Below are 126,184 nucleotides of genomic sequence, written 5' to 3'. Positions count from 1 at the left end.
GTGAATATATATTGGAGCAAGTGAACCACAAGTGGTTTTGGGGAAAAAGTATCCAATGCCTACTGCTAAGGCCTTAGTTAATCACGTGGCTTTTATGATTTTGACTAGTCATGTTTATGTATAATATGTACACGTTTTTTTTTTTTTTTTTTTGGTACTCAGCATATTGGTGGGTTTCCTTATTGTTTTAATGGAGGTTCTTTTGCTTGTGCTTGCAATTAGTGGTGGAGTGAGCATGATGTGGGTGTACTTGTGCTTTTTTTTTTTTTGCTGCCTAGTGCTTGTGCAAGAGATTGCAACGGGGTTTCGCTGTATAATGCCTTTTGATCATAGTTTTCCCTCAGTGGTGCGCTGCCGTGTGGTGCTGTGCAAGAGACTACAGTCGGGCTTCGCTTTGTAATGCCTTTTGGTCACATTTTTCCCTTGGTGGTGACGTCGTCGTGCAGTGCAAGAAACTGCTTGCATAATCGTTGCGGGGTTGCGTAGTGCGATTGCGTAGCATTTTGGTTTTCTTTGCCACTGTAGCATGCCTTAAAGGACCATTCTGTAGCTGCCCTCTTTGCCGTGCTACTCAAGTTTAGTGGCTGATTTTTTTTTTCGTTGTGGTCATGGTATTTTTCAAGTGCAGAGCAACACCATCACCATTGTTGCAAAGGAAGGTGATTCGCAAGGTAGGGGAACGACGTTGAAGCTTTATGCGCCACTGACTGGCCTTAATGCGCTTGCTCTTCCCGTGAAAGACAACTCCATGCATATTAAGTCGTGGTCTTCTGAAGTATCTTGGGAGGTGGTAGACTCTATTCGACCAAATACGAAGAAGAAAACGTGCACATCGAGGATTCTTATCTTAAATCCTTCGCACCATGTTCATGACAATCATCCGACTTCGTTTGAGCTTCTTGGTGATCACATCCGCAACGGATCTATGGCTTGGAATGATACCTTGTCGACTACTTTAGAAGTCGTCTTTGCTGAGTTTTATTGGGAGTGGCTTGAAGATGTCTTGAGCCGATCTAAAAATGTGTTTACTAATGTGGGCCTTACCAATCTGTGTAGGCATCTTTGTTTAGTTATGATCTTTATCATTATGTCCTTTGTGCGTTCTTTGAGCATTGGTGTTCAGTGACTAACACACTTCACACAACGCAAAGGGAGATGTCAATTTCACTTTAGGATCTCCACATGATAGGAGGCTTGCTGATCCAAGGTAAGTTTTATGACGAGGTCGTTCCTAACGCAGACGAACTTTCTAATAGCCGAGGATTGCCTACGAGTTGCCGCTGTTTGTTTTGGGTGTATCACAAGCTTTCCTAAGATGCTCAAGGTAAATCAGGCATGAATATTTCTTCATGGATCAGATTTTGGTAGTGAGAGGCCATGAAGTACAAGAAGTCCTTGAACAAAAGTGGTTGTAGCAAGACCACTAAGTGAAAAGGAAACTCATACCCATCCAGTGTTATTGGTTCAGCTAGGCACCGCTCCCTTGTCGAGTTAAGAACATTTGAGGATCTTGGCATAGCATCAGAACATGTGGAAAAATCTTACCTAGTTGCTTTCTTAGCTTGTTGGTTTTGTACGTTTGTTTTCCCAATAGGCGACATCAACTTTGTTCATCCTGGAGTCTTCAAATGTTCTAGCAAAATGGTTGTAGGTGAATCTTTTAGCCTTGCTATTCCGGCCTTAGCCAATATTTACAACGGCTTAAGTGTTGTTTCAAACTCGGTAAACACTAAAGATCATGTTGCGGTACTTCCCTGCCACTATGTGTATGGTTGGTTGGGTGAGTGCTTTGGCACTCATTTTTCTTCGTTGACTTTAGACAAGGCAGGGCCTTCTTTGCTGACTTCAATTAAGCTAGGGCCTTTGATGACGAAGTATTCTGCGAAAATCCTTGATGATTAGCAGGCGCAAATGCTGTTTAGAAGTTGTGAAGGCTTGAGGATGGACCATCTAGCGAGAGTTGGCTCAGCGTGGCGAGGCATCATAGATGATTCACATCTTCGCTTCTCAGACTTGTCTTATCTTATAAGTCTTCGCTCAGAGTATGTTTCTTTGCAGGAAGAAGACCGATGCATCATTCAGCCGTATAGTCCTCACCGTTTCAGTAGGCAATTTGGTTTTGTCCAAAATGTGTCAGGCAAGCTGAAGGAAAAAGCCCAGTCGAAGTCCTTGCAAGCTGTGAATATGCATTAGGAGTCTTGTACCCGTGCATGTACAAATGCTTCTATCACCCTGCCGCCCAAAGACGAGTTCAAGAGTAATCCAATGACCCATGCTTACGTAAGTTGGTGGTCAAAGGTAGATTATGAGAACTTGGGGATGACAAGTGGTACCAATTCTTCTCACTCACGCAATGATGAGTCAAGAGAAGGTTGTTCTATGGTTCCTACGCAACTAGTACCTTTTAATTGCGAGTGCAGCTCTCTTGCAAGATAGACCTGTGGTTTTAGCCCCTCGACACCCGTGCTTGTCTTCTCAAAATCTGGATGCTTCTGAAGAGACAGGAGATGAAGTTGATTCGCACGAAGATGGACTTGTTTTGCAGCAGCATCAACAAGCGACCACTTGAAAGTGCTCAAATTGATAGCAATGTCAATTTTCGTCATAAGAAGAAAGAAGTGTTTAGGCATCCTCAATTCGATGGCCGTGTGTCATTTGAGAAAGATATATGTATTTCCTTCTCTCGTGATTTCTTCTGCTTTCATTGTTTTAGCTTTTGTTTCTAACATCTTTATTTGCTTTTTTTAGGTTTGACCTTCTTATTCTTTTGATTTGGCAAAAGTGGACATTTATTCCTATACGGAGATGCTATTTGGAGGCAATTTGCCTACAGATGGGGAAATCAGGGATCCACCTAGTGTAGAGCTTATTCCAAATCTTCCAAATTTCCTAAGTTTTCTGTGTGTAGGTGGTGGTATGCAAGAGCCTGTCATGCATTCAACACATTTGCCAACTAGCTCTGAGATCTCTCTGAGAGGGCCAAACCTTAGTGGTACTAAGTAGCTTATCCATCGCATCAACCTTCGTGCGACCATGGATATCAAGAGCCATATTGAGGGGAGGATTTCAAAATGCCCGTTAGGAGACCTTGCGTTGCTCAATGAGGATTTGTCGAAGCTTGTTTCTGTGATTGACAACCTTAACATTGATTCTTCGTCTTTGAGGATCAAGATTGCCGAACTTATGGCCGCCTTGACTGAGTATTCTTCCTTGCGTGCTATTTTCTCAAAGAAGTTGAGTCCAGATGTTAGAGTTCAACAACTTGCAACAATAAACTTGTCGCTGACTCGAGTCCAATCTTATCAGCAAGCTGCTTTGGGAGATTATCAAGTCACATAGACTTCTTTAGCTTCCGTCCAGGTACGTCTAGATGCATTGGTATGAGAGCGAGAACAGTTGGGAATCAAAGCATTCACAGCTTGAAAGTGTTCTCGTGGAGCAGGGAGCTACACTTTCTCAGTACCAAGAGGAGATTTCACGCCTAGAACAAGAGAAAAGCATGGCTATAGAGTTGCCCATCTTGTCTCTCACCGAGGTAGAGACTTTGAAGACTTTGGAAGGTTTGCTTGAAGATCGCCTCCGTAGTTTTAGGGACATAGCTTTCAAGTAATGTCCTCCTTTTTTTTTTGTAATCAGGCTTTGGAGCCGACTTCTTCCTTTAAAGAAATAAAGTATTCACATTCTTGAATTTGCTCTTTATTTTTCAAAGTGTTTTTTTGTTTTTTTTTTTTGTTTTTTTTTTTTTTTGTTGATGATGTGACTGTACTTGAAGTTTTGAAGTTTCAAGTTGCCTATGTACCCTCGGTTGAGGAAGGATTAAGTCATCACGTAGTTCAAATGAGCGATGGATTATTTTGAAGGTTTTAATGGTGATTTTGATGATGATTTTGCCGTACACAATTTATGCTCTTGCAAGCCATGAGCGTGGTGTGTTTGTTTTAGGGGTAGTAGCGCTTCAAGAATCTGCCATTGATGAGGCCGATCTTCAAGCCGTCTTCTGCCATGATTAAGTAGGCGTCATTGGTGTAGACTTCTTGTATTACGTAAGGTTCATCCCACTTTGATGTGAACTTGCTTTTTTTTTTGTGAGTTGTGATGAGAGGCCTACGCAATGCAGGGACGAGATCTCCCACTTGAAAAGAACGAGGGCGAACTTTCTTGTTGAAAACCTTGGAGAGTCGTGCTTGATAACACTCCAAGTGTTGCTGAGCTTTGAGCCTTCTTTCATCCAGCGCTTCCAGCTCTTAAAGGCACAACTTTGCATTCTCTTCATCAGTCAAGCCTTTTTGTATAGCCATCTTTAGTAAGGGGATTTGACTTTCGAGCGGTAGAACAGCTTACATGCCATATACCAGAGAATAAGGCGTAGTTTGGGTAGGAGTCTTATGTGTCGTCCTATATGCCCAAAGTACTTCGCTTATTCTTTCGTGCCAGTTTCTTTTTGTTTAGCCGATCACCTTCTTTAAGAGGTTGCACAATGTTTTGTTGAATGTTTCTGCAAGGCCGTTGGCCGGATCATGATACATAGAAGACTTGTGCTGCTTGAACTTGTATTTTTCGTAGAGTTCGTCCATGAGTCAGTTGCAGAACTGTTTTCCATTGTCAGTGATAATGTAGTGAGGCACACCATATCGGTGGATGATATGCTCCTTGATGAAACGGACGACAGTTTCCTTCTTGACTTTCTTTAGGGGTATGGCTTCAGCCCACTTCGAGAAGTAATATGTTGCAGCTAGGATGTAAGTTTTTCCTGCAGATGACTTTGGTGTAATTGGTCATACGACATCAATCCCCATGCATTGAACGGCCATAAACAAATGTAGGGTGTAATGGTTCAGGCAGTTAATGTATGAAGTTGGTGTGGAATTGGTCGGCTTGGCACTTTTTGGCATGTTCCAGACAGTCCTTCACCATGCTTGGCCAGTAGTAACCCATTCTTTTGAGCTGGAAATGTAGCTTTGGTCCAAATTGATGCGCCCTGCATACACATGAGTGTGTTTCTTCCATGGCTTGATTAGCTTCTTCCTCACCTAGGCATCTCAGAAGTGCTCCTTCAAAAGAGCGTCGGTAGAATGTTCCTTTGTAATAAAGGAAGCGAGGCGCTCATCAACATATTTCAAAACGGTGACTAGGATCATCTAGAAGTCTTCCAAGCTCCAAGTAGTCGATCAGCGGCCATCTCCACTCTTCAACGTCGACCGGAAGTATTAAGATGACATTTGTATCATCCAATAGCATTTCAGTGACCCGAGATCACCCATCTTTGGCAAACTGGCATGTCTGCAGCTTTGTCTTCTTCTAATGTCATACTTGAGGTTAGGTTGGCAAGAGCGTCTGCCATTTGATTTTCTTTTCTTGGCACATGTTCTAATGTTACGGCCTCAAACTTTTGTAGCAATTGAGTTACTAGCCAGAAGTATGGGACGAGATCATATTTCCTCACCTCATATTCAGTCAAGAGTTTATTGATTATGAGCTTGGAGTCGCCATATACCTCAAAGGCTGTGATTTCCATGTTGATCGCCATTTGGAGCCTGATGATTAGTGCTTGGTACTCATCGATGTTGTTGGAGCATAATTCACTTAGTTGGAAAGAATAAGGTAGTATTTGCCTTTGTGGCAACATGAATACTACTTCTGCCCCAGCTCCGTCTGCTCATGTGGATCCGTCGAAGAACATCATCCATATCAGGAAGATGTCGATGTAGAACACCTTATCGTCAGGCAAGTTGTTTGAGATTTTTCAATTAGCTAGGATTGGGTGATCGGCAAGGAAGTCTGCTAGCACTTGTCCATTGACGGCTTTAGCTAGGACGTAGATGATCTCACATTGATTAAGAAACAGCGCCCGTTTAGCGAGTCGCCTTGTCAAGACTGGTTTGGACATGACGTATTTGACCGGGTCAGCTTTAGCAACCAGGTGGATGGTGTAAGCATACATGTAATGCCTGAGCTTCTGGATGGCGAACACCAAGGTAAAGCACATCTTCTATTAAGGAGTAGTTCAACTAAGCACTGGTGAGAGTTCGACTGAGGTAGTAAAGCGCTCATTCTTTCTAGGATTCATTTTCTTGTGCCAAGAGTGCTATAACTGAACTTTCCTAAGCGGCGATGTACAATATGAGCGGCTTCCCGGGCACAGGCGCCCCTAGGACAGGTGGACTCAATAAATACTTTTTTATGCTTTCAAAAGCATTGTGGCATGCTTCGTCCCATACAAACGGAACATCCTTCTTCATGAGTCGGCTGAACAGTTGACAACACCCTGCAAGGTTGGAGATAAAACGTCTGATGAAAGCTAGCCGTCCTTGTAGACTTTTCAGCTCGTGCAGGTTTCTTGGCTCAGGCATGTTTTGAATGGCCTTGATCTTTGATTGGTCCATTTCAATGCCATGGTGTTTGACAATGAAGCCGAGGAACTTTCCAGAGGTGACGCCAAATGCACATTTTAACGGGTTCATCTTGAGGTTGTATCTTCATAGCCTTTCGAACACTATTCGTAAATCCTTCAAGTGATCTGATCTTTTCTTTATCCTGACCACCACATTGTCTACATAACATTCTATGTTTTTGTGTAACATGTCATTGAAGATTTTCTGCATTGCGTTTTGTATGTAGCTCTAGCGTTCTTCAGACCAAAGGGCATCACCTTGTAGCAGTAAATACCTTTTGGAGTGCAGAAGGCTGTTAGTTCCTCTTCTTCGAGAGCGATGCAAATTTGATTATATCCAGAAGAGCCGTCCATGAATAACAATGCCTCATGACCAGTGGTTGCGTCCACCATGATTTCGATGATTGGCAAGGGGAAGTCATCTTTCGGGTAAGCATTGTTAAGGTCCCGGAAGTTTACGCAAATACATATTTGTCCAGATTTCTTAAGGACAATAACTATGTTAGAGATCCACATGGGGTATTGCACCTCTCAAATGAAGTCTGCTTTGCTTAACTTGTCAATCTCATCCTCAATTTGTAGAATGAGCTCGGATCTATAGCGTCTTTAAGTTTGTTTTATTGGTCGCATTCCAGGCTTGACTACAAGATGATGCACAACGATGATAGGGTCAAGGCTAGGCATTTCTTTGTAGGTCCAAGCAAAGACATCTTTGTACTCAAATAGCAACTGGTAATACTTTTCCATCTCGTCCGCTAGTGCATTTACGAAGATAGGCTTTGGTTCCTTGCTTGTGCCTAAGTTAAGTTCCTTAAGATCATTAACTGTGGCTTGCCCCTATCTTCAAGCTGTGGTGGCGCAACAATGACATCTTCCTTGGGGATTTCGTCTTCTTGGCCTTCTTGGATCATGATGTGGAAAATATCTTGGACTTCCTCTTCAGTGCTGTCATCTCCAGCTTGTTGGCATAAAGATTATCCAGTGTGGATGATGGTGCGCCTTTTTACTTTCAGTGGTCTATTTGTGCTAACCTCTAAGATTGCTTGGCGCTTCATCCTTGAAGAAATCGAGCTTCGAACGTCACTTTTTTCTGCTAGCCCGTCGAGCTTTCTTCCTTTGGCGTTGTCTCTTTCTTTCTAGAAGGCTTCTTATTGTCTTCAAGTCTTTCCAAAGCTGACCGTCGCGAAGGAGAGCTAGTCGTGTTGCTTTGTTTCTTAGGTTTTGACAACTTTTCGAAAGCTGAGCTTTGGGATGTTGGCACGTTAAGCCTCTTGAAGACAGAGGTTCGGTCTTGACCACAATGCGATTAAGCGCTAAAATTCTGGGTTTGGAACGATTCATCCTATCGAAGACTGACATCTGAGGGGCGGGTTTAGGCTCCTCTTGATCTTGTTCAATGCTCACGCTGATGTGTTTAGCGCTAACTTTTTTTGCTTTGCTTGAAATCATCATGGGTGCATTTGGTGTGAAGCCAAGTCCAGCTTTGTTGTTGTCAACTCAGTAACCATGCTCTTTCAACTTCTTTTGAGTCTTGGTAAGGTCCCGTTCTTTGTCGTTCACGGTGTTTGAAACCTTCTTCGTAGGATTCGAAGATGAAGCAAAGTCGTACCCAACCTTCGACATGAGTTTGTAGGCTTTTGTATCAAAACCTTCTTCGGTCCTCTTGGTTGGAAAACAGCTTGGTTCCACCCCTTTTGGCAGAGCTTTTATGAAGCCTTGTGGTAGTCTTGTAACCTTACTGTCGCCCAGCTGTGTCAGAGGAAAACTACATTCGTCTTGAGCAATTTTACATTATCCTTCTGCTGTTGTGTATCGGCTTTGCTTGCTCCAGTTTCGAACAGAGATTGGCCATTCTTTCTTTTAGACATCGGGATGTATCGAAAGACGGGCGTGTTTGGTCCTTTTGAAAGTGTCCTATTCCCTTTGATTGTCGCAGGTTTAGCGGGCACGTCATCATTTTTGCTTGAAGATGGCACGGGGTTATCCTTCTTGCTTCTTGGGCATGGCTTGCCACTCCTGCTTTTTAGGTGCTTCTTTTCCCATGGATTTGATCTTTTTTGGAAGACCCTCGGGCACCATGTTTTCATCCATGTAGAACTTAGCGTCTGCAAAGTGTGATTTAGCTTTGGTTAATGTCTTAGTATCACATTGGATCACCTTTACTCCTTCCCGGTAGAATTTTAAGCATTGGTGGAGGATGGATGTCACTACTCCATTCCCGTGGATCCAAGGCCTTCCTAGGAGCAAGCTGTAAGAAGTTCTTACGTCAATCACATGGAATATCGTGCTTGATTTGAGTTCACCAATGGTCATCTCCACTCGGATTATGCCCATCGCCATTTGTCTTCATTGGTTAAAACTCTGGATCAACAGACAGTTTAGGGACAGTTCATCCATCTTGATGCTGATTGTGGTCATTGTTGACTTTGGCATGATGTTTATGGTCGATCCACCATCTACAAGCATGCGGTTAACTTTGTGCTTCCTTATATACCCCGAGACAAAGAAAAGACGGTTGTGAGGCTTTGATACCAGCAGTAAGTATTCGTCAGTGAAGTTGATTGCGTCATAGGCGGCACAACATGTGGCACATTCATATGGCCAAAGCTTCAAGTCTTCGTCCTTGCTTTCTTGCACTTCGTGGTCGTCGGGACTTGCCAAGACCACTGCTAATGCTCTTCGCATCTTCTTTGGCAATCGTAGCGCTTCCTCGATGCTAAAGTGTGTTAGCAGACCTTCTTTGGGCGTGAGGGTCTTTTCTCCCTTAGTGGCAATAACTTTGCCTTTGGAGCGTTCTTCCATCTCTACTTCTACCATGTGACAGGCGACGGTAGTGCACTGTTGGAAAAAGTCCTTCGGGAAATAATCGTGCAAGAAGATAGGAATGCGTGGCTCTTGCTCTATATGTTCCCCACTGTATGTTGGCTTAGGAGCTCTTACGTTTCCTTTAGGCTTCCTGTTGTTATGGCAGCAATGATTTCCTTATTGTTTCACCTTTGGTTGTGTGACTTGTGATTTTGGCTTCCTTGTCTTTTTATAGGTCACTAATGTCCATCCCTCTTCATCGTCAGTAAGTGCATTTTGGTCACTTGTCCCCAGCGATGGTTGTACAGAAGGTGCCGTGTGGCTTGAGCATTGACTGGAGTGGTCATGCATCATTTGGAGAGGAATGAGATCAAAGGATCCAAACACGATCACAGTAGTTTACATTGCGGCCGTGTCTTCTAGGTCGAGTTCGATTCACCCTTGTTGTGCTAGCTTCATGATAAGCTATTTGAGGATGAAGCACTTGCTAACGAGATGACTTACAATACGATGGTACTTACAGTACCTGGGATCGTTAACGCGATTCATCTCTTCGGGGCGCTTGCATTCAGGCAGCTCGATCACCTTCTTTTCCAGCAAGTCGTCTAACATTACAGCCATATCTGAGTCAGGAAAAGGGTACGTCTTTTGCTCCAGCTCCTTCAAGGTGTTTTTGTACCTGTCTTGGATGCGAAAATGCTCATCTGTCTTTATCTCTTTCTCTTTATTCTTAGAGGAAATCTTACCGGGTGCATATGAGGTTTTAATAGAGGTAGTGTTGATAATAAAAGCTTCATTGGTGGGCTTTTCCCCATGATTGTCCACCTTCATATCGTGGGCATAGGTGGCTAACTCTTCGAATGTCCATGGTTTGATACCTTGAAGGATGTAGTGTAACCCCCATTGCATGCCTTGGACGCATATCTCGATCAAGGAGATCTTTGAGAGCTTGTCCTTGCAATCGAAGCTTAGAGTGCGCCATCGGTTAATGTAGTCCACGACTGGTTCATCCTTCCATTTCTTTGTGCTTGTCAGCTCCAGCATGCTTACAGTGTGGCGGGTGCTGTAAAAACGGTTGAGGAATTCCAGCTCTAATTGCTCCCAGCTGTTGATGGATTCAGGCTCTAGGTTCATGTACCAATCGAATGCATTCCCCTTCAGAGAGCGGACAAACTACTTCGCGAGGTAGTCTCATTTCGTCCCCGCGTTGTTACAAGTGTCAACGAAATGGGTGACGTGCTGCTTTGGGTTTCCCTTTCCATCAATCTTCTTGGAGTAAGGCTTTGAGTACAACACAGAGGTATGTAAACTCCCTTCGTACTGCGCCTTGATGGTGCTAGCGAGCATCTCCTGCAACTGTTGGATAGAGAAAAATCCCATGAGCGGCGCTGCTTAGTCTGGCTCCATTTTCTCTTCGACTTTCTCCACTGAAGGCTCATCTTGTTCGTCGGCTTATTTCTTTAATGAATCAACCTTTAAGGTCTACTTTTACATCTTGCTGCACCTCCAGTTGGTTGGCGAGTGCGGCGATTTGCAAGTTTTTCTCCTCGACAGTCTGTGTGAGTTTTGTGATTGCTTCATTCATTTGAGCTAGTTGTTCCTCGATTGAAGTCGCTTCAGTGGTCATGACCTGCATGGTTGTGCTACTGCTCGAGTCAGTATTAGAAAGTAAGGACTCGAAGTACTTCCTCGGGCTTTCCTCCCTTGGTGCCTTTAGCGAGGCTAGGGTGATCACAAGCTCGTGTCTCGGGTGCTCTTGTTCCTCTGGCAGAGTTAATGTAGAGGTGGAAGATATGGTAGAAAGAGTTTTTGCCTTGCTTTGAGTTGTGAGGCCCGTAGTGCCACCACTTGCAGCGAGGACACTCTTGTTCTTCGCTTTGGTTGGGGGAACAGCTTGAACTTTCCTTGACGCCATTTGCACCCTTTTGCGGATTTGAAGATATAGATGAGAGGTAAAGATCATCCCGCGGGGCATGCCAAATTTGTAAACACGAATTTTCTTGCGATGAATGATACAAGAACACGTGTACAAAATAATATTTTGTATTAATTTTGGGGTTACAATCTCTTTTACAATTTGATCCTCTGATTCTATCTTCGTAAGGTGTAGATTTGTGGATGGGTTGTTGATCCAAATGGCCGTTAGGGCTTGGTCTAGGGATGAACAATGGTGCAGATTTGTTGATGTTGTTAATCCAAAGGGTTGTCGGGGCTTGATCTTAGGATGAATGAGGATGAATGAATATTCAAGGGCCTTTAGGCTTAATCTTGATGAACGGATGAACGGATCTTCAAAGGCCTTTGGGGCTTGATCTTGATGAACGGATGAACGGATCTTCAAGGGCCTTCGGGGCTTGATCTTGATGAACAGTTGTGTGAATTTCTTCAAGGGGCGTTGGGCTTGATCTTGATGAATGGATCTTCAAGGGCCTTCGAGACTTGATCTTGATGAACGTTTCTCCAAGGATTTGACGAGGAACGAATAGAGCTTTCTCGATCCTTCGGATTCTTGGGAGTTTGAGAGGTTGGATGCTTAAAAACTTTAGAGTTTCAAAGCTTTAAGGATTTGTGGAATTCTCTTCCAATTTGGGAATAGAGAAATGTATATGTGTCCATTTCCTGATCCTTTGATGGAGAAGCCTGTTTATAGGCTTTGAGCATGAATCACCACCATCCTTTTTTTTGGTGAAGTAAGTGGATGATGTAGGTGAAATGAGTGGGTAGTTGTTAATTTCCACCTCCTTTTATTCATATTATCAATTAATTTTGATCAAACATTTCTGGGTAGTTGTTAATTTCCCTCAATATTTGATAATAATTAAATTAAGGCTGAGAACCTTGTATTTTGTTCATCACCTGCCGTAGATTTTACTTGGCAGAGAAAATGTAGTTTCGTTGATATTATTCATGTTTTGTTTTCTTTCAAATCACATTGTAATGGGTCTCTTTGGAAAAACAGTTCTTAAGACCAATTGTGAGGTTTGTTATATGGTACATGACTATTTTTATAATTCTTTTGCACAGTTGTTAGTATTTGTAGTTGTGATTAGTGTTGTCCTACATGTTTGGCCTGAAGAAAATGAGACACTACTTTTGATAAAGTGAAGGAATCTCCTTTTGACCTGGAGTACATTTTTACTAGGTACACTATGGAAATTCATGAACTCTTTTACTTGCCCCTTTTGTATATATATTTGTTAATTACATGACAAAGTTTTCGATGTGTCGCACCGCGCGGGCATGAATTCTAGTTTGATCTAAATTTCTAAGCATCTCCAGCATACAAGAAGCAGATCCCATACATTTTACCCGTTGGGCTCAAACAGTCAGGCGCTGTGTGGTGGTACCACCTGCCCTCCTCAGCGGGGCGAGCGTATGTTCCAAACATCATATAACCTGACAAATCTCCCGAAATGACATGAGGATAAAAAGGATCATCTGCGGTCTTGTCTTCGGTGCATATCATCTTCTCTTCGAGCTCAGAGTACACAGCCTGGATTCCCCATTACTTTACCCGATACTCTTTACATCTTACGTATACAGAAAAATTTACCTCATTGCCACCTTCCAATTTATTCCCAAACTTCCAATGGCTTAACCATAATACGTCTTGTACATCACCTGGAACACCAAATAATGATGGCCCGTAGATCCACTTCAGAGTTCAGACCGTTACTCTTGTTACTAATTGGCACATTATTGTATAATCTAAACATTGGTGTTAGGAGAATCGTTGCTGATGGATTTTGCATAGATAGAGAAGGTGTTCAAGCCTCGGATCCTGCAATTCGGAAGTACAAAGGCACAGTAAAATATATTGCGGACCATCGTATACTTTCATGGCTATACGAGCCATAGTGAGGAACCTCAAAATTCCAGGAAGATATGTACTGAATGTGCTGTATTCGTACAGTCCCTATACACCATGGAAACCAAAACATTAGCAACGTACTGCTGCATGAAATATGTGATCAAGAAAACTGCGTGTGTGTGAGTGTATTATAGAGATCTAGAGAGAAAAACACCTGGACGGGATGACGCTCCGCATTCCAACCATGCAACCGATGTGTTTTGTACAACATTAGGGTTTGTGTGGAATACTCCAAGTTGCTCAAACCCAAAAGGTTCATCATGTCCACATCAACTCTTTCAATGGGCTCGATCTTGTATTTCGACTCATACTCCAGTAGCTTGTTGGTGCCACCGTGTTGCACGGTGCACCCCTGACCTAATGGCTGAAATGTAACCTTTTCCAATGCTTTGAAGTGTGTGAGTACCAAATGTCGTACACTTGGTAGCCCCGCTAGCAATGTAAGTCTCGTACAACCCCGAAAAGAGGAAGTATCAAGCCTAGTAACACCTCTGAAGAAATCAGGGTTGTTGGTATTCAAATCTCATTGATAGAAATTTGGTAACAACGACATCTTTCTCCATTCCGATAAAGAAGAATGCAATATGAAGGTATACATCTTGGTCGTGGCTATCTTGCGAGATTTGACCATTTGGAATAGCTTCCAATTGGCGTAGTGCACTTCAGGTATGTATCAAACTTTTATTATATATATTTATATGCTTGACTATGCAATTGAACTTTGTAAAGATATCTTGTTTGATTCAACATTGTTCAATTTTCAAAAATTCAAAACTTCACTTGAATCTTATCGTGTGGTATTGTTTCTTAATAGGTTTTATCAACTAGTATTTTTCTCCCGAGACCATGTAACGGCCTTTATTGAGAGCTAACAAAGTTTATGCAGACATGTCAAAGTCTTAGTTATCAATGAGAAGGAAGAGCAAATCCATATTAGCTATTACAAGGGCAAGTCACAGCTTATTTACTGAGCATAACAGTCTATCTTAATCCCTTAGATGTGATTTTGTTAAGACTGTTCCTGTTATCCTCATCAAAAGGTACCAGCAAAACAAGATCACCCATTTTCTCCTTCCTTTCTCACTGACACATTATCAAGGCTCTAAGTTACTTCATGCGCCATTGTTACCATCTTCCAGTGACAAACATTTGTGCAATTGAAAGCATCTCAAGAAGAAAGTGGCCATCGTCATTATACTCAGTACCACTTTCCAACCTCTGCCTGCACCATTGCTATCGATACTATTGCTATTGCTACTGCTGCTCTCCTCATGTTCTACAAGCATGCATTCACTTTCCCGATCTTCTTCTTGCTCCCAAAGATCCATGGCCTTCGGACAAAAAAAACAAAAGATCAATGGCCTTACAAATAATAATTAAAAAACTTGTGAACATCTACCTACCTGATAAAGATCAATGGTTTCATAGCTGGAGTGAATTACACACACACACACACACAGAGGACATACGAACCACACACCTGTTATTTCATTACTGTTGTGCTTGAACCAAACATAACTAAGCACATCCCTTCTTTCTAATACTGGATTATGGCAGAGAAGGTATGTTCCTGATGATCCTGGCAGCAGATAATGTGACAAATCTCCGGCAATGACACGTGGATAAAAAGGATTATCTGTGGTGAAATTTTCTTGGGCGGTGACTGTCACCTTCTCTTCTTGCTCGTAGTACACAACCTGGACACCGAACTCCTTTACCTGAAACTCATCATATATCATATATGATGATGTTAATACTGAAACAGTCAGCTCATCGCCACCTTCCAATTTATTCCCAAATTTCCAATGGCTTAACCATATCACATCTTGATCATCACTTGGCATTCCGAATAATGCCGGCCCGTAGATCCACTGCAGACCTTTACTCTTGTTTCTAACTTCTATCATTATTGTATAACATAAACCTTTCATATTTTTTACTCTGATGTTAGGAGATTCATCGCTTTTGGATTTTTCATAGACAGAGAAGATGTTCAAGCCTCGGATCCGGCAATAGGGAAGTACAGGCACAGTAAAAGATATTGAGGGCCCTTTACTTTTATGGCTAAATGAGTCATATTGAGGATCCTCATAATTCCCAGGAAGAAATGTGCTGAATATTCCAAATTCATGCAGTCCCTATACATGCCATGGAAATGAATAAAAATTAGTCAGAGTACTCTTGCGGGCATACAGTATTATGATCGGAATGAGAGAGATGTAGAGAGAAACAAACCTGGATGGGAAGACGCTTTTCTATCCATCTGTGGAACCGCGCGGGTATCTTGTACTTCATAATGGATTTTGTTGAATATTTCAAGTTGCTCAAACCCAAAATGTAGATCATTTCTATATCAACTCTTTCAATAGGCTCCATCTTGTACACTGACTCAAACTCAACTAGCTTATGGTTGCCACGGCATTCGATGGAGCGCATTCTAGAGTACGCCTCGCTTAATGATTTAAATGTTACCGTTTCCAACTTTTCACAATCAGCGATTATCAAGTGTCCTACAGTTGGTAGCCTTACAAGCGATTTGAGCCTTTTACAATACTCAAAAGAGAGTCTACGAAGCCCCGCAACACCTCTAATGCAATCTGGTAGGCTATGAATTGGATTACCCCCCAGATTTAAGCTACACAACGCGGATAAGTTGCCAAATTCTCTGGGAAAATCATCGTCACCAAGATTGCAGTTTCTAAGACTCAAGTCTACTAAATTGCATGGTAGGTAAGAAGCCCAAGTAATTTCTACACTTCGTCCTGGCCACAATGTGACCTCCTCGGTAGCAGTGAGTAACTGATGTATTGGAACACCGTCAGCTTGAAACACTTTCAGAGATTCCATCTTCCTCATGTCTATGGGAAAAACGCTGAGGCTTGAGCAACCAGATATAATAAGTGTTTCGAGGGAGGTTAGCTTAGAAATATTCTCTGGAAGCTTCTTAATACTTTTGCAATATTCCATATTCAAATGCACAAGTCCCTGTAGGTTTCCAATGGATTCATGGACATCAACCAACCTTGAACAATCTTTAAGAATCAGCCATTCTAGATTGGGGACCAGAGAAAAGTCCGGGGTTTCGGTGAGGTCATTGGAATGGCTAAGATTTAGAATCTTTAGTGATGGGAGAAACTGTTCAGAAAATTGAAACAAGGTAGAATTATATTTTTACTAATGTACAACTAATCATTGAAAAACCTAAAAAGAAAAGGGAAATTATAACATAGTGTGAAGAGTAGCAAACCTTTGTTCCCGTCCAGACTTGCCTCATGCTGCTGTAACACATTTCCAGAACAACCAAATTCTTCAAAGAAAAATCAGAGGGTATAGAACCCTTCAAAAATTTATGCCAACACAACCATCTTAAGCTTGTCGGAAATTCTTCATAGGATCCATTGAGTTCTATATTAGTAAGCTGCAGAAGTCTTAATTTGTGCATCATTGAAAACGCACCCGTTTCAAAAACTACCTGATTTGAATTTCTTGTAGAAGAGTATTCTGGGTGGTTTTGCATGTTGAGAGCAAGACCTTCAATTCTTTCCGTTCCCTATTTAACATAGAGAAGAAAGAAAATTGGTTAATTAGCTATGACAGAACCAAAAGAAACATGAACACATATTAGAGGAGCATATGTTTCTTACATTCTTTTCTGCCAATACTGCAAAAGAATCCTTATGATGCCATAATCTACTACGTTCCCCAGGCTCCTTTGATTCCAGACGAACAATTCCTCTTGCCATGTCACGGATCATGTGATGCATCTGCACCATATTATCTCCATCGAGTCTTACCAAATTTCTATCAATGAGATTTTGAATTCCAACAACTGTGAAAAAATCACAGGCATCTAGTATTCTAACGATGATATCTTTCTCCATTCCGATAAAGAAGCAGGCAATATGAAGGAATAAATCTTGGTCATGGCTATCTTGCAAGGATTCACAGCTTATTTTGAGTTTTTTCAAGATTTGACTGTCCGGAATAAGTTTCAGTTTGCTTATTGCACTTTCCCATACTGCTATATTCTTTCCTGCCATTGAAGAACCCAAAATTTTAAGTGCTAATGGAAGTCCTCCACAGTGGTGTACAAACCTTTTTGAAACATCGCTATAGCTTTCAGTGGGATGGTCTTGCCCAAAAGCATGCAAACTGAAGAGCTCTAACGATTCGCTGTTATTCAAAGTTTGACAACTATGAAACTTAACCATATGGTGGTAGGAATTTAACAACCCTGCATTACTTGTTGTAATGATGATTTTACTTCCCGGATAAAATTGATCTTGCATCCTTAGCAGTCCATCTAACTGCTCCATGCAATCTACATCATCTAGGACAAGAAGAACTCTTTTAGAGCAAATAGCATCTTCAATCTTAGCCATTCCTTCACTAATACTATGAATTTTCACTTTCCTCCCATTCAAAATATCATGAAGAAGCTGTTTTTGTATCTGAATCAAGCCATTCGATTTTTCTGAAAAGTCTCGTATGTTCTCTACGAAACTGTGTATTTCAAATCTTTCAAAATTTGATCCGTAAACAAATTTTGCAATGGTTGTCTTTCCAATTCCGCGCATTCCATGAATTACAAGTATACCAACATCCTTTGATCCATCTTGTAACCATAAGTTGATGTCCTTGACTCGAGACTGGATTCCAACCAGGTTGGAGTCAACACTTATGGGCGTCCTCCTTAGTTTGTCTTCAATCACTTTAACAATTTTCATGATAAACTTGGATTCATGCCTGAAAAATGCAGTGAAATTGAATATTGAAAACCTAATCAAATATGCAATGAGCCATGACTTCGATTAATTACAATAATTAAGGCAACAGATGTCGAAAGAATATATAGTTTGGAAGTTCAACTTTATATGCATATGTGTGTGTGTGTGTCAGAGACTCAGACAATCTCCTAAAATTTTGCTTTTGTACTCCTGTATCGGAGTTTGGAATTTTGACTCAAAAAGGACCTGCAATCAAACGTCATAAAATCGACTTAGCTATTTGTAACGAAATTACGTACCCATCTTCTTCATTTTGTAAGACCATCCCTGCCAAATCTGCAGCTTCTGCGAGTGCTTCCCTCCATCCCTTCACCGTGTCAAACGATTGAGTTTTTTGGTGTCTAGCAAATGCTTTTGCAATGCATCCTGTCTGCTTCCTCAAATGGGATGGATCGACATCGTAGAAGACCGGTAAGACTACATGGTTGGAGGTCTTTCTGCGTTTGAGGATCATCACAAGCTCATTAAGGCACCATCTTGAGGACGCGTAGTCTTTTGAAAACACAACGACAGAACTTCGTGATTGCTGGATGGCTTTCACGAATTCTAGCTTAATATCTTCCCCTCTCTCAAGTTCATCGTCATCTCGGAAAGTGCGAAAGCTTGCGTTGACAAAGGCTGTGTAGAGGTGATCCGTAAATGTCTTGCGAGTGTCTTCGCCTCTAAAACTCAAGAAAACGTCATGACTACATCGAGAAGTAGAACTGTTGGAATTGGAAGAGGAGGATTCTTGTGTTCCAATTACGAGAGCCATTGAATTCAGAAGAAAGCAACTAAATGTGCCCGGGGAAGATTAGGAAATCACTTCTTGCCTGTTTCTACATCAGGGGATGCTCAAAATCAATTGATCTTGGGCAGGCAATTATGTCCTACTTGTGATAAATTATCTTCTTTTATTCATTTATCTCGAGCAGTGGACTTTTGATTTTTAATGTTGTTCCTTATTTGACTTGGCATTTTGATAATTTAGACTTCTTTTACAAGTTTTGCATTCGTCAGTCTTCTTTGACTTGGCATGGGTGGCCTTTTCAACAGTTGCAATTTTATCCCAAGTGGGTAATGGCCAAAGGGACATAAAAACTTCTCCATCCATACATTGATAAAGTGATTCAGAATTTAGGACACACACTCATTTTCTCTTTTTGCGCTCATGTGATTGAATAAATTAAAGAAAAATGAAAAGACAAAAATATAGACTGGTGTGCAAAATCATAATTTCAATCATTATGCAAGGACTACATGTATTGCAAATGAAAAGAGGGAGCGTCAGAGGGAAAAATTTTTGGGGCATATCCATCCTGGTGAGGGAACAATTTTCTTTACCTAACAACCCTCCCTATATCCACCTTTAGGGTTTGGACATAACTCTAACGTATATAATACGAAACTCGAAATAAAGGACCCAAAAACACTTCAGAGTTTTATTTTATAAGTGCTCATTTTTAGGACAAAAACACTCGTTTAGTTGTATGACCAACTGCGTGTTGATTTAGCATCTCCAATCACTTCAAACTACACGAGCTCTTGTTTTTAGAAAGAAAACACCTGTGCAGTTGTATGACCAACTGCATACTGCTTACAAAGCTCAAGACACTTCGTAACCATACAAGTACTTGTTTTTAGGAAGAAAAGTCTCATGCAATTGTATGAACAATTGCGTGCTACTTCAGAACTACACAAGTACTTATTTTTATGAAGAAACCACCTGCGCATTTGGTTTTTTTGTAGCCATAAATTAACATGACCTCTAAACACTTCAGATATTTTTAGTATCAATAAACGTATAACCAACCGTGTGCTGCTTTAGAATCTTCAAACACTTCAGAACTACAAAAACACTTGTTTTTAGAATGAAAACACTCATGCAGTTAGATGAACACTTCAGACTTGCACAAGTACTTGTTTTTAGGAAGAAAACACTCGTGCATTTGTATGACCAATTGCATGCTGCCTGCGGACCAAACACTTCGAAACTCTACAAGTACTTGTTTTTAGAAAGAAAACACTCATATAGTTGTATAAACAACTGCGAGCTGCTTTAGGATCTTAAAACACCTCATAAGCACTTGTTTTTAAGAAGAAAACACTTGTGCAATTATATAAACAATTGTGTGATGCTTGCGAACCTCAAAACAATTCAGACTTGTTTTTAAGAAAAAAAAATACTTGTGCATTTGTATGGCCAGCTGCATGCTACTTGCGGACCACCAAACACTTCAGAACTCTACAAGTACTTGTTTTTAGAAAGAAAACACATGTGCACTTATATGACCAATTGTGTATTGCTTGCGAACCTCAAAACACTTCAGAGTTGTACAAGTACTTGTTTTTATAAAGAAAACACCCCCACGATTGATATTTTTAGTGCCAAACGTAAGACCAAACGGGTGTTGCTCTAGGACCTCCAAACACTTCAGAACTACACAAGCACTTATTTTATAAAGAAAATACACATTCAGTTATATGACCAACTGCTTGTTGCTTTAGCACCTCCAAGCACTTTAGAACTGCACAACCACTTATTTCCTCCAAGCACTTAAAAACTGCACAGCCACTTATTTTGAGGAAAAAAGACACTCATGCTATGACCAAATTGTGTGTTGTTTTAGGCTCCAAACATTTTAGAACTGCAAAAGCACTTATTTTTATGAAATAAACGCCCGTGTAGTTATATAACAGTGTGGTGCTTGCAAACCTAGAAGAAAACACTCGAACAGTTGGTTTTATAGTAACCATAAATTGACGCAACCTTATAACACTTCAAAAATTTCAGTGTCAATAAACGTATTACCAACTGTGCGCTGATTTAGAACCTTTGAACACTTAAAAAATGCATAAGCACTGTTTTTGAAAGAAAACACTTGCGCAGTTGTAGACCAATTGCGTGCTATTTTAGGACCTCTGAACACTTCAGAACTGCACAAACACTTGTTTTTTTTTCTGAAAGAAAACAATCGGGCAGTTGAATAACCAACCATGTTTTGTTTTAAGACCTCCAAACACTTCAAAACTGCACAAGCACATATTTCTATGAAATAAACACCCATGCAGTATGACCAATTACTTACTGCTTGCAAACTTCAAGACACTTCAGAACTAGTACTTGTTTTTAGGAAGAAAACATTCGCGCAGTTGGTTTTATAGTAGCCATAAATTGATATAACCTTTAAATATTTGAGATTTTTATTGTCAATAAATGTACGACCAACTGTGTGCTCCTTTAGGATCTCCAAAACTTCAGAAATGCACAAACATTTTTTTAAGAAGGAAACACTCGTGTAATTGTATGACCAACTGCATGGTACTTTAGAACTTCCAAACGGTTCAAAACTGCACAAGCACTTGTTTTTAGCAAGAAAACACTACGCATTTGTATGACCACCGATCATTTCTGAATTGTACAAGTACTTGTTTTAAGAAGGAAAACACGTGTAGTTATATGACTAGTTGTGTGTTGCTTGCGAACCTCAAAACGGTTTAGAGTTGTACAAGTACTTGTTTTTAGGAAGAGAACGCCCATGCAGTTTTATGACTAACTGTATGCTGCTTTAGAACCTCAAAACACTTCAGAATTGCACAAGCACTTGTTTTTAGAAGGAAAACACTCGCGCAGTTGTATGACCAACTGCGGTATACTTGCAAACCTCAAAACACTTTAGAGTTGTACAAGTACTCGTTTTCAGGAAGAAAACACCGTGCAGTTGTATGACCAAGTGCGTGCTAAGTTAGGACCTCCAAACACTTCAAAACTGCACAATCACTTACCGTTTTTTTTTTTTTTTGTTTTGTTTCAATGATTTTAAATGGCTATTGTTTTCACATATTTGACTAAAAGTAGCACCATTTATTTTTGGGAGTTTTAACGAAAAGCTATTCACTTTAAAGAAAAATTACATTTTTATACTAAAAAGTCAGATTTGGTACTATTCACTTTACCCTTTATTTTGTCCTTATCGTTAAAACTCAAAGTTTTCAAACCTTTTTCATTAGTTTTCCTTTTATTTTTGTGGAAACATTCGTATCATTCACAAATTTTTCAGATGCGGGCCTTGTGAGTTGTGGCTTCATTTTACAAACTTGGTACTTGCAACATTTTGTTTTCCTATTTTTATAAGTAATGAAATTTAACAGTGTGAGAATTCGAAGTGTTTTAGGTTGAATTGTTCATTAAAAAAAAAAAAATATATGTTTAAAAATTAGCTTAAGAAAAGTTAACATAAAAAATAAAATTACTACGTAATCAAATGACTACATAAATAAATATATAGCTCCAGAGTCCAGATAGCGCCCAAGAGTTATATAGTTCCCCGTTGGTAGAGATTCTCTTTTACAGCATCAAAGAGTCGAACTCTAAAAGCGGCTATATCCACACTTTTGCAGCCTCATATAAAGCCCTTCTTTAGGAATGTTGTAAGCAAGGATAAATTGGTGATCTTATTTACTTAGTCCAGGGCCGGTCCTGAATTTTTGGGTGCCTAGTGCGAAAACTCAAAATGTGCCCTTTTTTAATACGGAAACATATGTTTAAAAAAAATATTTAATTAGCACTGGAACCAGTTGAAGCTGGAGGGCTAGGCCCTCACGGCCAAATTATATTACTTGAGAAAATATATAACGGGGGGACATAGTACCTAAACCTCGACAATAAAAAATACAATCATATACAACCACTCCTAGCAAAGCTCCTTGCAATTTCAACCTTTAAGAAATAGTCTTCTGGCATTTTTTGAAGAAAAATCATCAATTATATCATCATACTCATTTTCATAAACATCTTTCTCTACATAACCACCAATTTCATGATCATGAGACTCCCCAACAACATTTTGTGACTCTTCACCAACATCATTTTCTCTCAAATTTTCAACCGACTCATTCTTTGTAGAGAAAAATTTATTAAGAGATCCTTTTAAACTTTCGGCAATTTCGTTATCCTTTGCTTGTTTTTTCCTTTTCATATTACCACAGAGTTGTTTCCTAAAAGACATGGCTTCAATAATTTGTTTGCAAAAATTATCTACACATGATATAACAAAATTTTCCTATCAAAATTATCATTCCAACACATATTATATATTATAAAAACACTAAAACATAGTCTAACATATAAAAATTGATAAATTTGAACCTAAAAATTGGGTTTGAAATGAAATCAAATAATTCAATTAATCAAGAATTCAATTCATCAACAACAACAATTCTATACATCAATTATCATATAATTCTGTCACATGCAAAGTTTTATATTAAATTATGAATTAATAATTCAAATTTTAAAAAATTAGTTTACCTCAAAACTCAAAAAGGTTGGTGGTGAGTGAATGCACTTGCAGCCAAATTCCAATGCCCAATGGTGAATGACTGAATGGTGTTGAGCTGAAGAGGATGGACCTCATGTCTGGCTGCGCGCAGTAGCTTGCAGTTGGTCAGGGTGGGACAGCAAGGTAGTGGGGGAAGTGGGGAATAATAAATCACTCACTTGGTCTTGTGGCCAATGGAATTGAGAGAAAAGAAAAGGGAGTCAGGGTGGGACGGTAGGGCAGTGGGGGAAGTGGGGAACAAAGGAGGGTGGGGAATCGGGAAAGGGTGGATGTATTTGTTGGAAGTTAGGGTTAATTAGGGACAGAGTGGTTCCTGTTATGATTTATTTATTTATTTTTATTTTTTTCTTTAATGCCCAAAACCTGGGCCCTTTTTTCATCTTTTGTCAAATTGGGCTCTGGTCATTTTTTTTTTTTTTATACCTAGTTATTTGGGTTTTTTTTCCATCAATATATAGATAAAGAAATCTATAATCGAAACTGTTTATACAACTTTTATCAATATAATTTTTTTCTACATGCATATGAAAAAGCAACATGATGGGTGCTAATGTTTAGGTGGGCTATTTCAAAGTACCAACGAAGAGTAAAGTTAAAAGTGTTCTTGAAGAGTTAACAAAAATAAAGAGTGACGAGCCATGACATAATGAAATTAACGAGCTAAATAGTCAAAGTCAGAAGTTATAAATTCATTTATGCAAAGCAATTTGGCTAATGTTCCTCTTATATTATGTTTAAGCATAGTTGTTATAATGGCTAGTGTTTGTCAAAGTTTTACACGCTCCTAAGACAAACCCTAGACACACTAAGGATAACAAGAATGCTCAAGTTTCTTTTACAACAACAATAGAACTTTGGTTTTTCAATGAAAAAATAGAAGTGTTAGAAGGCTATTTGGACACTTGGCATGTTTTTAGCAGATCTTGTTGTGCTTATTTTGTTTTTCTGTGACATGGCTCACTTATACTGTCATGCAGACTTTTCACTATAGCCTTCTTGATGTGTGCAGCCCACTGATTCATGCTGAGCTGATTTAGGAAGTGTGTTTGTTGAAAAATCCAACCCTACATTGAAAACTTGAATTAATATATTATTATGTTTATAAATGAATGGTTTCACGGTTCATTATTATATTATAAAATTATATATAATATTGAGTTTTTTTCTTTCATATAACCTAGGCTAAATATACAAAATGATCTATGAGATTTGCATAATCAATAGAAATGGTCCCTGAGAATGAAAATCAATAAAAATGGTCATTGAGATTGTCCATCATCCATAATTTTAGTCCTTCTGTTAAAAACTCTTTGGGCAAGTTTCAAAGTTTCATAATTCAATCGTTTCTTAACCAAATTTGACTCTAATATATCAAAATGACGATAGGAAAGTGTATAACAAGATTATACTTATTTGGAAGTCCAATGGTTGCCAGAGATGGCCGGAAAATAGCTTGAAAGGTGCCTGGTCCGCGGGAAAACTTGCTGGAAACTGAGTAAATTTTAAACGTTCATAACTTCTTCAATACTCAACGAAATAGAGTTATTCAAAAACGAAAATCATACTTCTTGACGAGATGAAGAGAATGGTGCCTCGACGCTAAATCACCGTGGTATGGCCAAAAAAGGCTCGAAAGTGTGTAACTTGAAAATGGTTGGCCAATTTCGAGCCGTTTTCCGGCAAAACCATGGCGAGTTAGCCATCAAAAAAGGTACTATTCTCTTCATTTCGTCGAGAAGTATGATTTTTGTTTTTGAATCACTCGATTTCTTTGAGTATTGAAGAAGTTATGAACGTTTAAAGTTTACCCAGTTTCTGGCGAGTTTTCCAGTTTTCTCGCGGACCAGTCACCTTTCAGGCTATTTTCCGGCCATCTCCGGCAACCATTGGGCTTCCAAATAGGTATAATCTTATTCTACACTTCCCTATCTTCATTTTGATATATTATGGGTCAAATTTGGTTAAGAAATTGATTTACGAAGTTTTGAAAATTGCCTAAAGAGTTTTTAACAGAAAGATCAAAATCATGGATGGTGGACAATCTCAGGGACCATTCTATTGATTATGCAAATTTCAAGAACCATTTTGTATATTTAGCCTAAAACCTAACTTATGTCGAGTTGTACAAATAATAAATTGAGATAATATTAGTGTGATTAGTAGTAAACTGTTGACCCGACTTTGAGATCTTAAGAACAAGCAGAGATATAGTAGTGAGTTTCCTGGAACCTACATAAAAGCTTAGGTTGCACTTTGGATGCATGCAAGCCGTGAGTCTTGGTTGTAAAGTCTACCAACACGGTCTTGACATTTGAGGGACAAATTGAAAATGCATTTTGGTAAAACGAAAGGCAAGATTACAACCAATTCATTTTGTTTATAAAGGGACAAGGAGAAAATGCATTTTAGATTTTCAGTCTAATTGCTTGATTAGGCAAGATTAAAAACAACTCACCGTTAGGCTGACACTAATTGCTTGATTAGGATCCTTGTGTTCTACTTGGAAACTTTTAATTTAATCGATTTGGCCTTGCTGTTTTATGACGTTAATTTTCTTGTTCAATTTGCTTTAGTTTGATGTTAATTTATTTTGACGTATGTAAACAAATTAACCGCTGCATTTGCATCTAATATTAGTAGTACATAAGCTCTTTATACCGAAAACAATTTATATGACACAAATATCGTAATTGTGATATTTCATGTCACTGTAGAACGTTATTTATATAAAACAAAACTTAAATATATCGTTATATTATTGGTACAAAAACTACAAAACTAGTCCATTCAGCCCATAAAGGCCTTATGTCTAAGAAGACCGTAGAGAAAATGTCATGGACCAATGCATCAACTAGAACAAGTCAAAGACTGATATGGCTGCTAAGCTTCAATATGCACAGTGTCCGGTTTGCCCTATGCATCTACTAAGTCAAGCCAAAGAGTGATATGGGCGGGTTGACTGCAAATTTCTACTACAATTTTTGGGGCCCGCTGCAAACGTGGGTATTCAACTTCTTTCTGCCTGTTTCCAGCTGTCGAAGAATAAGATTCATCCGCTCAACGTGAATTTGGACTTGGTCATCGACTTAGCTCGCTAGATCTCAATCCGGTATGTGGATTGTTTGTCCTCTTATTTTCATATTCTTTTCATATTTTTTTTATTTGTATGGTCATAGTTAAGTCATATTAATATTTTATATTTTTATTATTTTTTATTTTATTATTTTTATAAAAAATTAATATAAAATATTGATGTGGTTTAACCGTGACCACACATTACAAAAAGGTATAAAAAAAGTATGAAAATAGGAGGGCAAACAATCCATCTCCATCTTTTTTAGAACTTCTCCTTCTTGCGACAGTAGTTGACGATGGCCTTCCGGAGAAGCAGCGGGGTATCTCCGAGAGACGTCGTCAACCCCGTTTTGCAGTGTGGCCTTGAGGTTTCTCCGACGGAGGGCTGCTGCTTGTTATTGATTCCTGGCCGCACGATCTTCTTTTGAAGTACTAAACCATTTGGCTGGATTATTGTGGACCAGTCACCAACCCCACCTTCCTCACTGGTTTTAGATTCCCTCACTCGGGGCCGAGTTTGATGAAGACAAGGGGGCACGTGCACACTTTTGGTTTTTTATTTTAAAAATACACATTTTAAGTTTTAAGAAATTTGCCAAACTTATCTTTAAATTTTTTTTTTTCAATTTTTCTTTGAACAGACCAGTTCAACAAAAGTTAAAAAACATCAACATTTCTCTAATCTAATTCTATCACTCAATTCTCATTCAAGATTACTAAATAATAAAAAACGCATATATTTTAATACAACGACACTGTTTTTTAAGTTAAATTTAAAATTAATAATTTTTCTCTAACTTCGTCCTTGTCCTCACTTACGAGCTAGCCAACAGAAAATAAAAACTATTGCATTTATAATAGCAAAATAGTTTCGTTTAGTTATATGTTTACCTTTTTAGGGTTAGAAAATTGAGTCTTGAAAAATGGTTAAATGAACGGCAAGCACACCGTCATGGTGGAAGTTCACTAGTTCCGTTTGTATTGCAAAATTTTCTATATTTTTATCCATCAAATATAGAAGCTCTTTAATCTTCTTTTTTGATAAAATAATTTCACATGTATTAAAAAAGAAAAAGAAATCTGTTCATCTATAGTCAAAGGCCCCTTGGTCCCCAATCACACCAAAAAAGAATGATGCGTGTAAATTTGTGTGGGCCTTTTTTGTTGTTTTTATCAAATGGCATTGTATATTAAATTTGTTTTTTTTTTTTCGGAAAAGTTGTATATTTTGATTTTGAAGTTTAATAAATCACAAACCATAATCAAGGATAAAATGGTGATCTTGTTTAGTTAATAGAAAACTTCATTTTAACCCTTGGTAAATATGACTTTTTGATTAAAATCATGAGTAAGATTAAAATCTAATTTTAGTCCCTTGATACATTAATAACCTTATTTATTAATTATATTTTGATGTTTTAATTATTTATCTTTTTCTTTCTAATTTTTAATGTATTAATTTTTATTTTCATTTCATTCATCGTAATATATTTTGTTGTGAACATTTAGATAAACTAATTTTTGTTGTATAAATGTACTTTATCTTCTTCATTTAGGTATATTAAACTCATTATAATATATTTTGGTGCATACATTTAGGTACATGCATTTCGATACAAACATTTAGGTACATTAATTCAATATAATACATTTTCGGTACTAACATTTCGGTGCATACATTTCGGTACACACATTTAGGTACATTAATTTAATATTAATACATTTCAGTGCATATATTTAGATACATACATTTCGGTACTAACATTTAGATACATTAATTGAGTCTTTCAAGTTTGAAGAATGTTAAATAAAATTAATAAATTAAAAAACTCTTTTTTGGTCAAAAAATAAATTAAAATTTGAGTATTAATAAATTTAAATATTTAATGGGAGACATTAAATAAAATGCACATTAATTATTTTGAATTAATGACATATTAGGGACTAAAATCAATATTCAATCTAACACCAGGTTTTTTTTAAATTTTAATCTTCTTGAAGGATTAAAGTTCAAAAACCCATTTAGTTACCCACCCTTTCATATATAAAACTTCATCATATTTTTAAAGAAAAACTAACGAAAATAGCTTAAAAACTTTGAGTTTTAATGATAAGAACAAAATAAAGGGTAATGTGAACAGTACCAGGATTGACTTTTTAGTGTAAAAATATGGTTTTTCGTTAAAGTGAACAGTACCGTGGGTTTTTCGTTAAAACTACCTCTTTTTAATCTATATATAGATTGATATAGGAATTTGTAATTGAAATTGTATGTCCAACTTTTATCAACATACCGGTTATTCAAGCATATGAAAAAGCAACATAATGGGTGTTAACGTGAAAAGTTCTTAAATATAGTGTTTGGGTGAGGTACCAAGTGAAATGAAGAGGGTTAAGTCTCAAAGTCGAGAGGTTAAAAGTGACGAGATCGAGACAGAATGAAACTAACCAGTTAAATAGTCAAAGTCGAAATTTGTAAAGCTACTATATGCAAAGCAATTTAACCAATGCTTATTTCATATCCCGATTAAGTATAGTTGTTATAAGGACGAGACGTTTGACAAAATATTTTTAAAAGTTAAGGCAAGATAAGTAACCGAGACCAATAACAACAACATATTCTGGTTAAGAAGTTTGTCAAAATGTTTCAAAAAGTGCGGAAGAAAAAAAAAATTCTAAATTCGCCAGTGAAAACGAGCATTTCATAAATCATGATTATCAATCAATCTATACTTCTCCTTTTTTTTCATTAAACAACGAAAAAAAATCTGGAGCAACAACGGTCTATAGTTTTGCCTGCCCACAAAAAACAAAACAGTGTGTAATTTGTCCAGATAATCGAAACACCGCCACTGACAAAAGCTGTCCATATTTAGCTGCTAGATTTATCCACCCAGAAAAACCAGCTCGAACATCTTGACCAACACTCACCGCGCGTGTACCCCACGCACCAATCACACTCGCATTCTCGGAACCAATCCCCACCCATAATCTCGGAACTCAACACTTTCACCGCGGATCCACCGGCAAATCAAGGTGGTAATTTTTCCCCTTTTTAACCCCCGCCCAGTTCCTCGAAACTGCCTATCTATCCATTCTCCAGATAAAAATATATGAATAGCAAAAACGCGTTTATAAATTAGCTGTTATGCGGTTTTTTTATTTAATTAAATTATTAAAAAAATAAAAAAGAAGAGAGAGAGAGAGAGAGACAGAGAGAGAGAGAGAGAGTGAGGAGTGAGAGGGGAGGAGAGGTTAGAATAGCTGGTCAGCACTCACCTCCGATGTTTCCCAGCAGCACCATCCTAAAATAACCAAAAAATATATAATTTTGGAAAGCCCCCAAAAGCTTTTTGATTGATTTTTTAGATCACCAACATCCAATCTTGCTAATCAACATAATTTATCGCTTTGGAGAGTTGTTTGCATCATTTTCTTCTTCTTCTCCTCCTGCCCCTTTGCTTTGATTCGTTCGACCATCCATTCCTTTCGTCTTTTCAACTGGTAAAGTGTCCCCATCTTCTCTTTCTCTCTCTAAAAAATGTGTCTGCTTTCTTGCTTTAGTCTGACCTTTTGTATCTGAATCTTGGGTTTTTTGCTTTTCTGGATGATGGGTTGGTTTGTTTGTGCTTAAAGATTTGATCTTTGTGGTTAGTTGTTAATCTATTGCTGATTTATTTGCAATAATATTATGAGTTATGGATTTGTATGATGGAAAAAGTAGAGAAAATGAACAGGGTTTTTCTTTGGGGTGCATGAAAATTTCAATTTCTATACTTTGCTTGCTTTCTGGGTTTGTGATTATAGATTCATACGAATCTGTGGGGCCCATGTTTCTGATCTGCATATTATGATGGTGTGATTTTCTTGGATTTTGTTTTTTGTTTCAGCCATGATTGTTGATTGTTTTATGCACTTTTTGCATGGTGGACAGTGTGAATTGATGAGAAATCAATTGGGTGAGGGAAAGTCTGTTAAAAAGTCCTGAGGGGATTTGTAATTGTTTCATGGGCAACACATGCCGTGGATCTTTCAGGGGGAAATATTTTCAGGGCTCCAACCAGCCCGAAGAGCAATCTGCTTCCGTTTCCAAGCGCAACACCTCGTCTGACCATTCGAATTCTGACCACTCCTCGTCCAGTTTGAAATCGCAGCACCGCGGTCAGCAAGAATTCTCCAAAGACAGCCCCAAACCCAAAACCAACAATAGTCATCCACCCCTCATTAGTCCCAGGAAAGATAACACCATGAGGAGAAGTGCTGATAACCAAAGTTATTATGTGTTGGGTCACAAGACCGCCAACATTCGTGATCTTTACACGTTGGGTCATAAATTAGGACAGGGACAATTTGGGACTACGTATTTATGCACTGAGATTGCTACTGGCAGTCAGTATGCGTGTAAGTCTATCTCCAAGAGGAAGTTGATCTCGAAGGAGGATGTGGACGATGTTAGGAGGGAGATTCAGATAATGCACCATTTAGCTGGTCACAAGAATATTGTGACAATCAAGGGTGCTTATGAGGATTCACTGTATGTTCATATTGTAATGGAGCTTTGTGGCGGGGGTGAGTTGTTTGATCGCATTATCCAGAGGGGACATTACAGTGAGAGAAAAGCAGCTGAGTTGACACGGATTATTGTTGGTGTTGTTGAAGCTTGCCATTCACTTGGTGTCATGCATAGAGATCTGAAACCTGAAAACTTCTTGTTGGTTAACAAGGACAATGATTTTTCTCTCAAGGCCATTGATTTTGGACTCTCAGTTTTCTTCAAACCAGGTAAACAAACAAAAATAATTTCATTTCGTTTTGTTGATTTTAGCTATGATGTGAGTTTACTTCACTTAATATTGATCAAATAGTAATATGGCATATCTTAGATCGTGTTCACGTGGATTTTAGTAGCTAGACTTGCTTTGCCTGTATATAGTAATAAAATTTCATTTATTCTTGTTTATTGCTACTGCCCCTATACAATTATTGAACTGAAATGCATGTAGTGTCCTCCTTGTCATTTAGAAACCAATGTTTGTTTAACACAATTACGTCCTTTCCAGGTCAAGTTTTCACTGATGTGGTTGGAAGCCCATATTATGTTGCTCCTGAGGTACTCCTCAAGCATTATGGACCAGAAGCAGATGTGTGGACTGCAGGAGTTATACTGTATATTCTGCTCAGTGGTGTGCCACCATTTTGGGCAGGTAATGGTGGCTTCATATTTTAACGAAACAGAGATTACTCCATGTTTTCTGCTACTGAATAGTTTTACCTGTTTGGTGATTGGTATACAGAAACCCAGCAGGGGATATTTGATGCGGTCTTGAAGGGATATATAGACTTTGAATCAGAGCCATGGCCTTTAATATCTGAAAGTGCAAAAGACCTAATCCGGAAGATGCTATGTTCTAGGCCTTCAGACCGCTTAACTGCACATGAAGTGCTATGTATGTTTAACCTCTCTTAGTAGTTTAAGTTATTTTAGTACAATATTGCGCACGATTTAGTGCGACCAGAAATAGGTAGCTTATTTGTTAATGGTTCTCCGTTTCTTTTCTTTGGATGAGTCATGTCATTACTACTACGTGCACAACATTTGTTGATAAATTATGCCCCGAAATTTGTTAAGCAGCTGGGACACCAAAACACGGTTGTCTAAGCTCATGCCCTTTTGAGTTTATTTCTGAATTTGAATTTGGCACATTCAATGTTTAAGAGAAACGGCTACTTTTTCTGTAGCGAAATTTTCCATAAAGAAGTAAACTTTCAAAGTCTACCTTGATTTTATCCATTTGAAGTGTATGGTGTGGGAAATTTTGCTTCGTTTTCAAGTCATACCAATTTCTTAAATTTCCTTTTCAATGTGAGGGTTCTCAAATTTTAGGAAATGAACAACCAGAATGATTCTGTCGAAGTGGAATTAACAATAATTGACCAGTATATGTTGCACAGTTTTTGCTTTTAAGTGATGAATTTTCATTTTTAGGTCACCCTTGGATTTGCGAAAATGGGGTTGCTCCTGATAGAGCACTAGATCCAGCTGTACTTTCTCGTCTCAAAACGTTTTCTGCTATGAACAAGTTAAAGAAGATGGCTTTACGGGTAAGTGCATGGGAGACTGGAACACCTTGTTTGGCATTTCTATCAGATTTAGTATTTTCTTGTAAAGGAAAATTTATACGTGACGTTGACTTTTGGCATGCCCCTGAACTAGAATGCTACAACTTATGCTTAAGGTTTTTTTGGCTTTATGTTATGTCAGGTAATAGCTGAAAGCCTATCTGAGGAGGAGATTGCTGGACTCAGAGAGATGTTTCAGGCTATGGATACTGATAATAGTGGTGCAATAACGTTTGACGAACTTAAAGCTGGTTTGCGGAGATACGGCTCTACCATGAAGGATACAGAGATACGCGATCTTATGGATGCGGTAAGATGCTTGTTTCCAAACAGAATCATCTGTAGCTGGCTTGCCTACTAGTCTAATTCTCAATTTTGTGGTTATTTATCTTCAACTTTGTTTTATGTTTCACAAAGCTAAGCATTTTTTTCGTTCTTTCCCAGGCTGATGTGGACAACAGTGGAACAATTGATTATGGGGAATTTATAGCTGCTACAGTTCATCTTAACAAACTAGAACGTGAAGAACATCTGGTTGCAGCCTTCCGATACTTTGATAAGGATGGAAGTGGTTATATTACGGTTGATGAGCTCCAGCAAGCTTGTACAGAACATCACATGACTGACGTCCTTCTTGAAGATATTATAAAAGAAGTTGATCAGGATAATGTAAGTCGCCAAAATTTCATAAGGGAATTGCATCATTCTTCAAATACTTGAATCATCTAGATATTGTTAAGCTTATATGAGCAACCAAATATATTTACGACTCTTATGGCCGGCCATGTGTTAGATCCCCAAAAATAGTTTGATGGAGCATCATGTATTGTACAATCGTCTTTGTGGATTTAGACTTGTTATTGGTTTTACTCAAAGGTTCGATTATGTCCCGCATGCAGGATGGAAGGATTGACTACGGCGAGTTTGTCGCCATGATGCAAAAGGGCAATGTGAAAGGCAACATGCCAATTGGAAGACGGACTATGAGGAACAGTCTAAATTTGAGCATGAGAGATGCACCAGGAGCTCATTAGCTTCCAACTAAGCACGCCAGCATCATGTAGAGGTATCCTTCCCGGCATATCTATGTATACTGATAACTTCAGTACAGAATATTGTCCCAAACAGATGCTATGCCTTTTTCCTCTACGCTTAACGCTACGCGATTAATCTTGTGATATCCTGTTGGCAGGTTGTACAGAGAAGTCAGAAGAAGAGGAGATTTGGTGGTAGAAGATTGAGAAGCAAATTTGAATTCCTCAACTCCAAATAGAGATTCGAATAGGGAGACGTAACATTTTGAGAGTTGGGAGATTTCTGTTGTTTTTTTATTTTGTTTAGTGATGCCCTTTGTATTGCTGTATGATCAGACAATATTTGGACGGTGGGAAGTGTTATTTCAAGATTCTAACTTATTTGTGTGTGGGTGAAGAAGGTGGATAACTCCAGGCTCCCAGCACATAATTTACTGTCATCGTAGTGTCCAGTACTTATTAAACTATTTCATGAGAAGATACAGTTAGAGGTATCCTATAACGTGCATCTAGATGATGATCTTGAATTCATGATGCAATGAATCTATTATCTAAGATGATTTTAGAGAATATTAATAATGATACAGTGCAATTTGTCTCATTTGGTGAAGGTATTCGACGAATGTAATGCAATTTTCAAGATTTATAGCGACAAGTGGACAGACCCAGATTGGATTCCTTTGAACCTGTCTGTCTCTGGAATTTGTCTTGTCCCTTCAATTAACAAATTATACTAACTGAATTTTTATATTGTTTTCTAAAATAAGAGATCCAAGTTATTTAACTGTTATATCTTTGTTGAAAAAACAAAAACAAAAACAAAAACAAAAATTAAAATTTAATTATTAAAAATTCAGGAATATCCTATAGGGGTGTGATATCCACACATCCTATTTTACTTCTCACACCCCTTTTTAATTTTCGATCATTGGATCGAATGAATTGAAGAAGATCAACGGACAGAAATTATCAAAGGGTGTGTGAGAAGTAAAATGAGGTGTGTGAATAGCACACCCTTATCCTATACTCTGTGGTACCATAAAGGTGCGTTTGTTGCACCAGACTATCTTGGACTGGACTAGCTTCTAGGATTAAGCTGGACTGACTTAGTAAAGCGTTTGGTACAGTATCAGAATAAGAGGCAGGATAATGAAAAATAACTCTATTTTAATTTATTTTTTATTAAGATATTATCAAAATTAATATTATTGGATGAATGAGATTCAATAAAAAATATATACCAAATTTCGAAAAGAACTCATGAATATAACAAAAAAACTCATGAATACACAAAAGAAATGTGTATTTGGAATCTCAAAACAAATAAACTGGTTATGCAATATGAAGTTACAACTTGTTTAGGATAATGTTACAAAATTGCATGAAAACCTTTTTTTTTTTTTTTTTAATCTCGTCATACAAAATTTTTCACCATGTAAGGCTTTCAAGCTTGTAACCTAATTTCCTATAGTAATGATGAGTTCCTACTCCCGAATAACAGCAATCTTTTTCGATCTATGCTTCCTGTTTGAAACAATTAGGGAATGGAGTTTGATGAGACAGAACCTGCTCACAGGGCAAAACTCAAGCCATAAGGCTTTGTCACGAATCAATACGCAAATCAGAGAAACAGCAAGTTCTGGAATCGTGAAATCCTAATGCAATAATCTGGCCTCCTGCAAATTAAAAAGTTACAATCAGACTAACTGGTCAATGGATGCTAAGTTAAAAAAGCACTGTCAATACAAGAAGTAAGCTTTCCACAAAGATACGAAGATGCAAAATTACTTGGTCTCAGTTTTTAAAATCAGTGGTCAATGGTGGCTGAATACAATCTTACCCAAAATTACAAAGCAATTGTGCGTGATATAATCTTTGCGTGCTTATATTCATGTGCATGATTGCATTCTCAATCCTAAATTGCACAGATGATCATCATTGATATGTCACAAGTAACTAAATAACTAAATAACTAAACAACTAAACAAAAAAAAACAACTGAGCCAAAACAAACAACTGAACCCAGAGCACCAGACTACTGCCATTGCAGAGTCATTGCAAAGTACAAATACAGACAAACAATTAATTAATTTAGCTCCAAGCTTTTCGAATTATTTATTAATAATTTATCAAAACAACACTCAAACTCCAAAGCTCTGAATCTGCATCTAAATTCTTTGTCCTTGATACTACTTTTCTAATCAAAAGCCCTGCATCTGCATCCAAAGCCTTGCATCTGCATCAAATTGTGGACTTGATAGGAAACAGACAAGAGCATCACATGCTGGGGCACGCAATTCTTTGTCCTTAATATTACTTTTCTAATCAAAATTTGAATGATCATTTTACTTTTCTCATAGGACACCTAATTATCATTTTACTTGGCCCACATTCAGAAGCTCCTTGGATGCTGCCTCCTTCGTGGAGTTAACCACATCATTTTGAGACTGAAGAACTTTAATATGAGAAGCATTGAGCTGCATGGATTACTCACTGCAACAAACCGATAAAAAAAATGTTACAGCTCACATATGTGGCATTCGTGCACAACTGGAATATATAAACAAAAGGAAAGCCTTCCATCGAACCACCCAAATCTGAACCCCGCAGAAGCAGAACTCGTTTTATTTACAATAAGATTTGAACCTCATTCTACTCAATTCCCTAACTAGTCCAATACCCTTTGAGCTAAGGCTATGAGCTTCATAAAGTCTTGTTTCTCAAAATCCTAATACAACAAGCACATAATTTTCAGGGCCATTGAAATTCAACAATCATTTCATACACATGCGATCACGACAATAAGTTATCTCAGAATAATTCACCCCTAATTATGCAAAACTGAGAGCATACAACCATGTTATGAAAAAGAGGGGTCATTTGATCGAAGAGGTTTCCTGCAGCATCCTCACTTTGTCTCTTAGCTATTTCATCAAACAGTGTAGATGCACACAAATCCTTGTTCACAAACTTACCCGCAAGATACCAATTAACCCATCCCAAAATATGATGACATCAAATTTCTAGCAAAATGAAAGCAGGGAATGAAGAAAAAAATCACTTCAACTTACAAAAACTTATCAATCACTTCACAAAAGGAAAAATAACAGATAAATTGAAAACAAATGGGTAGCATGTTTCGTCTTGTGCATCCCATGGAGTTTACAATCGGGACAATCGGGAAAAATTGTAGATAAATTGAAAACAAATGGGTAACATCAAATTTCTAGCGACTTACTTAGCGGGCAATCATCCCCAGGGAGTTTACAATCGGGACAACAACCATCAAATGCCATCCTACAAATCCCACATGTTTCGTCTTGTGCATCCCATGTCCATGAAGCGACAGCATGCCACCTGCAGGTCCAAAGGGATCAGAGTTAGAGCTCCAAAGTAGATGAAATAAAACATATCCCAGAAAAATAAAGGGCACATCAAATTTACACTTAGACACATTTACACATGCAGCAATTGATTATTTCCATTTGATTAATGAACATAAGAGATAGAAAAGAGGTAAAAAAGACATACTCTGTTTAAAATCCCCAGCAGATATTCGCAAAGAGAGAAGGGTCAAGAGAAAACAGTTCGATAAAATGCATAATACGTCCATTTCCCATCAAAGATGTTTCAAGTTAAAACAAGATCACCGAGCAAATGGGATGGTCAAATTATGACGATCGTTGTTAAAAAGATAATCGCACCCAATCATAAACAGGGTGAGCATATGCTAGAAATTCATGACTAACATAAGAGATGCTGATCTTGTGATCACCATTTGTAGCATTAGACGACAATTAAGGTAGTAAAACCCTACAGCTCATTAACTATTCATAGTTCCAGAGGATGACAAATCATAGAAATTCAATACCGTCAAGCTGAAATTCATTCCACCACCATTAGATGCAACAGTTTGAAGCGGGAAAGAAAAGAGCTTTACAAAAGCTATTTCTAAATGGTATAAACTAGTAAATTTGAAAGAAAGAACAAAATCAAAATCATAGGAATTTGAAACTATCAAGCCAAAATTCAGTCTACCATATGATTAAATGTAACAAAGTTAATATCTTGGAATAAAAAGTATAGAAAATTACATGAGCTAGTTGCAAATGGTATATAAACTAGAGTAGTTTGAAAGAAAGAACAGAATAACATAATACGCAAGATGTTGACTTTCATCTTCTCCTCCTGCAACTGCAAAACCCCAAAACCCTACATTTCAAAGCAATGAATTAGAACAAATCCCCAATATTCCCAGAATTTCAGTAATTTCAAATTCGATATTTCGATTAGCTAATTGTAAAACCCCAAATCTACCTACCCAATACAAACTCCTCGATCAAAACTCAAGGGTGATCGCAAACTGAACCCTCTGGGGACTGAAAAGTGTGGCAAATCACTGCAAAAGTCCGATTCTGATTCTGATTCCGGTTCCCATCTCGAATCGAGGTCTTTGTTCATGATTCAGGGTTGGGGACGAGGAGAGAGGGAGAGAACGCAAGCAGAGACGAGAGTAGAGGATGCGAGCAGAGAGCGATCAAAGGGATTAGCTAGTCCCATGGTTCGCGACGTCTCTCGCTAAGACCGTCTAACATGGTCCTTAGTCAAGACCGTCTAACATGGTCCTTAGTCAAGGCGAGTCAGGCTTACTCCCACTAAAGCTAGTCTCGTGAAGTAACAAACATGGGACTGGACTAACTATTAGTCTAGTCCAGTCCAATGAGGGCTAGTGAAGGGAAACAAACACACCCTAAACGTCCATATTTAAGGAACCTTGCATGTTTTGTTTACTTCATATCTAATCAAAGCTACCATCTTGTTTGTAAATAAGCTTGGAAATCATTTGTACAAAGATTTCAAAGCATGTTGTATACTATGAATTTAAAAAAAAATGACACAAGTTTTCTGCATTCATGTGGATGCCTTTATTGCTATACATTAAATCAAACATATCCCTTCTCCCCCCCTCCCCCCCCCCCACCCCCCCAAAAAAAAAAAAAACAGGAAGAGAAAAACTTTAGATACATTTCATGAGTCCTATATCTGTGTTTGCATATTGCGAATTTGAGTTAATCCAAAATGTCTATGTGCCCTTCAAAACTGCAGTTTCATTCGCTACTGAGATTTCCTGTAAAAGAAGATGATGAATGATGTCAAAATAAGCATGTCTACACTGTCCGCGAGACACTGAATGATCAGAATTGCAGATTGATTTACGTGACTAAACTAAAAACAAAAAGGATATGAAGACAAACTTATTCGGAGCAAAATAATTCTATTGACACGGATGAATTTCACCAGGGAAGCTATAAATACACTATCCAAAGATGAATAGATGAACCATCTCTCAGAACCTATTTACGATGATCAAGTCAAAAATGTTGGGACAGAATCCTTAGCTGGTTTGTTCTCGACATTGGATGCTGACATGCTGCACCAAACATTGAAAACCAATAATAAACGAGTCTATACATGCTAACTTGCCTGTGGCGTTGCTGTGCTTGAGAAGGTGCATCTTGATGTGATGGCACGTCCATGATCTAACAGCCATCCTACCTCGCTGCAAGTATCACCATCTTTACTTTCTTTTACGGAACACCACAGCCGCTTGGGAAGCAATACGAGACCACTTTCATCTCTCATGGAGCTCTGCTCACTGTTGACTAAAAGTTCTTGAAAAACATTCTGTTCATCAAGTTCACATTATATACTAATTAGACCAGGGAGTTACAAAAAATCTGACAAATAAATGACTATCTACCAAATCAATGGATAGGAGGCCATAACTTCAGAAAATATCAAAGAAAAGATATTAAAGAGTGACACAAAATGATCAATGAAGATTCAATGAAAGAAATATGTCGATGTTTTGTGATGCCCACAGTGACAAAAACAACAAATGAAGTGAACTTACGGAGTGAGCAAAGTGCCTAACTTTTAACCAAACAAAAGAATGTTTTGAACCGCTTCAGCAGACTTAAATATATTCAAACATTTTTGCTTAGGTTAAGCATATCATACAAATATACACACAAACCAAAAGGGGGAGGATCAACTCACATTTTGAGTACCACGGAAATTGGCAAGAGCACTGAGACCCCGCCAAGTTCCAACAACTTCTGAAGCTTCCAGTGCAGCCGTACAAGCAAAAGCAGAATCACGGATAGCACATCCACCTAACTGATCCCCATTTCTGAATGGCCCATACCAATTCTCACAGTAAACTCTAACATTCTGCAGCATCATCTTCTCATTCTCTATGCGGATGACCTGAATTATTCTCACCCGAGACTCTTTATCTTGAGGATTGATCAAGCAATACTCCAACTCCTGTAACTTATACATACCCTTATCCTGAATTGGCAAGACAGACACATAACATCCGCTAGACTGATATGCAAAGGCAAAAACTTGGTTACTCAGACCACCAACATTCTTCTCAATGACTCTATATCGAGTAGCAGCATCAGCTTCACATCCAACAGTAGGAAGTAGCTCTGTATTCTTGTATAAAAGAATGTGCTCATCTGGGTTAGCAAGAGTGGGGCATTGAGTCTGCCAATCGAAAACCTTAACCTCCCACTCCCTGTAAGCTTCAGGCACTACATTCTCGGGAAGTTCTATTGGGTACCCTTCCTTTGTGAAGTCCGCTCCATGGCCATCCCATTCACCGGACACATTTCTGGAAAATTCGGACCACGCTTGAACACGTAAAAGAAATAGATAAAGAGAAATTGAATTATAGTGTACCTTAAGCATATTAACTTTTAGATTCTACACTTCAAATAGTTAACATAACGAATGGAAACTTATCCATCATATCTCTTACCCAGTGCCTTCTCTACTATAAATGAAACCGGGTATTAAATAACTGACTGTTTAGATTGGCAGATTGCAATTTCTTTGGAAATTAATCAGAAAAGTTATACATTTCATTACTCAATTTCCCATTTATCCTCTTCCTATCATCTGCTATGCAACCCTAATCCAAAGAATGGAATTTTACACACCAAATCTCCTATCCAACTCTACATTGCTAGGCTGAAAATACTTAATAACATGCAAAGATGCAAACTTTTTTTATGCTACAATAACAATCAGATGATTCAACAGAACCCAAAGAAATCCAGAACTAAATAAGCAGATTTTTGGCAAAAGCGCTTAAAATACACTCACCAGGAGCAAACGTGGAAGTGGGATTGAAGCCATTGATGTGGTCCTCCTCCTGGAGCTGCAGCTTAACATCTGAGACGGCGGTGTTGGAGGAGGAAGAGGCGCCGCTCTGGACAATCGGACCGCTCTGGCGGCGGTTGTGAGGCTGTTGGAATTGGGGGCTGGAGGGCATTTTGGGAGAGGGCAGAGAAGTGCTTAGGCTTAACGCTGTGGTGTGGGGGATTATGCTGTTTAGAGCCAATGCCATGTGAGTTGGTTTTTTCGTAAATATGGGGTGGATTGTGGTGGCCGTCCGTCTCTCTGCTTTTATCCTCAGCCGCGGGAATGAGGCGGGGAAGGACAAAGACGAAGTTTGTGGCCTTCTTGTTCTTGGTTGCACAAACTAAGATGACCTAATATTCTTTTGAATCTCTTGGCAGGCAGTGAGCCAAATGGCGATAATTACTTAGACTGGCCTTCAGCAAAACGATGTCGTATTAGGTTATGTATTTCCTCTGAAAAGTGCAAAAGAGACTATCCCAATTCTCTAAATTATCTGTCACATCATATTTTTTACACAATATCAATCTTTAAATTTGGCCCTTTTTCCTATACCAGACGTGAGGTGTCATTGTTTTATCAAATGATAAAACCATTGAAGTCTTGTTTTTTGCGTACAAAATGACAACTGGCATTTGATAAAGTGAAAAAAAGTTCAAATGCAAAAGTAGAATGTATTTGTACTCACTACCCTCTCAAATAGTAATAATGATCATATGTATTGTCATTAGATAAGTTTAAATTTTAAAATTTGTATATTTATTACACTAATTTTAAAATTTAAACTCATCAAACGATGATAAATATGATGATGAACATTAATATCACTTAAAGAGCGCAAAAATATTCCCTTAATGCAAAGGTTGCTAGCACTCCCCTACTCCAATTTAAAGTCTTGGACCTCCAAAAGTTGGGTGAGTTTAAGAGGTAACACCCAAGCCCATCGATATTTGTATGTGCAACTTTGTGTAATACACGTCAAAATTGCATATACATGTTACAATCACAATAAGAGCCCTCAAATTATTTGATATAACGGAATCTAATGACTCTTGTTATAATGTGTAACTTAGATGCGTATTTTTGACGTGCATTGACAAAAACACAAATGTACTTATTAGGAATGAGCACGGCCCGTTTTGTTTGATTCAACTGAAACTAAAATAGAACAAAAGAATATAAACAATGTATGCAAGTATTAAAAATAAGACACCTATTAAAAACAAATTTCAAAAATAAATATCAACCCAAATAAGTTCGGATAAAGTTTAATTAGTCGAGTTCATATAACATAAGTAATAAGTATGGGTGAAGCTTAATTCAACATCCCTAACGTGGAAAACACTAGCTCCTCGTGACACATCAAGTACCACACCTAGATGTGTTCTTATAATAAATAAGTAGAAACTTTAAAATAAAAAATAAAAAATTATGATAGATGCGTTTTGAAGTGCTTTCTACGTAACGAGTGTTTCTAAAACTCAACAACAATTTTAAGGTATAATTAATAAGAAGCGTTTTATTGTAAAAAACTATTCTTCTAAAATTTGTTACAAATATTACATGCTCTTTACTTATCTTGTAACTCCATGGTGTATACAAGTATATCTCGTATTTAAGGTCTAATTCAACACTATCCTAACAACTAATTTAATTTTGATTATGGTTAGTTGAGGAAGTTTTCTAATATTGGTTAATGCTTACCATGCACGTCTTATAAATTTATAATATCAAGTCCGTCCTGGGATTAAACAATAATAAAATATAGTAAAAGGGTTAAGGGAATAAAAGATTGATGATTAATTAGCATTTGGCACTTGGCAGCTCAGCCATTACCTCCAGTCCAATAATTGTCAACTATTTAGTCGGTGCGATCATGGGATCCATGTGCTAATCCATGATTTGGTCAAAATACTAAAACACATAACTAATTAGTTGGGTTTATATTCGTCTTGAAATTGATTTAAACCATCAAAATGATTATTGAACTTGAAAATTAATCAATATAGTCTCTAAAAATTGGTGTTACAAATTAAGTCATTACATCGTAATTCTGTTAAAGATTATGTTATGTGCTGATGTGACATATAAATAAGACCCACATGATGTAAAAGTTTTTATCACAAAATGATTTCTGAAATTGACTTATACGATCAAAATGGTGTGGGTCAATTTATACTAAACTAATTAGTATTTTGGCTGAGATTCAATTTCATTTGTGTCTCGTATTTGTAATGGTGTTGCTCACCGTTTAACTAAGTTCTCCCCTTTAATTGTTCATGACTTAGTTTGGTTTGAGAATCCTCTCGATTTTATCCAGGATGTTTTCTTCCAAGACTCCTCTTACAATCGAGTTTGAGTTTTTCAAATAAATCTATCGTTCATCTTTGAAAAATTAGTGCTTTCATTTCATACCCTTTTTTTTTTTTTTTTTTTTTTTTTTATGGGACGAACCGTTGGTTATTTTTTTTAATTGGAAAAGAATGAGAAACTAAATATATACACCGACACTTTTATACTTGGCTCCGGTGAAAGGGGATATCTGGTCCCTATATTTTATGCATATGACACTACAAAGTCCTCCTACTGTACTTACTTTTTCAAAAAATCCAAACGAATTTAATTCTTACAAAACATGCAAACCCCACCATGCAAAGTTAGATACGAATTCCAGGAGACTAACAATATAAGCCTTCATGCGGTAATCTTTGTCTGTAGAAGTTTGATCATCGTCTGTACTTTTGCATTAATACTGAATTTTGCATGCTTCTCGTCCGTTTAGTATTAAAACCAACCTACATTATTACGTATCAGTACTTTCAAAATACATTGATAATTTGTTGGTACCTTCTCTGGACGACAATCACGTTGACGCGTTATCAATGATATATCGACATTTGGCTCTTGGATAAAGAACGTACATCTGTTTCATAACCTAACCGTCCAACGACAATGGTTTAGACACTTTCGTTTCGACTACATCACCGACGCTCCATCCCTCCCTGGCCATATTGCTTTGTTTTTGGTATTTATTCTGACCGGTTACCAAAGAAACAAAAAAGAGAATCTTAAAAACATGGTCCATTGCTAAAAGAGACGAAAACGAGTCGTGAACTTAAACGTTCTGTATTTCAACCTTTACAAATGCAGAAACATCCGTAATATGAGTGGCTAAACGTTGGTGTTCGAATTTATTTTAAAAATATTATATGTGTAGAGATTCTCCTTTCTTTTTTTTCTTTTTTTTTTTTTTTTTTTTTTTGGAAAGAAAAAAGGAGGAGCAAACTTCAGTCCAAAGGCATGCATCCGGCCACGTCTTAGATCTACCAATATTGGAATTGACTTTGCATCACATAAAAATCCCAAGTTTCTTAATACACAAGATTAAGAGTTAATGAGTCACTTAGTACTAGTGGTATTCCTCTTTTCTTAGAATAAATAATATCGTTTGTTAAAAAAAAAAATTAAGAGCTAATGAGGATTGAATTAAGCAAAATCTCAAGGAAGAAGAAATAAGAGCTAATTTATAAATAAATATTCCATTTACTAGCAATTAACTAGGACATAAATTAACACTTGATACAAATATTAAAAGAGAATCTGCAAAAATAATTGCTTTGTAATTAAAATAATAATAATAATAACATGATAGATATTTAGTATTTACTAATCAATAAAATGCTCCCTAATTTTATGATGATAAGCGGCAACCTCTGCAATCTCCATTGTGGGATTAAATCTCAGTACCGCCACCACCCCTGCCTTGCCCACCACTCCTTCAACTTTCCACAAATTGCAGAGAAACCCCTCAGACCACCATTAATTTTTCAACCCCACCCCTCTATAGCAACAATCCCACATGACACAAAAAATAAGAACATCAAAAAACAACAAACATAGTCTAATTACATTGGTACACTGATCTTCATGTTTGGTACAATAACAAGTAGTATTTTTGATGATCTGGTATCGAATTTTCGGACCGTTGGATCTCTTATTAATTCTATAAAGGCCCCAACTTTCTTGATTAATTTCAAAAACCAACACTTACCCATCAAATCTCAGCCGTAAACTTTCTTGGTTTTGTTCCTCCCATCATCAAAATCGTACCTGTAAGTTTGCGGCAGGTTTCCGACATCAGAACCCATGAGTTTCTTGAGCTCCGACCGGACTTTGTAGAACACATGCCTCCAGCTTCCTCTGTTGTCGGATCCGAGCACTTTGGTTTCTTCCTCGTTCATCTCCAGATCCTGGGCAAAAATGGGTTTTCTGGACATGATCCATGCCCAGCTCTGGACCCACCATTTTCTTATGGATCCTCCGGCGTACTCTCCCATGGCGGAAACCGACTTCGACCGTCTTAGTGCCCATGAAGTTGCAGGGGAGGAGATGGGCTGGAGCTTGAGGGACAGAGACGACAGCCGTCTCCGCAGCCCCGGCTGCTCTGTTAATTGCTCCTGAGAAACTGGAAGTGAATGATTTGCGGGCATTTTTCTCTGAATTCGAGCTCTGAGAAAATGGAGAAAAACAGAGGAGAACAGAGGAGGATGGGGAAATGTGGTTCGTGGGGGGTTTTGTTTTTGTGTTTTTGAGGAGGTGGGGTGGTGAAATGTAGCGTTCACAGCTCCATACAGGCTGTTGTTATTCGTGATGTGTGGGGCCACGGTGGGGGTGGTGGGGTCCATGGAGTTTTTGTTAAATTTCAAATTCTTCTCTCTGCATTTTACAGCATTTTCTTTCTCCTCCTGTGATGGGGGGACATCTCGCCGGACAGGGTGTCTGGAGAATTTATCAGAAATTGGCTTTAAGTCCAAAATAATCTTCTTAAATTGGGTGATGATTAGGATAATTTTTAATTTAGCTGGAGTTTATCATGTTGTCTTCTTTAAATTAAACTTGTTGCAAATATAGCGACTATTTGTTTACAGCTTGTCAAGAATTAGAGAGAAATTATTAGGAATAGTATTTGATTTGTATCTTTTGATCATATTATTAAAAGTAAGAATCCACTATACAGTCTACTTGCCTCACACATTATATGTCGTGTAATGTCAATCTCGCTTCTAGTTTCTTCAACTTTGGTTCTATTTATTGATATTTCGATTATTTAGAATGTTGAATCATCGTTTATAATTTAGAGTTTTAGTCTCAGATTAGTTAATCGCTCACATTTTTGGCATTTGATATTTATGACTAATCTAAATCTTAGAAGCTTTAAAATTGAGTATCAGTGAGATTTTTTGGACGCATTGATTGTTAACAAAGAACGAACATCATGTGAAGAGAATCTCCTATTACACATACTATATAAACATGTACATAAGTTTTTCTACTTATCTTGAACTTCACATAATTCACTCAGATTATAAGACGTATACAATAATTCTAACGTGCAATATAAATTAAGTGAACATATTACCATATTGTCATGTCACATGTTTAAGAATAAATTGTGTTGGGCCACCCAGATCAATTATTTGTAAAACTCTCACAAAAGGATGGGATCTTTGTGTTTTAATCCAAACCTACCTCGTGCTAATCATATCTAGTGTGAGAGTTACTTAATCAGATAGTTTTACTGAAGTTTCCATCTACACTTTCTTATACCATTGCTAAGCAATCTATCTTTTTCAATTTCTTGTTTTGCATTTTTAGGTCAAATTTCTTGTTGCTTTAGGGTTCAAAAAGGATGGGTCGTTGCTTACCCAATCATTGTAAATATCATAATCCATATCGACATCTTAAGTTACTACAAACTACAAAAAATGTAACCCAATTTTTTGGCATGAAATGATTGGTTGACATAAAAAAACAAACAGAAAAAAAAAAAAAAGAATAAAACGATAACTTGGGAGTAAGAGTAGGAAAAGGCAGAATATTTTAGCAAATTATCACTTTGATCCCTGAAACATTGGCTGGAGGTATCTAAGTGCTACATGTTAGTAGTATATAGGAGGACAAGGACGAGGATGAAGAAAATACATTTTTAGCATGCAGAGAACACGATTTAATATATCAAGTATTATAATATAAGTCGATAGATACTTGAAATAAAAATATCCAACTAGGTATAATATGAGATTTGGTGTTGAAGCCGTATTCCAAGGAAAAAAAATTTCGAGGAGGAGAAGAAGCCATAGTGTGAATGCAGGGACCAGCTTCTGAGTTGTCAGTTGTAAAGTCTGGATCTGCTGCTTACAAATTCCGTGAGTCATTCTCCCATTAATCCCTCTCCTTATCTTAACATTGCTTGCGATTTTGTTTAATTACTGACTTAAACATGATTATTAATAAGTATTAGCATGCGTCATATTAACACGAACATTATATAGAAGCACGACCATGGTTGACATTGTGATTTACGAACGATTACCCGTATTCGATGTTCACATCTAAATACGGTTGACAATTTGTGTTAATGTGCTTCATAGTTGAGATGTCGACTTATTTATAATCGTGTCATGTTTAAATCAGTTCTTTTGTAATCGTGTCGTTTTTAAATTTAATCTTTGTGTCAAGTAAATGAAAACTTGATGTTAACTTTCTTTCCTTTAGTTCTTAATCCGACCTTGTATTTATAATTAAAGTTCACATAATCATATGTAAAAGTATCTCAAATCAATCACGCATTGTTATATATTTAAAAATTCTCAAATAACAATATATAATTGACCTGATATACCTCTACAGTGACATTCTCGTAACATGAAAGTCAATTGAAAATTTCAATACGTATCGAAGATTCAAAAAAATAATGGGAGTGACAAATTGAAAAGGATACAAAAGACGTGATTTGTGCCTATTTTGGTTGCCTGATAAGTGACAAGTAAATTTCAACAAACAGCAACACATTATTATGCAATTTAAAAGGGCTGAAAACTACGTGAAAATTAAACAATGAGCTACAAGTTTTCGTCTTCCTCCCTAATTTCTGCTGTATCTCTCAGGTCTCTCGCCTCTCTCTTTCGGGTCCCAAAACAAAATCTTCAAGTTCACACCGGTTTTGATTCATTGCTATTTTCTAATTAACATGTAATTTGACATTTAGTAGAGTATACTAAAATAAATGGGACTTTTAAAGGGGATGCCATTTACCTTTTCGGCTCTTATTTCGTCATACAATGTTGCATAATGATTGAAATCGTTTACCTTCTAGAAAATTGACAGTTTAAATCATTATACAACGTTTCTCACTTTTAGATGCACAAAGTATTACCCACTACACTCAGCATTCAAAAACAGAAAAATACAAAAACTTTCATTCAACTCCTTGAACCTCTTGTTGTAGGTACGTACATAGTTAAAGAAAGAAAAAGTCAGTCGTGATATGCCGAAGGAGCCGTGGCCTGCCATCTTAATGATATGCCGAAGGAGCGAAGGAGCCATGGCCTGCCATCTTAATGATATGCCGAAGGAGCCATGGCCTGCCATCTTAAGATACTAGGATGGCATCCGGTCAAGTCGAGGTCGAGTAATCGAGGACTCGATGAATGTTGTGTTTATTGATCGAATCAATTAGGCGTGTTTAGGATTGGTTTGGATATGATAAATAAATAGAGTGAATGAAAGTTGAACAAAAAAAATAGATAATGCTTGTTTCCCTCACTGGAGGAATGCACATATTGCACCTTTGAGAATGTATCTTCATCGTATAACTTTATAATCAAAACCGTTCCATCTATTAATCTTCGTTTGAAGATCATCCTTAAAAGTTTCATTGGAATTAGAGATCATTTAGTAATTCAAATTTATAGAACAAATCGACAATGTGAATACCAAGTAATATATTTATGATAAGTCGTCCATTTATTTAATGCATTTGGATGAATAAACTGACACGCCCCGACATTGATATCCCAAATATCAGGATGGGCATGTGCTGGCCGACACCCGAGGGTGACGAAGCCATTTTAACATGCATTCAAGTGGTATCAGTAAATGAAAGTAAATAAAATATGCAAATATAAACAAATACGCAAATGCAGAAGCGTGTTCAGATCTTACAAATAATCAAGAATAATGTGAAAAAATTACAATAAAAAAAATGTACGAATAAAGGAATGAGTCCTACACTAAGGAGACTCGAAGATACCTATGCAAAAGTGCCTTGACGCCGGAATCATACTCCTCGATTCTAAATCCTTAAGGGGACGCAAAACAAAAGGTGAGTCGACCAAAGTTTATAATAATAATACTAATAATAAGAAAACCATTTTCTTTCTGAACATACTAACTCCCTATTTTGAAAACGCATATAATACTATATAGTAGGCTTTCTGAAAACTCTAGCATGCCATGAAAAACATTCGTCAATCGTGTACGTGTGAAACAATGCTCAAAATGGTAATATAGTCGGCCGGAGGTATAACCATCACCTGAAGGTGAAGCTGTACGACACTGGGTTACTCCAGTGAAGAAATGTGGTAGTAGGGGTGGGCGCGGTGCGGTTTCGAGTGAAACCGCAACCAAAACTGAAACTTTTTGCGGTGCAGTTCGGTGCGATTTTGAAGCCACAATTGAAATGAAACCAAACCGTTTGGTTCGGTTCGGTGCAGTTTCAAATGGTTTCGGTTTGATTTTTGAGAAAAAAAATGTACAATTTAAAATATACATTTATTTACGCATAAGACGGTCTTATTTTCCTCATATATTAATTAATGAACCTGCATCAACGTCTGGTATTGAAATTGTCTGGTATTGAAATCGAGACAGAACTACCCCACACAGCATTTCGTTTAGAATTCTTAGCTGACATATCAAAACTCATGTCATAAGAAAACGGACTTGGGTATACGTTGGTCTTGCGATGAGCAATCTTTTTTTTTTGGCACAAACTGCTTACTTGTTTGGTTTTGGTGTACTCATACTGCACACTAGGAATTAGAACCCTTCCAATGTCATCCCGAGGACTTTCGAACATGATCTTTTCAAAGTATAGTTCCAAGAACCTGCTGCATCCAAGAATCAACACGTAACACAAGACAATTGATTTTTCTTTGCATTTCATGAGCCTTGTCCAATCAAACTTGTATTGGGATTGAATGGCCTTCGATACCAGACGCTGCTGCTATCTACAAATTCCACCAGAAATATCAACCTGAATATATGACGCGGTTTCAGTTTCGATGTGGTTTTGAAAACCCAAAACCGAAACCAAACCGTTTTCTTTGCCGCAGTTCGGTTTCGAAACCGCAACCGTTTCAAAATCGCAAAACCAAACCGTTTAGTGCGGTCCGATTCGATTCATGTTTTGGTTTCAGTTTCAGTTTTTGATTCCAAGTGCCCACCCCTACGTGGTAGGTCCATCACCCAAAGGTAAAGCTGTACGACTCTGGATTATGCCAAAGAAGAAACATATACATAACATAACACACCGACACTAGCCGTGGCTAGTGAAGCTGTTCGACACTAGTTTCACCAGTGAAGCTGGGAGTATGTCATAAATATCCTCAACTGTGTCCTATGGTCATATACATCTACATACTCGTGTTGTGTGTATGTGTTGTATGATAACCCACTAGATAAGCCTAGAAAACGTATCTCAAAATCTCATATCAAATCACCGGAGCTCAAATGCTCAAAGCATCAATTCATAAACCATAGATAAATCATATTCGTAAATCCGTAATATATCACACACGTAAATCCAATAATTCATAACATTTCGTAAAACATAATTCGATAAATCATAAATAATGCATAAAACGTAAAATCATGAAATCATGCTTTTCGTGAATGCAAGCCTAATATTTTATAAAATAAAAAAAAAAAACAATTTGAGAAGGGGTCCACTCACAAATACTCGAACTAAGGAGGACGGGGTCACTTCCAACTGACGCACCTAACCACAAATAGAGACCAATTAATAAAACTCTACTAAAACGATCGAATTTGGGAAAACGGACAGCGGATTCAGATTCAGCACGTACCTAAGGAGGGACATTAGGTTTCCCTATGCAGGGCCACGGGGCGGCGACCCGGGTGGCCACGCGCAGAGATGGGTTGCCTGAAAAGTAGTTGGCGCCGTTGTGGACGACGAAGCATTGTACCTCATGTGGAGGCACGTGTGCTCCACGCGCCAAGCATTGCAGCCCATGCGCAGCCTTACGCGCCCACAAGTAAGTGTACTCGCCTTCCTCGCGAAGCTTGGGGTTGGCTAGTTTCTGGGCAACATTTCCAGAGCTCCGTTCGAGCTCATTTCTCCACTAAATTCGATGTTCTACCTATGGAAATAAAGCTGGGAATGAGGAGAATAGATCTGTACGAAAAAGAGGCCGAGAGGTGGCCAGAGTTGGCCAAAAAACTCATACAAAAGTAGGTTTATTTGCCGGAAAACTGAGGAAGGTTTTCCCCCTAGGTTTCTGTGTCCATGAGTCATCAAATCAAACCAAAAACGTCCTAATCTCACTCATAAATACAATCTAGAAAGATCTAAGTAGTTTTCAAGACTTACCTTAGGAGAAAAAAGGCGAGAAATCGTCGAAATCCGTCGGGGAGGAAATGTGAACAGTGGCGGCCACAGTTCACCGTTGGAGGGGGTGATGTCAGCTCCTCGGTTTAACATGGGAGGGGTCTAGTAATGGTGGTGTCATTGTTGTTTATGTGTGTATGTCCATACCTCAAAGAGGAGAGGATGTGAGAGTGCATATGCGAAAGGGAGAGATAAGAAGAAAGAAAGTTATAAAGGGAGAGAGAAACTTCACCCGATGAGAGAAATGAGAGAAAAGAGATGGAAAAAGAGAAAGAGGGAGAGAACCGGGGAACCAAAAAACGCAAAGGGTGAGCCCCATGAGATCACCAACCAAGGGAAGAAAAGACAAAATGCAAAAATATCCCGCAAAACGCAAAATTACCAAAATACCCCTAATGAATTGGATTCCGTAAAATCCATGCTTTAGCTCCAAATTCAATTCCGCTTGCTCCTACATGTTCGTAGTGATGAGTACTACAAGGATACACCAAGGAAACGAATCTCACATGACACGACAAGACGGTAAACAAAAGTCAACATTTTCACCTTGGAGGGCATTTTCGTAAATTCACACATTCAAAATTATGTAAACCATAAAATTGGGGACGGGTTATTACATAAACGATCTTTGATTCAGATGATTTTTTATATTCAAATGGAGATTTATGAAATAAACGGTTCTGATTCTAAATTTTTTTTTAATACATCGATATTTTTACATTAAGGGGAGGGGGAATTCGGCTAAACCACACAATGGGCGATCTAATTTGGTATCGAATTCGTCATCCACGAGATTCAAATCTAAAATCTCTCACTTCCAAGTGAAGAGGGAATAGAAATACCACCAAATCATAGTACTGAGTGGCATAAAGTTAATATGATAGAACTACATCATGCGGGAGTGATGGAATATGTGCATTCACCTATGTAGGGAACAAGTTGCATTATCCTAAAAAAAGAAATGTTAGGAGACTCTCAAAATAGGACTCTCCATAGACTCTTCGCCACCTTATATTTTTTGACACAATGTTTTATAATGTTGGCACTAAAATTGTGCCAAAAACATGAGATGGCGTAGAGTCCATGCAAAATCTCACATTTGAGAAAGTCTTCTTAGCATTTCTCCCTAAAAAAATATGGAAGGATTGTGAGGGATAAAATTTTCTTTCTCGAGAGTCCATTTTTCTCTTGGATGCAATATTCACGTGGGCATCCATTTTATCATTCATCCCTTGGTATATGAAGAATTGGATTGTAATGGAAAAGCACTATTTTCAAGTTATGTTTAACGAAGAAATGAAAAAATTAGACCAACTTAGATGTAGGAGATGAATTGCTCAAAAAGAAAACTTACAAATTCTAATCATCCTTCCAGAATTATAGGATGAGAAGGGAAAAGTTTCTTTTCCGATCCTCTTCTAATCCACTATGAATGAAAAATTATTATATTCTAACTTCAATATACCATGAATTTAGAGGGTTATGTAATCTAATTCAATCCAATCCAATGAAATCCTTATATCAAACAAAGCCTTAGTAAGTTGTCATATTCCAGTCAATCCTAAACATTAGATGATGTTTGAATGCATATAGAAGCCTCCTTAGATAAAGATAGGCGATTTGCATACACAAATTTTACCTGTTACACATTCTTATTTATTTATGAATTTTAATTAATCAACGGGAATTACAGAAATAAACAGGAGTGTGAAGTTTTCTTATTGGGCTTAGGTCATTCATTTGCCCTATCAGAATATGGATTTTAGCATGGCCGAGTAATAGCAGACCAGAAGAAAACAAGGCCCATTAGCGAGTTCAGACCAAAGAGGAAAGAGCATGCGACAACGACGTCGTCCCGGTCGGTTTTCTTCTTGTTTGTAGCTCACTCTGTGGTACCATATTCTCAGAGCCCAGTATCCTCCAATGGCTCTAGGTATCTGAAAGCACCAAAATTTACACAAAGAATATCAACAGAGCGTGACAATGGAGTACAGGAAGCTCAAAGATCAGGTATTTCCCATAAGAATTACCAGATTTCTTCATACAATCCTCAAATTTTCACCCGTTTTCAATACCCATCTGATCTAATTGCAGGATCAAGACGAATCTTCAGCCCCCGGAGACCTCGAAAGCTTGCGGGGCAAGCCAATTCCTGCCATCAGCCCAGTGGAGCTCTCCAAGTGGAAGCTGAAGTATGCCCAACTTTTGCTATTTTGTTCCAATTGATTGAAATTTGGTATTTTTTTAATTTAATTTAACTTGATTAATGGTTTTGGGTTGATTGGAATAGGTCGGCTGTTACTATAGCTTTGACCGTTTTGACCAGTTCACAAGCAATATTGATTGTGTGGTCGAAGCGGGCCGGCAAGTATGAGTATAGTGTCACCACTGCAAATTTCTCGGTGAGTAGTGAGGCTGATGAAGCTACATTATGGATTAAAATTCAGAAATTTATGACTTGTAATGTTGGTTTTCACGTGACTTGAAATGTGTTGTGTTTTGGGAATTAGGTGGAGGCTTTGAAGTGTGCAATATCGCTCGCTGCTTTGGCACGAATCTGGAGGAATGAGGGTGTTACTGAAGATAACAGGTTTTGCATTGCAACTTTTTGTGGGTTTGAAAGTTGTTCATTGTTGCTGAAGTATAGTAATGTTATGGGAGAACTTGATTCTGTTCGTTGTATAATGTTTTGGGTTTGAGGATTGACTATATGCTAGGCGACGTGAAGAGATTTAAACCCCAAGTTACATGATTGTATTCTGCCTTTGAATTAGGTTGAGTGCAAAACTGGATGAAGTTATTGTATATCCCATTCCGGCATTTCTTTACCTAGTCAAGAATCTGCTTCAGGTTGGTTGCTGTTGTATGTTTTCTGTTTGCTTCAGTAAATTACATCTTTTTACTTTCTGATGTGTGATTGCATCTAGTGCTCATTTGTATGTGGCAGTATTATATCTTTGCATATGTGGATGCTCCGGGTTATCAAATACTGAAGAATTTCAACATCATCAGCACTGGAATTTTGTACAGAATCATACTCAAGAGAAAGTAAGTAAATATGACGAAGCTAAGCTGCCTATTTGTGTGCTGCTGTATACTGTTGGCTGAAGGTACAGTTCTTATGAACTTTTGTTTCTACCTGTATTTACTGCAGGTTAAGTGAGATCCAATGGGCCGCTTTCATTATACTATGTGCAGGGTGCACTACAGCACAACTAAACCCAAAGTAAGTGTGTTCACTACCATATTTTTCTATTCAGTGTCTGATTGAATTTATGCCGAGTTTGTCTCTCATCAGACTGCTGTTATTGCGTGATTGATCCATGGTGCACCCCATGTCGATGATACCAAGTTAACTTTATTAAATTCCTGGAGGAACTCAAGTCATTAATTTCCCGCATATTTCCTCTAGGTTAAAAAGTTAACTCGTCTGCCGATATTGTGATTCCTTATGTTTGAACTCAGAGTGTACAGGACTCTGTTCGCCTCTTTTTAATTGTTATTTTATATAAGTTTCTGCTTGAGTTAGCTCAATACGTTTGTTAAAATGGAATTCTGTTTGCAGATCGGACAGTGTTCTCCAAACTCCATTCCAAGGCTGGGTGATGGCCATTGTGAGTTCTTAACATTTTGAGAGTCTTAATCTGATTTGTTTATTTTATATTTTCCCCCCTTTAAAGCTTGCCATGTTTGTTTTCGTAACAGGTGATGGCACTTTTAAGTGGTTTTGCAGGAGTATACACTGAGGTGACTTTTTAAGCAAACAGCTTGTTCTCCGCTTCATGCTTAAAGCATCACATAATGTGCAAATAGTTTACCCAGCATACTCAACTTTATCAAAATTTGGGTTTAGATTTGTCGCTAATGGCTTTTAGAACACTCTGGTTGACTAAATATTTCGTATAATATTGGTAGGCCATAATGAAAAAGCGTCCTGCAAGGAATATAAATGTGCAGAACTTCTGGATGTACGTCTTTGGAATGGCCTTCAATGCTGTTGCTATAGTGGTTCAAGATTTTGATGCAGTGATGAACAAGTAATTTAATCTTTTTTTTCCATTTATGATTATTCTCTTTTGTTGGGTCCATTGCTACCAGTTATTTTTGTCTTCATTGCTAAAAGTTCCTGCCTTTGAAAATGTGTTTCTGCCTATCGGTTTTTAAAAATTATACCTGGATTATTATATTTATCAGTTGTTCTTCTAAATTCAGGGGATTCTTCCACGGATACTCTTTTATTACAGTTCTCATGATTTTCAACCATGCACTCAGGTACATTATGTATCCTCTTTGGCTTATCAGTTTATCAGTAGCTTTTTGCTTGTTATGCATATTCCCTCTCATTTTCCCTACGTGCTTCTATTTGATTGCTTATATTTGTTTCCTTTGCAGTGGTATTGCTGTGTCTATGGTTATGAAGTATGCTGATAATATTGTGAAGGTAAGACATGGAATTACAACTTTGATTTTGAGGAAGCATTCACTAAAGTACTTTTTCATACTTCTTTATAATGTACTACAATTATCCCTAGGCATACTATTACAAAATTATTTCATTTAATTTGATTTACTTATGTGAAAAAGTGAAATAACGGGAAGTGGAGGGGTTTTAGGGACTGCTGTCTTTTAAATTTTTGTAATGGCCTACTTGTGCATCTTCATGTGTTAATATGCATTTCACTGTATTGGGTTTAAAAATTATTTACATTTGTTGGAATTGGACCTTGAACGTTTCCTACTTGTGCATCGTCAATTGTTAATATGCATTTTACGTATGTTGGGTTTTAAAATTATTAGATATTTGTTGGAATTGCACCTTGAACATTTCGTGGCATTGTACGAAATTCCGATCTTAATTTAGCTACTTTATGCAGGTGTATTCTACTTCAGTGGCAATGCTTCTTACAGCAGTTGTTTCTGTGTTTCTATTTGGCTTTCACCTATCCCTCGCCTTTTTCCTCGGCTCAACGTAAGTTTCCTCAGCTCACACGAATCATCTACGTTCTATACTTTTATCGTCAATTAGTTGAGTCATAGAGACCCATTCAATTCTGTCATCATGTGACACAATATATGCATTGGGTTGGGAGTGGCTTGGCCATTATCAACTCGTCAAAATATATTTTTGACAATTTGGTCTAAAATGAGTAGACTGTAGGTGTTTGTAGTCTAATTGATATTTTCTAAACCATCACTCATCTAATTGTTTCCATTTTTCACAATAAAAGTAAGGCAAACGTCAATTTTGCCATCCTGAGAAATACAATAGTTGATATATGCTTTTTTCTTGTTTCCAGCGTTGTCTCGGTTGCGGTTTATCTGCATTCAATTGGGAAGGTTAGGTAATGACGACCTCATTTCGCCATCTCTGCCTAGTTCTAGAGTCAGTGTAACGGATTATGTTACTCAGATATTCTTGTCTTTGCTCTATTCAAATTGTCTTGAATACTTACTCAAAATTCAGATTAGGTTGACAAGGAACATACTCGTCTCCTGTAATTTGTGTTCAATTCGTTCAATATTAGTGAGTTCAAGGTTCTAGTTTTCGATACTTCAAATTTCTTGTAGAATTTCATGGATCGATATTTGCCTTTCGTTGTAATTGCTGCTGTTGTAACCAACTTGAAAAAAAAGGTAATTATCAAAATTGAAAAATAAAGAATTGGACAGTTACCAACTTGCAAATTGTGACATAGAACAACCTCCTCCTCACTCATTCTTCACAAGGTGAGAGATCCTCATGACTAAACGTCAAGGATTCAACAAGAGTCTAAAGCTTCAAGTTTGATCTTGGACAACAGTAAAAAATGGTGTATAATTCCAACCACTTCAGAAAATAATTGACAAAAAAACAATTGGGAAAAAAAGCTTGTAACATTTACGAGCGCTGGACTTAACTCAATTGTTATTTCGCCTAACATTAACTGTTAGTAAGTGAGGAATTTTTTTTTTTTATTTTTTTATTTTTTATTTTTATCTTTAGTTTGATTATCAAAGTGTTTCTCTTAATATTAACCATTGTATGGGCACTATCGCAAATCGAGTAAAAACGGGGACCATGAGAAATGGATGTAGATCGTAGCTTTGTTTAGAGACCAAGGGCGCCTAGCAAGCAACTCTCACCCATGTAAGTGAAATCATATTTCCTTGAAGGCTTATGCTTAAACAAATGAGCATGCTTGGGACAAAAGCCTGCCCAAAAGAACCAACCGTAAAGACTCGGTGTTCGTAGAAAAAAACTCCAACCTCTTCATTCGAAAGCAACCTCATCACAATATCGAACACTACATAAATCCACTCCCTCCCCTCCCTCCTTCACATTCATCCATTCATCTCTTCCTCTCTTTACCTCTCTCATTCTCCCCTCCCGAAAAATGGCTTTTTCGAAGATTTCGCTTCTTGCCTTCCTTGTGCCTCTCTTTCTCGGTTCTGCTCTTGCTCACGAGTTCTCGATCGTGGGATATTCTCCCGAGGACCTGACCTGCATGGACAAGTTCATCATGCTCTTTGAGAAGTGGATATCGAAGCACGGAAAGATTTATGAGAGCATGGAGGAGAAGCTGCATAGGTTTGAGATTTTCAGAGATAACGTGAAGCACATTGATGAGAGGAATAAGAAACTCGATGTTGATAGCTACTGGCTTGCTGTGAATGAGTTTGCTGACTTGAGCCATGAGGAGTTCAAGAGCAAGTACTTGGGTCTCAAGGCTGAGTTCCCCAGAAGGAGAGAGTCCACTGGAGATTTCAGTTACCACAATTTTGATGTAGTGGCATTGCCCCAATCTGTGGACTGGCGAAAGAAAGGAGCAGTAACCTCCATCAAGAACCAAGGTTCATGTGGTATGTGAATCTCTCTCTCTCTCTCTCTCTCTCTTCTTTTTTATATGAGCATAAGAGGCTTAGGCGAGATTAGCTCATCAGTAGCAGTCGATGTAGAGTGCAAATTACCCTCTCTCTCTCTCTAAAAAATGAGTTATGATGGTAAAAATGCAGGTAGCTGTTGGGCATTTTCCACTGTTGCTGCAGTTGAGGGCATAAACCAGATAGTCACAGGAAGACTAACATCTCTGTCTGAGCAGCAGCTGATAGATTGTGACAAATCATTCAACAATGGCTGCAGTGGAGGCTTGATGGATTATGCATTCGAGTTCATAATCTCCAACGGTGGCCTCCACAAGGAGGATGATTACCCCTACATTATGGATGAAGGAACTTGTGCGGAAAAGAAGGTAAAACATATATTTTCAGATCAAAATTTAGCTGTCAGCGGATCATTGCTGTTCTTAATCTTACATTTGATTTTGTTATCCTCAGGCAGACTCGGACCTAGTGACTATCTCCGGTTACCATGACGTGCCAGAAAACAACGAGCAGGCTCTCCTCAAGGCACTCGCAAACCAGCCTCTCAGCGTAGCCATTGAGGCCTCCAGCAGAGATTTCCAGTTCTATAGCGGGGTGGGCTAATGTTCATACACAATTTAATCAATGCCTACAACACATTAATTATTTACTAATCATGGGACGGATTGTTGGTTGTGCAGGGTGTCTTCAACGGGCGTTGTGGAACTGAACTAGACCACGGTGTAGCAGCCGTCGGATATGGAACTCAGAATGGGTTAGATTACATCATTGTGAAGAACTCATGGGGGCCAAAGTGGGGAGAAAAGGGATACATAAGGATGAAGAGGAGCACAGGGAAACCAGAAGGAATCTGTGGCATTAACAAGATGGCTTCATATCCTACCAAAAAGAAATGATCTGTTGATTTGGATGTCCCTGGCGACCAAAAGCTTTTATAGTAAAAGCACTTCTATCATGTATTTTTCACTCTTTCATGTATCAAATTAAACACAATGTTATCAGGTCAGCTGATTAAGAAAAGAAATTTCTTATTTCATATCAAAACTACAGTACAGATATAGGTTGAATATGTGCAGAGATGCACAAATTTCACCTGAAAACATAACCGTGTATGGGATAATAATCGTAACCACGCCTAATAGTCACTACGGTTATTCATCAGGAGGGATGACATTTGAAGTTCAAACATATAAGCTCTTGCAATAGCTAAGACCTAATACTTCATCTACTCAACAATCCACATAATCAACTCAACAAAACTTCGTTGTATTTGAAGACGCAATCATAGAGCCTTCCTCCTAGAAACTGGGCAACCTCTGGATGTTTCACCTGGAATGAAGAAGAGGAGAAGCAAACAGAAGTTGCACACGATTAGTATACCGCAAAAAGAAATGCTCATTAACTGAAGTGTCATTAGAAGCAAGCAACAATTGGAGTTGAAGCATTACCATCCCAATCTTAAGGGAATCACACTTAAATTGGGCATAAAGATTTGTCTCTATCCCACGACCCTGTCAAAAGCAATTTATGTTATGTTAAAACAATGAAGAGTCAAGACTGCATCATCTCAAAATATTCAACAAATCTTATAGAACTCTCTCACAATATACCATTCTTAGCAACCATTTATGCCAATTTATACGGTATTCATACACTTTCACTTCCAATTATACATCATAAATGACTTCTTCTTCGACATTAAGTAGTCAGTTCAACATTTCAATTAAGAGCCAATGACAGAAATAATCCAAGAAGGTTTTTAGATTTTTACCATTCCTTCCAAAATAACTAGGTCTGCATCACTTGCCAGGTGGGCAAGCTCTTGTGACACTCTTGAAAGATCAATAACCTACGAGGAATTGAGAAGCCAAAGAGGCTAATGTTATACAACTATAACAACAATGGACTCCAAGTTTAATATGACGACAAAATGAGAACTTCAACCCCATTACCGGCAAATCATTGCCTGAATTAGCAATCAAAAGCTTTGAAGTATCAACACCCTTGAGCTGTCCGTTTTTGTCCTTCAACTGGTAAATGCCACTTATACTATCAGTTTCAAGTGTCAACCATGATTTTTCATTTTCGAAAAGATGATGTGAAAACCAAGAACTTAAAGTAAACAATATTCTAAAATTTTCTGTTACCTTTGATATAATCTCAATCAGTTCAGTGTAAGTTACGTCATTGATAGAAGGCAAGTCATTAGCTGCCAACACAACCTGCACAAAAAGAGGTAATCATGTGAAAATAGGCTCACCAAGGCAACTCATTTAAAGAGTGGTAATGAAAGCAATTTTAAATTTGTGGAAAAGGAAAAGCATCAGCACTCATTATATATTTCATGCCTTTTATTATTTGGCGGGGAGAACCAACTTTACAAACACATGCAAAAGAATACATATAATGTTCTTAGAAAAAGAAGGAATACTAGAAGAACTTCTGGGGTTTGTACCATAAGAACCAGATGCATTGAACAAATGAAACAAGATTTGACAGCAAACCTGTGTCCCACGCCGGAGTAACTCTCTGGCAAATGGCAAAATACCCAAAATAATATCAGCACCAGAATTGTCTACAAAAATAACAGCCTGTGAAGACAAAGAGATAAGTGGTTAATCAACAAGAATAATCTACAACAACAACAAAGCCTTCCCACTAAGTGGGGAACAAGAAGAACCTACAACGGCATAAATTCTTACAGAGATAGTTATTACAATTTAGAAATGGAACTTGCCCTTTTCCAAGATTTCTTGGTCCATTTTAATTTGAAAGCATCCAAGTCATCGATAACCCAAGGTCGAGGGACAAGGTTTTGACAACTAGCTAAAAAGGACATACCATCCTTTGAGAAAACTTCTGCAAGCTTCAAGAACATAAATAAAGGGTAACTGTCAAGTAGTTTTCAATGACATACGAAGTATCGCTTTAATAACAGGAAGTTGTGTTACAAAATCCAATTTATCATGCAAATCCTTAGAATCAGTTTGATGCCACCAAATCGAAGTAGATGGGTATACAATTTTTACTAGTTCTACAACAAAAAATCACGTACCTGTGCAGAACCAAGATCAAAAATATTTCCGGCAAATATTCCTCTAATCAGATTCTCTACCCGCTTAACTTCATCTTCAATAGCATCATTAAGATCCACTACATTCTCAAACAGGGATATTGCCTTGGCATTCTCTTCATCCTGAAGAGTTCAATCATGATCGCAATTCCGAACTCCAAGTCAATCAATTATCTACATGAATGGACTAATAAAGCGTCCAATAACAGTTAAGAAGCACCCACCTTGACTTTCTTGAATATATCTTGGAATCCCAACTCCCTAAGAACTTGCTCCCGAAGTCTGCAAAGAAGCTGGATTTCCCAAACAAAGCAGAAAAAAAAAAAGAGAAAGAAACTTCAATGCTAAGAAAACGATGCCGCAATAAATCAGGACTACAACATAATAGAACGTGAAAAATCAACTCAAATCAAAATTTCGAGCTTACAATGCAATCCGGCGGGCCGCCGTGACTCTCAGGATCCTTCTTCAAGTCCTCCAGTATCTCAGTGTACCTTTCAGGCAAAAACACAAACAGATTGCAGGCATTTCGGAAAACCCAATTCACTCATCGCAAAAGAATCAGTAAAGTATGTACCTTTGAGCAAATTTCTCAGCTCTGGCCGGAGCGTCGGGAACCGAAGCGTCGGACTCAGCTCGTTTCCTGCCGAAAACCAATCAAACCCATTAACGAAAAACCGAAGAAAATAAGGTTTATGATGGAGGTTAGGGAGAGGATGAGGATGATTACTTGAAGGAGGGGGTGGAGTTGTAGAAGAGGTCGATCCAGGAGAGCTCAGTCGGCGTGGGCTTGCGGGGGTTGTCGGAGGGAAATCTGTAGGGGATGGTGCAGGCTCTGTAGTTGGATTCGATCGGCGTCGTCAGCAGTGGAAATGCCACCATTTCTGATGCGCTCTCCATCTTCTTCTCTCTCGAATTTCCACTTCTTGCAATAATCGGAGTCCCTTTTTATGCACTCGGCAACGGGACAAAACCCGACAATGCGTGTATAAGAGCCCAATGAAAATAACACACGAGGATTTTATAAGCGAATCTTCTGTTCTTTCCTCTTTAATTTCTTTTTCGGAATATGATTTTCGTTCTCATTTTTCTTCTCCGTTCTCATTTTTCTTCTCCGCCGCATCATTGTTTATTTATTTCTCTATGCATTTTTATTTTGATGTTTTCAGTTTAAATGTTACAAATAATTGTGCATGCACAGAGAGAAAAGAATGTGAAAATCACTCATCTGTGTCTATTTGTTTATTTATATAGTTATTTGTTCATTCAAACAATCGGAATCAAATTGATTGGAGCCATTTTGTTCGATTTTATATTGATAAAGTATAATTTCAAACGGAGTACGATACAAGTTGCAACTAAGATGGCTTGATTTGACTTGTTTGAAGGTCGTTTAAATCAACCAAATCGTCTATATCTAATTTATTTAGTGCTCATTATGAAAAGTAAAAATAATCAATAACATTAAAAAAAATTTACAAATAACATATAATGACCAATCTGTGACGTTTTTCGACGGAAAACAAAAGTAATGTGATAAAAACAACATTAAGGAGAACTTCTAATTAGTCATCAATGAAAGAAAAACTCTAAAATCTTCGTGGAATTGCAGTGCTTGTGAAACATAATTGAAGTCCAAACATCAAATTTTAAGTGGAAACCATTAAAATTACTCAATCCACCCATAACAAGTAAGAAGCAACTTATTAAATACAAGGTGGTGGGATTTGGGTGCCAATAAATTTAGCTTTAACATTACTGCAACTTGAAGTGGCTAGTTTCTCTCCAGATGACAAATCCAAGTGAACATCTTCAAGGAAAATATTCTGGCATGGAATCCCTTTGCTGCATTCAAGTAACACCGCCATCTCCGACGACGAAGTTCCTCTTATGTTCTTGAAGTATATGTCACTCAGCTTCACTCTAGATGGTGCCTGCAGTTTTTACACGATGGCATCTTATTCGAACTGAAAAACTCAAAAGTAGAAATAAAGGAAAGAGGTATGCAGCATGTTTCATGGAAGTTTCTCTCATGCAATTTGGTTACCTTGGAAGTGCAAGCGGTGAATGGACAATAGGACTGATCGATTATGATCGGATTAGTCACGTTGTTCATGACAATGTTTTCGAATGTCATATTCGTGGCAGCACTGCTTCCTGGAGAGTTAGCCCATGTCTTGATCCTAATTCCATTGGTGGTGCCTGTCATGGTGCAGTCCTTCACTACGAGTCCGCTGACATCTCTTTCGTCCGGATATTTTCCTAGACTTCCCACACTAAAATTGTGATGCAAAAATATAATTAGTTAAAGTTAGCATTGTACCATAAATTTTTCGTTACACAAACAAAGACACCAGAAATTTCAAAAGTACGCACCTGATGCCATGACCAGGTCCACAAGTGATGCTTGTTATGGTGACCTGAGAGTTTCCTTGTCCAACTGAGATGCAGTCATCACCAGTAGCAATGCGCGATGAAGAGAAGTAGACGCTAGAGCTTCGCTCGATGTGGATTCCATCTGTGTTAGGGCTAGTTTCCGGCGCTGAAATCTTGAGCCTGCTACCTTTGAAGTTGTGACATTCTACAAGAGCTATGTGAAAGAACTTGCTGTTCACGGAAGTTAAGCCGCGGATAACTGTCTTGTTAAGTGCCACAAATTTCAAGTTCTGAGACAGAGAAAATGATTTTGAATTAGCTAAAATAAAACTGATGTAGAATTTACGACAGATAGGAAGCGGTAGAGCATACAGTTGGAAGAAGTTTGCAGTTGGAGTTGGTGACGCACTTGTTGTGAGGCCAGGCGTGAGCCCCTCGGCCATCAAAGGTTCCGCCTCCGGTCAAGGTTAGCCCCTTCATCCACGCGAATTCAATCCAACCACCACCCGATCCATACTTGCGCAAGTCAGTTGTAGCCTTCAAGTAACCCTGCTAGCAATTCAACTCTAAAAATCAGTCATAAAAAATGTAATAATCATATAAAAAGTCTGTAGCAGATAGGGATCATAAATCATAGAAAAAAAGTCTTCTTGCCTTCACACGAAAATTCAGAGACGTAACATTTACGCAGGGGCCGGAGAATCTCAGAGGGCCTATCGTGTAAGTTCCTTTCGGTATTATAAGGTGGACTCTACCTGTGGAGTGGCATGCCTCCTTCCATGCCGCTGTGAATGCCTGAAATTACAAAAATGTAGAGCTAAAAACTACAATGTCTACATCAAACAAACCCAAATGCCGAAATGTGAAGCTAGTAAGTTCGGTAAAAAAGGGTTTTTTCGAGTCTCGAAGAAAAGTGAAAAGTTAAAAGAGGGTAATGTGAAGCAAGTCAAGCAACTGAGATCGAACATCGCTGTCATCAGTTCGGCCGTCTGCTCGGGCGCCGAAGCTCTTGACGTTGAAAAGATTAGAGCTCTTAGCCTTGATGTGATGCTGCAAGAGGCTTCTTCCGTCTGCTTTGACTCCTCTACCGAAACCACTTGCCATGCAAAACATGGACAGCAAAAAGGGCAGTCTGACGTCCAAGAACTCGAGGCTCGAATTGCCCATTTTTTGGGAACGAAGCAATTGATCTTCTCTTTCACTCGAACTATGCTAATTTGCAGTTGTGAGTTGTGAGTGTGAGTGTTTTGTGGGAGAAAACTTCCGAAGTAATTGAAAAAGGGCGGGATTTTGGATGAAGAGTAACTGTTGTTAACTCCCTCCCTCTCCCACTACATCACTAGTCAACCGTTTGATTGGCCCATTAACCCATCAAACGGTTACCTTAAATCAAGATGGGCTTGTCTTCCCATCAATCCATGCTTAGGTGGCTTCTTGTTATTTGTCCCTATACTTTCTCCTTAACATGCGACTGTAACACCCACCAACTCTTGTAAAAGACAGTACAACCAAACTGAAGTGGACAACCTGCAAATTATCTCGGGGAGAACAAGGAACGTGGGTATGCTATGGATTTAGTTGGTTTTTCCTTATTTTCTAGGGGTTTTTTTTTCGTCTGCAGCCCAATATAGTCCTATAGATTCGCATAGAGAAAACTTGTAAGACACAATATACGTTCATCAAATACAAGCTAGAGCATAGCGCTTCACAACTAGCAATCTCATCATGTCTTAGCCATCAAACGCGTTTACTCTACGAGGCCCCTAAGCATAAACAAAATCACACAATCAAGATCAAAACCGATCGATACAATGTTTATGAAAAAAAGTTCAACTAACAAGATTGTCTTAAACTACCTTCATCAGGAAACAATGTAGGTTGCAGCATGTTACTACAAATTATAGAGGAATTAATTAAACAATCATGCAGCTCATCAGATGTGGGGATCGGGGTTTTGAGGTTAAGAAGCAATCATAACAACGCTAACTTGTTGCAATGGGATGCCAGGATATACACAATTGGAGCATTCATACAAATAATGAAGTTTGCAAAATTAAGCAAGTAGAAGATCAGATGTAATCGAGGCTATCCGCTTCTTTTTTTTTTTCCTTTGTTTTTTATCCCACCCTTCAAATGCCTCATTTCTTTGCCTTTGTAAACCTGAGACACCGATACTTTTCACCGCTGACAGTGATTTCAAGTGCTCCGTCTTGGTTATCTTGATTAGATGCAGTTCCCATCAGAACACTTTTCTCCTTTTCGAGGTTTTCTTTCTCTATTTTCAGCCTTGCTTCTTGTTTGGCTATCTCTACCTGCAACAAATAAAATGCTCGATAAGGCTAAAACACAAAACAACGGTGCATCACCTTAAGTCAAATGTCCAAAACTTTAGCAAATGTAAGCACGCATATTGCTAAAAACTAGTTATTACAAGGATCATTGCTCACGACACAATGCTGAATTTCCCAAGAACACATGTAGATAGAAATAAACATATAAAACGCTAATATGTTGATTTGTAACTCGGGCTCAAAAAGGCAATTTCAAATCTTTATGCAATCTCCAATAGTGAAGGACTATATTTTTAACCTCCATGATTTTGTAGTGTTTGTTCTTATTTTTTTCTAGGAATTATAAAAAGGTACTCAATCGAAAGTGCTTGGAGATTTTTTGAAAGAAATTGGTCAATAAGTGGTTTGTTTGGACTAGGTGCTTGGATTATCTTATGCATTGCTTGTAGCTTGGTTTTGGCTTGTAGGCTTAATATCGTAGGTTTGGCATTGGCTTATACGTTTGACATTGCAAACTCGTAGGCTTGATATTTGCTTGTATGCTTCAAAAGGGCTAGCAGATTTTCTAATAAAACGAGCACAATAACTTGGCATTTGTGAATGTCATGAATTTTCTTATGATATATAGTAAGTATAATTTGGCAATTTGTGGAGCAGGCACAATGGATTGAGAAAAGGTCAGTTTGTAATGATATATGGTCACTATGGAATTGGAAAATGGTGGATAGTAACAGTGATAGTTGTTATGGTAGGTGAGGAGTATTCTTGTACTTGGTGATTGCTTGGATAGGATGGGATGGCACGATCTATTTGGTTGGGTTGATTTTTCGGCTTCAATGGTTTGCATGGTATGTTGTAATTCGTCATGCCTCATTCTTAGCTTGGCATGTTTCATGGACAATGTTTGAACCATTAAGAAGCTTGCTTGACATTTTGTGATTTTATTTTGTCTTTGACTTGGCATGATGCATAGATTATGTTTGAACCATTACGCGGCTTGCTTAACACGTTGTTAATATGTTTTTGGCTTGCCGTGAAGCACCGGCAAAGCTACAGAGACGTGGAGGTGCAGCCACACCTCCTGTTGTTGGAAATCAAGCCTATGAGCGATTAGCCACACTTTTGGCCTGTTGAAAAACCTACAACAAGCACCCCTAACTCATGTGCTACGCCTTGTTATTATGTTTTTGACTTTACATTTACAGCATCTCAAACTTGTATTTGTAGCTTTTCTAACAAATTATTTTAGTCGTTGTCTGAATTGAAAATGGTGGTTAATAACAGTGATAGTTGTTATGGTAGGTGAGGAGTATTCTTGTACTAGGTGATTTGCTTGGATAGGATAGGATGGCCCGATCTATTTGGTTGGCTTTATTTTTCCGCTTGAATGGTTTGCATGGTATTTAACCTAGATCAATTTGACAATTTCTATAATATTTGTTTAAGTTTTTTTTTGGTACTATTTTATTGCTTTTCTTTTTCTTTTTTACTCTAATTTATTTATATAATAAATTTACTTAAAATTGTCTAACCCTTCCATGTTGAAACAAGTGAAATTGAAGATGATTCGGAATTTTAATCCAACAATCTTAAGCATCATTATTGACACACTCCGACCGAAATCAAAGCGTGATGGCCGTCACGTGAGGGTGACATAGTTATGTGCACAGTGCGGAAGCAAAATATAATAGTAAAAGTACGAATAAATAAAAACCAAACTACTAAACAATGTAGTTAACTTACAAGTGCAAGTGTGACAACAATATTCAGAGCACAGAAAGCCTAATGCAGTCCAGAAGAACAAACACTAGCTAAACACACCCATTGGGAAGTTCTCGTGTGAGTTCCCAGAAACAAAACCGTGAAAGCGTGGTCAGGACCCAAAGCGGATAATATCGTGCTACGGTGATGGAGCGGGCCCGGGAAGTGATCACCCGGGCGGAGACGTGACAATTATCCAATAGAATTAGGAAAGACAATATCAAAACAATCAGTCTGCACATGATGTATATTTTTTTCTTTTTATAATTTATAAGTAAAGAATGGATAATAACTTTTTTTTTGAAGTAAGTAAAAAAAAAAAATTAAGACAATATCAAATGAACTAACATGTACTAATATAGTATATACTGAAAAAGGAAGGTTGTTATTTTCGTTATATACTTGTATTTTTGCTGAGATGAAAGAAAATATTAGAAAACAAATAAGCCCTGTTTGACACACCGTATAAGGTATCGGATAGTACTAATAATACGAAATACGGTGTTTGGTGTCTGTTTGGATTAAATAGTCATCGGATTAAATAATCCAGGCTCACCTTTTTTTATACTGTCTTTACCCGCTTGCTTATACATTCCAAAACCACGGTACAATTTAGTAGGGCTGAATCTCTCGCTCTCTCCTTCTTCTCCAGACGCACTCTTGCGTTTTCGTCTGAATCCCAAGTTCATCTTCTCAAATTCTTCTTCGTTTGAATCTCAGTTCGTCTTTTCATTTTTCTTCTTCTTCCCAGGTTCTGCCCCTCCCTCTGTTCTTCACCATTGGGCAAATCACCATTGACCCAAAATAGCAGCCCTAATTGTGGGGTTGTATTTATTGCAATTCTATATGTTACAAAGTACCGCCTCTGAATCTGTAGCAAAGGGGAGATAAAAATAAAAAAAATAAAAAATTCACCAATCGTGCGCCGAATCATTGGCCCTCCCTTTGTTCTTGTTTTTCCGACGAACAGGAATCAATGACAATGATTCTTCTGGTAGTTTGTGGATTTTGGTTTAGTTAATATGTTTCTGGGCTTCTTCTACAACTGGGTCTTGCAAAGAAACATGGTGTATTTGCAGAGAGGTTCTTGATTGAAATTGCAGTGAAGGAAAACTGAGTCTATGGGTGTTGATTGCAGAGCTTCGGAGAAATTAGTCGAGGAAGAAGAAGGGAGAGAGAGGGAGAGAGTTGGGGGGGGGGGGGGTGTGGCGGAGAGATCTGGTGAGCAAAAGAGATGATTTCAGTTTTTTTATTTTATTTTATTTTAAGTTTGATTCTTTCTATTCGGTATAATACCAAACACAATATAAATAACTGAAAATATGAGTACACCCCTTAGAATTCAATTTTCTTTAACTAAAACCCATCATGGTAAGTTTCTCTAACAAAAACCCAATGACTAGGCTCCAACTAAGCAATATCCATAATTAAGTTTGACTTAGCAAAATTTGTGTTTGTTGATGTCTATATTACCCTTAATAACACTTACTTTGGGTCTCTCACTTATTATCTACATTTTATTTTACATTATTTCATTCAATTAAATGTCTTCAAATACCTTATGGAGATTTGGAAAAAAATTTAAATGTCATGATTCATATGCATTTAATAACAAAAATTTACATGATACCAATGTTCCTTATATATTTGTTTTCACATGATGCTAACAAGTAAATTAGTATATCCTACAAATATCAAAAAGTTATTTTATTCAAAATTATCAATATTTTAAATATAAAATAGGTCAATTATTTTGCACAACATATATATAATAACAATATAAGTTCCTAGTAAATTATGTAATGATACATGCAAAATAATTTACCTACAAAATAAATAAATATTTTTTATTCAAAATTAATTAAATACCAATATTTTGCATATATATATATATATAACAATTTACCTACATGCAAAATAATTTACCTACAAAATAAAAGAATGTAGATTGATTGCACACTCTATATAATAATAACAAAATGTGGCTAGTATATATGTATTATCACATGAAAAATAATTTACCTACAAAATAAATAAATGTTTTTAGCCAATTGATTCAAAATTAATTAATTACATATTATTTTACATAAAAATATAGATAAATTATTTGCATGCATATATATAATTTTAACAAAGTACCTAATACATACATGCAAAATAATTTACCTACAATGATTGTCAAACAAATAAACGAAATGAAACATATGATGGTAAGAGAAGTATAAAGTAGATAATTTTATAATAATAAGGCACTTATTTCCCACAATTATGGTGGATAATTAAGTTCATTAACATAATTAGAGTGTTGTGGCACAATTGTAAATAGTTTGAAAATAATAGGTATTTAATTGTTTACTTGGCAGTCTACTTCAAATTTGGGTTTTATTTGGATATTTAAAATGAGATGGGTTTTTGTCAAGGAAATAAGTGTTGCATAGACTTATATCTGAGGGACCTTATAAATAATACGATCATTAGTCTGATACTGCACCAAACACCTGATTAATTTAGTTAGTACTATCCAATGACTATTTATTCTATCCGACAGAAATAATCAATTCAGTTCAAGCTGTCAAACAAAACAATAGTTTTTAAAATTTGTGCCAAGTAAATGGTTTGATTCATTGTGGGAGGCTTGGTGCGCGAGGGGAGCGGCATGAGATAATAAAGAAACGCAAAGTGAAAGCGTGAGGAAAGCGGTATGAGATAATAAAAAATAAAAAAAAGGTGCTTGGGAGAGTAGCGGTTGGTTTTATCATGAGAATACAGATGGTATATTATATATTTTTATATAAATAATAAGAAATTTTATATTTTAATTATTAATTCTTTAATATATATATCTTATCATTTATATAATAATATCTGATGTATCAATTTGTATACCACTCATGCTAAAAAATCCCGTCAACCAGAAGTCCCCTCTCTCGCCCCCTCTCTCTCTCGACACTGTCGTACTTTGATAGCTGAGAGAGCTCAGACATAGGGAAAGGAGCTGTCATTTTCCACTACACATAGTGGAGAATACACAATGATGACTAACAATAGAAAAACATTTGACAGTGATATGCACATGGGACGATGCCGCTTCTCTTCACTGGTTTTCAGGTTTCACTAGTGAAGTAGGATTTTCTTTTTTCATATTTCTATTTTTTTCTCTCTTTTTCTCAAGCAGAGGAGAGGAAAGAAAAAGGAGATTAGGAGGGGAAAAAAATCTCCTCCTTTACTAGTATAATATTATGCAAAAAATTTTAACATGCCTTTGCTTTTGTTTACAAAATTGGATTCTCTCCGCGGCAAAGCCTCAGGATCCTCCTGATCCAATAACACAGGTCGTTGGATTTTGATCCAACGGTTACAGGTATTATAACTTTAGAGAGATCTTCTGTTTATAGTTGTTGAATCAAAATCTAATGCCCCGTATTAATGGATCAGGAGGATCCCAAGGCTTTGCCTCGGAGATGATCCAATTCCTTTGTTTACAACAAGTATATCTCATTGTGCTAGAATTGTGATCCAAAACTGATGCATTCCGTAGACAAGGACAGGCCTGGTTGCACCCTATCATCTTTAATTTGATGATATTTGTTTTCACCCATACACACATATGTATGCTTTGATTTCTTCTGATATTTGTATAATAATTAATTAAACTTGTTGTTATGTGGTTTTGGCTTAGTGAGATATACGAGGAGTGATGAAGAAGCTACATGCGTTGTATGTACAAAAGAAGATGTTTTTATCAACACGTCTTCGAAACAATTTAAGTTTGCATTTTAGAGTTTGAGGACTAGTGTTAGTATGTTCAATCACATATCTTAAGTTTGTAATGAATTATTGGCCTTACCACATTGATCTTATATATAATTGTTTTATTAATGATAATACAAAATATTATTTGAACAATGCTCAGTGGAATTTTTACTAGAAAGCATTCATTTTTTTACCACAACTCCCATTGGAAATGCCTTTTTTTTTTCTTTTTCGATAAGGTGTTTTAATGATAACCCTATTGTATAGAAAATAATATTTGCGACATACTAGAGTAGTATTTTAGGGTCGAAAATTGTAATTGCGACGATTGTGCACTCTAGCAAATATAGATTATTTTGTTTGAAAATTTTTTTTTTTGACACAATTGTTTGGTCGGGACATCATCGCAAAAAACATATGTTGTCTTTTGGAAAGTAATTATGACTACTATATATAAGTATTTGCAACCATATTTTCATGTTTAAAATAAAATAATTTTACTATTTTGAAAATTCATTTTTGACGACAAGTTTTCTGTGTTGATAATAAAGTATTTTCGACATCTAGTATGAAAAAAAAAAAATTTCAATGGGACAATTTCCAACATCCATTAAAATGTCTCTTCCGACGACATTTGACCCTCCAAAATCTAAACCCTTATTTCATTTATTTTTGGCCGTGTCTAAGGGCGCAGAGGGAGGTCCCATCCCATGTGTCCCATTTTTGACCATTTACCATCGTCCTCCACTAGCACTAGCATTCTAGCAAACTTCCTCCATCAGGAGGAAATTGCACCTCTCTCTCTCTTTTAGGTCCTCCACTAGGGAAATACTATAACCTTTCTTTTTGAACGCAGTTTGTTTCTGCGCTGAAAGCGTGCGCAATTTCGACTTTATATTTTTTATGTTTATTATTGTTTAATCTCTTATGACTTTCTTGGAACATGCGTACATTTTATTGAAAGATGCTTTACAGAAAATGCTTTTCTTTTAATTAAGCATATTTAATTTTCAATTTTTGTCCTCCATGGAGCCTTTGTAAGTTTGTGCAGACTACAATTTCAATTTTTCTGTAGTAAACTCTAATCTAGTCTCAGCTGCGACTCTAGTTCAGATTCTCTTTCTGCTCTCTGATCCAAGAAATAGAGAGATGGAGTTGATTGCGTTCATTCAAGTTTGCAGAGAGGTTCTTGATTGAAATTGTAGTGAAGAAAAACTGAGTGTGGGTGTTGATTGCAGAGCTTCGGAGTCGGAAATTAGTCGGGGAAGAAGAAGGGAGAGAGAGGAAGGGAGTTGGGGGGGGGGGTGCGGCGGAGAGATCTGGTGAACAACATAGATGATTTTAGTTTTTTTTTATTTTTTATTTTAAGTTTGATTCTTCCTATCCGTATAATACCAAACACAATATAAATAATACGATCATTAGTCTGATACTACATTAAATATCCGATTAATTTAATCAGTACTATTCGATGATTATTTATTCTATTCGATAGAAATAATTAATACAGTCCAAGCTGCCAAACAAGCAATAGATTTTAAAATTTGTGCCAAGTAAATGGTTTAATTCATTGTGGGAGGCTTGGAGCGCAGTGAAAGCGCGAGGGGAGCGGCATGAGGTAATGAAGAAACGCATGGTGAAAGCGTGAGGAAAGCGGTATGAGATAATAAAAAATAAAAAAAAAGGTGCTTGGGAGAGTAGCGGTTGGTCACTTTTCTTTTTCTGGTGCCCAACCAAGCCCCTCGTGAATGAGGGGAAACTTTTATCATGATGGAAATACACATGATACATTCTGTGTATGAAAATTATTTTTTTAATTATTAATTTTTTAACATATACATATATATATATATATCTTATTATTTATATATTGATACCTGATGCATCATCTCATATGTCGATCATATGAAAAATCCCGTGAATGAGAAGTCCTCTCTCTCTCCCTCTCTCTCTCTCTCTCTCTCTCTACACTACGTACTTTGATAGCTGAGAGAGCTCAGACATAGGGAAGGAGCTGTCATTTTCCAAGAAAGGAGCTGTCATTGTCCACTACACATAGTGGAGAATACACAATGATTACAAACAATAGAAAAACATTTGACAGTAATATGCACATGGGACGATGCCGCTTCTCTTCACTGGTTTTCAGGTTTCACGAGTGAAGTAGGATTTTCTCTTTTCATATTTTTATTATTTTCTCTTTTTTCTATCGTATTTTACTTTTTGTTTTATTATTTTTATAAAAAATTAATATAAGATGTTAACGTGACTTAATCATAACCATTCAAGTAGAAGAGAGGAAAAGAAAAAGAGATTAGGAGGAGAAAGAATCCTCCTCCCTTACTAGTACAATAATATGCAAAAATTTTTAACATGCCTTTGCTTTTGTTTACGGAATTGGATTCTCTTCGCGGCAAAACCTCGGAACCCTCTTGATCCAATAACACAGGGCGTTGGATTTTGATCCAACGACTACAAGTATTATAACTTTAGAAGGGTCTCCTATTTGTAATTGTTAGATTAAAATCTAATAGCCCATGTTATTGGATCAAGAGGATCCCGAGACTTTGCCTCGGAGATGATCCAATTCCTTTGTTTACAACAAGCGTATCTCATTGTGCTAGAATTGTGATCCAAAACTGAAGCATTCCATAGACAAGGACAGGCCTGGTTGCACCCTATCATCCTTAATTTGATGATATTTGTTTTCACCCATACACACATATGTATGCTTTGATTTCTTCTGATATTTGTATAATAATTAATTAAACTTGTGGTTATGTGGTTTTGGCTTAGTGAGATATATGAGGAGTGATGAAGGAGCTACATGCGTTGTATGTACAAAAGAAGATGTTTTTATCAACACGTCTTCGAAACAATTCAAGTTTGCATTTCAGAGTTTGAGGACTAGTGTTAGTATGTTCAAACACATATCTTAGGTTTGTAATGAATGTATTGGCCTTACCACATTGATCTTATATATATTTGTTTTATTAATGATAAGACAAAATATTATTTGAAAAATGCTCAGTGGAATTTTTACTAGAAATCATTCATTTTTTTACCACAATTCCCATTGGAAATGCCTTTTTTTATTATTTTCTTTTTCTTTTTCGATAAGCTGTCTTAATGATAACCCTATTGTATAGAAAATAATATTTGCGACATACTGAAGTAGTATTTTAGGGTCGAAAATTGTAATTGCGACGATTGTGCACTCTAGCAAATATAGATTATTTTGTTTGAAATGTTTTTTTTTGACACAATTGTTTGGTCGGGACATCATCGCAAAAAACATATGTTGTCTTTTGGAAAGTAATTATGACTACTATATAAGTATTTGCGACCACATTTCCATGTCAAAAATTAAATAATTTTGCTATTTTGAAAATCCATTTTTGACGACAAGTTTTGTGTGTCGATAATAAAGTATTTTCGACGTCTATTCTGAAGAAAAAAAAAAGTATTTTCAATGGGACAACTTCCAACACCCATCAAAATGTCTCTTCCGACGACATTTGACCCTCACTAATGACAATTGGTTTTGTAATAGTTTAACGAAAGGTAGGATCAAGGTCAAATAGTTCACAAGCTGCTAGGGTTTGGCACCGTTTGAACATTACTCCGGGGATTCAAAGGTTGAGATCACATATCAGATTAGTAGAAAAGATGAAAAGATGCACCTGTTATGTCCATCATTAACTCCATTGTAAACACTGTTAAATCACCTATTAAAGACTTATAAAAAAAAGAAATATGAAGAACTTTCGATCCCTCTCTCTGTCAATTATCTTTCCCCCTCCTCTTTTGTGTCCGTGTCTTTTTTGCTTCCTTCTCTTAAATCCCTTCAATTCCTTCCCCAAATTCACAAAGTGCCATGGCTGAATCACTGAAGCTTCTAAATCACGTGTCGCGCATGTACTCGTGACTCGTGAGAGATGCCTTTTCCCTTGTATCTTTGACTGGGACCTTTGTCAACCCATTGTCACGGTTGGTGATGCCGGTGATGAGGGGGATACGGTGTTTCGGTGTCTCGTTAGCAAAGTCGTTAGGGATTAAGGATATTCAATGTGAAGTGAGTTTCGCCTAAAACACAGGAGTTCAAAATGCAGAGTTCAAATTGGAAGGGTGAGAGAGAAAGAAGGAGGAGAGGGATGGTTGCGGTGTGATGGTGGTGATCTGGTTTCAAGTTCCATATTTATTTTTATTTTGGATGATTTTAAATCCGATCCCTATTTATCAACGTTCTTTGATTAAAACTTTGTTGTTTGGTTTTTTATTGAAATCCTTGAAATTAATGCAACAATATATTTCTACGTAGCTTATTATAATTTTTAAATTAAAATTTAATATTTATAGTTATTTATATTAACAAGATTTTAAATAAAATATTAAAAAAAATTATACTTAAATAAAACCTATGATTTGTTGTTATTTATATTAATGATATTTTACATACAAAAAATTGGTAATTTTATACGATACATTTTACATACAAAAAGTTAGTACAGTTTACAGGAAAAAAAGGTGATACATTTTATATATTGGGTACATTTCAAATAAAAAAATAACGGGTACATTTTACACAAAAGAGAAGGTATATGACCACCCATCCTTATTTTGTTGTATTTTATATTTTTATAAAACGTTTTTCGAATATTTTTACGTGTCTTTAGTGATCTTTATTTAAAATTCAGAGAGGACCCACAAGTTTTTTCCTTTTCTTTTCCGCGTGACCTCTTTCTTTCCTTTCTCTTTCCTTTTTCTTCTCAATTATTAATTTATTTTCTCTCTCGATCTCTCTCTCTCAATTATTTTCTGTCTCGATCTCAGAGGGAACCACACGTTTTCTCCTTTTCTTTTCCGCGTGGCCTCTCTCTGTCCTTTTTCTTCTCAATTATTTTCTGTCTCGATCTCAGAGGGAACCCACACGTTTTCTCCTTTTCTTTTCCGCGTGGCCTCTCTTTCCTTTTTCTTCTCAATTATTTTCTGTCTTGATCTCTCTCAATTATTTTCCACATCTCTCTCCTTCACACACACTCTATCTCATCTTCTCCCTCAAACCGATGCTCTCACTTCTCCTCTGCAACCTAAGACAAATCACCAAAGTCAACGAACCGACATTCAAATTACCACCATTGTACTCCTTTCATCCTTACGAACTCAACCATATAAACGGAATCAAGAACAAGTGAGTTTTGGACGTCGAACTCGGAGGCTCCGACTCGGTTCGAAATTTTCCCGACGAATTTCCGGGCGAGTTACAGGGTTTTAGAAGGTTTAGAAGTCACCACACAACTCCCCAAGGTCCCTAGTACAAGTTTGAAGACAAGCTAATGTGAAAAAGCACGAGTTCGATAAATTAAAGTTTGTGCCGTGAGCTTCCAAGCCATTTTCAATCAATTTTCATTCACTTTTTGCAATTTTAAAAGGTATAAACTTGTTCTACTCTTCATAAGCTTCAATTCCATGTACCCCATATAAGGTACGTCAAAAATGGTTGAGAAATAAGCAAGATATGCATTTTTGAAAAATTTTCAGTTTTCCAGCGGACAGCAAAGGAGGGCGGTGACGGTGCTGGAGGTTAACCGGAGAAGAAGACTGAATATTCCGTTAACTTAACGGAATATTCTGACGCAGTTAAGGTAATTGATGTTGTTGCTATTAACAAAATATTCCGTTAAATCTGACGGAATATTCCGTTGACGTCGGCGCGTGATCTTGATGGTGAGTGGTTGACACGTACGGATCTGTGACGTCGTGTAAAATGTTTTCGTACATTTAAACTCCCAATTTGAGCAAAATATAAGGGGTTTTTCCTAGTATTTTGTATATGCGTTAATTAGTTAGTTATTAAAGTTAATTCTTTTTATAGGAATTAATTATTCTGGTGACGTACAAAGTTAAACAAGGCAAGGCAAGGAGGCTACGATCCGATTACATATTTGTGAGTGGGCATTTGTTTTTATACATTATATATAAAGTTTTATAGGTTTCACATAGCACCGTTCAGTCATTAAATGGTTACGTCACCTTCGGATGTAGGTCATCATTATTCCGTCGGGATGTGTTATGGTACTTACAAAAAAAATAGTTACAATTTACATATAATAAAGTGGTACATTTTAAAAGACAAATGGGTACATTATTAATAAATTATGGATACAAATAAAAGGTCAAAAAATATGAGTACAAATAAAATTTGAAAAATATGAACATAAAAAGAAATTAATATATAAGTACAAACTAAAACTGAATACAAAATTGGCACAATTTAAAAAAAGGGTTGCAAATTAAAATGAGTACAAACTAAAAATAAAAATATATGATACAAAATTTAACCATAAATATGAATATATCAAATGTATCATTTGTAACATTAATAAATGAATAATTTAGAAATAAAATTTAATTATCTTGATATGTAAAATATTTTATTATTGAGATAATTAATGATGTTTATTAAAATCAAGAGATCTTGATTAAAAATTAAAAAGAAATAAGATTTTAATTAATGAAGTTGAAAAAATAAGAGATGGAAACCTAATTTATTTTTATATTTTTATATTTTATTTTTAGTGTTTTTAGGTGGGTTAACGGAGTTTAAAGGGAAGTTAGTGGTAAACAGGCGTCAAAATATGAGAGAGGCCACGTAATGCAAAAGATTTGAACTCGAAAGGAGGGTGAGGTGAGCAGATATGGGATAATAAAAGAAACGCGCTTGTTTAATCTCTGATGACCTTCTTGGAACATGCGTACATTTTATTAAAAGTTTGAAACTCTACCCTCCCACGGTTGTGGGACCCACCCCACCCACTCACATTCCACCACCATCTCAATCCCTCCCAGCTTTTAACAGAGAAATCGTCTCCAAAATGTAAACCTTTATTTCTTTTATTTGGCCGTGTCTAAGGGCGCAGAGGGAGGTCCCATCCTTTATGACCATTTACCGTTGTCCTCCGCTAGCACTAGCATTCTAGCAAACCTCCTCCATCAGGAGGAAATTCCACCTCCCTCTCTCCCTCTCTCTCTCTCTCTCTCTCTCTCTCTCTCTTAGGTCCTCCACTGGGGAAATACTATAACCTTTCTTCCGTTTGAACGCAGTTTGTTTCTGCGCTGAAAGCGTGCACAATTTCGTCTTTATATTTTTTATTGTTTAATCTCTGATGACTTTCTTGGAACATGCGTACATTTTATTGAAAGATGCTTTACAGAAAATGCTTTTCTTTTAATTAAGCATATTTAATTTTGTGCAGAGACTACAATTTCAATTTTTCTGTAGTAAACTCTAATCTAGTCTCAGCTGCGCCGCTAGTTCAGATTCTCTTTCTGCTCTCTGATCCAAGAAATTGACAGATGGAGTTGATTGGGTTCATTCAAGTTTTCAACATCATCGGCATCGTCATCGCCATCGGGACTCTGTTCTACATGTGCTGCAGGTCTTTGACATTTTCTTCTTCTTCCTCTTCTGCTGTTGATTCTGCTGTAGCTGATTGTGCTGCTGTTGCTGATGACGAGGATGCTGAAATCCCCCCACGTCGAGAAAAGTATGATGTGTTTATCAGTTTCAGAGGTGAGGACACCCGCCTTGGTTTTACCAGCCATCTTCATGCTGCCCTACTTCAGAAGAAAATTGAAACATACATCGATAACAGACTTCCGAGCGGAGAAGAAATCGGTCCTGCCCTTCGACAGGCAATCGAGAAATCCACGATTTCGGTGATCATTTTCTCTCAAAACTATGCTTCTTCCACATGGTGTTTAGATGAACTCGTGCATATACTCAAATGCAACAGAGAAGGCCGGATGGTTATACCCGTATTCTATGACATCAATCCATCTGATGTACGAAAACAACACGGGAGTTATGCAGATGCATTTGCTCAACTTGAAAAACGTTTCGAGAACAGTATCCACAAGGTGCACAAGTGGAGGGATGCTTTGACGACTGCGGCCAATCTATCTGGGTTTGATTATTCAAACAAATCCGGGTAACTAACTCATCCTTTTAACTTGTATAAAATTATAAATTTTCTTTAAACTTGTGACGATTTGATTTGTGCTAAGATTCGGTAAACCGTATTTAAGACTAACTATTGCTTTTCTACCTAATCATATATATATATATATATATATATATATATATATATCTACATGCCAGGACTGAGGCAGATCTAATTCAAAAGGTTGTCGATCATATTTGGATACAACTGTGTCGCGAATCATCCTGCGATTTAAATGGGCTTGTTGGAATCGAAAGCCGCATCAAGCAGATCGAATTGCTGTTGGGCATTCATTCACAGGACGCTTGCATCACTGTCGGTATTTGGGGCATGGGTGGTATTGGAAAGACCACCCTTGCCGAGGCTGTATTTCACAAACACTCTTCTAAATTCGAAGCTTCTTGTTTTCTTAAGAATGTTACGGAGAACTCCGAACAAGCAGGTGGACTAGATCTCTTGGAAAAAACACTTCTTAAGGAGATATTAAGGGAAGAAGTTCTGCCCATAGGATCAACTTTGGTTCGAGAAAGGCTCAGCCGCACAAGGGTCCTCATTGTTCTTGATGATGTGAGTAGTTCAATGCAAATGGAACGTTTAGCTGGCGATCGTCTTCGGTATGGCACTGGAAGTAGAATCATTATCACAACTAGAGATAGGGGCATACTTGGGCAAACTGTTGAAGAGAATAATATCTACGAGGTTGAGGTATTAAAACCAGATGATGCACTTCAACTCTTCTGTTCGCGTGCTTCCAAGAATAACAGTACTCGTAGAACAGATTATAAGGAGTCGGCAGAAAAGGTTGTGCATTATGCCAGAGGCGTTCCTTTAGCTCTTACAGTTCTGGGGTCATTGTTCTTCAATTGCAAGAGCAAAGAAGACTGGGAAGATGAATTCAACAAACTGAAACGATATCCCAGTGAGAGTATCCAGAAAGTGTTGAGAATAAGTTATGATAGATTGGAAATAAATGAGAAGGAGATATTTCTAGATATAGCATGTTTTTTAAAAGGGTGGTCTATGGATAAGGTAAAACAGATGTTAGATGTTCGTGGATTTTTTGCGACAGCCGGAATTAGAATTCTCATTGATATGTCTCTCATATCAATTGATTCAAAATGGGGAAGGGAAGCCATAGAAATGCACGATTTGCTACAAGAAATGGGAAGGATAATTGTTCAGGAACAATGTATTAGAGATCCTTGTAAACGGAATAGGTTGTTCAATGATGAGGATGTCTATCGTGCACTGAAGAGTAACACAGTAAGAGCTAGTTGCATTCAATTTTTTCTCTTCTTTTTTTTTTTTTTTGTAGGAAAAAAAAATTACAAACTTTAGATGATAACATAACAAAGTAAAACTAAATAATAATAAAGAAGTCAGATTGTTAAAAGATGAATTTGATTGAATTTTTATTGTGTTAGGAAGTCTTTGGAATATGAACCAAATATCTTGGATATTTGACTAGACTAAGACACTTGTACATCATTACCATCAGAAATGCTCTTTTTCCAAATGTTTATATTCACATTTAAAAGTTTCTTCTTATTGTCAGGAAACTCCAAATGTTGAAGCCGTATTCCTAGGTTGGCATTACACGGCAGAGCGACCATTGAAACGTGCAGACTTCAAAGTGATGTCTAACCTAAGATTGCTAATTTTCAATGGCTTCATGTTCAACGTTTCTCTAGACTTTCCTGATTCTCTTCGTTATCTTGACTGGGCTCATTATCCACTGGAATCTTTACCGTCAAATTTTTCTTCGGAAAATCTAGTTGAGCTTCATATGCCAAATAGCGGAGTTAAGGAGCTTTGGAAAGAAGCGCAGGTATATTATATTATATGCCTATTTTAATTCTTGTATAAAATCAAGTGTAGAAATTATATTAATTCTTTATATTTCTATTTCATTTGTTGCAGATACTTGTCAACTTGCAAGTTATCGATTTGTCAGAGTCTTGCTATCTAACTGAAGTTCCAAATCTCTCTAGGAGTCTAAAAATTGTGAAGATAAAACTCAGGGGCTGTAATAGTTTGGTTGAAATTCCTTCGTATTTTCAACATCTTAACAAGCTTACTCATCTTGATCTTGGATTCTGCAGCCGTCTCAAGTATCTTCCAGAGATGCCAGGAAATATTCAATACTTAAATTTAGAATGCACTGGTATAAAGGAGTTGCCTGAATCAGTTTGGTCTAACGAAAATATTTCTTACTTGAATATAAGTCATTGCAGCTACCTTGAGAAACTTCCAAGCAACAGTTGTAAGCTGAAAGCCTCTGGTAGTTTTAATCTAGATGACTGCACATCTCTTGGCGAGTTTTCTGAGCTTCCCCGGGATATAACTAAATTATCATTGGTTGGTTGCAGGAGACTCGTGAGTCTACCGAATGACATTTGTAAGTTGAAATATCTCGAGGAACTCGATCTCTCTAGGTGCTTTGAACTTGAAAACTTCCCAGAGATCTTGGAGCCAATGGAACATTTGAAGTTCTTATATTTAAGAGGAACAGCGGTTAAAGAGCTACCATCATCAATCGAGTTTCTCCCTGGTCTCAAAATAATTCAACTAAAAGGTTGCTATAGGCTGTCAAGTATCCCAAAGAGCATTTGTAAGTTGAAATGTCTTGAGGAACTCGATATATTTGAGTGCTATAAACTTAAAAACTTCCCGGAGATCTTGGAGCCGATGGAACATTTGAAGTTCTTAAATTTAAGTGGAACAGCGGTTGAAGAGCTACCATCATCAATCGAGTTTCTCCCTGGTCTCAAAATAATTCAACTAAAAGGTTGCTATTGGCTGTCAAGTATCCCAAAGAGCATTTGTAAGTTGAAATGTCTTGAGGAACTCGATATATCTTGGTGCTCTAAACTTAAAAACTTCCCGGAGATCTTGGAGCCAATGGAACATTTGAAGTTCTTAAATTTAAGTGGAACAGCGGTTAAAGAGCTACCATCATCAATCGAGTTTCTCCCTGGTCTCAAAATAATTCAACTAAAATGTTGCTATAGGCTGTCAAGCATCCCAAAGAGCATTTGTAAGTTGAAATGTCTTGAGGAACTCGATATATCTAGATGCTATGAACTTGAAAACTTCCCGGAAATCTTGGAGCCAATGGAAACATTTGAAGTTCTTAAATTTAAGTGAAACAGCGGTTGAAGAGCTACCATCATCAATCAAGTTTCTCCCTGGTCTCAAAATAATTCAACTAAAAGGTTGCTATTGGCTGTCAAGTATCCCAAAGAGCATTTGTAAGTTGAAATGTCTTGAGAAACTCGATATATCTGGATGCTCTGTACTTGAAAACTTCCCGGAGATCTTGGAGCCAATGGAACATTTGAAGTCGTCATCCTCTCTCTTCGTTCTCACCTCTTCCCGTTCTCGCTCTGCTTATCTCGATACCTCTCCATCTACCAGTCCAACTTCCTCGACTATGGTTTCCATGGCCATAGGAGCCGCGATGTCAAAGGGTTTTCTCGACTCCCGTCGTCACCCTTCACGCCACCACTGCCAGGTAAAACCACCACTCGCCCTCCACTGCAATTGCAAACTTTCGGTCTCTCGGTAATTTACGGGAAAATTTCAATTTATGTATTTTTGTTCATTTGGTTTCAATCTTCCTTTCCGTCCCGCGGTTCTGGACATCCATCTCTGGGAATCAAATTCTCTCGCCGTTGGCATATTCATATAACAGATGTATAAATTGAAATTTGCTAGGATTTGTGGTCTGTGGAATTTGATTTCGAAGATCTAGTTTCATAGTTGTAAGACTAGAAAATAAACTGTAAATTTTTGTTTGATTTCATTTTTTAGCATAGCTAATTTTAGCTTGCTGATTGGGATGTGGATCTTGGGTTTTTCCTCACCGGCACCCTTTTTCGGCGTTTCATTTTTCAAAACATAATCTTTTCGTGGAATGAAAAAGATGGACGGTTTGGATCGTTGATGTCACCTCTAAAAAATTAAGATTTGTTCAAATATTGCTTGAACCAATTCTATAATATCTAGAGAGTTTATAAACATCGAGCAATATTCGTACTAACCTTAAAAATCAAAATGTAATATTAACGATCCAAACCGTTCATCTTTTCCAATTTACTATGAGATCATGTTTTCAAAAAAGAAATTCCGAAAAATAGTTCCCGGTGATGAAAAATTAAAGGGTAAACGTAAACGACAATTGGGCGGTTAGAATTTGTCACTAAGGTTTATGGACTATTGTGTCGAGCTTTGGAGTTAATTCCTTCGTACAAATTGTAGGCCATGTCATTACGAGCGTTTCTATATTTTTTTTTTTGTATTTTTTCACACTTGTAAATTAATTATTACTATTTTTTAAAATTGTTTTGAAGTCATAGGAAAAACACTATTCACAACGGTTTAGAGGGTTTAAAAAAATGCAATGACGGTCTAACCATCGCAAGGGCGTAGAGTATGCAGTCCTGAATGTTGGTATATTTTTTCACATTTTTCTCATTTCTACGTTAATTATAATAAATTTTTATTGATAATCACTCCCCCTAAAATCATTGTTCGCTAGGGTCTGGAGAGTTTTAAAATTTCAAATGATGATGAAGTAATCATCAAAGCGTAGAGGATGCAACCACGAACGTTGTCCTATTTTTTCATATTTTTAACACTTGTAGCTAATTATTATAAATTTTTAATTGTGCTTTAGTATTTTGTAGGAAAATCAAATTATATGAAGAAAACCATAATAATTAATTTATAAGTGTGAAAAATGTGAAAAACTATGGTAACGTTTCTTATTGCATTATCTACACTTTGGAAATGATTATGTAGTCGTTTGGCTTTTAAAACCATAAAAATCCTAATGAATAGTGTTTTAAGGAAGTTAAAAATGTGGAATAATTCATAATTATTTTTCGAGTGCAAAAAATGTGAAAAAAAAAAAAATATGACAACGCTCGTGTTCACATCCTTTACACTTTTGCCATGGTTATATCATCTTTTGAATTTTTAAAACCATACAAACTCTCGTTAATAATATTTTCTCTGTGAATTAAAATAATAAAAAATTAGTAGAAATTAATTTACAAGTGTGAAAAATGTAAAAAAAAAAAAAGAAAAACAGATATAAACGCTCGTAAGAACAAGGCCTACAAATTTCATGAAAGATTCAACTCCAAAATTTTTTGAACAGTATTTTTAAAGGGAGTTAAATTTTTTTTATAATTTAGTTTGTGCTTATATCTTTACTTTTTATAAACTTTCATAACGAATCATATGTAGTCATAAACTTTGATAATATGTATAAAAAAAATGTTTCTATTGCTTTACAACAAACATTTCATAAGGAAAACACATTTCACAAGTACAATTTTCCATCTTTAGTTATCTCCTTTACTTTATTTCACAGAACTATGGTAGTGCCATCATGAAAAACCCCAAATTTCTTGTTACCAAGAAAAGCATTCAAATTAATCCTACAATTCTGAAACTACCACCTATATCTGCACTCTTAGTCCACAATAGAGACCCCTCAAGCTGCACCTGTAAGATGAAACAAAGCGAAAGATATTAATTTAAAAAGAAAAGGTTTCCCAACTCGCTATACTCCAAAAAAATAACATATAATATTAAACCACACAAATCACCAAGGTTGAAAAAAAAAAAATCACCAAGAAAATAATTGGTCTCAATACATGCAATGGCAGTCAAGGGGACAATAATATAAAATCTAAACACAACTTGTCAACAAAACTTCATAAACCTACATTCTATGAATGATCATACCATTATGTTACCATTTGTGGCAGCCAAAAATTACTCCTCCACTAAACAAGTCACTAGCATGCTAAACATGGAGAGTGGGGGTAAAGTAAAGGAGCATGATCAAATACATACATGAATGTGGAACATGGAGAAATATAAGAAAAGTGAGGCTTGGAGCCTAGGACTTGAATGGCTATATAGGGCCAAACAACTCCACCAGCATGGGGTTAGAGGGAAGATTGCAATTATTTTGAACAAAGATTGACTTGAGCGCCGGAATGTTTTTTTGCAGGTTCCATCCTCCCTCATTGATGGCAAACAAAGATGGTGTCGTGGGCTTCTCATCATGGTTACAGAATTTACTTGTTGGAAGATTGGAGGATCCGAAATTTTCCACTCCAACAGTTGGCGCCATCTGTGGGAAACTTACAAAAAGCTGTCTTGAGAAGCCATGGAACCGTCCAAGAATAGAGAAGAATTCCTATACTCCTACTTTTCAGTTTCACGAATTAAATGAGAATCGTTGCAGTGGCTTCTTATGATTGCAATTCTTCCTGCCATAATTCTAAAGAATTGTCACAATCCTTTGTCACATTGGAATTTCATTTGGAAAAAAAGCTTCCACAATTTCAAGTTTTTTTAGGCGTATCATCGTACGTGTAGCTTTCACAATTTCAAGTTTTTTTGTTGTGATGCTGCAAGAGGCTTCTACCGTCTGCTTTGACTCCTCTACCGAAACCACTTGCCATGCAAAACATGGACAGCAAAAAGAGCAGTCTGACGTCCAAGAACTCGAGGCTCGAAGTGCCCATTTTTTCAGAACGAAGCGATTGATCTTCTCTTTCACTCGAACTATGCTAGTTTGCAGTTGTGAGTTGTGAGTGTGAGTGTGAGTGTTTTGTGGGAGAAAACTTCCGAAGTAATTGAAAAAGGGCGGGATTTTGGATGAAGAGTAACTGTTGTTAACTCCCTCCCTCTCCCACTACATCACTAGTCAACCGTTTGATTGGCCCATTAACCCATCAAACGGTTACCTTATATCAAGATGCGCTTGTCTTCCCATCCATCCATGCTTAGGTGCCTTGTTGTTATTGGTCCCTATACTTTCTCCTTAACATGCGACTGTAACACCCACTACCTCTTGTTAAAACGGTACAACCAAACCGAAGTGGACAACCTGCAAATTATCTCGGGGAGAACAAGGAACGTGGGCATGCTATGGATTTAGTTGGTTTTTCCCTATTTTCTAGGGGTTTTTTTTTGTCTGCAGCCAAATACAGTCCTATGGATTCGCATAGAGGAGACTTGTAAGACACAATATGTTGTTAATCCAATTTAATAATTTCTGTTCCTGCAATTATACGTTCACCAAACACAAGTTAGAGCATAGCACATTACCATTGAGCAATCTCATCGTGACCAAGCAACCGAACGCGTTTACTCTACGAGGTCCATACGCGACACAAACTTCATATTCTTATTATCAAGAATGAACTTTTACCAACAACAACAAAGCCTTGTGGGGTCAGCTGTATGAATCCTAAAACGTCATTGCGCTCAGTTCTGTGCCACACAAGAATGAACTTTTACCCAAATGATAAAATCTCTTGTTCAAATCGAGACATTTACCAAGTATAAACAAAATCACACAACCAAGATTGAGATCAAAATGGATCGAAACAATGTTTGCGAACACAATTTTGATTAAAATGATTGTCTTAAACCACCTTAATCAGAAACAATGGAGGTTGCAGCACGTTACAACAAATTATAGAGGAATTAATTAAACAATCATGCAGCTCATTCGGTATGGAGATGAAGGTTTTGAGTTTAAGAAGCAATCATAACAACGCTAACTTGTTGCAATAGGATGTCAGGATGCACAAGATTGGAGCATTCATACAAAGAATGAAGTTTGCAAAATTAAGCAAGTAAAAGATCAGATGTAATTGTAGTTTTACGCTTCTTTTTTTTATCCCACCCTTCAAATGCCTCATTTCCTTGCCTTTACAAACCTGAGACACCGATACTTTTCAGCACTGACAGTGATTTCAAGTGCTCCATCTTGATTATCTTGATTCGATGCAGTTCCCATTAGAAAGCTTTTCTCTTTTTCTAGGTTTTCTTTCTCTATTTTCAGCCTTGCCTCTTGTCTGGCTATCTCTGCCGGCAACAAAACAATGTTCGATAAGGCTAAAACACGAAATAATGGTGCATCACCTTAAATTATGTAAAAAGTGCAAAGAATATTTTGCAGAAGATTAATTTCTTCAATTGATACTAAGAGACTTTATACAAAGAGAGTACTTGCCGAAGAAGTAACCTATCCTACATTCTAGGGTTTACAGATAATCACAAATAAATTACAAACAATTTACAAGATAGTTTCCTAAAACTAAGCCAAGATATCAGGAATGATATCATTGACTTCTCAACACTCCCCCTCAAGTTGGAGAGTGGATATTGAGAACTCCCAACTTGTGAATGATCTTTGAGAAAGTTTCCTTCCCTAATGGCTTCGTGAGTACATCTGCAAGTTGATTGGAAGAAGGAACAAATCTCGTAACAACTGAACCGTCTTGTATCTTGTCCCGGATGAAGTGACAGTCCATTTCTATGTGCCTAGTTCTCTCATGAAAAACTGGGTTAGCAGCAATGTGAAGAGCTGCTTTATTGTCACAATGGAGCAGAGCTGGTCTTTGATGCAGTATACCTAGATCTTTCAATAAATATCGTAGCCATGATAATTTACAACAAGTTCCAGCCATGGCTCGATACTCGGCCTCCGCTGATGATAAAGACACAGTCTTTTGTCTTTTTGACTTCCAAGAAATCAATGAAGAGCCCAAAAAAATACAATACCCCGTAGTTGATCTTCGTGTTGTTGGACAACCTGCCCAGTCCGAGTCACAATATGCATTTAAGGCCAAATCATTTTCAGAAGAGAAGAACAAACCTTGTCCAGGTGTATTTTTGATATATTTCAAAATCCGAAGGGCTCTTCAATGTGTGGTGTGCGAGGCTCATGCTTAAACCTACTCAACACATGCACGGAATAGGTTATATCCGGCCTAGTGATTGTTAGGTATATCAGACGCCCCACCAATCTTCTATATTGTGCCGGGTCTTTGAGAATTGCACCATTGTCTGATAACTTAAGATTTTGTTCCATGGGAAATTCAACGGGGCGAGCTCCCAAAAGACCTCCATCTTTTAATATTTCTAAAGCATACTTTCGTTGGGAAATAAATACTCTTTTCTTAGAACGTGATACTTCGATCCCAAGAAAGTACTTTAGATTGCCAAGATCCTTGATTTTAAAACGACCATTAAGGAACTGTTTTAGGGCATCGATAGCATTCGAATCATTCCCCGTAATCAAAATATCATCAACATAAATTAGGAGGGCTGTAAAAGACTTGCCTTGTTTCCGGGTAAATAACGAGTAGTCAACCTTGGATTGTTCAAAACCAGCGGATTGAATAGAGTCAGAAAACTTTGCAAACCATTGACGGGAAGCTTGTTTCAACCCATATAAAGACTTGCTGAGGCAACAAACCAAGTTTTCCCCCTGTCGCCGAAAACCTGGAGGAGGAGTCATATAAATTTCTTCATGAAGGTTACCATGAAGAAAAGCGTTGTTAACGTCTAACTGATGAAGAGACCATTGCCGTGAAGGAGCAAGAGCCAATAAACACCGAACAATGACCATCTTGGCAGTAGGAGAAAACGTGTCATGGAAGTCAACACCTTCAAGCTGGGTATAGCCCTTGGCAACCAAACGTGCCTTATAGCGCTCAATGGAGCCATCAGAACGGTGCTTAATCTTGTAAACCCAACGGCAGCCAATGGGAGTTTTGCCACGGGGAAGGGAAGTAAGAGACCAAGTGTGGTTAGCTTCTAATGCCTCTAATTCAGAAGCCATGGCAGCTTGCCAATGAGGAAAACGAGCAGCTTCCTCGTAACTCCGAGGTTCAACCTGTTGAGTAATATGGGCAAGGAAAGATTGCTGTGCAGGTGAGAAACGATGGTAAGTAAGGTAATTAGCGAGTGGATACCGTGTACCTGGAGTGTGACCAGACGACGAAGACGATGGAGGATGTGGTTTGGTAAGCTTGAGAGTAGGACAATCATAATCACGTAACTTGGGTGGCGGAGAAGAATGACGGCTAGAGCGACGGAGCACCGGGGCAGGAGCAGGCGCTGACGTTGGGAGGTCAGGAACGACAGATGCAGGAAGTGGTGCAGGAGGCGTGGGAGAGCCGGCATCAGCGGAAAGGGACGACTCAAGTGGAATCATAGGGTCCGGGGGGGGGTGACACGGGATCAGGTAAGTGAGGTGAAATAAGTGGGACAGGTGAAGACACAGGTTGAGGGGAAGAAGAAGGCGAGGTTTGATAAGGAAAAATGTTTTCATGGAAGACAACATCACGACTAGTAAAGATTTGGTGAGTGGTGAGGTTATATAACTTGTAGGCTTTCTGACCAATAGGATATCCTATAAAAATGCATTTGTGGGCACGAGGAGAAAATTTGTGATTCACATTAACATCAGTGGCAAAAGCAAGGCAACCAAAGACTCTAAGGTGTGAAAAAGTAGGAGGTGTAGAATATAAACGTTCAAAAGGCGTTTTCTTGGAAAGAATGGGTGTGGGAAGACGGTTAATGAGGTGAACGGCTGTGAGCACACATTCACCCCAAAAATGGAGGGGAAGATTAGCTTGAAAACGCAAGGCACGAGCAGTTTCAAGTATATGGCGATGCTTGCGTTCTACGACCCTATTTTGTTGAGGCGTATAAACGCAAGAATGTTGGTAAATCACTCCATGATCTTTAAAGAAGTCACGAAGAGAAAAAAATTCCCCACCATTGTCAACACGGATTTGACGAATAGAAGTGTTAAATTGAGTTTTGACAAATGAAAAAAAATTCTTGAGAATAGATTGTGTTTCATTTTTGTGTTGCATAAGGAAAATCCATGTGAAGCGAGAATAATCGTCTACAATGGTTAAAAAATACTTTGCTCGAGAAGTAGATGCAACTTTAAAGGGTCCCCAGATATCACAATGAATCAAAACAAAAGGTTTATTAGAAGAAATAGAACTAACATGAAAAGGTAATCGATGTTGCTTGGCTAAAGGGCAAACATCACAAGCATTATTAGATGCAAAAGGGAAATGTAACAATTGTTTGGACATGAAATCTAAACGAGGGGCTGACAAGTGACCCAAATGCCGATGCCATAGCTCCATAGGTGAAAGCACAAGGTTGCAGAATCGCCGAGGATGCTGAGATTGCCCAGGAGCCAAGGCCACCAAGTAGTACAGCCTGCCTCTTCGCTTACCCAAACCAATCACCGTCCTCGTCGTTAGGTCCTGCATAACACACCAAGAAGGAAAGAAAGTTACTGAACAATGCAATCCACTCGTAATACGACTTACTGACATCAAATTTACTTTAAAGGTAGGCACACATAACACATCTTGCAATCTAAAAGTAGAACTCAAAGGAATGTGACCGGTGGAAAGTATGCGGGCTGTCTCTCCACTGGGTAACAAAACGGGTGATGGTTTCTTATTTTCAACACCATTAGTTAACAATTCTGGTGAGGAAGTGATATGATCCGTTGCACCACTATCGATTATCCATCGATGGAGATGCAAAGAGGGATTCGACAAACCTGTCTTGGCGGCATTGGCATTGGCCTGTGGCTGTTCATCACTACCCTGGCCATTCATGATTTGAAGGATCTGTTGAAACTGGGCATCAGAGAGCCCAGACATAACTGACTGCATCTCCTCTTTGGTGGCTGCATTTTCCGAGACATGATTTGCAGAGGAAGAACCCCGCTCCGTCTTAGGATGATGGTTCCCTTTCTGTGGCTTAACCTTATGCAAACGGTGTCCTGGTGGATACCCATGAAGTTGATAGCAGGTATCAATGGTATGGTAGTCTTGATCATAATGAGTACAATGCAAGGGTTTGCGATTAGAAGATTTCGAACCACTGTGACGTAAAGCCATGGCTGCTGTGCCTGTAGTAACTCAGGAAGAAGCAAGGCTTCTTTGCTTCTCCTCCTGGGAAATCGATGCATAGGCTTGACGAACAATTGGAAGAGGATTCATCAACAGAAGCTGGTGCTCCACAAGTGCAAGAAACGGAGTCACTGTAGGACGACAACTCATCCCATAAACTTTTCATCTTCGTATAATATGCAGCAATAGAGAGTTGATCTTGTGTAAGTGAAGCAATGTCCCGTTGTAGTTGAAAAATTCGAGGAGCATTACTTTGGCAATAGCGCTCACGTAATTCTTCCCAAATTGCATGAGCATCAGTCATATAAAGGATACTGTCAGCAATATTCGAGTCAATGGAATTAATAATCCATGCTACAATCATGTCGTTGCATCTCTGCCATGAAGCGTGATCGTCCGGCTTGGTCTTGACAGAAGGTTGAAGGACAGTGCCATCAACAAAACAAAGTTTGTTTTTGGCACTCAAGGAGATCTTCATAGCACAAGACCAAGTTGAATAATTATCCCCATTCAAGGGCTTTGAAACCAGCATCATGGCTGGATGATCAGAATGATGAATAAAAAAAGGGTTGGAAACATTAGCCTTTGCATCGGAATTGCTTCCAGAAACAGCGTCGGTAGCCATGGCAAACGACGGAAAAGAACAGAGAAACAAAAGGCAGCGGAAGGAACTAGGTTTTCAGCCTAGCTCTCGATACCATGTAAAAAGTGCAAAGAATATTTTGCAGAAGATTAATTTCTTCAATTGATACTAAGAGACTTTATACAAAGAGAGTACTTGCCGAAGAAGTAACCTATCCTACATTCTAGGGTTTACAGATAATCACAAATAAATTACAAACAATTTACAAGATAGTTTCCTAAAACTAAGCCAAGATATCAGGAATGATATCATTGACTTCTCAACAAATTAAATGTCCAAAATTTAGTCATGACACGAATAGGTTATAGGTCTCTGCTGAATTTCTCAAGAACACGTGTAGATTAGAAATAAACATACAACACGCTAACAGGTTAATTTGTCACTTGTGCTCAAAAAGACAATTCCAAATCTTTAGGCAATCTCCAATAGTGTAGGACTACATTCTTAGCATTCCATGATTTTGTAGTGTTTGTTCTTATTTTTTCTAGAAATTATAAAAAATGAAGACAATATCAAATGAACTAACATGTACTAATATACTATATACTGAAAAATGAGGGTTGTTATTTTCGTTATATACTTGTATTTTTGATGAGATTAAAGAAAAGATGAGAAAACATAAAGTTTTAAAAATTCGTCCCAAGTAAATGGTTTGTACCATTGTGGGAGGCTTGGAGCACGGTGAAAGCGTGAGGAGAGCAGAATGAAATAATAAAAAAACGCGTGATGAAAACATGAGGAAAGTGGTATGCGATAATAAAGAAACGCGCTTGGAGGTAGCGGTTGGTCACTTTTCTTTTCCTGGTGCCCAACCAAGCCCCTCAAGTCGTGAATGAGAAGCTCTCTCTCTCTCTCTCTCTCTCTCTTTCAAAACACTACGTACTTTGATAGCTGAGAGCAACTTCACCGGAGGTGGACTTGCCCAGCACCAAGTCCAAAAAACAGCCAGGCACCCTGTCCATTGCCTCCAGCCCGCAAAACAGCCCGGCACCCAGCCCAAGCCAGGCAGCAGGCCAGCCCATTTCGGACAGACCCATAAGCCGGTCCAAAAGGCTGGCACGTGCACGACACTCGCGACTGGGCGCGAGTAGCCGACAGTGTTGCAGGCGGTGGGGCCCGCGTTCAGGCCAACTTGCCTTCGACCAGCTGAGGGCTATGTGGCCCTCCTCAGAGTCGTTGGATTTCCAACGGCTAGTTTTTGTAGGCCGTTGGATTTCCAACGGTAAAAAAAATTTAAATTTGACTTTTAAATTGGACCGTCCGATCACAGATCAACGGTCCACGTTTTTTTTCACCAAAAATAAAATTTAAAAAAAAAAAAGGCCCAACGGTCAGAAATTTGACTGTTGGCCACGTGGCAGCTGGTTGGCTGTTGTATTTGATTATTTTTCAAATCCAACGGTCCAGATTAATTACAACATTAAAAATTGTGAAATTTTTTTAAAAAAATACAGAAAAATTTTAAAAAATTAATTTTTTTTTCTATAAATACCTAACCCTCATCTTCCACCTTACACCACATTTCAATATTTTCTACACTTTCTACACTTTCTACATTTGAATATTTTGTACACTTTGAGAGAAAAAAATGACTTCGTGGAAGCTCAGTGAAGATGTTACGTTGTGTGAATGTTGGGTTCGCACTACTCATGACCCGATTACGGGTAATGAGATGGATAAGCGAGAAATGTGGAGTAAAATTACGAAATCGTTTTGCGATGTACATGGAAAAAATGCCAGATCTAGTTAAGGTCTTCAAGGTCGTTGGAAAAAACTCAACGCATCCTTTACTTGTTGGAAAAACGCCATCTCTCATGCTTCTGGTAATCTGCGTAGTGGGACAAGTTTAGTGGATGAGGTAACAATATTTTTATTTATTTATATGCATTCCACCCACATCAATATTTTAATTTATTTAATTTCTTATGTAATTTCTATGTAATATGCATTCCACGCCCATCAATATTTTAATTTATTTATTTGTGTTACACCCACATCAATATTTTAATTTATTTAATTTCTTATGTAATTTCTATGTAATTTCTTATGTAATTTATATGCATTCCACGTCCATCAATATTTTAATTTATTTATTTGTGTTACACCCGTATTTTTTAATACTATCTTATCCCACATTTTTATAGACACTACAAGCACAAGCATTCTACAATGCAAAGAACCATAACAAATCATTCAACAAATGGGAATGTTGGCAAATTGTCAAAGATTGCCCTAGATACAAAATTGTGGCAACCGGTCCAGAAGTTGTCATGCACGGTATGGGTCTACACAGTTCGCCAGAAGCAGACACAGCCGAACAAGAAGCCAACACATTTGAAGACACGGAAGGGATGCCTGAAGAAGTGCCAGAGACCCAACCGACTCGTCAGTCCCTCAGGCCTCAAGGTAAAAAGGCATCAAAGAAAAAAGGTAGTTCTTCCAAAAATGACTACACTAAATATATGGAGGAACTTACTCGTCAAGGTGAACTGAACATGGCATGGGAAAAGGCTAGAGATGAGGAAAAAGCTACTGCTATGGCAGCAATAATAGCAGCTACTGAGGCTCGTAATGCGGCGGCTGAGAGACAAAGAGAAATAGTTAATCGAGAGAACGAGATGATTAGAGAAGCACTTCATCGAGAGAATGAGATGCTTAGAGAAGAAAGGATGGCTCAAACAGATCGTGACACTATGAACAAGTCTCTAGTAGGACTGTCTCCGAATTCAAAATATTTTTGGACATCAGAAAAAAGAGATGTCGTGCAAAGGAGGCGTGCAAGAGATGCCGAAACAAGTCAAGGGGGTTCCAGCTACAGAAATCCTAGCAACCAAGATCCTAGCACCACATATCCTAACTCCACAGACTTTGTATAATTTCGCATTTATTTGTACTACTTTATTTAATTTCTTATTTATTTTTAGAACTTTATTTAATTTCTTATGTAATTTCTTATTTATTTTTAGAACTTTATTTAATTTCTTATGTAATTTCTTATTTACTTTTAGAACTTTATTTAAATTCTTATGTAATTTCTTATTTATTTTTAGAACTTTATTTAATTTCTTATGTAATTTCTTATTTATTTTTAGAACTTTATTTAATTTCTTATGTAATTTCTTATTTACTTTTAGAACTTATTTAAATTCTTATGTAATTTCTTATTTATTTTTAGAACTTTATTTAATTTCTTATGTAATTTCTTATTTACTTTTAGAACTTTATTTAAATTCTTATGTAATTTCTTATTTATTTTTAGAACTTTATTTAATTTCTTATGTAATTTCTTATTTATTTTTAGAACTTTATTTAATTTCTTATGTAATTTTTGTACTTTATTTAAATATTTGAATAATATTACATAAACTCACCAAATAAACATTTAAAAAAAAACACCAAATAAAATTACATAACCTCACCATTTAAACTTAAAAAAACACCAAATAAAATTACATAACCTCACCATTTTTAGAACTTTATTTTAATTATCTTCGCATTCGTGCAATCTCCACTGATGGTCAATCAAGTCATTCTGGCGGGTTATGTGCTAGTATGGCTCTTGCAATGAAGTGTACCACTGAACGATCAATTCATTGTAACGTCCATCCCGTTCCAACGGCTCGTGTTGCACGGGATCTTCGGTCCGGTCATGAGCATAGTAGATTTGTGTTCTTGAGTTGTTCATCGGATCCGGCTCGTATTCATCGACGGCATCATAATCATACTCGTCTTCAACAATCATGTTGTGGAGAATAATACACGTCATCATGATGGATCGAAGAGCCTCGACATCAAACATTCTAGCTGCAGCTCTGACAATGGCCCAACGAGCTTGCAGGATACCAAAACAACGCTCGACATCCTTCCTACACCTTTCTTGACACTTTGCGAAGTGTTTCTCTTTTTCACTCTGCGGATGTGGCACTGTTTTGACAAATGTTGACCACCTTGGGTAAATACCATCTGCAAGGTAGTATGGTCCCTCGTATTTATTACCATTAACCCAATATGTGCATCTCGGCCCATTTCCTTGTAGTAGTTCGTCAAACACTAGAGATTGGGCAAGGACATTTAGGTCATTTTGAGCTCCTGGAACACCAAAAAAAACATGCCAAATCCATGTATCAAAAGAAGCCACCGCTTCCAAAATGATGCTTTTGGCTCCTTTTCTGTCGCCATAAGCTCCTTGCCACGCACTTGGACAGTTTTTCCATGTCCAGTGCATGCAGTCGATGCTTCCAATCATGCCAGGGAAGCCTCGCATCTCACCCTTCCTCAGAAGCCTTTGCATGTCCCTTGGCGTGGGTTGCCGAAGGTACTCATTGGTGTAGAGGGCTTCAATTGCATAGCAAAACCGCATCAGGGACTCCAGAACTGTTGTTTTTCCCATCCTTGCGATCTCATCCACTTGATCCGCAGATGCTCCATATGCAAGCATTCGCAAGGCAGCCGTAATTTTTTGCTCAGGAATAAGACCTAGAACATGAAAAGCATCATCTTTTTGCACAAAATATGGATCATGGTTGTAAACATCACTCATGATTTTATCGAACAAACTTCGTTGCATTCTAAAACGACGTCTAAAAACATGATCAGGGAAAACGCTGTTGGGAATAAAATAATCTTCCAAGAGATCTTTACCTCGTCTTTCCCTTCTTCTATTGATGTTTGCCGCACGTCTGGGTTTGGCTATCTGACCCATAGCTTCCATGATACGGCGGGAATGTGAGGCCCTCCGCCTTCTATGGTGATCATCCTCATCCTCCTCCATTGCGAAGGCCTCATCTCCACCTCCACCTTGGTCAAGATTGACCAATTCTTCCTGTTGTGCCAACAACCTTTTCTGCTGCTCTTGCAACTGTTTATACGCTCTCCTTGAAGAAGACATTGTAAGAACTCAAGATTTGAAAACGATAAAGAAGAATTCTGAACTAAAAAAAAAAGATTGAGTTTAATGTGAGGATGGATGTAGGGATGTAGCGTTTATATGGACAAAAAAAGAGAAGATGAGGTTCTGGACAATGCCACGTGGCACTACGTGATTGGTTGAAAATCTTATCGAAATCTTGGCTAAATTATTGTAAATAGGAAGTGACACGTGGCGTGTCGGGATTGGTTGAAAATCTTATCAGAAATCTATCTACAAAATAGTACGTTCGGATAATGACACGTGGCGTGACAAGATTGGTTAAAAATCTTATCGAAATATTGCCTAAATTATTGTAAACAGGAAGTGACACGTGGGTTGTCGGGATTGGTTGAAAATCTTAGCGGAAATCTATTCAAAAAATAGTACGTTCGGATAATGACACGTGGCGTGACGAGATTGTTTAAAAATCCTATCCGAAATTAAAACTATTTTTTTTTTTTTTTATAAAAAAATTATTTAATATTTTAAATGGATTGGGTGCCAGCGCATTTTGTAAGGGTGGAGATCGTTTGTGCCAGCGCATTTTTAGATTGGGTGCCAGCACATTTTTTTTGGGTCGAGATGCTTTGGCCTATTACTGTTCATTAGGGTCTATTACTGTTCACTGAAGTGGATAAATGAGTTGGGTGCTGATGCAAAGTCTTAAGGGTGGAGTTGCTCTGAGAGAGCTCGGACGGAGGGAAAGGAGCTGTCATTTTCCACTATACATAGTGGAGAAAACACAATGATGACTAACAATAGAAAAAACATTAATTTAACAATAATATGCCCATGGGGGTACATGGGACGATGCTGCTTCTCTTCACTCGTTTACTAGTACAATAATATGCAAATTTTTTAACATACCTTAATTTGCTTTTGTTTGCTACAAGTGTATCTCATTGTGATCCAAAACTGATGCATTCCATAGACAAGGACAGGCCTGATATACACCCTATCATCTTTAATTTGCCATTTGTTTTCGCACGTACACACATTATGAATGCTTTTAATTGTTCTGATATTTGTATCATAATTATAGATTATTTTGTTTGAAAATGATTTTCCAACACAATTGTTTGGTCAGAACACCATCATCGCAAAAAACATATTGTCGTCTTTTGAAAAGTAATTTTGACAACTATATAAGTATTTGCAACCACATTTCCATGTCAAAAATAAAATAACTTTGTCATTTTGAAAATTCATTTATGATGAAAAACTAACTATTAACGACAAGTCTTGTGCGTCGATAATAAAGTATTTTCGATGGCTAGTCTGAAAAAAAGTATTTCCAATGAGACAATTTCCAACGCCCATCAAGGACTTTTTCCCATTAGAAATAAGTATTTGTGATTGCAAAATGTCCCTTCCCACGACATTTGACCCTCACTAATGACAGTTCGTTTTGCAATGGTTTAATGAAAGGTAGGATCAAGGTGAAATAGTTCACATGTCGCTAGGGTGCGACACCATTCGAACATTATTCCGGGGATTCAAAGGTTGAGATCGCATATCACATTAGCAAAAAAGATGAAAAGGTGCTTCTGTTCTGTCTAGGTAGCTTGGGATAGATTGTAAACACTCGAGCAAAGTCACCTCCGTTGGACGTTGGAAGAAAGAAGCTAATAAAGTAACAAAAGATCCCAAAAGAGGTGAATTGCCAAAAAGTTTATCAAATCCGATCCTTGCATCATCTAATCTCGATTAGGTTAACTCTTAAATTCAGGCACTAAGCATCGGATAAGCCAATTGACACTCTCTTCCTTACCACAAATTTTTTTCTCATTGTTGACCACCAGAGACTATTTATGCTCTCAAAATCTTGGAATGGAGTTAGATAGGTTTTAGGAAGGACGTCCGAGGCCTCATCGTCCTTGTCCTGGTCTTCCTTGACCATCCTTTTTGGAGGTCAAAAATTGACAGGCTTAGTAGTCTTTGCGATAGCCATCGCTGTTAGATCCCACATCGCCCAGTACATGCCCACCTCCATTAGCACGAGGCCTTTTGGGAGCTTACTGGCTTTGGGTTCCGTAGGAACTCCGAAGTTAAGTGAGTTTGGGCTAGAGCAATCCCAAGATGGGTGACCCTTTGGGAAGTTTCTCGTGAGTTCCCAGAAACAAAACCATGAGTTGGGGCCCAAAGCGAGCAATATCGTGTTACGGCGGCGTCGAGCTCGGGTTGGGATGTGACAATCACTGTTAATTTCTAGCCGTCAAGATTGATTTCCACTTCTCGGCATGTTGCCGGATTGGCGTGATGGCAACTAGAGCGTCTTATGCCAGTTCTGCGCTTGAAAGCACAATTTTCTGATTTGTAGATGTCTGATTTTCAATGTTTTTCCCATCATTGTTTTCTTCTTGACAGTGCGAGTTTCAATAGTTATAAAATTTGTAGTTTTTGCACTAGGTCTCACAGAGCATGCCAAAATGTTGACCATAAAAACTACTAGGCCTACATGGTATGCAAGCCGAGTAACTACTATGCTAACTACATCCTTCTTGTGAATGTGGGCGTGCTAGCTCACGACCAAGCTCGGTTGGACGAGTAAAATAGATATGGTGGTTGTTTCGAATGCGCTATTGACTTTTGCACCTGAGCAACTGCGGCCGAGGAAGGAACACCTCTCAGCCTAGGCTTCTAAAACCTGAAGACAAGGTTGCTTAATTCACTGCAAAGTTCAGGATCTTCTGCACTAGTTCAGCTGCTTCAACTATAGTCTATATTTGTACAAATATAAATGCGTCGAATTGGTATCAGGCTGTACGAGCAAGGACACTAAAATTAAAGAAAACATGAGAAAGCGGCTAGTGATGCTGGTGATAAGGGGGATACAGTGCTCCAGTGTCTCGTTAGAAAAGTTGTTGGGGATTAAGGATATTCAATGTGAAGTGGGTTTCACCCAAAACAGAGGAGTTCAAATTGGAAGGGTGAGAGAGAGAGAGAGAGAGAGAGAGAGAGAGAGAGAGGGAGAGAGAGAGGAGGAGGAGGAGGAGGAGGAGAGGGATGGTTGCGGTGCGATGGTGGTGATCTGGTTCTTCACGTTCCATATTTATTTTTATTTTTATTTTTATATTTTATTTTTAGTGTTGTTAGGTGAGTTAACAAAGTTTAAAGGGAAGTTAGTGGTAAACAAGTGTTAAAATATGAGAGAAGCCCAAGAAAGTTTTGAATGTAGAATATTTGAACTCGAAAAATAGATGTGGTAATCATATATGAGAATTCTCCTCGAATTTACTTTGTAATGATTCTAGAAATTCTCAAAAAGAAAGGGTCGCGCTTGGAAGTAGGTTTGGTCACTTCTCTCTCTAAACACTAGTGTTTGTACCCGACCCCACCATCCCCCACTCTTTCAATTTTTAATTCAAAAATTTGGAACTCACCCCACCCCACCCCACCGCACCACTATCTCAATCCCTCCCACTTTTTCTTTTATTTAGCCGTATCTAAGTGCGCAGAGGGAGGTCCCATCCCATTTCTCCCTTTTATGACCATTTACCATTGTCCTCCACTAGCACTAGCAAACTTCCTCCATCGGGAGGAAATTCCACCTCACTCTTTTAAGTGCTGGTTTGGTACTGAAGTGATTCTGAAAAAAGCTGGTATCAAAAAAAGTTGGGAGCTGTTTTTGTGTTTGGTAAACATTCAGCTTCAGCTTTTTTTCACAGTTTTGGATGAAAAAAAGCCAAAAACAAGAAGCTGCAAAACCCAGCTTTGAAAAACTGGCTTTTTTTCACGTCTGTTTTACATAAAAGTTTACCAAACACTATAATACTGTTTTTTTTTTTTTCAAAAGCACTTTTACAAAAAGGTTTACCAAATACTTTGCCGCTTTATTTCACAGCTGCTTATTCTCACAGCACAGCAGAAGCAGTTTTTTTTCAAAGCACAGCAATACCAAACCAGCCCTAAGTCGTCCGCTAGAGATATATTTATAACCTTTCTTCCGTTTGAATGCAGATTGTTTCTGCGCTGAAAGTGTGCGCAATTTCGTCTTTATATTTTTTATGTTTTGTATTGTTTAACTCTGATGATTTTCTTGGAACATGCGTACATTTTATTGAAAGATGCTTTACAGAAAATGCTTTTGGACAAACTTTTCTTTTAATTAAGCATATTTAGAAGAAAATTTTGAAGCAGCAGCATTATCAATTATAAAGTATTTTTAAGTATGTGAAAGTGACTAATCCTTGTTTCTCCAAATTTTCAATTTTTGTCCTCCATGGAGCCTTTGTAAATTTGTGCAGAGACTACAATTTCAATTTTTCTGTAGTAAACTCTAATCTAGGCTCAGGTGCGACTGTAGTTCAGATTCTCTTTCTGCTATCTGATCCAAGAAATAGAGAGATGGAGTTGATTGGTGATGAGTCAATATTATATTATATATTTCACTCTATTCTTAGTATAATTTGGTAATTATTTTGGTAGAATGTTGATACTTTGCTTTATATTCTCAACGTAGGACATTAGACTTCCTCTGGAGCAAAACATGACCAAACGGACGAATTTTGGAGTGATTCAAATTGGAGGACATTCGTATGTTCCTTAACTTGTTCGTGTCAAAATCTCAGCAATTTCTACCAAGCGGTTATTTTCTGGAGATTAAATGAAGGAGCAGTGTGCGATGCTGGAAATTGACGTTTCTGGGTTTAAACTGCATTTTTGGAGCCCAAGATAACCTCAGATGGGTTCGTGGCCTTCTGGAGAAGTGTTCAAAATAGTCGAAGCTTTAAATCCAGCTATTTTGGGCCCATTTTGGAGCTGATATGGGTCCAAAACGTGGCTGTGCAAGATTTTGGGCGAATTTACCAATTCAATTTAGGGTTATGTTTCCTATTTTATTTTAATTTATTTGGTTCCCTAGTCTTATTCTAAGACCAGTTTTTTATCAGGATGGTAGTATAAATAAGCCATTTTGGCAGACCTAGGGTTTGAGGGGAGAAAGGGTAGAATGCATGCAACTTTTGGAGAGAAGATTTTGGGCAAAGTTTAGAGATTTTCAGATTTTATTCTACAAGGTGTTTTCATTCTTTTTTCTATTTCAATAAAGACTATGATTTTTAGTATGAATATGCGTAACTAATTCTTTTTGCTAGGGTGAGGCCATGATCCTTAGCAAGAATATGTAGTCTCTTTTTAATTTGCTTATGAATTTATGCATGCAAGTTTTGGAATGTTAATCACTGTGCTTTAAACTATCTATTTGTCTTAGTGATTCGCGACCATTAGGATATTTGGAAAAGTTATTTGATGCAATTTTGGCGGAGGATTGTCCCTAAAATTGACTAAAGCTTCTTGTGGTTAATATGTGTAACCTCTTAGGATGGACGACACGTTTTAAGGGTTATATGGTTTTTTAAAAAGGTTTTCATAAAACTTAATGAGTCTTGCATGTTCATATTTGATTTGAACACCACGGACGGGTTGCATGTTAGATATACGTTCTATGTTGGAGGTTCCAAGTAGGATATACTCTAGGAAAACCTAACCTTCAAAACATACATGTATGGTTCGTAAGTAATTTAGAAAAGCTACATAGGATTGTTAGGGTGACGGCGGAACCCTAGTACTTTCTCTCTTTGAATCCTAAAAATTGTTCCCCTTATCTTTCTTTAAGGTTGTGGTTTTTAAGTAATCTTTTTAATTAAATTCGTTTTTCTTAGTTTAGGTCATTAAATCACCTCTTTCAAAAGAAAAACTTTGTTTTAATTAATTAGTTGAGAATTGATTTCGCTTTGATCTCTTTAAATTAATCATTGTGGAGAACGACCTTGCTTGAGCCAATTATACTACAATAACCTTGTTTCTCTTGCAAGTATTTTATGTGTTTTTAACCCTTTTACGCAGGTGGTAAAAATCCTATCAATTGGGTTCATTCAAGTTTTCAACATCATCGTCATCATCATCGGGGTTCTGTTCTACATGTGTTGCATGTCTTTAACATTTTCATTAGTTTTCTTTTAACTATTAAGATTCGTTTTGTTTGAATTGATTATAATATGGTAGAGAAATTGATAGTTATAACGATTGTGTAATATCTTATGATGAAATCAAACAAAATGAGTTTGTAACTCTAAAGATTGTTCATTAATAATTTAATGAGTTGATTTGTTATTTGTGCTCAGAAATATAGATTCCAAATCTTGTCCATCTCCATTGGTGAACAACTACATTCTCGGCCCTCTACGATTTTGTAGCATGAAATTCACATATTTTCTTTTGGAAATTCTAGAAATGTCCTCAATTAAAACTGCTTGGAAATTGTTTGGAAATTTCTTGAAAGAAATTGGTGACTTACTAATCAAGGAAAACTCAAAACCGTGGGCAAAGCAAGTAAAGGGAGGGCCCCATCCTGTGTGCCCCTTTTTATGCTTTTGTAACTGGTCATCTCTTAGTCATAGCTTTTCCAGAAGAGCCTTAGAAACTTTGTGCATCTAGTAAAAAACCATTTCAAGTAAAATCTGAACTAGTCTCCCTCTCCCCCTCTCTCTTTTGTCGTTCATTAGATCCTCCTTAATTCTGAACTACTCTCTCTCTCTCTCTCTCTCTCGCATTATTGGATCCTCCTTAATTTTGGACCAGTCTCTCTTTCTCTCTATTCACAATTAATCTCTCTGCAACTACTACTCCTGGATCTGAAAACTAGAGGTGATGGATATGCCTTCTTCTTCTTCTTCTTCGTCGTCATCCGCTGCTGCTCGTGCTGATGATACAAAAAAGTAATTGTTTTGGATATATTATTTTGAAGGTGAAGTTTTCTTATTTTGAAGGTGGAGAAAACAAACAAGCCATTGTCAAATTGGCAACTTGTCAGAGGTTAGTCAGTGTTTACTGTTTGTTGACACTGTTTAAGGCACTTTCTATATTTTTTGTCATTTCTTTTTAATTAATAAGTTTAGTTGTTATGTTATGTTGGCATTTAATTTGCTAATTAATTTTTGTTATGTCTGCTGTTATTTCTTCTCTGGTGACCTGTCACCGGATGTCACTTTGTTTTGTTTGCATCGTGATCAATTGTCTTCCTTTACATGCTGAGATGACGTTGTTCATATTAAGATTGCAAATATAAGAATATCTTTCTTTAAATTATAGTTTTGTTTCAAAGAAAATATGTGCCCCATTTTCTACTTTCGTTCATCTCTCTCTCATTCAAATTTTGTGCCAATTCTAAGTAAATTCTCCTTAATTCTTGCAACGTCATAATATTATATATCCTTATTTAAAAATTAATCTGTCTGCAACTACATCTTTTTGCTGGATCTGAAAACTAGAGGTAATGGACGTTGCTTCTTCTTCTTCTTCATCCGCTGCTGATAACCCCCCACGTCGAGAAAAGTATGATGTGTTTATCAGTTTCAGAGGTGAGGACACCCGCCTTGGTATTACCAGCCATCTTCATGCTGCCTTACTTCAGAAGAAAATTGAAACCTACATCGATAACAGACTTCAGAGAGGAGAAGAAATCGGACCTGCCCTTCTAGAAGCAATCGAGAAAACCACCATTTCGGTGATCATTTTCTCACAAAACTATGCTTCTTCCACATGGTGTTTGGATGAGCTTGTGCATATACTCAAATGCAACAACAGAGAAGGCCGGATGGTTATACCCGTATTCTATGACATCAATCCGTCTGATGTACGAAAACAACACGGGAGTTATGCAGATGCATTTGCTCAACTTGAAAAACGATTCGCTAACAATATTGACAAGGTGCACAAGTGGAGGGATGCTTTGACGACTGCAGCCAATCTATCTGGGTTTGATCATTCAAACAAATCCGGGTAACTAACTCATTCTTTAACTTGCCGAAAGTTATAAATTTTCTTTAAACGTGTGACAAATTGATTTGAGCCAAGATTTGGTAAAACGTATTTAAGACTAACTATTGCTTTTCTACCTAATCATATACATCTATACGTCAGGACGGAGGCAGATCTAATTCAGAAAGTTGTCGATCATATTTGGACCCAATTGTGTCGTGAATCATCCTACGATTTAAAGGGCTTTGTTGGAATTGAAGGCCGCATTAAGAAGATTGAATCGCTATTAAGCATTCATTCACAGGACGCTTGCATCACTGTACGTATTTGGGGCATGGGTGGTATTGGCAAGACCACCCTTGCCGAGGCTGTATTTCACAAACACTCTTCTAAATTCGAAGCTTCTTGTTTTCTTAAGAATGTTACGGAGAACTCAAAACAAGCAGGTGGACTAGATCACTTGGAAAAAACACTTCTTAAGGAGATATTAAAGGAAGAAGTTCTGCCCATAGGATCAACTTCGGTTCGAGAAAGGCTCAGCCGCACAAAGGTCCTCATTGTTCTTGACGATGTGAGTAGTTCAATGCAAGTGGAACGTTTAGCTGGCGATCGTCTTCGATATGGCACTGGAAGTAGAATCATTATCACAACTAGAGATAAGGGCACACTTGGGCAAACTGTTGAGGATAATATCTATGAGGTTGAGGTATTAAAACCAGATGACGCTCTTCAGCTCTTCTGTTCGCGTGCTTTCAAGAATAACAGTACTCGTAGAACAGATTATATGCAGTCGGCAAAAAATGTTGTGCATTATGCCAGAGGCGTTCCTTTAGCTCTTACAGTTCTGGGGTCTTTGTTCTTCAATTGCAAGAGCAAAGAAGAATGGGAAGATGAATTTAACAAATTGAAACGATTTCCCAATGAAGATATCCAGAGTGTGTTGAGAATAAGTTATGATAGATTGGATAGAAATGCGAAGGAGATATTTCTGGATATAGCATGTTTTTTTAAAGGGTGGCGTGTGGATAAGGTAAAACGAATGATACATGTTCGTGGATTGTTTGGGCCATCCGGAATTAGAATTCTTATTGATATGTCTCTCATATCAATTGATTCAACACGGAAAGTTGGAACCATACAGATGCACGATTTGCTACAAAAAATGGGAAGGACAATTGTTGAGGAACAATGTATTAAAGATCCCTGTAAACGGAATAGGTTGTTCACTGATGAGGATGTCTATCGTGTGTTGAAGAGTAACATGGTAAGAGCCAAATGCATTCAATTTTTTTCTTTTCTTTCCTTTAGGAAAAAAAAAAATTACAAACTTTAGATGATAACAGAGCAAAGTAAAACTAATTTATAATAAATATGTTAGATTGTTAAAAGATGAATTTGATTGAATTTTTGTTGTGTTAGGAAGTCTTTGGAATATGAACCAAATATCTTGGATATTTAATAGACTAAGACACTTGTACATCATTACCATCAGAAATACTCTTTTTCCAAATGTTTATATTCACATTTAAACTTTCTTCTTATTGTCAGGAAACTCCAAATGTTGAAGCCATAGTCCTTAATTGGCATTACATTGCAGAGCAACCATTGAAACGTGCAGACTTCAAAGTGATGTCTAACCTAAGATTGCTAATTGTCTATGGTGGCTACACATTCAACGCCACATTCAACGCTTCTCTGGACCTTCCCGATTCACTTCGTTATCTTGAGTGGTGGCGATATCCACTGGATTCATATGCCATTTAGCAAATTTAAGGAGCTTTGGAAAGAAGAGCAGGTATATTATATTATATGCCTATTTTAATTCTTGTATAAAATCAAGTGTAGAAATTATATTAATTCTTTATATTTCTATTTCATTTGTTGCAGATACTTGTCAACTTGCAAGTTATCGATCTGTCGGACTCTAACTGTCTAACTGAAGTTCCAAATCTCTTTGGGAGTCTAAAAATTGTGGAGATAAATCTCGGGCACTGTCAAAGTTTGGTTGAAATTCCTTCGTATTTTCAACATCTTGAGAAGCTTACTCATCTTGATCTGGGGTACTGCAGGAGTCTCAAGTATCTTACAGAGATGCAGGAAGAATTCAATATTTAGATTTACAAGGCCTTGTATAAAGGAGTTGCCTGAATCAATTTGGGCTAACGAAAATATTTCTTGCTTGAATATAAGTGATTGCATAACTCTCTCAACCTCACTAACTATAAATCCTTCATCTACTTATTTTCTACCGTTTGAACATCAATTCCGCATTTATACTAACACGAAATACAAATCTCAACTTAGATAAGAGAATTAAGACATCCCAAGAGCTCACATTTACCACTTCAACTACAATTAGACGGAAAATTCAAAATCAATCTCATTCGGAACACATTTCCACCAGCATCAAATCCCAATCAACCACTATAATTACACAAATATAATACATAGATCACAAGCGTATACATATATATAGAAGGACCCGTTTGGGGAGACCGGAGCCCTGGAAGAAAGCGACGGCTTCATTGCCACTAATCTGTCCATTGTGATCCAAAACGCCTCGTCGGAAATATGCATCGAAGAGATCCAAATTCTATTATTGGCCCTGCGCCGACGCCATCGCCACCGTCGGATTGCGATTCGCGGAAGATCAGACCATGGACTTAGCTTTCTTGGAATATGCGTACATTTTATTGAAAAATGCTTTACAGAAAATGCTTTTGGACAAACTTTTCTTTTAATTAAGCATATTTAATTTTCAATTTTTGTCCTCCATGGAGCCTTTGTAAGTTTGTGCACAGACTACAATTTCAATTTTTCTGTAGTAAACTCTAATCTAGTGACTCTAGTTCAGATTCTCTTTCTGCTCTCTGATCCAAGAAATAGAGAGATGGAGTTGATTGCGTTCATTCAAGTTTTCAACACCATCGTCATCGCCATCGGGACTCTGTTCTACATGTGCTGCAGGTCTTTGACATTTTCTTCTTCTTCCTCTTCTGCGGTTGATTCTGCTGTAGCTGATTGTGCTGCTGTTGCTGATGACGAGGATGCTGATATCCCCCCACGACGAGAAAAGTATGATGTGTTTATCAGTTTCAGAGGTGAGGACACCCGCCTCGGTTTTACCAGCCATCTTCATGCTGCCCTACTTCAGAAGAAAATTGAAACATACATCGATAACAGACTTCAGAGAGGAGAAGAAATCGGACCTGCCCTTCGAGCAGCAGTCGAGAAATCCACGATTTCTGTGATTATTTTCTCACAAAACTATGCTTCTTCCGCATGGTGTTTGGATGAAGTTGTGCATATACTCAAATGCAAGGAAAGATATGGCCAGATGGTTATACCCGTATTCTACGACATCAACCCATCTCATGTACGAAAACAACACGGGAGTTATGCAGATGCATTTGCTCAACTTGAAAAACGTAGTATCCACAAGGTGCACAAGTGGAGGGATGCTTTGACGACTGCGGCCAATCTATCTGGGTTTGATTATTCAAACAAATCCGGGTAACTAACTCATCCTTTTAACTTGTATAAAATTATAAATTTTCTTTAAACTTGTGACGATTTGATTTGTGCTAAGATTCGGTAAACCGTATTTAAGACTAACTATTGCTTTTCTACCTAATCATATATATATATATATATATATATATATATATATATATATATATATATATCTACTTGCCAGGACTGAGGCAGATCTAATTCAAAAGGTTGTCGATCATATTTGGATACAACTGTGTCGCGAATCATCCTGCGATTTAAATGGGTTTGTTGGAATTGAAGGCCTCATCAAGCAGATCAAATTGCCGTTGGGCATTCATTCACAGGACGCTTGCATCACTGTCGGTGTTTGGGGCATGGGTGGTATTGGAAAGACCACCCTTGCCGAGGCTGTATTTCACAAACACTCTTCTAAATTCGAAGCTTCTTGTTTTCTTAAGAATGTTACGGAGAACTCAGAACAAGCAGGTGGACTAGATCGCTTGGAAAAAACACTTCTTAAGGAGATATTAAAGGAAGAAGTTATGCCCATAGGATCAACTTTGGTTCGAGAAAGGCTCAGCCGCATAAGGGTCCTCATTGTTCTTGATGATGTGAGTAGTTCAATGCAAATGGAATGTTTAGCTGGCGATCGTCTTCGGTATGGCACTGAAAGTAGAATCATTATCACAACTAGAGATAGGGGCACACTTGGGCAAACTGTTGAAGAGGATAATATCTACGAGGTTGAGGTATTAAAACCAGATGATGCACTTCAACTCTTCTGTTCGCGTGCTTCCAAGAATAACAGTACTCGTAGAACAGATTATAAGGAGTCGGCAGAAAAGGTTGTGCATTATGCCAGAGGCGTTCCTTTAGCTCTTACAGTTCTAGGGTCATTGTTCTTCAATTGCAAGAGCAAAGAAGACTGGGAAGATGAATTCAACAAACTGAAACGATATCCCAGTGAGAGTATCCAGAAAGTGTTGAGAATAAGTTATGATAGATTGGAAATAAATGAGAAGGAGATATTTCTAGATATAACATGTTTTTTAAAAGGGTGGTCTATGGATAGGGTAAAACAGATGTTAGATGTTCGTGGATTTTTTGCGACAGCCGGAATTAGAATTCTCATTGATGTCTCTCATATGAATTGATTCAAAATGGGGAAGGGAAGCCATAGAGATGCACGATTTGCTACAAGAAATGGGAAGGACAATTGTTCAGGAACAATGTATTAGAGATCCTTGTAAACAGAATAGGTTGTTCAATGATGAGGATGTCTATCGTGCACTGAAGAGTAACACAGTAAGAGCTAATTGCATTCAATTTTTTTTTTTTTTTTTTTTGTAGGAAAAAAAAATTACAAACTTTAGATGATAACATAACAAAGTAAAACTAAATAATAATAAAGAAGTCAGATTGTTAAAAGATGAATTTGATTGAATTTTTATTGTGTTAGGAAGTCTTTGGAATATGAACCAAATATCTTGGATATTTGACTAGACTAAGACACTTGTACATCATTACCATCAGAAATGCTCTTTTTCCAAATGTGCGTTGCATTTTAACATGTTTATATTCACATTTGAACTTTCTTCTTATTCTCAGGAAACTCCAAATGTTGAAGCCATATTCCTTAATTGGTATTGCATTGCAAAGCGACCATTGAAACATGCAGACTTGAAAGTGATGTCTAACCTAAGATTGCTAATTTTGAGGGGCGGCTACACATTCAACGCTTCTCTAGACCTTCCCGATTCTCTTCGTTATCTTGACTGGCATGATTATCCACTAGAATCTTTGCCATCAAATTTTTGTCCAGAAAATCTAGTTGAGCTTCATATGCCATCTAGCAAATTTAAGGAGCTTTGGAAAGAAGAGCAGGTATATTATATTATATGCCTATTTTAATTCTTGTATAAAATCAAGTGTAGAAATTATATTAATTCTTTATATTTCTATTTCATTTGTTGCAGATACTTGTCAACTTGCAAGTTATCGATCTGTCGCACTCTAACTATCTAACTGAAGTTCCAAATCTCTCTGGGAGTCTAAAAATTGTGGAGATAAATCTCGGGCACTGTCAAAGTTTGGTTGAAATTCCTTTGTATTTTCAACATCTTGAGAAGCTTACTCATCTTGATCTGGGGTACTGCAGGAGTCTCAAGTATCTTCCAGAGATGCCAGGAAGAATTCAATACTTAGATTTACAAGGCCTTGTATAAAGGAGTTGCCTGAATCAGTTTGGGCTAACGAAAATATTTCTTGCTTGAATATAAGTGATTGCATAACTCTCTCAACCTCACTAACTATAAATCCTTCATCTACTTATTTTCTACCGTTTGAACATCAATTCCGCATTTATACTAACACGAAATACAAATCTCAACTTAGATAAGAGAATTAAGACATCCCAAGAGCTCACATTTACCACTTCAACTACAATTAGACTGAAAATTCAAAATCAATCTCATTCGGAACACATTTCCACCAGCATCAAATCCCAATCAACCACTATAATTACACAAATATAATACATAGATCACAAGCGTATACATATATATAGAATGACCCGTTTGGGGAGACCGGAGCCCTGGAAGAAAGCGACGGCTTCATTGCCACTAATCTGTCCATTGTGATCCAAAACGCCTCGTCGGAAATATGCATCGAAGAGATCCAAATTCTATTATTGGCCTTGCGCGACGCCATCGCCACCGTCGGATTGCGATTCACGGAAGATCAGACCATGGACTTAGCGCCACGCTCAGGCTGCCGTACGCTTGAGGAGCGCCGGTAAGAATCAGAAAACCACGAATTCTGAGGACCAAGATTCCGATGCCCTAGAAAACAAAGACGTACAACGGGAATTTGGTTGCCTTTCTTCTCCGATTCGGAGGAAAATCAGAACATGAAGGATGCCAGGAAGTATTCAATACTTAGATTTACGAGACACTGGTATAAAGGAGTTGCCTGAATCAGTTTGGTCTAACGAAAATATTTCTTACTTGAAAATAAGTGATTGCAGAGACCTTGAGAAACTTCCAAGCAACAGTTGTAAGCTAAAAGCCTCTGGTAGTTTTAGTCTATATGACTGCACATCTCTTGGCGAGTTTTCTGAGCTTCCTCGGGATATAACTAAATTATCATTGGTTGGTTGCGAGAGACTTGTGAGTCTACCAAACAACATTTGTAAGTTGAAATATCTCGAGGAACTCGATCTCTCTAGGTGCTTTGAACTTGAAAACTTCCCAGAGATCTTGGAGCCAATGGAACATTTGAAGTTCTTAAATTTAAGTGGAACAGCGGTTAAAGAGCTACCATCATCAATCGAGTTTCTCCCTGGTCTCAAAATAATTCAACTAAAAGGTTGCTATAGGCTGTCAAGTATCCCAAAGAGCATTTGTAAGTTGAAATGTCTTGAGGAACTCGATATATCTGGGTGCTTTGAACTTGAAAACTTCCCGGAGATCTTGGAGCCAATGGAACATTTGAAGTTCTTAAATTTAAGTGGAACAGCGGTTAAAGAGCTATACACATCATCAATTGAATTTCTTCCCGCTCTCGAAAATATTGAGCTAGAAGGTTGCAATATGCTTTCATGTATCTCAAAAAGCATGTTGAAATATGTTAAAAGACCTGATCTCAAGTGACGATTCCGAAGGTGGTGAAATCAAGTGATGAGTCTGAAACAAATGGAAGTGATGATCATGGGTCTGAAGCCAGTGAAATTGAAGATGATTCGGACTTATAATCCAACAATCTTAAGCATCGGTATCCAATAGAATTAGGAAAAACCTTACGGCAAATTTTGTACTTTGAGAGCTCACTTGTCTGTCCAAGAAAAAAGATGCCAAATAGGCAAGGGTTTTAGTATTTTAGTATTGTTTATACTTTATACATTATAAAGCGCAAGTTATGGACAAGTGTGTGTAATATCCTATTTGTTATCTTTTAAAACTTGATTTACAAGTCCAGCGGCATCTTGAAATTAGCTTTTATATCATTAGACATTAATTAATACGCCAGGCCAAGGCAAGGTAAAAATCTCACGACCAAGTGCAATAGTTTGGATATTCGATACTACAAAAATACATGATAGTTCGATGGTTGAACTACAATGAGCAAAAAATATGAATGGCCCGATTGGACCAACACCAGCAAACTCAGTGTTCTTGTTTGAACCAAACAAAGATCAACGAAACAAATTTTATTAGAGAGGGTAAAAAATTACAGCAAATTAAGGCTGAAAAAAAAAAAAGCACAGCCCCAATTTAATTGGACAATCATCAATTTTGTAACAACAATAAAACTATGGGGCTCTTCGCTTCAATAGGACTAGGAACATTCCAAAATTAAGGAGAAAAATTATACATCGCGCTAAAGCTAAAGGAAAAAAAAAAGAACGAAGAAAAAAAGTGAGATGCATACACAAAGAAATGAAATACAAACGATACATTACAAGTTCGATGACTGAATTACATTTTGACCCGAAAATATTCAATTCTCTCTAGCATGCAACATTTCTTTCTCCAAGTTTAGCATATTTGTTATGATTTGAAACTTATCAGGAAGTAACATGCACACATAACTTTGCTGCCCAAGATGAAAAAATTGGGGAAACATCAAAGTTCTAGTACCTTTTTATCAGCTTTGGTTGCTTGTTTGAACTTGAGTTCAGTGAGTTAACCTCCTCTGGGTGTCTGCTGATTGGCCTACTGCTTTTCCTCACTAACTGTAGTATAAAATCTGCCCGACCAAGGAAACCAGTCTGCCTCTGGTCTGCATGTGCCCATGTCTGCCAATAAATAAAAGCAACCAATATAAACAGAACAGATGCAAACTTGTGTTACAAAAAGATAATGAGAAAGTGCATTCATATAAGCAATATTTAACATAATATGCCCCCGGTGATCATTTTATACGGAAGTTACTTCAGCAAAACAAGCATACTGCTTCAAGAACCTATTTGTCGATACGATCATGACCCAAGAACATTTCCCCTGTATGCGACAATCCTAATTATTCCATAGTCATCTTATGCTGCAGGTTTTCACTACTACACAATTGTAATGCAATAAACAATACTTGGTCAATCCTTGGGTCATATAACACATTTCTAAAGTCTGCTTACCACCTCAGGTCGAACGGATACACCAGAAAGTAAATTAATGACCTGATAACATAACTCTCTCAACCTCACTATCTGTATTATAAATCCTTCATCTACTTAATTTCTATCATTTTAACATCAATTCCGCATTTATACTAACACGAAATAAAAATCTCAACTTAGATAAGAGAATTAAGACATCCCGAGCTCACATTTACCGCTTCAACTACAATTAGACTGAAAATTCAAAATCAATCTCATTCGGAACACATTTCCACCAGCATCAAATCCCGATCAACCACTATTATTACACAAATATAATACACGTCCAATTATACATAAATCACAAGCATATACATATACATATATATATATATATATATATATATATAAGTACCTGCGCAAGGACTTGTTTGGGGAGACCGGAGCCCTGGAAGAAAGCGACGGCTTCATTGCCACTAATCTGGCCATCGCGGTCCAAATCGGCTCGTCGGAAATACGCATCGAAGAGATCCAAATTCGCTGATTGGCTGTGCGCCAACGCCATCGCCACCTTTGGATTGCGATTCGCGGAAGATCAGACCATGGAATCAATCGAGAGTGCCGTGTGCTCAGGCTGCCACACGCTTGAGGAGCGCCGAGAAGAATAAAAAAACCACGAATCAGAGGACCAAGATTTCGATGCTTAGAACACGACGACGACCATGAAAAGGGGAGTGCTTGGTTAATTTGGTGAGGGTGATGGGTTTGTAAGGTGGGTTCCACATTTAAAAATAAATATACTTAAATGATTTATTATTTAATTTTAATATTTAATTAATTCTTTAATCTAGTTGGACTAAGAAGTGGACTCTGTCTCAAGTCACATCTGCATTTAACAGAGAACTTGACGGAGGTCTAGCATTGCAACAAATTCGTAAGATAATGTATGACATTGTAATTTTTAAAACTTGAGGTATGAGATTGTGAGTCGACCCATAGTTGAAATAGTTTTGTGTAATTGACCATTTTTTATTCATAGTGGGGAAACAAAAACGTGCTCATAGATAAAGGTACAGATTAATGCGAGATTGAGAAGGAAGCTACAATTTAGAAATCAGAGTGATTTGTTAGATATTTGATAAGTTATATTGTTAGACTGTAAACTGCAGCTGCACATCGTTCTGTAAATTCGCTTAAAGAGGAAACCTAATTCATAATCTAAACACCACCATAGATTATATACTGTTATCATGACCAACAAGCAGCTTATGTTCACGACAGTGTTGTGTTATGTTTAGTCGGTTTCACATCCTCTTTTTCTTTAACAAGACGATCAATTATTAGTATTCTAAAATATGATATATACCCTTTAAATAACTCCATTAGTTGGTACAATTAAGGCATTTTGATTGATCCCTTTTGAGCCTTATTTTCGCTATTTAATTAGTCCCTAAAACTTCTTGTATTGCATGATGTGCATGGAAAGGTCTATTCAATAAAAGATTAGGGATCTTTGAAGTAGTACCAAGTTTCTGATCAAAATCAAGAACCGGCCCTAGTAATTGATGTAATTGGTAAACATCGACAAATAATGTAATGCATTCTTAATTGGAACTACAACCTTGTTTAGTTTCCATTTTTTTTGTAATTGTATATGTTAGTTCGGCATATATCACCAGCCATTCTGCATTGAAGTGTGCAACTCTGTTGTGGGAGCTTCTTTTGTTCTCAGTTGTAGTAAATATCTTGACCACCGAGATGAATTTCTCGAATTTTATAAAAGTACATGTCAATTTATGTGCTCATAACTATTTTTTAAATATAAATAGTTGCACCTTTTTATTTGCAAATGCTAAAAACAGTTGCTTACACACATAGATATTAAATTTGAGCAATATACCAGGTCTCATGCGAGCCCATAGTGCACATATTCTTTAAGGGTAATTCGGGACTGGCGACGAAGAGTTTAGGCAAGGTGACTAATAAAAGGGGAAATTGGGATGATTGAGTTACAGTGGGTTAATTTGTATACTAAAACATTCGAGCCACCACTGCAAAGGTAAAATGCACAGTATAGAACGTGCAGGTCCGCGTGTTTTATTATATGAATTAATTGGCAGAGATGAAGAGTATTGCATTGCATTCATGCATTGTTATCGAGAATAATTTGGTACTTGATTACATGATTTTATAACACGTAATTTAGTATTGTCAATTTTATTGTGGTAAGGTTATGTTCTTATTGAGCTGTTGAAGCTCACCCCTCTATTGTTATGCAGGTTTACTAACTAAACTGTCAAAAGGGTAGATGGGACGAGACGAAATATATGTGAGGCTAGAATTTGTATTTATTTATTTAGCCTTTGGAGTTATTTTAAATAAGAAGAATTTTATTTTCCAACCCGTTTCCGTTTTATTTTATTCATTTAGTTTTTAGTTTGCGTTTCGAACTCGGGATCGAATTTTCCACCTACCCCGGGTCCGGAGCGTGACAGAATGATATCAGAGCATAGGGATTAGACAACCTCGGATAAAGCTGTGGTGTCGTTCGGATAAGTTGGACTTAAAGAAATTAGAGCCTTGGTAATTGGAACTATGTATTAATGGAGGTTGATAATTGACTGGTGATGTCACTTTGAGTACATTAGTATGAGAGACTAGTATTATAGTTATGACGGGTAGTGTTAAGGGTTGTTAGAAAGTGACGTATTTCATTTCATTGGTTGTTTATTTTGAATTTTATCTTTGTTTTCATCATATGTTAGTTAGTTAAAATACAATCAACTAGTCGGAATTCCCAGTCATGATCTCATATTGTTGGGTATTCTTTGTTGCTCAGTGAATTGTTTTGGATTATATGAAAGTGGTTATGAACCAGATTCTTTCTCTTAAGGTTGAGTAGATGGCAATGGCTACCAAACTCATGTTTGCTTGGTTTCGCAAACGTGATCCCTCTTGGAGAATTGAGAGCTAAGGGTTGTCTGGGATACAAGTGACTCTCTTAAAGTTGAAGTTTGGATTACTAGAGTAATCATTCATTTGATTAAGTTTCGGAAAAGAAATGAATTTGGATGTGACATTCTTACTCAGATAAAATAATAGTGATGTCAAGAGAAATTCTCATTCCTATATAGTTCTGGGCTATCTGAGGAGTAAAATGAAAATTACGAATGGCGTTGGTGAGAATAAGAGAATTAAAATAGTGGCCAAGTAATACGTCACAATTTTGAATGTTGTAAACGATTGAGCTATATGAAGTACCACTTGTAGTTGATGTGTATGTGATACTAGAATTAACTAAGATGAATTATTGTGCTATATGGATAAATGAGCAGTGAGTTTGGTCTTTTGATGGTGGAAAACAATTATAGTTAAGAAATGAACATTTACTTGGTGGGAATATTGTGATGTTAGTAGAATGATATTGGAGAATTGGAAATGGAGATATTTCTTAAGGGAATGATAACGATATGTTTCTAAGTTTCAAGGGAAGAGATCAATCAAGGATTAGAAAACTGAATTCTTTTTACTTACTGGATTGAAATACAATGAGGTTGGAATGGAAGGTTGTAAGATGTATCCATGCGGTAGCATATGGTCATTAAGTTGTATGAGCTTGATGATAATACTTTCGGGAGTAACCTACAGGATTCAGAGGATTATACATACAGATTTAAATGACAAAGAGCTCACAAGTTGTATGTATATAACGAAGGTTTTGTTGAAAGTCTTCATGAACATTATATTGATGATTATGGTTATATGGATTAAGTGATTAGTTGGAGATAAAGTTCTTTTTGAGCATCCATATATACTGATGAAATTAAGAGCAACAATTTGGCGAGTTGGTTTGAGTTTTAAGCGGAATAAGAGGCGAAATTTTGTTTGTGAAGTAAATGATTGAGGATGTACTATTTGGAATGAGAATTCGGAAAAATCTTAGGCTTACTGCAGCATCCGAGTATAGAAGGAGAAACTAGTGATCATCCTCTGCTAGTTAAAGGGAAACCATGGATACAACTGATCTATTGGAGGCTATTGTAAAGTTGAAGTTAAAGAAAAAAAAATATTTTTGAAATAATTTATAAGAAAGAAGTTAGATTGTTAAAAGATGAAGTTGATAGAATTTTTATTGTGTTAGGAAGTCTTTGGAATATGAACCAAATATCTTGGATATTTAATAGACTAAGACACTTGTACATCGTTACCATCAGAAATACTCTTTTTCCAAATGTTTATATTCACATTTAAACTTTCTTCTTATTGTCAGGAAACTCCAAATATTGAAGCCATATGCCTTAATTTGTATAAACTAAGATTTCAAAGTGATGTCTAAACTAAGATTGCTAGTTGTGGCTGGTGGCTTCACATTCAATGCTTCTCTAGACCTTCCTGATTCTCTTCGTTATCTTTACTGGTCTTTTTATCCACTGGAATCTTTGCCGTCAAATTTTTCTCCGGAAAATCTAGTTGAGCTTCGTATGTCATTTAGCAAATTTAAGGAGCTTTGGAAAGAAGAGCAGGTATATTATATTATATGCCTATTTTAATTCTTGTATAAAATCAAGTGTAGAAATTATATTAATTCTTTATATTTCTATTTCATTTGTTGCAGATACTTGTCAACTTGCAAGTTATCGATCTGTCGAACTCTTACTATCTAACTGAAGTTCCAAATCTCTCTGGGAGTCTAAAAATTGTGAAGATACATCTCGGTTTCTGTAGAAGTTTGGTTGAAATTCCATCGTATTTTCAACATCTTGACAAGCTTACTCATCTTGATCTGGGATTGTGCAGTAGTCTTAAGTATCTTCCAGAGATGCCAGGAAGTATTCAATACTTAGATTTACAAAGCACTGGTATAAAGGAGTTGCCTGAATCAGTTTGGTCTAACGAAAATATTTCTTACTGGAATATAAATTATTGCAGAGACCTCGAGAAACTTCCAAGCAGCAGTTGTAAGCTGAAAGCCTCTGGTCGTTTTAGTCTATACGGCTGCCCATCTCTTGGCGAGTTTTCTGAGCTTCCCCGGGATATAACTAAATTATCATTGGCTGGTTGCGTGAGACTTGTGAGTCTACCGAACGACATTTGTAAGTTGAAATATCTCAAGGAACTCGATCTCTCTGGGTGCTTTGGACTTGAAAACTTCTCGGAGATCTTGGAGCCAATGGAACATTTGGAGTTCTTAAATTTAAGTGGAACAGCGGTTAAAGAGCTACCATCATCAATCGAGTTTCTCCCTGGTCTCAGAATAATTCAACTAAAAGGTTGCTATAGGCTGTCAAGTATCCCAAAGAGCATTTGTAAGTTGAAATGTCTTGAGGAACTCGATATATCTGGGTGTTGTAAACTTAGAAACTTCACAGAGATCTTGGAGCCAATGGAAAATTTGAAGTCCTTAATTATAAGCAGAAGGTTGCGATATGCTATACACATCATCAATTGAATTTCTCCCCGCTCTCGAAAACATTGAGCTAGAAGGTTGCGATATGCTTTCATGTATCTCAAAAAGCATGTTGAAATATGTTAAAAGACCTGATGAGTATGAAACAAGTGAAAGTGATGATCATGGGTCTGAAGCCAGTGAAATTGAAGATGATGCGGACTTATAATCCAACAATCTTTAAGCATGTTATACAATGGAATTAGGAAAAACTTTACGGCAAATTTTGTTCTTTGAGAGCTCACTTGTCTGTCCAAGAAATAAGATGACAAATAGGCAAGGCTTTTATTATTTTAGTATTGTTTATACTTTATACATTATAAAGCGTAAGTTATGGACAAGTGTGTAATAGCCTATTTGTTATCTTTTAAAACTTGATTTACAAGTCCAGCGGCATCTTGAAATTAGCTTTTATATCATTAGACATTAATTAATACGCCAGGCCAAGGCAAGGTAAAAATCTCACGACCAAGTGCAATAGTTTGGATATTCGATACTACAAAAATACACGATAGTTCGATGGTTGAACTACAATGAGCAACACCAGCAAACTCAGTGTTCTTGTTTGAACCAAACAAAGATCAGCGAAACAAATTTTATTAGAGGGGGTAAAAAATTACAGCAAATTAAGGCTGAAAAAAAAAAAAAAAGGCACAACCCCAATTTAATAATACAATCATCAATTTTGTAACAACGATAAAACTATAGGGGTCTTCGCTTCAATAGGACTAGGAACATTCCAAAATTAAAGAGAAAAATTATACGTCGCGCTACAAGCTAAAGGAAAAAACAAGAATGAAGAAAAAGTGAGATGCATACACAAGGAAATGAAATACAAACGATACATTACAAGTTCGATGGTTGAACTGCATTTTGACCCGGAAATATTCAATTTTCTCTCTAGCATCCAAAATTTCTTTCTCCAAGTTTGGCATATTTGTTATGATTTGAAACTTATCAGGAAGTAACATGCACACATAACTTTGCTGCCCAAGATGAAAAAATTGGGGAAACATTAAAGTTCTAGTACCTTATTATCAGCTTCGGTTGCTTGTTTGAACTCCTCAGTGAGTTAACCTCCTCTGCACTCGGTTGATTTACATGACGTTTCTTCAATTCTGGTACTCTGGGTGTCTGCTGATTGGCCTACTGCTTTTCCTCACTAACTGTAGTATAAAATCTGTTGGAACCCCCAGTCCCACATCGGACAGAGGGAGAAGAGAAGAGTGCTTTAAATAGAAATACCTCTCTCTAATTAACACCGAGGTCTTTTGTGATAAAATCTCACACCTGACGATTGTGCAGGTGGTTAAGTGGGGACAGTATCGGTGTTGTTGGAGTGGGCCCTTGGCCCGTCGACCTGAAAATTTCCACATGGTATCAGAGCCAGGGGACGGGCCCGTACTGCCACGTGATTGGGTGGGTCCCCATTGGCCCCGCGTGATTGTCCACGTAGGCCAAAGATGCCACGTGTTTGGGTGGGTCCCCATTGGCCCCGCGTGATTGGGTGAGTCCCGACATGGCTCCACGTGGTTGCCGATGTGTGGAAATTCACGTGTGACCCATAAGTGGGGTCTCACGTGCGGGGAAGTGTTGGTACCCCCAGTCCCACATCGGACAGAGGGAGAAGAGAAGAGTGCTTTAAATAGAAATACCCCTCTCTAATTAACACCGAGGCCTTTTGTGATAAAACCCCACACCTGAGGATTGTGCAGGTGGTTAAGTGGGGACAGTATCGGTGTTGTTGGAGTGGGCCCGTCGACCGGAAAATTTCCACAAAATCTGCTTACCACCTCAGGTCGAACGGATACACGAAATAACATTACTCTCTCAACCTCACTATCTGTATTATAAATCCTTCATCTGCTTATTTTCTACCATTTTAACATCAATCTCAACTTAGATAAGAGAATTAAGACATCCCGAGCTCACATTTACCACTTCAACTAGAATTAGACTGAAAATTCAAAATCAATCTCATTCGGAACACATTTCCACCAGCATCAAATCCCGATCAACCACTATTATTACACAAATATAATACACGTCCAATTATACATAAATCACAAGCATATACATATATATAGAGAGTACCTGCGCAAGGACCTGTTTGGGGAGACCGGAGCCCTGGAAGAAAGCAACGGCTTCATTGCCACTAATCTGGCCATCGCGGTCCAAATCGGCACGTCGGAAATACGCATCGAAGAGATCCAAATTCGCTGATTGGCTCTGCGCCGACGCCATCGCCACCTTCGGATTGCGATTCGCGGAAGATCAGACCATGGAATCAATCGAGAGTGCCGCGTGCTCAGGCTGCCGTACGCTTGAGGAGCGCCGAGAAGAATCAGAAAACCACGAATTCGGAGGACCAAGATTTCGACGCTTAGAACACGACGACGTACAACGGGAATTTGGTTGCCTTTCTTCTCCGATTCGGAGGAAAATCAGAACACGACGGAGATGCCAATAGTTTTAGGTAAAAAAGCGATCGTCGTTAATCGATTTTTTCGTTTCGATTTTTTGTGACAAAAATGGTACTTAGCGGAGGCTGCCGCCGTCGGACTCTAGTTCTCCATCGCAATGGAGTCAACAATCTTCTGCTGTGACTGCAGGATCGTGCTGATCCTCTACTTCTCCACCGCCTCTCACCCTCTCTTTAACTCTGCTGCCGCCGTCGCACTTGGTTCTCTGGCCGAGGTGCTTCTTCGCGGCGTGGTGACGCTACCAGAGCTTCTCCATCCTGTGGCGGCACTGCGTGGCGAATTTTGACGGCTCGCCGTACTTGTAGCCGCACTTAACTGCCATGGTCATTGCCACCTCTTCCCACTGGCTCGACTTCAGCTGGCCCCTCCTCATCGCGTACCACTTTTCCTGGTTGGCGGCAGAGGATGGGGCTGCTTAGCGGAGGCTGTGGGCAAGGCGGAAACTGAGGTCGTGGGCGATGGCGGCGGTGGTGTGGACCTTGTGTGGGGACGATTAAAGCTAAGAATTTCAAATTTAGAGTTAGGGTTTGGGGGGGAATTGGGTTTTTTTGTTTGAAATGGGCATGGTGATTGTGGGGCGTGCTTGGTTACAGAGAGTAATTTGGTGAGGATGAAAAGGGCAGTGCTTGGTTAATTTGGCGAAGGTGAAGGGTTTGTAAGGTGGGTCTCACGTTTTAAAATAAATATACTTAAATGATTTATTATTTAATTTTAATATTTAATTAATTTTTTAATCTAGTTGGACGAAGAAGTGGGTTCTGTCTCAAGTCACGCCTGCATTTAATAGAGAAATTGACAGAAAATTGACGGAGGTCTAACATTGCAACAAATTCGTAAGATAATGTATGACATTGTAATTTTTAAAACATGAGGCATGAGATTGTGAGTCAACCCATAGTTGAGATAGTTTTGTGTAATTAACCCTTTTTGATTCATAGTGGGGAAACAAAAATGTGCACATAGATAAAGGTACAGATTAATGCGAGATTGAGAAGGAAGCTACAATTTAGAAATCAGAGTGATTTGTTAGATATTTGATAAGTTATATTGTCAGACTGTAAACTGCAGGTGCACATCGTTCTGTAAATTCAGTTAAAGAGGAAACCTAATTCATAATCTAAACACCCCCATAGATTATATACTGTTATCATGACCAACAAGCAGCTCATGTTCACGACAGTGTTGTGTTGTGTTTAGTCGGTTTCACGTCCTCTTCTTCTTTAATGAGACGATCAATGATTAGTATTCTAAAATATGATTATAAACCCTTTAAATAACTCCATTAGTTGGCACAATTAAGGCATTTTGATTGATCCCTTTTGAGCCTTATTTTCGCCATTTAATTAGTCCCTAAAACTTCTTGTATTGCAAGATGTGCATGGAAAGGTCTATTCAATAAAAGATTAGGGATCTTTGAAGTAGTACTAAGTTTCAGATCAAAATCAAGAACCGGCCCTAGTAATTGATGTAATTGGTAAACATCGACAAATAATGTAATGCATTCTTAATTGGAACTACAGCCTTGTTTAGTTTCCATTTTTTTTTGTAATTGTATATGTTAGTTTGGCGTATATCACCAGCCATTCTGCATTGAAGTGTGCAACTCTATTGTGGGAGCTTCTTTTGTTCTCAGTTGTAGTAAATGTCTTGACCACCGAGATGAATTTCTTGAATTTTATAAAAGTACATGTCAATTTATGTGCTCCTAACTATTTTTTAAATATAAATAGTTGCACCTTTTTATTTGCAAATGCTAAGAACAGTTGCTTACACACATAGATATTAAATTTGAGCAATATACGAGGTCTCAGGTGAGCCCACAATGCATAGATTCTTTAAGGGTAATTCGGAACTGGCGACGAAGAGTTTAGGCAAGATGACTAACAAAAGGGGAAATTGGGATGATTGAGTTACAGTGGATTAATTTGTATATTAAAAAATTTGAGCCACCACTGCAAAGGTAAAATGCACGGTATAGGACGTGCAGGTCCACGTGTTTTATTATATGAATTAATGGGCAGAGATGAAGAGTATTGCATTGCATTCATGCATTGTTATCGAGAATGATTTGGTACTTGATTACATGATTTTATAACTCTTAATTTAGTATTGTCAATTTTACTATGGTAAGGTTATGTCTCTATTGAGTTGTTGAAGCTCACCCCTCTATTGTTATGCAGGTTTACTAACTAAACTGTCAAAAGGGTAGACGGGATGAGACAAAATATATGTGAGGCTCAAATTTGTATTTATTTATTTAGCTTTGTAAAGACTTATTGAGTTATTTTAAATAAGAAGAATTTTATTTTCCAACCCGTTTCCGTTTTATTTTATTCATTTAGTTTTTATTTTGCGTTTTGGACTTGGGATCGAATTTTATTCATTTAGCTTTGTAAAGACAGAATGATATCAGAGCATAGGGATTAGACAACCTTGGATAAAGCTGTGGTGTCGTTCGGATAAGTTGGACTTAAAGAAATTAGAGCCTTGGTAATTGGAACTATGTATTAATGGAGGTTGATAATTGACTGGTGATATCACTTTGAGTACATTAGTATGAGAGACTAGTATTATAGTTACGACGGGTAGTGTTAAGGGTTGTTAGAAAGTGACGTATTTCATTTCATTGATTGTTTATTTTGAATTTTATCCTCGTTTTCATCATATGTTAGTTAGAATACAATCAACTAGTCGGAATTGTTGGGTATTCTTTGTTGCTCAGTGAATTGTTTTGGATTATATGAAAGTGGTAATGAACCAGATTCTTTCTCTTAAGGTTGAGTAGATGGCAATGGCTACCAAACTCATGTTTGCTTGGTTTCGCAAACGTGATCCCTCTTGGAGAAATGAGAGTTAAGGGTTGTCTGGGATCCAAGTGACTCTCTTAAAGTTGAAGTTTGGATTACTAGAGTAATCATTCATTTGATTAAGTTTCGGAAAAGAAATGAATTTGGATGTGACACATTCCTACTCGGATAAAATAAAAGTGATGGTCAAGAGAAATTCTCATTCCTATATAGTTCTGGGCCATCTGAAGAGTAAAATGAAAATTACGAATAACGTTGGTGAGAATAAGAGAATTAAAATAGTGGCCAAGTAATACGTCACAATTTTGAATGTTGTGAACGATTGAGCTATATGAAGTACCACTTGTAGTTGATGTGTATGTGATACTAGAATTAACTAAGCTGAATTATTGTGCTATATGGATAAATGAGCAGTGAGTTTGGTCTTTTGATAGTGGAAAACAATTATAGTTAAGAAATGAACATTTACTTGGTGGGAATATTGTGATGTTAGTAGAATGATATTGGAGAGTTGGAAACGGTGATATTTCTTAAAGGAATGATAATGATATGTTTCTAAGTTTCAAGGGAAGAGAGATCAATCAAGGATTAGAAAACTGAATTGTTTTTACTTACTGGAGTGAAATACAATGAGGTTGGAATGGAAGGTTGTAAGATGTATCCATGCGGTAGCATATGGTCATTAAGTTGTATGAGCTTGATGATAATACTTTCGGGAGTAACCTACAGGATTCAGAGGATTATACATACAGATTTAAGTGACAAAGAGCTCACAAGTTGTATGTATATAACGAAGGTTTTGTTGAAAGTCTTCATGAACATTATATTGATGATTATGGTTATATGGATTAAGTGATTATTTGGAGATAAAGTTCTTTTTGAGCATCCATATATACTGATGAAATTAAGAGCAACAATTTGGTGAGTTGGTTTGAGTTTTAAGCGGAATAAGAGGCGAAATTTTGTTTGTGAAGTAAATGATTGACGATGTACTATTTGGAATGAGAATTCGGAAAAATCTTAGGCTTACTGCAGCATCCGAGTATAGAAGGAGAAACTAGTGATCATCCTCTCCTAGTTAAAGGGAAACCATGGATACAACTGATCTATTGGAGGCTATTGTAAAGTTGAAGTTAAAGAAAAAAAAATATTTTTGAAAATATTCATGCTTGGGAATTACATTTGGACAATTTTAGTTAGTGACTTAGCTTTTATGAATATATTTTACTGATCATTAAGGTTCGGTTAAGAGTATGTGTCTTTCAAGTATTTGAAAGCTTGGAGACTGAGATTAGTAAGAGGTTGTGGCAGTCTATTGACAAGGTCTCTAATATTTGCTAAGTACATGAATTATGACGCATAGTGTTGATCCTCTCTACGATTTGGAACTTAAGTAATGGTTGATTGATAACTACAAATTCACTTGACTAAGGAAAGTAATCATTTGGAGCTATGAGTGTCATGTACTTTCGTTTACCACAAATATCTTTGAGGCTTAATGAAAAGAATGGAGAGTTATGAATTGGATGATCTGGTTCCTTAGGCATGAATATACATGACGTTTGTGTACTACTGACTCAAGTTGAAGAATTATAGTACCATGAATTATCTCTATGGAGTTTGGGTTTGTAGGTTTAAGAAATAAAGTTACCAATGTAATGTGAAATTCAGTCTCGTAGGAAAAGTACATAAGGTAAGATTTTAATCCTTCTACGCGGTTGACGTTGTTGGTTAGTAAAGGATTAGAATGGTGATAACTTGGAATATCGGTTGTTCAGGGGAATCATGAAATAGTCTCAGATTGACGTCATAAAGTGATGGATTGTTGTAAAATTTTAGTTTGTCAGTATGTGATTTTGTGTGACTCTTGAAAGAGGATTTAATTATTTTGGATTTGGAGATATAAGCAATGCATGTACGAGTTTATAAGGATACTTGGAAGAGTATTAAATTTAAGTTGAACTCTCTTGAGCATATTTGAGATGAGGTCTGAAAATTTGATATTGATGACATAATATTTGAAAGAAGTTAGCTGACATAATACTATAGGAAAAAGATTTTAATGGTTCTTTGACACACAGTGAATATTGCATAGTTGAGAGTTGACAATGCAAATGGTGATTGGTGATGGAGAATTTCCTAGAGCTTACAGCTAGCTGGAATAAATATTTTCTTTCGAAAGTGACAAGAAGAAAATGGTGGGGATTAGTTCAATTCATATTTTAAGAATATGGATATAGAGAAAAAAAAGAAAAAAAAAGATGTATGTTGATAATCCTCTATCGTTGATAACTTATCATTCATGGTTTCTAGTTACTCTACAGAGTTCGTAGTTTTAGTCTCTTAGATTGGTATTAAAATTGGTGACTAAGCTCATATGAATCTCTGTTGTCCGTTATATATTTGCTATTACCAAAGTTAGAACTTGAGTTTGTTGTGGTTCACTTCTCGACTTAAGATTTTGGAAGAATACATTTATGAGTGATAGTAGACAGTGTGCATGACTGGATGCTTTACACTTGAAAATGAAGAAATGATGAAATGATGAAATGATGAAATGATGAAATTAGAT

The 126,184-nt window shown here is 37.4% G+C and overlaps 12 protein-coding genes, 1 long non-coding RNA gene and 2 pseudogenes across 24 annotated transcripts; 7 read left to right on the top strand and 8 right to left on the bottom strand.

Annotated features, from left to right (window-relative positions):
- Window positions 1-14,000: 14,000 nt before the first annotated feature.
- On the bottom strand, window positions 14,001-18,797 carry LOC137726255 (TMV resistance protein N). Of its 2 annotated transcripts, none has more exons than XM_068465152.2 (6): window positions 18,094-18,797; window positions 16,712-17,813; window positions 16,315-16,617; window positions 15,303-16,202; window positions 14,471-15,205; window positions 14,001-14,398 (listed from the first exon to the last, which is right to left on the bottom strand). In XM_068465152.2, exons 1-6 carry the CDS (start codon window positions 18,606-18,608, stop codon window positions 14,180-14,182), a joined length of 3,774 nt encoding a protein of 1,257 aa, XP_068321253.2. In that variant the 5' UTR covers window positions 18,609-18,797; the 3' UTR covers window positions 14,001-14,179. The 2 variants fall into 2 exon arrangements, with proteins under 2 accessions (XP_068321253.2, XP_088550633.1); XM_088694507.1 differs by having other exon boundaries at window positions 14,548-15,205; window positions 18,094-18,793.
- A 10,472-nt stretch (window positions 18,798-29,269) lies between these two features.
- LOC137725144 (calcium-dependent protein kinase 26) lies at window positions 29,270-33,785 on the top strand. Of its 4 annotated transcripts, none has more exons than XM_068463733.2 (9): window positions 29,270-29,754; window positions 30,185-31,032; window positions 31,311-31,454; window positions 31,545-31,697; window positions 32,237-32,352; window positions 32,513-32,680; window positions 32,815-33,039; window positions 33,270-33,436; window positions 33,563-33,785. In XM_068463733.2, exons 2-8 carry the CDS (start codon window positions 30,258-30,260, stop codon window positions 33,402-33,404), a joined length of 1,716 nt encoding a protein of 571 aa, XP_068319834.1. In that variant the 5' UTR covers window positions 29,270-29,754; window positions 30,185-30,257; the 3' UTR covers window positions 33,405-33,436; window positions 33,563-33,785. The 4 variants fall into 4 exon arrangements, with proteins under 4 accessions (XP_068319834.1, XP_088550630.1, XP_088550631.1 ...); XM_088694504.1 differs by having other exon boundaries at window positions 29,421-29,754; window positions 30,141-31,032; XM_088694505.1 differs by having other exon boundaries at window positions 29,447-29,900.
- Window positions 33,786-35,962: 2,177 nt separating this feature from the next.
- On the bottom strand, window positions 35,963-36,929 carry LOC137726487 (uncharacterized). Its single transcript, XR_015962785.1, has 2 exons — window positions 36,643-36,929; window positions 35,963-36,427 (listed from the first exon to the last, which is right to left on the bottom strand). It is a non-coding gene; the product is annotated as an uncharacterized LOC137726487 (long non-coding RNA).
- A 1,243-nt stretch (window positions 36,930-38,172) lies between these two features.
- Window positions 38,173-41,029, bottom strand: LOC137726686 (uncharacterized). Its single transcript, XM_068465625.2, has 4 exons — window positions 40,581-41,029; window positions 39,465-40,105; window positions 38,889-39,089; window positions 38,173-38,532 (listed from the first exon to the last, which is right to left on the bottom strand). The coding sequence occupies exons 1-4, from the start codon at window positions 40,822-40,824 to the stop codon at window positions 38,488-38,490; spliced, it is 1,131 nt and encodes a 376-aa protein (XP_068321726.1). The 5' UTR covers window positions 40,825-41,029; the 3' UTR covers window positions 38,173-38,487.
- Window positions 41,030-44,217: 3,188 nt separating this feature from the next.
- Window positions 44,218-45,235, bottom strand: LOC148696849 (uncharacterized). Its single transcript, XM_088694503.1, has one exon. It carries the CDS (start codon window positions 45,104-45,106, stop codon window positions 44,678-44,680), a length of 429 nt encoding a protein of 142 aa, XP_088550629.1. The 5' UTR covers window positions 45,107-45,235; the 3' UTR covers window positions 44,218-44,677.
- Window positions 45,236-52,909: 7,674 nt separating this feature from the next.
- LOC137726172 (CMP-sialic acid transporter 2) lies at window positions 52,910-56,638 on the top strand. Its single transcript, XM_068465052.2, has 14 exons — window positions 52,910-53,097; window positions 53,182-53,279; window positions 53,378-53,489; window positions 53,598-53,677; window positions 53,862-53,937; window positions 54,035-54,135; window positions 54,242-54,313; window positions 54,653-54,701; window positions 54,793-54,834; window positions 55,003-55,124; window positions 55,300-55,359; window positions 55,480-55,528; window positions 55,962-56,056; window positions 56,385-56,638. The coding sequence occupies exons 1-14, from the start codon at window positions 53,071-53,073 to the stop codon at window positions 56,431-56,433; spliced, it is 1,032 nt and encodes a 343-aa protein (XP_068321153.1). The 5' UTR covers window positions 52,910-53,070; the 3' UTR covers window positions 56,434-56,638.
- Window positions 56,639-57,401: 763 nt separating this feature from the next.
- LOC137725354 (cysteine protease XCP1) lies at window positions 57,402-58,992 on the top strand. The gene is made up of 4 exons (XM_068464011.2): window positions 57,402-57,927; window positions 58,081-58,316; window positions 58,402-58,542; window positions 58,629-58,992. The coding sequence occupies exons 1-4, from the start codon at window positions 57,462-57,464 to the stop codon at window positions 58,842-58,844; spliced, it is 1,059 nt and encodes a 352-aa protein (XP_068320112.1). The 5' UTR covers window positions 57,402-57,461; the 3' UTR covers window positions 58,845-58,992.
- Window positions 58,960-62,119, bottom strand: LOC137725355 (damage-control phosphatase At2g17340). Its single transcript, XM_068464012.2, has 12 exons — window positions 61,752-62,119; window positions 61,599-61,664; window positions 61,449-61,515; window positions 61,246-61,314; window positions 61,004-61,144; window positions 60,686-60,814; window positions 60,453-60,539; window positions 60,096-60,170; window positions 59,901-59,978; window positions 59,720-59,797; window positions 59,397-59,459; window positions 58,960-59,277 (listed from the first exon to the last, which is right to left on the bottom strand). Exons 1-12 carry the CDS (start codon window positions 61,919-61,921, stop codon window positions 59,194-59,196), a joined length of 1,107 nt encoding a protein of 368 aa, XP_068320113.1. The 5' UTR covers window positions 61,922-62,119; the 3' UTR covers window positions 58,960-59,193.
- A 474-nt stretch (window positions 62,120-62,593) lies between these two features.
- On the bottom strand, window positions 62,594-64,524 carry LOC137724842 (Pectin lyase-like superfamily protein). Its single transcript, XM_068463514.2, has 6 exons — window positions 64,364-64,524; window positions 64,052-64,192; window positions 63,770-63,946; window positions 63,398-63,687; window positions 63,069-63,297; window positions 62,594-62,955 (listed from the first exon to the last, which is right to left on the bottom strand). Exons 1-6 carry the CDS (start codon window positions 64,508-64,510, stop codon window positions 62,728-62,730), a joined length of 1,212 nt encoding a protein of 403 aa, XP_068319615.2. The 5' UTR covers window positions 64,511-64,524; the 3' UTR covers window positions 62,594-62,727.
- Window positions 64,525-76,122: 11,598 nt separating this feature from the next.
- LOC137726254 (disease resistance protein Roq1-like) lies at window positions 76,123-82,381 on the top strand. 5 transcript variants are annotated; one of them, XM_088694511.1, is made up of 7 exons: window positions 76,123-76,634; window positions 76,752-76,847; window positions 77,078-77,149; window positions 78,523-79,193; window positions 79,364-80,468; window positions 80,761-81,033; window positions 81,126-82,381. In XM_088694511.1, exons 4-7 carry the CDS (start codon window positions 78,559-78,561, stop codon window positions 82,350-82,352), a joined length of 3,240 nt encoding a protein of 1,079 aa, XP_088550637.1. In that variant the 5' UTR covers window positions 76,123-76,634; window positions 76,752-76,847; window positions 77,078-77,149; window positions 78,523-78,558; the 3' UTR covers window positions 82,353-82,381. The 5 variants fall into 5 exon arrangements, with proteins under 5 accessions (XP_088550637.1, XP_088550635.1, XP_088550636.1 ...); XM_088694509.1 differs by having other exon boundaries at window positions 76,126-76,634; window positions 76,744-76,847; XM_088694510.1 differs by having other exon boundaries at window positions 76,126-76,634; window positions 76,744-76,847; window positions 78,518-79,193.
- Window positions 82,382-87,385: 5,004 nt separating this feature from the next.
- On the bottom strand, window positions 87,386-92,641 carry LOC148696848 (uncharacterized; annotated as a pseudogene).
- Window positions 92,642-102,422: 9,781 nt separating this feature from the next.
- On the top strand, window positions 102,423-106,535 carry LOC137726249 (disease resistance protein Roq1). The gene is made up of 5 exons (XM_068465145.2): window positions 102,423-103,344; window positions 103,802-104,310; window positions 104,452-105,553; window positions 105,838-106,084; window positions 106,177-106,535. The coding sequence occupies exons 2-4, from the start codon at window positions 103,805-103,807 to the stop codon at window positions 106,051-106,053; spliced, it is 1,824 nt and encodes a 607-aa protein (XP_068321246.1). The 5' UTR covers window positions 102,423-103,344; window positions 103,802-103,804; the 3' UTR covers window positions 106,054-106,084; window positions 106,177-106,535.
- Window positions 106,536-107,005: 470 nt separating this feature from the next.
- LOC137724841 (TMV resistance protein N-like) lies at window positions 107,006-110,075 on the top strand (annotated as a pseudogene). The gene is made up of 4 exons (XR_015962786.1): window positions 107,006-107,802; window positions 107,987-109,089; window positions 109,393-109,668; window positions 109,761-110,075. The product of XR_015962786.1 is annotated as a TMV resistance protein N-like (transcript).
- Window positions 110,076-111,972: 1,897 nt separating this feature from the next.
- LOC137726252 (EH domain-containing protein 1-like) lies at window positions 111,973-121,441 on the bottom strand. 3 transcript variants are annotated; one of them, XM_068465150.2, is made up of 2 exons: window positions 120,417-121,441; window positions 111,973-112,579 (listed from the first exon to the last, which is right to left on the bottom strand). In XM_068465150.2, exons 1-2 carry the CDS (start codon window positions 120,564-120,566, stop codon window positions 112,415-112,417), a joined length of 315 nt encoding a protein of 104 aa, XP_068321251.1. In that variant the 5' UTR covers window positions 120,567-121,441; the 3' UTR covers window positions 111,973-112,414. The 3 variants fall into 3 exon arrangements, with proteins under 3 accessions (XP_068321251.1, XP_088550644.1, XP_068321252.1); XM_088694518.1 differs by having other exon boundaries at window positions 120,429-121,441; XM_068465151.2 differs by lacking the exon at window positions 120,417-121,441 and adding an exon at window positions 113,292-113,610.
- Window positions 117,198-118,707, top strand: LOC148696847 (disease resistance-like protein DSC1). Its single transcript, XM_088694515.1, has 2 exons — window positions 117,198-117,399; window positions 117,492-118,707. The coding sequence occupies exons 1-2, from the start codon at window positions 117,205-117,207 to the stop codon at window positions 118,323-118,325; spliced, it is 1,029 nt and encodes a 342-aa protein (XP_088550641.1). The 5' UTR covers window positions 117,198-117,204; the 3' UTR covers window positions 118,326-118,707.
- Window positions 121,442-126,184: the final 4,743 nt, after the last annotated feature.

The sequence above is a fragment of the Pyrus communis genome, chromosome 5 (assembly GCF_041283825.1).
Source record: "Pyrus communis isolate YQ-2024b chromosome 5, ASM4128382v1, whole genome shotgun sequence".
Taxonomy (NCBI): domain Eukaryota; kingdom Viridiplantae; phylum Streptophyta; class Magnoliopsida; order Rosales; family Rosaceae; genus Pyrus; species Pyrus communis.
The sequence above is the reverse complement of the archived record's forward strand: the minus strand, read 5'-3'. Positions and strand labels throughout refer to the sequence as shown.

What these genes read in the sequence shown, in the direction of transcription:
- LOC137726255 (XM_068465152.2), bottom strand. Translation starts at nt 18,608, where the DNA reads ATGGCTCTCGTAATTGGAACACAAGAATCCTCCTCTTCCAATTCCAAC. An exon ending in TTACAAAATGAAGAAGATGG is followed by an intron (nt 17,814 to 18,093) that starts GTACGTAATTTC and finishes TGCATTTTTCAG; the next exon opens with GCATGAATCCAAGTTTATCA. An exon ending in CAGTATTGGCAGAAAAGAAT is followed by an intron (nt 16,618 to 16,711) that starts GTAAGAAACATA and finishes TATGTTAAATAG; the next exon opens with GGAACGGAAAGAATTGAAGG.
- LOC137726249 (XM_068465145.2), top strand. Translation starts at nt 103,805, where the DNA reads ATGGACGTTGCTTCTTCTTCTTCTTCATCCGCTGCTGATAACCCCCCA. An exon ending in GATCATTCAAACAAATCCGG is followed by an intron (nt 104,311 to 104,451) that starts GTAACTAACTCA and finishes TCTATACGTCAG; the next exon opens with GACGGAGGCAGATCTAATTC. An exon ending in GTGTGTTGAAGAGTAACATG is followed by an intron (nt 105,554 to 105,837) that starts GTAAGAGCCAAA and finishes TCTTATTGTCAG; the next exon opens with GAAACTCCAAATGTTGAAGC.
- LOC137725354 (XM_068464011.2), top strand. Translation starts at nt 57,462, where the DNA reads ATGGCTTTTTCGAAGATTTCGCTTCTTGCCTTCCTTGTGCCTCTCTTT. An exon ending in CAAGAACCAAGGTTCATGTG is followed by an intron (nt 57,928 to 58,080) that starts GTATGTGAATCT and finishes GTAAAAATGCAG; the next exon opens with GTAGCTGTTGGGCATTTTCC. An exon ending in GAACTTGTGCGGAAAAGAAG is followed by an intron (nt 58,317 to 58,401) that starts GTAAAACATATA and finishes TGTTATCCTCAG; the next exon opens with GCAGACTCGGACCTAGTGAC.
- LOC137725355 (XM_068464012.2), bottom strand. Translation starts at nt 61,921, where the DNA reads ATGGAGAGCGCATCAGAAATGGTGGCATTTCCACTGCTGACGACGCCG. An exon ending in ATATATTCAAGAAAGTCAAG is followed by an intron (nt 61,145 to 61,245) that starts GTGGGTGCTTCT and finishes TGAACTCTTCAG; the next exon opens with GATGAAGAGAATGCCAAGGC. An exon ending in TACTCCGGCGTGGGACACAG is followed by an intron (nt 60,171 to 60,452) that starts GTTTGCTGTCAA and finishes CTTTTTGTGCAG; the next exon opens with GTTGTGTTGGCAGCTAATGA.
- LOC148696849 (XM_088694503.1), bottom strand. Translation starts at nt 45,106, where the DNA reads ATGCCCGCAAATCATTCACTTCCAGTTTCTCAGGAGCAATTAACAGAG.
- LOC137726252 (XM_068465150.2), bottom strand. Translation starts at nt 120,566, where the DNA reads ATGGCGTCGGCGCAGAGCCAATCAGCGAATTTGGATCTCTTCGATGCG. An exon ending in CCAAACAGGTCCTTGCGCAG is followed by an intron (nt 112,580 to 120,416) that starts GTACTCTCTATA and finishes ATTTATTGGCAG; the next exon opens with ACATGGGCACATGCAGACCA.
- LOC137725144 (XM_068463733.2), top strand. Translation starts at nt 30,258, where the DNA reads ATGGGCAACACATGCCGTGGATCTTTCAGGGGGAAATATTTTCAGGGC. An exon ending in CTCAGTTTTCTTCAAACCAG is followed by an intron (nt 31,033 to 31,310) that starts GTAAACAAACAA and finishes CGTCCTTTCCAG; the next exon opens with GTCAAGTTTTCACTGATGTG. An exon ending in AAGAAGTTGATCAGGATAAT is followed by an intron (nt 33,040 to 33,269) that starts GTAAGTCGCCAA and finishes TCCCGCATGCAG; the next exon opens with GATGGAAGGATTGACTACGG.
- LOC137724842 (XM_068463514.2), bottom strand. Translation starts at nt 64,510, where the DNA reads ATGTTTTGCATGGCAAGTGGTTTCGGTAGAGGAGTCAAAGCAGACGGA. An exon ending in GCCGAACTGATGACAGCGAT is followed by an intron (nt 64,193 to 64,363) that starts GTTCGATCTCAG and finishes TTGTAATTTCAG; the next exon opens with GCATTCACAGCGGCATGGAA. An exon ending in GGACCTGGTCATGGCATCAG is followed by an intron (nt 63,298 to 63,397) that starts GTGCGTACTTTT and finishes TCACAATTTTAG; the next exon opens with TGTGGGAAGTCTAGGAAAAT.
- LOC137726172 (XM_068465052.2), top strand. Translation starts at nt 53,071, where the DNA reads ATGGAGTACAGGAAGCTCAAAGATCAG. An exon ending in TCACCACTGCAAATTTCTCG is followed by an intron (nt 53,490 to 53,597) that starts GTGAGTAGTGAG and finishes TTTGGGAATTAG; the next exon opens with GTGGAGGCTTTGAAGTGTGC. An exon ending in ATTTTCAACCATGCACTCAG is followed by an intron (nt 55,360 to 55,479) that starts GTACATTATGTA and finishes TTTCCTTTGCAG; the next exon opens with TGGTATTGCTGTGTCTATGG.
- LOC137726254 (XM_088694511.1), top strand. Translation starts at nt 78,559, where the DNA reads ATGGAGTTGATTGGGTTCATTCAAGTTTTCAACATCATCGGCATCGTC. An exon ending in GTGCACTGAAGAGTAACACA is followed by an intron (nt 80,469 to 80,760) that starts GTAAGAGCTAGT and finishes TCTTATTGTCAG; the next exon opens with GAAACTCCAAATGTTGAAGC. An exon ending in AGCTTTGGAAAGAAGCGCAG is followed by an intron (nt 81,034 to 81,125) that starts GTATATTATATT and finishes CATTTGTTGCAG; the next exon opens with ATACTTGTCAACTTGCAAGT.
- LOC148696847 (XM_088694515.1), top strand. Translation starts at nt 117,205, where the DNA reads ATGTCTAAACTAAGATTGCTAGTTGTGGCTGGTGGCTTCACATTCAAT. An exon ending in AGCTTTGGAAAGAAGAGCAG is followed by an intron (nt 117,400 to 117,491) that starts GTATATTATATT and finishes CATTTGTTGCAG; the next exon opens with ATACTTGTCAACTTGCAAGT.
- LOC137726686 (XM_068465625.2), bottom strand. Translation starts at nt 40,824, where the DNA reads ATGGCATTGGCTCTAAACAGCATAATCCCCCACACCACAGCGTTAAGC. An exon ending in ATTTCCGTGGTACTCAAAAT is followed by an intron (nt 39,090 to 39,464) that starts GTGAGTTGATCC and finishes CTTGATGAACAG; the next exon opens with AATGTTTTTCAAGAACTTTT. An exon ending in CAAGCACAGCAACGCCACAG is followed by an intron (nt 38,533 to 38,888) that starts GCAAGTTAGCAT and finishes CTTCTTTTACAG; the next exon opens with GAAATCTCAGTAGCGAATGA.